This window comes from Mus musculus, chromosome 13 (genome assembly GCF_000001635.26).
Source record: "Mus musculus strain C57BL/6J chromosome 13, GRCm38.p6 C57BL/6J".
Classification (NCBI taxonomy): domain Eukaryota; kingdom Metazoa; phylum Chordata; class Mammalia; order Rodentia; family Muridae; genus Mus; species Mus musculus.
The window spans coordinates 13,272,173-13,403,093 of NC_000079.6; the positions used below are offsets into that span (position 1 = coordinate 13,272,173).

Below are 130,921 nucleotides of genomic sequence, written 5' to 3' on the forward strand. Positions count from 1 at the left end.
CTCTCTCTCTCTTTCTCTCTCTCTCTCTTTCTTTCTTTCTCTCTCTCTTTCTTTCTGTCTTTCTTGATTTCTTTCTCTCTCTTTCTTTCTTTCTTTCTTTTTTCTTTCTTTCTTTCATTCTTTTCTTTTTTCTTTTTTTTTAGATGTTTTCCCAAATCTATAGCATATTACCTACTACTGTTACATAACACAACCCTTTATATATGGTCATCAGACTTATTAATTGTAATGGAAACAGGTATCTTCTGGAATCCTTAAAAAAATACAGCAGAAAAAAATTATGACCTTCCAACAAACAATTAAAAAAATCTCACTGCTTCTTATACTTATGTCCTCCAAAGGACAATGTTATATATAACACTGCCATGGTTAGCTCTAGGTTATAGTTAACATGCTCCCCCAACTTGGTATGATCTAGAATCACCTAAGACACTATGATTAAAGCAGGAGAATCAGGGAGGCTATCTCTCAAGCCTGCCTCATAATTTGGTACCATTGTACACGTGGCAGTAGCTTTGTAAACATAAAAGAGGCAATACTCAAGGGCTCCTTGAGGTTTGAATCAAAATTCCAAAGATCCCTCAAGGCTAGGAATAGTATATTATGTTTTGGGTCCTTGCAATGAAGCCCCGCAAAACCTGTATGAAGTATGAACGATACAGCTTAATGTCAGTAGAGGTCTATGACATTAAATTGTCCATGCAAGAAAGCTTTAGACATCAAGTGGAAATAGCCAATGAGAGAGGCTATCTGTGCTGCAGGCATCATATGTAGAGGGGTCTGCAAAGCTAACTCCATATAGCCAAAGTGATTCCATCATGAATTACAAATGCCTCACACAAGGCTTCAGGATATGTTCCTTGTTCGTCAAAGGCTTTTAGTATTTCTTTATCAGTAACATTCTCGATGTGCCACATTCCTCACATTTGGAATAGGAATGACCCGTGCAATCTTGCATATTGAAACTGTGAACAGTGTGTTGTAAATTTTACAGGATCTCGCAGTTAAGAGATTGTTTTGGCTTTCAGAAGAAATGGTAGATTTATGGATAGTGTTGTGACAGCAAAAGGCTGTAGAGACTCATAGACTCAATGCATATTGTCTTACAATGACTTTATGAGCTTATGGGAAAATGATAAATTTATGCCTTCAAATTTTATGGTTTTGAGTAACATTGACAGGGTTAAGATTTGTGATAGTCAATACATTTGGCAATTTTATATAATCCAAAATGATCAAAAAGACAAATATGTGTATATGTCAATGAGGAAATTCTATACCTGGATGCTATCGAGGGGTAAATGTGAACAGCACTCATCCAACTGAGTGAATGAAAAAGACAGAATCACTGGACCAATGGAATTTCTTTTTCTCTGGTTCCTGACAACGGAAGCTGTGTGTATAGCTGTGTCACCTCAGTTGCTTTCCTGAACTGTGTCTCTGTGCAGTATAACCTGTAATAAACTCTTTCTCTCTACAGATAGTTTTTAGTCAGGTATTTGATCATAAGTGCGATAAATGCAGTCTGTAAAACTGAGAGACATCCACAGAATTGCTAACAGGTCTTAGTGGAGGTATTCCCCCATTATTTGGACTGCCCAGTACTCAGTGTGGGACTAGACACCTTCTAATCTTCAGAATTTTGTCTTCTCACTTTGCTCCAGTGTGTCTGACTGTCTCCAGGCTGGCCCTGTGGCCACATCCTGTTTACATCAATACCTCTCTGATGTAAGAGCACAGGGCTGTGGGAACATTGTTCATAACCCAAAGGCTATTTTCTCATGATCACTGATGTTTAATTCAATTTTATGTGCAAAAGCAATACTCTCAATACTCTGGCATGCCCCAGATCTCCCAATATGCATATATCATATTCTTAAGGTTTTTTATTCCAACTTAAAATTAACATGTATAGTGTCTTTGGTAGGCATAATAACATTACCTTCATATAAATTCATTTCAACTTAATAACTCTTATCATATCTATACCCTCCTGTTCTCTGTCTCTGATGAATTTCGATCTTATCATGAATCAATGCTTAATTAGCAATTGGCAGCAATATTTGCTCAAATGGAAGCATTCAGTATATTTTTCCAGCATAATAATTATATTGATTACTTGAGAATTTCCATGCTTACTTCCTTGTTCTTCCAGGTCTGACTCCTAGACCTTGTGACCTTCCACCCAAGAAGAAGAAAAAGAAGCAGGCAGAGTAAGAGGAGGGGGGAGGAAGGGGAGTAAAATGAAGAGAAAGAGTCCCATGCTCTCACTAGAGTATGGTCAATCTTATCAGTAGCCAGCCACTTAAAAAAACCTGAGTACCTGCCAGAAGACATCAATTGTGAAAAGTTATAGTTCAGCATGCATATCACAATATTTAGGTGTTGTCTTTGATGTCTTCCTGTCCAACCTGTTACATTTGGGGGGGTGGGTAGGAATGGTCACAGAAGCCTTTTTCGCTCTTTCTTGACTGTGAGTCTGCAGCCATTGATATGACTACAAAAGTAGCTTCTATATTTTTATAGAATAAAAACATTCAAAATGTAACAGTGGGAGTCTAGACAGCAGTAGGATCACTGTTCTCCTTCAGTGAACTGTCCTTTGGACGTTGCAGTTCTCTGAGGCTTTCAGATATGCATAAGGGTCACTTTTACCCCATCTCAAGTTTTCCTTGGATATTCTGCTTTGGAGGAATCCCACATAACCTAAAAGTCCTCTTTCTGCTATCTTATTCAGTTTTACTTTACTTGCACCATACCAGATACTTTCCAAGCCATATTCACAGTGCAATACCTGTTACTCAGATTCTCTTATGTCTTTCCCACTTCTGTGCTGTAGCCAAGGCAGGATCTGAGAGGTTCTAATGAGAAACACAATGTTTCTCCCTGCAACTCTCATACTATTATCATGCATATACTCACACAATTGGTGTCTTTACCAGGCACAGATAAATTGAGAGCTGATGACATGCTGCTGGATAAGTCTGGACATTTGAAGTTAGCAGATTTTGGTACTTGTATGAAGATGAATAAGGAAGGTATGGTACGATGCGATACAGCAGTTGGAACACCTGATTATATCTCACCCGAAGTATTAAAATCCCAAGGTGGTGATGGCTACTATGGACGAGAGTGTGACTGGTGGTCAGTTGGGGTATTTTTATATGAAATGCTTGTAGGTGATACACCTTTTTATGCAGATTCTTTGGTTGGGACTTACAGTAAAATTATGAACCATAAAAATTCACTTACTTTCCCTGATGATAATGACATATCAAAAGAGGCAAAAAATCTCATTTGTGCCTTCCTTACAGACAGAGAAGTGAGATTGTGCAGAAATGGTGTAGAGGAAATCAAATGTCATCTCTTCTTCAAAAATCATCAGTGGGCTTGGGAAACGCTTCGAGACACTGTAGCACCAGTTGTGCCTGATTTAAGTAGTGACATTGATACTAGTAATTTTGATGACTTAGAAGAAGATAAAGGAGATGAAACATTTCCTATTCTAAAAGCTTTTGTTGGCAATCAGCTACCTTTTGTAGGATTTACATATTATAGCAATCGTAGATACTTACCTTCAGCAAATCCCAGTGAGAACAGATCTATCTCCAATGTGGATTTCTAAATAAATATACAATAACTTTACACTATTAACTATTACAAGCACAGACTAGCAAAAAAAACCCTATTTGGTAGAAATTCAGCTAAAATTATTGATTGCAGAATAAATAGCACATAGATTACTTTAATACTATTTTACACATTATTATAATCACAATAGAGAACTTTAAACTTTATCTACATCACAAAAAACAGGGTTATTCCAAATGACTCTAAACTATTGTTTCTAAAATGTACTCATTTAGAATTGACCAGCAGGGCAGGGAAGTGGTGGTGCATGCCTTTAATCCCAGCACCTGGGAGGCAGAGGAAGGTGTATTTCTGAGTTTGAGGTCAGCCTGGACGACAGAGTGAGTTCCAGGACAGCCAGGGCTACACAGAGAAACCCTGTCTCAAAAAAAAAAAAAAAAAAAAGAAAAGAAAAAAAAGAAAGAAAAAAAAAGACTGAAATGTGAAAAACTCCAGGCAAAAATATATTGGTGAGGGCTGTATAAAGGTAAATATAGCCCTTCCAGTCGGTGCCAGCTCTCGATCACCTTGGGCACTAACTCAGTGGATGGTCCCATGGTCCCCAGAGGACTCTCCACATGATCTTAGGATCACTGGTGAGTGGAACACAACATCTGTTACAAACCAATTGTGACCGGCCTGTGACAACAGGAGCAAGGACACCGATACCATGCCTGACCAGCAGCTCGGGTTCCTTCTGATCTGTGCTGGTACACCATGGTTTCAACAAACCAGACAGCTCCACAGTCCTCAGAGGAGACACCACTTCCAGGCACTATAATATGCCTAGGATCTTAGGATTCCAGGATCTCAGGATAACAGGAGCTTGGTCACATCAGGATCTCAGGGTCTCAGAGGAAGCTTGACTCCCAAGAGCTCTGACACACCCAGAATCTCAGGTTCACAGGAGCCCGGAATCACAGGATCCTAGAGAAAGCTGGACTCTGAGGAGTCCTGAATCAACTGGTATTATAGGAAGGACAGTCTCCAATTAGATATACTGAGGGCAGCAAGCACTTGAGATAATCACATGGCAGGAGGAAAGCATAAGAACAGAAGCAACAGAAACCAAGGTTACTTGGCATCATCATAAACAAACTCTCCCATCATAGCAAGTCCTGGATATACCATCACACCAGAAAAGCAGGACATGGATCTAAATTCACTTCTCATGATGATGATGGAGGGTTTTAAGAAGGAAATGCAGAAAAACACAGGTAAACAGCTAGAAGACCTTAAAGATGATACAAAAAATCCCTTAGTAGGAAAACATTACCAAACAGTTGAAAGAATTGAGCCAAACCATCCAGGATCTAAAAATAGAATTAGAAACAATAAAGAAATCACAAAGGTAGACAATTCTGGAGATAGAAATCCTAGGAAAGAAATCAGGAACCATAGATGTGAGGATCAGCAACAGAATACAAGAGAACTAAGAGAGAATCTCAGGTGCAGAAGATTCCATAGAGAGCATGGACACAACAATCAAAGAAAATGCAAAATGCAAAAAGATCCTAACCCAAAACATACAGGAAATCCAGGACACAGTGAGAAGACCAAACCAAAGGATTATAGGTGTAGATGAAAATGAAGATTTGCAACTTAAATGGCCAGTAAATATCTTCAACAAAATTATAGAAGAAAACTTTCCTAACCTAAAGAAAGAGATGCCCATGAACATACAAGAAGCCTACAGAACTTGGAGGAGGTACCATGTGGCGCTGAGAAGAATGTATATCCTTTTGTTTTAGGATAAAATGTTCTGTACATATCAATTAAATCCATTTATTTCATAACTTCTGTTAGTGTTCATGTGTCTCTGTTTAGTTTCTGTTTTCAGGATCTGTCCATTGGTGAGAGTGTGGTGTTGAAGTCTCCCACTATTATTATGTGAGGTACAATGTGTGCTTTGAGCTTTACTAGAGTTTTCTTAATGTTTGTGGCTACCCTTGTATTTGGAGCATAGATAATCAGAATTGAGAGTTCATCTTGGTAGATTTTACCTTTTATGAGTATTAAGAGCCCCTCCTTGTCTTTTTTTTATAACTTTGGGTTGGATGTCAATTTTATTCGATATTAGAATGGCTACTACACCTTGTTTCTTAGAACCATTTGCTTGGAAAATTGTTTTCCAGCCTTTCACCCTGAGGTAGTGTCTGTCCTTTTCCATGAGATGGGTTTCCTGTAACAAAATGTTGGGTCCTGTTTATGTAGCCAGTCTATTAGTTTATTGGGGAATTGAGTCAATTGATGTTAAGAGAAATTAAAGAAAAGTAATTGCTGCTTCCTGTTATTTTTGTTGTTAAAGTTGGGATTCCTTTCTTGCGGCTGTCTTCTTTTAGGTTTGTTGAAGGATTACTTTCTTGCTTTTTCTATTGTGTAGTTTCTGTCCTTGTGTTGGTGTTTTCCGTTTATTATCCTTGGAAGGGTTGGATTCGTGGAAAGATAGTGTGAATTTGATTTTATAATGGAATACTTTGGTTTCTCCATCTATGGTAATTGAGAATTTTGCTGGGTATAGTAGCCTGGGTTGGCATTTTAGTTCCCGTAGGGTCTGTATAACATCTGTCCAGGATCTTCTGGCTTTCATAGTCCCTGGTGAGAAGTCTGGTGTAATTCTAATAGGTCTGACTTTATATGTTACTTGGCCTTTTTCCCTTACTAATTTTAATATTCTATCTTTATTTAGTGCATTTGTATTCTGATTATTATGTGTCTAGAGGAATTTTGTTTCTGGTCCAGTCTATTTGGAGTTCTGTAGGCTTCTTGTATGTTCATGAGCATCTCTTTCTTTAGGTTGGGAAGTTTTCTTCTATAATTTTGTTTCTCCTGTTGTGTCCTGAATTTCCTATATGTTTTGAGTTAGGATCTTTTTACATTTTGCATTTTCTTTGATCATTGTGCTGATGTTCTCTATGTAATCTTCTGCACCTGAGATTCTCTCTTCCATCTCTTGTATTCTGTTCCTGATGCTCACATCAATGGTCCTAGATTTCTTTACTAGGGTTTATATCTCCAGCGTTGTCTCTCTTTGGGTTTTCTATATTGTTTCTACTTCCCTTTTTAGGTCTTCTATGGTTTTGTTCAATTCCATCACCTGTTTGGTTGTGTTTTCCTATATTTCTTTAAGGACTTCTACCTCATTACCAGTGTTCTCCTGTATTTCTTTAAGTGAGTTATCAATGTCCTTCTTGATGTCCTCTACCAGCATCATGAGATGTGATTTTAAATGAGTCTTGCTTTTTGGGTGTGTTGGGGTAGCCAGGACTGGCTGAGTTGGGAGTGCTGGGTTCTGATGATGGTGAGTGGTCTTGGTTTCTGTTAGTAAGATTCTTATGTTTGCCTTTTGAACACCTGGTACTCTCTGGAGTTATTTGTTATAGTTGTTTCTGGTTGGAGCTTGTTCCTCCCGTGATTCTGTTAGTCTTTGTCAGCAGACCTGGGAGTCTAGCTCTCTTCTGAGTTTCAGTCTTCAGAGTACTCTCTTCAGGAAAGCTCTCCTCTTGCAGGGAAGGTGCACAGATATCTGGCATTCGGACCTGCCTCCTGGTTGAAGATGAAGGCCTGAAACAGGGCCTGTCCCAGAGCTGTGTCACCTGTGCAGACTAGTCTTTGAGGGATCCAGGAACCAAGATGGCTCCCCCAGGTGCTCCGGCAGAACTTTTCCGGATGGAGAGGACACCTCTCCTCTGGCAAGGAAGGTGCCTGGATATCTGGAGCCCGAAATGGGGTCTGTCCCAGAAGCTGTATTGCTTCTGCCTGTCCCAGAAGCTGTGTAGCTTCTGTAGTCAGCACTCTTACCTGCAAAGACTAGTCTCCGAGGGATCTGGGACCCAGGATGGCTCCCCCAGGTGCTCGAGCAGAGCCCTCCAGGGTGGGACAGACACCTCTCCTCTGGTGGGGAAGGTGCCTGGATGTCTGGAGCCCAAAATAGGGTCTGTCCCAGAAGCTGTGTAGCTTCTGTAGTCCGCATTCTCGCCTGTGCAGAGTAGTCTCTGAGTTCTTTCCATTTTCTGAGATCTTGATTTCTTTCTTGAGAGACATGAAGTTATACAGGTCTTTCACTTGTTTGGTTCGAGTTACCCCAAGATATTTTATACTATTTGTGGCTATTATGAAGGGAGTTGTTTCCATACCTTCTTTCTCAGCCTGTTTATTATTTGTATAAAGGGAGGCTACTCATTTATCTGAGTTAATTTTATATCCGGGCACTTTGTTGAAGTTGTTTATCAGTTGGAGAAGTTCTCTAATAGAGTTTTGGAATCACTTATGTATGCTATCATAACATCTGCAAAAAGTTATATCTTTATTTCTTCTGTTCCAATTTGTATCCCCTTGATCTGTTTGTTGTCCTATTGTTGTAGCTAGCACTTAGAGTACTATATTGACTAGATGTGGGGAGAGTTGTCTTATCCCTGGTTTTTGTGGGATTGCTTCAAGCATATCTCTATTTAATTTGATATTGGCTGTTAGTTTGCAATAAATTGCCTTTATTTTGTTTAGGTATGGGCCTTGAATTCCTAATCTCTCCAATATTTTAAACATGAAAGAGTGTTATATTTTGTCAAATGTTTTTTCTGTATGTCGAATGATCAAGTGATTTTTTTCTTTGAATTTGTTCATACAGTGGATTATGTTAATGGATTTTCATATATTGAACCAAAATTGCATTCTCTGTGATGAAGCCTACTTGATTGTGGTGAATGATGGTTTTTATGTATTCTTGGATTAGGTTTGCAAGAATTTTATTGAATATTCATAAGTGATATTGATCTGAAGGTCTCTTTTTTAGTTGGGTCCTTGTGTGGTTTAGGTATGAGAGTTATTGGGGCTTCATAGAATGAATTAGGTAGTGTTCCTTTGTTTTCTATTTTATGTAACAGATTTAGGAATATTGATATCAGGTCTGGTAGAATTCTACCCTGGGCTTTTGTTGTTTGGGAGGTTTTTAATTACTTTTCTTTTCTTATGGGATATGGGCCTGTTTAGATAGTTTACCTGCTCTTGATTTAACTTTGGTATGTGGTATCTGTTTAGAAAACCATCCATTTCATCTAGATTTTCCATTTTTTGAGTATAGGCTTTTATAATAGGATGTGGTGATTTTTAAATTTTCCTGTTTCTGTTGTTATGTCTCCTTTTTCATTTCTGATTTTGTTAATTTGGATACTGCCTTTGGGTCCTTTAGTTAGTTTGGCTATGGGTTTATCTACCTTGTTGATTCTCTCAAAGAACCAGCTTTTGGTTTTGTTGATTCTTTGTACTGTTATGTTTGTTTCTTTTTGGTTGATTTCTACCCTGAGATTAATTATTTCCTGGTCTCTAATCCTTTGGGTGTGTTAGATTCTTTTTGTTCTAGAGCTCTAAGGTGTGTTGTTATGTTGCTAGTGTAAGATCTCTCCAGTTTCTTTACTAGAGCACTTAGTACTATGAGATTTTCTTTTAGCACTGCTTTCATTTGCCCCATAAATTTGGGTATGACGTGTCAACATATTCAGAAAATTCCAGGAAGTCTTTAATTTCTTTCTTTATTTCTTCCCTGACCAGGTTATCAGTAAGTAGAGATTAAGTTTCCACATGTACGTGGGTTTTCTGTTGTTTTTGCTGTTATTGAAGACCAGTCTTAGGCCATGGTGATCTGATAGGATGCATGGAATTATTTCAATCTTCTTGGATCGGTTGAGGCTTTCTTTGTAATCAATTATATTGTCAATATTTGAGAGGGTATCATGAAGTACTGAGAAGAAGGTGTATTCTTTCATTTTAGGGTGGAGTTTTCTGTAGATATCTATTAAATCCATTTGGTTCATAACCTCTATTAGTTTCACTGTGTCTCTGCTTAGTTTCCATTTCAATGACTTGTCCATTGGTGAGGGTGTGGTGTTGAAGTCTCCCACTATTTTTTGGTGGGGTTCAATGTGTGCTTTTTGCTTTAGTAATGTTTCTTTTATGAATGTGGGTGGCCTTGCATTTGGGGTATAGATGTTCAGAATTGAGACTTTCTCTTAATGGATTTTCCTTTTGATGAATATGAAGTATCCTTCCTCATCATGCTTGATAACTTTTGGTTGAAAGTCTATTTTATTAGATATTAGGGTGGCAACTCCAGCTTGTTTCCTGGGACCATTTGCTTACAAGAGCTTTTTCCTTCCTTTTACTCTGAGATAGTGTCTATCTTTGTTATTGAGGTGTGTTTCTTGTATGCAGAAAAATGCTGGATCTTGTTTGCATATCCAGTCTGTTAGCTTATGTGTTTTAATGGGTGAGTTGAGTCCATTAATATTGAGAGAAGTTAGAGACAGATAACTCTTGGTTCCAGGTATGTTAGTTTTGTGTTCATGTGTTTATGATTTTCTCCTTTTGGTTTTGTTGTGAGATGCTTAATATCTTGTCTTTTCTTTGGTGTAGGTACCTTCCTTGTATTGTAATTTTTCTTCTAGGATCCTCTGTAGGGTTGAATTGGTAGATAGATACTGTTTGAATTTGGTTTTGTCCTGGAATATTTAGGTTTCTCCATCGATGTTGATTGAGAGTTTTGCTGGATACAGTAGCCTGGGCTGGCATTTGTGTTCTCTCAGAGTCTGCATGACCTCTGACCAGGCCCTTCTGGCTTTCATAGTCTCTATTGGGAAGTCTGGTATAATTCTGATGGGTCTACCTTTATATGTAACTTGGCCGTTTTTCCTTATAGCTTTTAATATTATATCTTTGTTCTATGGGTTTAGTGTTTTGATTATTGTGTTACGAGAGGATTTTCAAATCTTTTAAACTGGGAATCTTTGCTTTCCTCTATTAAATTCTCTTAGATTTGGTCTTCTCCTTGTGTCCTGAATTTCCTGGATGCTTTAGGTTAGGAGTTTTTATGTTTTGAATTTTCTTTGACAGTTGTGTCAATCTTTTCTACTATATCTTCTACACCTGAGATTTGCTCTTTTATCTCTTGTATTCTGTTGGTGATTCTTACATCTATAATTCCAAGACCTCTTTCCTAGGTTTTCCATTTCTAGGTTTGCCTCCATTTGTGTATTCTTTATTGTTTCTACTTCCACTTTTAGTTCTTGGACTGCTTTATTCAATTCCTTTACTTGTTAGATTGTGTTTTGCTGTACTTATTTAAGGGATTTATTTGTTTTCTCTTTAAGAGTTCCTAACTATTTACCTGTGTTTTCCTGTATTTCTTTCAGTGACTTATATATATTCTCCTTAAAGGACTCTATCTTTATGAGATAGTATTTTAGGTCAGCTTCCTGATCTTCAGGTGTGTTGTTATATTCAGCATCTGCTGTAGTGGGAGAACTGGGTTCTGATGATGTCTTAGTATATTGGCTTCTTTTGCTTATGGCCTTGTGCTTGCCTCTAGCCATCTGGTTAACCCTGGTGTTTGCTGGTCTGGAGTCTGCCTCTTTTGTCCCTGGGTTGCTTCAGGTCTCCTGGTAGACTTGTGGCCCTTGCTGTAGTAGACCACCTGTGAGACCTTCCAACTGGGGGCTCTTCAGAGTGGCAAAGAAGCTGCTGATCTGTTGCCCTGGCTACAGTAGATGTCCTGGAAGGCCTTCAGACTGTTGTGACTTCAAAGAAGCAATCAAGCTGTTGTCCTACACGAACATGTTCTATGGGGGGATGGAGGGGTGGGTGTTACAGACTTTGGTTCCTTTTTCTGTCTGTGTAGCAGAACACCAGGAACACTTTCAGTCTGTTTGGCCAGTTCCCCTGCATGCCTTAGAGCCCCCAGGAGGTCTTCAGATTGCAGTGTCTCTTGCCCAGTTGCCCTGTGTACAGAGGAGCTCCTGGGATGCCTTCAAGCTGTGGTGTCAGAAACTCTATGTGCAATGGATCTTCTGGGATTGCTCAGGATGTGGTGTCTTCAGGGGAGCAGACTAGCTAGCAGTCTTCCCCAGCAGAATGGCCCAGGAAAAAGTGGTGCAGTTAGGATTCTTGATATGTACCAGAATGAAAAAGTTTTGCCGTAGTGGATGAGGTATACATTCGACTTTGTTGTTTTAGGAAAAGGACCAATTCAAGGAAACTGGAAACTGTAAAGGTGACCATTGATGCTGGATATATATATATACACACACACACACACACAAATACACACACACATGACACACACACACAGACACATATATATGTATATATATGATATATGATTAATGAGGGAGACGATGAAAGAGAACATTGTGAATCAGAAGAACCTCTTCATTGCCAGCAACTTTTGTGCCACCTGATTTAAGAAAAATTGTTAGTGGAAGAGTTTCTGAAGGTTTCCATGGATCTGATAATGGACTATTTGGAGCTATATCTTATTCAGTGGTCAAAGGAACATTAGCCAGTAAAAGAGTTATTTCCCAATGATGAAAAGGGCAGTGTTCTTGCCAGCAAAATACTGTTTATGAATGCCTGGGAAGTGATAAATTGATAAGTGAACAGTTAGTGATAGCTCTAGAAGACTTACTTGCTGCCTAAGACAATGAACATAGAATATTCCTACAATGTAGAATATTGAAACTACACCAACTGATGAGGCTGCTCTGTCGATGTCTTCTTTGTTGATGAGAACCTCACTCCTATTGAGTCTTATTTAAGACAACCTTCTCTGATATAATGCTCTGGGGTACTTGGTTTAGAATAAAAATCTAGGCGATGTTCTATTTAAATTCAGATGTTCAATTGGCTGCAGACTGTTGCAGGGAAATGTGATAGAGAAGCAAATGCATAGTTTTTCACTAATTTCATCTGATAAATGCTTGTAAAATGCCAGGAACTCTGGCAACATTTGAGAACATAAAGATAAAATAATAAAAATCAGGAAATATTAAATAAATGCAACCTTTATTTTTTATTATAATTGTTTTTTTAATTTTTGAGAATTTTTTTCATGACCATATAATATTTATATCATTTCCAACCCTCTGTTTCTGCTTCAACGTTTTCTTTTTCCTCCTTACTACACCTTCCTTAACTCATGACCACTTAATTGCTTTTTTACACACGTTTACTTAGAACTGACCACCTAGCATTGGCAAACTTAACATTGGGCTTGTAAACTGGAGAAAATGTTTTCTCTCTTATCCATTTTCTGCTTATAGCTCAAGGGGAGAGATCTTATGAGCTAAAACCAAGATCCAAGCTTGAGGATTGATTGGTATGGCTCCTTAAAGCCTTGTGCAGGCAACGATATTGCTGAGAGCTCACAAATGTAACATTATTATCATATCTAGAATACGCTATATTTCAACAATCATCCTATTCTTCTGGATCTTATACTCTTTCCTTCCCTTCTGTGGCATTCCCTGATCTTGAGTGAAGAGGTTTTGCTATAGATGCTCCACTTGGATACATACACCACATTCTCTTCTCTTTGGTCAGTTGTGGTTCTCTGATATAATACCTAAGTGCTGCAAAAAGAAGACTCTTGCATAAAATGTGAAAGAAATACTTACCTATGGATATAATAAGTATTTAGAAGGCAGTTGAATAAGATAACAATTTAATAAAATTCTGGCAGTTGAATCTCCTCATCAACTCTGGATTTTTGTCTAGGGTTACAATTCTAGGAAGAGTTCTGTCTGATTAAGAGGTCTTAAGTCAATTCAAATAGCTGTTGTTTATTCCTATGATATTACTATCACTATTGTACCATTAGTACTACACTGCTAGTCTGGTCATTGATTTGGTTCCTAGTTAGGTGAGACTTTTCTTAATGCTTCTCACTTGGAATAATGTATAGTGCCTTCTGATACTATTAGAGCTTTTCTTTGGATAGAGGTTCCAACTTAATACTAGACTTGTTCCTCCAAGTTCCATCAGTAAATAGGTATGATAATATCAGTATGATATTATCATTAACAGTAGAATATTACCTAAAATTCTGGAAGGAACCAAGACTTAGACAAAGGTGTTTGTTTTAGACATACATCTGTTGGTCCTCCTGACGAACAAAATTGTATTTTGAGCTGAGTAGAGTAATGAATATCTTCCAATGTACATCTGCCCCCAAATACTTAGGGGTATTGTCCAGGGCTATTGATGTTTAAAACAATCTTTGAGAACCTTTCATTATATTTTATTACTACCTACTATCTCACAGATACAGGCAGCCAATAGCGTCTATAAATCAGTAAATGGTGCAGATGCAAATTTGCAGAAAAATATGATATATGAGTGGAAGTGGTACACCCGAATGCACTAAGTGGTTGAAAGTATCCCGTGTTTCTGTGTGGTTACCTTTATTCTAAGATTAGACACATGTGTGATAAGTGAGGAACCAGATCAAATTCAGGACAGTGAGATAAAGACAGCATGTGTTAGGAAAGAAGATTTTTTTCCCTCAAAATATCATGATTTTGTCAAATAAGAAATGGGGTTATAAATGTATGGTTAGATTAGGTTACAATAGGAAGTCAAGAAACCCGTTAATTTTTACAGGATAAATTGATAAGATAAATATTTTATGCATTGTATGTTTCTATTCCCTAGTAATTAAAAATTCCAAATTATTTGACTTCCTCAACATTTAATTTAAATATTTAAAATTTTCTAGAAAGGGAGTACTAACAGACTCATTTATCTGAATTGATATTACTCTGAAAATAAAAATAGACCAGGATAAAACAAAAAAGAGAACTCTAGAAAAATTTCCCCTCAAAATAGAGTATTTCCCACCAACTAGCAGAGGCATTGCCATTTTGGCTTTACCTCTACAAGTTCACACTTTGTCTTTGAAAGTCTCCTTTCAGAGATTCTGACTCTGCAATACATTGCTCATTCTCAACTTTGAGGCAAGTTTAATATATCCTGTAAATTCCATGCCTGAAAATTCAGTGCACTGGGTACTGTGCTGCAATTTCTGTGGCAAGATTAGGAAGACTGGTCCCATTTTTTATCACTTCACGTTGATAAGGAATACTAACTACTTTATTTTATTAAGAAGAGGTATGAAAGAAAGTGTCTCCTATCTCCCTTGCTGCACCCAAATTTGCTTGCTCTATGAAAGAAGTGGAACAAGCATTAAGGTATTTGCATGCTTTGTTAGAACCTGATCCTTTTATTTTCTTTTGTGTTGAATTCCTTAATACCCCACAAACAGAACCAGCATAAATATCTTTTGAGGCAGCAACAGCAGGACCTCCAAATTTTCAGGTACACTGTGTGGAATTTGGAATTCACTTATAATGCAAACATTTACTGTCTTACATGCTTGGAAAAGCAGCTAAAGAAATTGTAATTATATCTGTTGTAAACTTGAAAGTAGGTAGTTAAAATAGACAACACTAAAACCTATGAGAGTTTTGAAAACGTCTTAGGCCAGCTTGATTAGATATTGCCTCATTCTATACACTTATTTTCATTACTGATGTACACCATAAATAAAATGTAAGAGCTTATTTAGAATATATATAATTTTCATTCTACATGATAAGGAGAATTCATGCTGGGACTAATTATAATTTTTTATGGTACTAATCAGTGTTATAGTTCTACATACCAATATATTAGTAAATGGTTTGAAGCATCAGGGTAAACCTGTTTAGCCAAAGATAATTCAATATGAAGTCAAGCAAGATTTAATCACAAGTCCAATTGTGGCACAAACCTTTCTGTTTAATTGGATATTTTCTTTATTTACATTTCAAATGTTTTCCCTTTCCAGTTATCCCCTTCGGAAGCCCCATATCCCATCACCCCTCCTCCTGCCTCTATGGGGGTGCTCACTCACTCAGTTACCCACTCCAGTCTTCCTGCCCTGGCATTCCCCTACTCTGGGGCATCCAACTCCCTCAGGCTCAAGGACCTCTCCTCCCACTGATGTCCAACAAGTCCCTCCTCTGGGAAATATGTGTCCAGAGCCATGGGTCTCTCCATGTTTACACTTTGGTTGGTGGTACACTCCCCAGAAACTGCAAGGGGTCTGGCTGGTTGACACTGTTGCTCTCTCCATGGGGCTGCAAACCCCCTCAGCTCCTTCAGTCCCTTCTCCAACTCCTCCACTGGGGACTCCACACTCAGTCAAATGGTTGGCTGTAGGCATCCACTTCTGTATTTATCAGGCTCTAGTAGAGCCTCTCAGGAGACAGCCATGTCAAATTTCTGTCAGCAAGCACTTCTCAGCATCCACAATGGTATCCAGGTTTTTTGACTGTATATGGGACTACTAATATCCACTTATCAGTGAGTATATACTGTGTATGTGTTCTTTTGTGACTCAGTTACCTCACTCAGGGTGATATTTCCAAGTTCCATCCATTTGCCTAAGAGTTTCATGAAGTCATTGCTTTTAATAGCTGAGTAGCATTCCATTGTGTAAATGTACCACATTTTCTGTATGCATTCTTCTGTTAAGGGACATCTGAGTTGTTTCCAGCTTCTGGGTATAAGGCCACTATGAACATAGTGGAGCATGTGTCCTTATTACATGTTGGAGCATCTTCTGGGCATATGCCAAGGAGTAGTATAGTTGGGTATTCAGGTAGGACTATGTTCAGTTTTCTGAGGAACTGCCAGACTGATTTCCAGAGTGGTTGTCCCAGCTTGCAATCCCACCAGCAATGGAGGAGTGTTCCTCTTTCTCCACATCCTCTCCAGCATTTGCTGTCACCTGTGTTTTGATCTTAGCCATTCTGTCTGTTATGAGGTGGAATCTCAGGGCCATTTCAATTTGCATTTCCCTGATGTCTAAGGATGTTGAACATTTCTTGAGGTGCTTCTCAGCCATTTGAATTTTCTCAGTTGAGAATTCTCTGTTTAGCTATGAAGACCATTTTTAATCATGTTATTTGGTTCTGTGAAGTCTAACTTCTTGAGTTCTTTGTATATATTGGATGTTAGCCCTCTATCAGATGTGGAATTGGTAAAGATCTTTTCCCAATCTGTTGGTTGCCCTTTTGTCCTATTGACAGTGTTTTTTGCCTTACAGAAACTTTGCAACTTTATGAGGTCCCATTTGTCTGTTCTTGATCTTAGAGCATAAACCATTGGTGTTCTGTTGTTCTGTTCAGGAACATTTCCCCTGTGCCCATGTGTTTGAGGCTGTTATGGAGATAAAAGAGCACCATCTCATTTTATGTAAGCTTTTGCCTATAGATAGAATTCATATTCATGTTTGTTAGTCTACATTAATCTGAACATTTGAGACAGGGGATGTCTTAATTTCCAACAGAAAGGCATTGGTGAGCATTTTGTTAAAAGGATGGAATGTCATTAAAATTGCCAAAGAAACATGTGTTTTGTATGACTATATTACTATTCTCATCTGGTCAGTGGGTATAAACTCTTTACAATGTTACATGATTGCTTTCAAAGACTCATGAGGATTAAACTGCTAGGAATAAGCATCTGCTGCTGAGGACTAGCAGTTGAACATTCAAAAATGAAGTATATATCAGTACACTAATCTCTCTGGGAATATTGAAGAACACCTTTCCTGACTAATTTTATGTCAACTTGACACAGTCTAAAGTCATCTGAGAGGAAAGAATCTCAATTAAAAGGCCTCCATAAGATTGGACTGTCAGCAGCTTGTAGGGCATTCTCTTATTCTATTTCTTTCTCTCTTTTTATATATTTGTCCTTTTATTAACCATGAGGTGTTTTCTCTTTCTATCTCTCTGCCTTCCTTCCTTCCTTCCTTCCTTCCCCTCTCTCTTTCTTTCTTTCTTTTTTTCCTTCTTTTTTTAAATTTTTTTATTAGGTATTTTCCTCGTTTACATTTCAATGCTATCCCAAAGGTCCCCCATACCCACCCCCCCAATCCTCTACCCACCCACTCCCCCTTTTGGGCCCTGGCGTTCCCCTGTACTGGGGCATATAAAGTTTGCAAGTCCAATGGGCCTCTCTTTGCAGTGATGGCCGACTAGGCCATCTTTTTATACATATGCAGCTAGAGACAAGAGCTCCGGGGTACTGGTTAGTTCATATTGTTGTTCCACCTATAGGGTTGCAGTTCCCTTTAGTTCCTTGGGTAATTTCTCTAGCTCCTCCATTGGGGGCCGTGTGACCCATCCAATAGCTGACTGTGATCATCCACTTCAGTGTTTGCTAGGCCCCGGCATAGTCTCACAAGAGTGAGCTATATCTGGATCCTTTCAGCAAAATTTTGCTAGTGTATGCAATGGTGTCAGCGTTTAGAAGCTGATTATGAGTTGGATCCCTGCATATGGCAATCACTAGATGGTCCATCCTATTGTCACAGCTCCAAATTTTGTCTCTGTAACTCCTTTCATGGGTGTTTTGTTCCCATTTCTAGGAAGGGGTAAAGTGTTCTTGAATTTCATGCGTTTAGCAAGTTGTATCTTATATCTTGGGTATCCTAAGTTTCTGGGCTAATATCCACTTATCAGTGAGTACATATTGTGCAAGTTCCTTTGTGATTGGGGTACCTCACTCAGGATGATGCCCTCCAGGCCCATCCATATGCCTAGGAATTTCATAAATTCATTTTTTAATAGCTGAGTAGTATTCCATTGTGTAAATGTACCACATTTTCTGTATCCATTCCTCTGTTGAGGGGCAGCTGAGTTCTTTCTAGCTTCTGGCTATTATAAATAAGGCTGCTATGAACATAGTGGAGCATGTGTCCTTCTTAGCGGTTGGGACATCTTCTGGATATATGCCCAGGAGAGGTATTGCGGCATCCTCCGGTAGTGCTATGTCCAATTTTCTGAGGAACCGCCAGACTGATTTCCAGAGTGGTTGTACAAGCTTGCAATCCCACCAACAATGGAGGAGTGTTCCCCTTTCTCCACATCCTTGCCAGCATCTGCTGTCACCTGAGTTTTTGATCTTAGCCATTCTGACTGGAGTGAAGTGGAATCTCAGGGTTGTTTTGATTTGCATTTCCCTGATGATTAAGGATGTTGAACATTTTTTCAGGTGCTTCTCAGCCATTCGGTATTCCTCAGGTGAGAATTCTTTGTTCAGCTCTGAGCCCCATTTTTTAATGGGGTTATTTGATTTTCTGAAGTCCACCTTCTTGAGTTCTTTATATATATTGGATATTAGTCCCCTATCCGATTTGGGATAGGTAAAGATCCTTTCCAAATCTGTTGGTGGCCTTTTTGTCATATTGACGGTGTCATTTGCTTTGCAGAAGCTTTGCAATTTTATGAGGTCCCATTTATCGAATCACAATCGTACAGCACAAGCCATTGCTGTTCTATTCAGGAATTTTCCCCGGTACCCAAATCTTCGAGGCTTTTCCCTACTTTCTCCTCTGTAAGTTTCAGTGTCTCTGGTTTTATGTGGAGTTCCTTAATCCACTTAGATTTGACCTTAGTACAAGGAGATAGAAATGGATCAATTCGCAATCTTCTACATGCTAACTGCCAGTTGTGTCAGCACCATTTGTTGAAAATGCTGTCTTTTTTCCACTGGATGGTTTTAGCTCCCTTGTCAAAGATCAAGTGACCATAGGTGTGTGGGTTCATCTCTGGCTCTTCAATTCTGTTCCATTGGTCTACTTGTCTGTCACTATACCAGTACAATGAAGTTTTTATCACAATTACTCTGTAGTACAGTTTTAGGTCAGGCATGGTGATTCCACCAGAGGTTCTTTTATACATGAGAAGAGTTTTTGCTATCCTAGGTTTTTTGTTATTCCAGATGAATCTGCAGATTGCCCTTACTAATTCATTGAAGAATTGAGTTGGAATTTTGGTAAGGATTGCATTGAATCTGTAGATTGCTTTTGGCAAGATAGCCATTTTTACAATGTTGATCCTGCCAATCCATGAGCATGGGAGATCTTTCCATCTTCTGAGATCTTCTTTTTATTTCTTTCTTCAGAGACTTGAAGTTCTTATCATACAGATCTTTCAATTCCTTAGTTAGAGTCACGCCAAGGTATTTTATATTATTTGTGACTATTGAGAAGGGTGTTGTTTCCCTAATTTCTTTCTCAGCCTGTTTATCCTTTGTGTACAGAAAGGCCATTGACTTGTTTGAGTTAATTTTATATCTGGCTACTTCATTGAAGCTGTTTATCAGGCTTAGGAGTTCTCTGGTGGAATTTTTAGGGTCACTTATATATACTATCATATCATCTACAAAAAGTGATATTTTGACTTCTTCCTTTCCAATTTGTATCCCCTTGATGTCCTTTTGTTGTCTAATTGCTCTGGCTAGGACTTCAAGTACAATGTTGAATAGGTAAGGCGAGAGTGGACAGCCTTGTCTACTCCCCGATTTTAGTGGGATTGCTTCCAGCTTCTCACCATTTACTTTGATGTTGGCTATTGGTTTGCTATAGATTGCTTTTATCATGTTTAGGTATGGGCCTTGAATTCCTGATCTTTCCAAGACTTTTATCATGAATGGGTGTTGGATTTTGTCAAATGCTTTCTGAGCATCTAATGAGATGATCATGTGGTTTTTGTCTTTGAGTTTGTTTATATACTGGGTTACGTTGATGGATTTCCGTATATTGAACCATCCCTGCATCCCTGGGATGAAACCTACTTGGTCAGGATGGATGATTGTTTTGGTGTGTTCTTGGATTCGGTTAGCAAGAACTTTATTGAGGATTTTTGCATTGATATTCATAAGGGAAATTGGTCTGAAGTCCTCAATCTTTGTTGGGTCTTTTTGTGGTTTAGGTATCAGAGTAATTGTGGCTTCATAGAATGAGTTGGGTAGAGTACCTTCCGTTTCTATTTTGTGGAATAGTTTGTGAAGAACTGGAATTAGCTCTTTTTTGAAGGTCTGATAGAACTCTGCACTAAACCCATCTGGTCCTGGGCTTTTTTTGGTTGGTAGACTATTAATGACTGCTTCTATTTCTTTAGAGGATATAGGACTGTTTAGATCATTAACCTGATCTTGATTTAACTTTGGTACCTGGTATCTGTCTAGAAACTTGTCCATTTCATCCAGGTTCTGCAGTTTTGTTGGGTATAGCCTTTTGTAGAAGGATCTGATGGTGTTTTGGATTTCTTCAGGATCTGTTGTTATGTTTCCCTTTTCATTTCTGATTTTGTTAATTAGGATGCTTTCCCTGTGCCCTCTAGTGGGTCTGGCTACGGGTTTATTTATCTTGTTCATTTGCTCAAAGAATCAGCTCCTTGATTGGTTGATTCTTTGAATAGTTCTTCTTGTTTCCACTTGGTTGATTTCACCCCTGAGTTTGATTATTTCCTGCCTTCTACTCCTCTTGGGTGAATTTGCTTCCTTTTGTTCTAGAGCTTTTAGGTGTGTTGTCAAGCTGCTAATGTGTGCTCTCTCTAGTTTCTTTTTGGAGGCACTCAGAGCTATGAGTTTCCCTCTTAGAAATGCTTTCATTGTGTCCCATAAGTTTGGGTATGTTGTAGCTTCATTTTCATTAAACTCTAAAAAGTCCTTAATTTCTTTCTTTATTCCTTCCTTGACCAAGGTATCATTGAGAAGAGTGTTATTCAGTTTCCACGTGAATGTTGGCTTTCTATTATTTATTTTGTTATTGAAGATCAGCTTTAGTCCATGGTGATCTGATAGGATGCATGGGACAATTTCAATATTTTTGTATATGTTGAGGCTTGTTTTGTGACCAATTATATGGTCAATTTTGGAGAAGGTACCATGAGGTGCTGAGAAGAAGGTATATCCTTTTGTTTTAGGATAAAATGTTCTGTAGATATCTGTTAAGTTCATTTGTTTCATCACTTCTGTTAGTTTCACTGTGTCCCTGTTTAGTTTCTGTTTCCATGATCTGTCCATTGGTGAAAGTGGTGTGTTGATGTCTCCCACTATTATTGTGTGAGGTGCAATGTGTGCTTTGAGCTTTACTAAAGTTTCTTTAATGAATGTGGCTGCTCTTGTATTTGGAGCATAGATATTCAGAATTAAGAGTTCCTCTTGGAGGATTTTACCTTTGATGAGTATGAAGTGCCCCTCCTTGTCTTTTTTGATTATTTTGGGTTGGAAGTCGATTTTGTTAGATATTAGAATGGCTACTCCAGCTTGTTTCTTCATGCCATTTGCTTGGAAAATTGTTTTCCAGCCTTTCATTCTGAGGTATTGTCTATCTTTTTCTCTGAGATGAGTTTCCTGTAAGCAGCAAAATGTTGGGTCTTGTTTGTGTAGCCAGTTTGTTAGTCTATGTCTTTTTATTGGGGAGTTGAGTCCATTGATATTAAGAGATTTTAAGGAAAAGTAATTGTTGCTTCCTGTTATTTTTGTTGTTAGAGTTGGCATTCTGTTCTTGTGGCTGTCTTCTTTTAGATTTGTTGAGGGATTACCTTCTTGTTTTTTCTAGGGCGTGGTTCCCGTCCTTGTATTGGTTTTTTTCTGTTATTATCCTTTGAAGGGCTGGATTCATGGAGAGATAATGGATGAATTTAGTTTTGTCGTGGAATACTTTGGTTTCTCCATCTATGGTAATTGAGAGTTTGGCTGGGTATAGTAGCCTGGGCTGGAATTTGTGATCTCTTAGTGTCTGTATAACATCTGTCCAGGCTCTTCTGGCTTTCATAGTCTCTGGTGAAAAATCTGGTGTAATTCTTATAGGCTTGCCTTTATATGTTACTTGACCTTTTTCCCTAACTGCTTTTAGTATTCTATCTTTATTTAGTGTATTTGTTGTTCTGATTATTATGTGTCGGGAGGAATTTCTTTTCTGGTCCAGTCTATTTGGAGTTCGGTAGGCTTCTTGTATGTTCATGGGCATCTCTTTCTTTAGATTTGGGAAGTTTTCTTCTATAATTTTGTTGAAGATGTTTGCTGGTCCTTTGAGTTGAAAATCTTCATTCTCATCCACTCCTATTATGCGTAGGTTTGGTCTTCTCATTGTGTCCTGGATTTCCTGGATGTTTTGAGTTAGGATCTTTTTGCATTTTCCATTTTCTTTGATTGTTGTGCCGATGTTCTCTATGGAATTTTCTGCACCTGAGATTCTCTCTTCCATCTCTTGTATTCTGTTGCTGATGCTTGCATCTATGGTTCCAGATTTCTTTCCTAGGGTTTCTATCTCCAGCGTTGCCTCACTTTGGGTTTTCTTTATTGTGTCTACTTCCCTTTTTAGGTCTAATATGGTTTTGTTCATTTCCATCACCTGTTTGGATGTGTTTTCCTGTTTTTCTATAAGGACTTGTAACTCTTTAGCAGTGTTCTCCTCTATTTCTTTAAGTGAGTTATTAAAGTCCTTCTTTATGTCCTCTACCATCATCATGAGATATGCTTTTAAATCCAGGTCTAGCTTTTCGGGTGTGTTGGGGTGCCCTGAACTGGGAGAAGTGGGCGTGCTGGGTTCTGATGATGGTGAGTGGTCCTGGTTTCTGTTAGTAGGATTCTTACGTTTACCTTTCGCCATCTGGCAATCTCTGGAGTTAGTTGTTATAGTTGTCCTTGTTTAGAGATTGTTCCTCTGGTGATTTTGCTACCCTCTATCAGCAGACCTGGGACACTAGATCTCTCCTCTGAGTTTCAGTGGTCAGAGCAGTCTCTGCAGGCAAGCTCTCTTCTTTCAGGGAAGGTGCACAGTTACCTGGTGTTTGGACCTCCTCCTGGCCGAAGATGAAGGCCCAAAACAGGATCTTTCCCAGAAGCTGTGTTGCTTTGGCCTGTCACAGAACCCGTTGTTTCAGTAGTCCACACTCTCTCCCGTGCAGCCTGCCCTCCGCGGAGTCCCAGAACCAAGGTTGTTCCCGTGGAAGCTGAGGCAGAAGCCTCTCGGGCCAGGCGGACAACTGTGCTCTGACCAGGAAGGTGGCCGGTTGTCTGGAGCCGAAAATGGCGCCACCTCAGAAGGTCTGTGGCTCTCGCCTGACCCAGAAACTGCTGGCCTCTGTTTTCCACACCCTCACCTGTGCAGCCTGCACTCCGCAGAGTCCTTTTTCCTTCTTTCTTACTTCTCCTCCTTTTACAAAAAGATGTATTAATTTATTTATTTTATGTATATGTGTACACTGTAGTTGTCTTTAGACACACTGGAAGTCTGCATCAGATCACATTACAGATGGCTGTGAGCCACAGTGTAAATATACATTTCTTTTATCAATTCTTTGGTTGAGGGATATCTAGGTTATCTCCAATTTCTGGATATTGTGAATAGAGAAAATATAAACATGCTTGAGTAAGTGTCCCTATGGAAGTAAAAGTGTCTTTTAGGTATACATGTCAAACATTTTCTTAATTAATGATTGATGGGATGAGTCCAGACCACTGTGGGCAGTGTAATCTCTGAGCTGGTGGTTCTGGGTTCTACAATAAAGCAGGTGAACAAACCATGAGATACAAGCTAGTAAGCAGCACTCACCCACTGCTTCTGTATCAGCTTATGCCTCCATGTTCCTGTCCTGATGGAGTTACTGCCCTGACATTCTTACAAAAGTGTAAGAGGAATAAGCCCTTCCCTCCCTAACTTGCCTTTAAGGTTTTTATTTGGAAGGTATTTTTAGTACTGTTTCAGTCTCCCCATTTTATATTGGTTAATTTAGGTTATCGATCACTTGGTTTAATTTTGGTGATTTAGCAGATTCTAGAAATTCATTGATTATAAGTTTTACAACTTAATAGTGAACAGATTTTTAAAGTATTATAACATTCTTACTTTTTTTGTGTCAGTTGCAATGTTTCCTTGCTTGTTTCTAATTACATTAGTTTGAAACCACTCCCCCTGTACCCACTTTGGTTAATTAGGAAAAGGATCTGTTTATATTTTTTTAATCTTCTTAAAGTACCAGTTGTTAGGTTTATCGATTTTTTTTTTCGCTTCTATTAACTTGGGCTCTATTTCAAATTTTTTTTTGTTCTTGTTTTGTTTTTACTCATTTTGGATTTTTTGGGTAGCATCATTAAATTATTCATGTGTGTGCTTTTTGATTTGTTTTTATAAATGCAGGCTGAGCTGTAAATTTCTTGGTTTCTTTGCAAGACATTTCTCACACTCTTCATAAGTTTGTGTATGTACGAAACACATTTTAGTTGCTGATTTTAAGTTTTCTTGCATTGTAGTCAGGTACAATTCATGAGGTTATTTCAGTATTTCTGAATTTGTTAAGATGAATTTTGTGTCCCAGGATTGTTCTATTTTAGAGAGGTTTCCATGTGTTGCTAAGCAAAATGCATATTCTTTGGTGTATAGTTGAATATTCTGTAAATATCAGTTAAATTCATTTGATGTGTGATGTCATTTAATTCTCGTGCATATCTCCATAATTTTTGTCCAGATGATAGATGACGTGTATATTGGAGAAAGTGTGAATTGCAACCACCGAGTATTAATGGCTACTGTTAGTCTATTTTCTTATTTCCAGCAGTATATTTTTATGAAATTTGATGTTGTAGAATACAGAGTGCATACTTTTAGGATAGAAATACCACTTGGCTAATAATTTCCCTGATTACAATAACATGCTTCTCTTTACCTTTTCTGATAGTTTTTAGTTTAAAGTCTATTTTGTCAGGTATTAGGAAAGTGACTCATTTTCACAGGTCCTGTTTGATTTGCATGCTTCTGTCCATTTCTTCCCTTTAAGTTCTACCTATCTTTATAGCTAAAATAGATTCACTGTAGACAACAAGAAGATGCATTTTGTATCTTGATTAATTCACTCAACCTGTTTCTTTTGACTGAATATTTGATACCTAATCGTTGAAGTTGTTTGATGCATGTGTGCTGACTACAGTTATTCATGTTCTTTTGTGTTCTCAGTGGGGCTTTTAGCTTTAGCTTCATATTTTTTTCACACTCTCTTGACTACAATCATCTGCCTCTTTAGCCTAAAATGTTTCCTGTATTTTCTTCAGCTTTATATTGTAGAATATAAATTTTAAGGCTATGTATAGCTTAGAACTTTTCATTCATTCATACACAGACACACATAATTTTGGTAGGCATATTAATCTAGTTTGGCCACAATTGTCTTTTAAGACTTGTATTTTCCAGGCTGTTCTGACTTTCAAAATTTCCACTAAACAGGTGTTATTATGATGAATTTTCTTTAGTGTGTATCTTGCCATTTTTCTTCTCTTGAAGGAGTCAATACTTTTTGTTCTGCTTTAACAATGATATAGCATAGACAATATCCTTTCTGTTTTTGTCCATTTGGTGTACCGTGTGCTTCTTGAATCTGTGTAGGTATGTCTTCTATTAGTTCGTGTACTTTTCCTTCTATGATTTTATTGAAGATTTTGTCTATACTAGTGACCTAGGAATCTTCTCCCTCATCTATTTTGTTATTAAAAAAGTATTTATTTTATGTATGTGAGTGCTCTATCTGCATGTACACCTGTATTCCAGACATAGGCATCAGACCCCATCATAGTTAGTTTTAAACCACCATGTGGTTACTGGGAACTGAATTAAGGAACTATGGAAGATCAGTCAGTGTTCCTAACTGCTGAGCCATCTCTCCAGCTCCATATTCTTGTAATTTGAAGGTTCAGTCTTTTATTGGTATCCTATATTTTCTATATGGTTCTTTATTATATTCTTTTAAATTTTATATTGTTTGCTTAATTATTTTATATAAAGATAAAAAATGCTTCACACCTTTACATATCATCCTTGAGCATGGATATGCCAATCTTCTCTGAATTGTTCCCGTTTTAGTCTATAGCTGCTGAAGCCAGTGCAAATTTGTGTGTTCTGTAAACTTAAAGTTTTTTTGTTGATTTAGTAATTTTTCTTTACAATTCTGTTTCCTAGGGTTCATCTAGGCAACTTTGAAATTGGTGAACCTGTCTACAGGACTGATAGATTTTGGGTTTGGGAAAACATCTTGATCTTTGATTTTTTTTTTAATGATTTATGGCTATGTGTATTTGTTTTGTTAGTTCTGTGTCTGAGTAGAGTGGGTTAACAGAGAGCACAAGGTATCTGGGTCTCATTGGGTCTAATGATTGGTGGAATGCAGGAGGTGTATCCTAGTCAAACCCTGGAGTGTGGGTAATAATCTAGGGATTGAGACAATGCAAGTAGAACAGAACATGACCTGATTAGACTCTGGCAACGGTTGTTTAGAATTTTTCTGGGCAGAGAGGTTGGCTACAGCATGGGAGGGGACTGTATACTGTGGGCAAGTAGGGATGGCCTGACTAGTCTGGGGACTAGATATAGAACCCAGGCTAGATTTTCAGAAGTGTGTGTGTGTGTGTGTGTGTGTGTGTGTGTACCAAGGAGACTGAACCTGCTAGACACTGGCAAATTATTTCAGCATTCAGACTCTTGACATCAAAAATCTATGATTTTAAATTTCTTCTCATGTACAATATAACCCTAACACAGAAATCCTTACTTCAGCCTTCCCATAGTGCCTTATCTCTCTTCTCTTCCCCAGATGCACTGCTCCTCCATTTTCCTTTAGAAAAGGGCAGGCTTCCCAGGGTTACAAAATTGCATATGATATAACAAGGTGCAATAAGACTTGGCACAAACCCTCTATCAAAATTGGACAAAGCTACCCAGAAGGAAGAAAGAGGTTGTAAGAATAGGCAAAAATGTCTGAGACACCACCATTCTCCACTCTTGGGGGCCCCACAAACATTAAACTAAACAACCACAATGATTATGTAGAGGATATAGCACAGACCCATGTAGGTTCTTTGATTGCCACTTCAGTCTCTGTGAGCCTCTATGAGCCCAGTTTTGTTGATTCTGTAGCTATGTTTTCCTGATATACTCCACCATTTTGGCTCCTACAAATCCTTCTTTTCCCCTTTTTATTGGGGTTCTACATTTCTGCCCAAATTTTGGCTGTGTGTTTTTGCATCTGTTTGTATCAGCTGCTGGAGGAAGACTTTCTTTTTTGAAAATTTTATTTATTTATTTGTTTGTTTGTATGTTTGTTTTGTTTTGTTTTGTTTTGAGACAAGGTTTCTCTGTGTAGCCCTGGCTGACCTGGAACTCATTTTGTAAACCAGGCTGGCCTCGAACTCAGAAATCTGCCTGCCTCTGCTTCCCAAGTGCTGGAATTAAAAGCGTATGCCACCACCGCCCGGCTTATTTATTTTTTTAATTAGATATTTTCTTTATTAACATTTCAAATGTTATCTATCCCCTTTCCTAGTTTCCCCTCTGAAAATCCCCTATCCTCTCCCCCCCCACCCCCATCCCTGGCCCACTCCCACTTCCTGGCCCAGGCATTCCCCTATACTGGGGCATAGACTGGGCTAGGCATCAGTCTTTATGTACAGTAGAATATTAATAGGAATCATTTCATTGTCTTTCCTTTTCATTTTTTGGCCAGTGGTGTTTGATTGTATCTTAGGTCTCTGCCCCACCTTGCTTCTGTTTCCTTGCCATCCAGGAAGTGTTGGGCATGGATCCCCTTTTGTGATGTGGGACTCAAGTTAGACCAATTATTTGTTGTACACTTCCAAAATCTCTGAGCCACCATTGCCCTGGTATATCTTGCATGGAGGACAGGTTTTAAGTCAAAGGTTTTATAACTGAGTTAGTATCCAAGTCACACCACTGAAAGCCTTGCCTGGTTACAGAAGATGGACTGCTCAGGCTCCATATCTTCCATTACTAGCAGTCCTTTCTAGAGTCACTCACACAGGTTCAAGGAAGTTTCTACTACCATAGGTTTCCACAAATCTCTCCCTGTACTTTTCATCTCTCCCTCTAACTTCAACCTCATCTTTACTGTTCCTATCTCCACCTGCCCTCAGTCCCAGTGCAAAATCTAATTCTTCTTTGCAGGGCAATTCAGTCCTGAGGTGAAAATTTTACGGAAACTTAGCCTCCTCAAACTGTGGCATTCCATATAATGAATGCTCCAAACTTGTCCTTGCGAATAGATCTGTGTGCTTTCTTTCAGTATCGTTTTATTATAGGTGTCTCCAAGCAATGACTTGCCAAATACCTAAGCAAAATTGAACTTTGCTTCCTGGCCTTCACCAATGCCCTAGGTTGTCCTTGAGCCGATCCTGGGCTTGAAATTCAGTAAGAATGTTACCTATTCAGTAACATTCAGAATTGCCTCCAGTATTGTAAGAGAGACAGTGAAAGAAATCAGGCATTACTATCTACTACATAGAGTTAGAAATCTCAGGGCAAGCTTAGCAATGTAAGTTTAGAATTCTTTTTCTTTCTCTCTCTCTCTCTCTCTCTCTCTCTCTCTCTCTCTCTCTCTCTCTCTTTCTTTTTTTCTTTTTTGGTTTTTGAGACAGGGTTTCTCTGTATAGCCCCGTCTGTCCTAGAACTCACTTTGTAGACCAGGCTGGCCTCGAACTCAGAAATCTGCCTGCCTCTGCCTCCCGAGTGCTGGGATAAAAGGTGTGTGCCACCACGCCCAGCTTAGAATTCTTATAACAGTTATGTATGGTAGACTACATTACTTATTAATAGAAAGTTCACACACACAATCACTCCCATATACAGGAATTTAGGAAGTAGATTGGGCTGTGGTTTGAGGAGGAAATAGAATATTATATTATTCATGAGAAGGTTAGCTAAACCTAAAACAGAACTCCCTAGTTAGAACCATGGCTTGGTCATGAAAGCCCTTGTCCCTGGAGTGTAAAGACTTCACACCTGGCTTCTAAGATGGAGCTGACTTTGTCTCCGTTGTTTTATTGTCCAGTTCCTGCCAGTCTTTATGTTTGCATTCCTGTTTTGTATAAAAGTCATTAAGCATCTGGTAACATTGTACCTTGCCAATGTGTCACCTAACTTTCCTATTTTCTTCTGTATTAAAAGTTTGATGCTCGATTTGACAAATTACATTCAAATACACACTCTCTCTCTGTGTCCCTGTCTGTCTGTCATCCATGCCAACTCCTTCTCGCCTGTAACTGGAACCCTGAGTTTTCCTACAGATTGAGGACCCAATTGAGATCTGTCAGCAGCAGATTATCATTTACTTAACAAGTAATATCCATTTCTAAGTGAATAAATATCATGTTGGTCTTTCTGGGTTTGTGTTGCCTCATTGAGAATAATATTTTTGTAGTTCCATTCATTTGTCTACAAATTTAGGATGTCATTTTACGTAACAGCTGAGTAATGCTCTATTACATAAATGTACCAAATTTTCTTTATCTATTTTTCTCTTTTTTTTTCATTATTTTTTAATTAGGTATTTTCTTCATTTATATTTCCAATGCTACCCCAAAAGTCCCCCAAGTTCTCCCCCCCACTTCCCTCTATCCACTCCCTGCCCCCCATTCCCACTTCTTGGCCCTGGCGTTCCCCTGTACTGAGGCATATAAAGTTTGCAAGACCAATGGGCCTCTCTTTCCACTGATGGCCATCTAGGTCAACTTCTGATACATATGCAGCTAGAGACATGAGCTCCACGGGTTACTAGTTAGTTCATATTGTTGTTCTACCTAGAGGGTTGCAGACCTTTTAGCTCCTTGGGTACTTTCTCTAGCTCATCCATTGGGGGCCCTGTGATCCATCCAGTAGCTGACTGTGACCATCCACTTCTGTGTTTGCTAGGCCCTGGCATAGCCTCACAAGAGACAGCTATATCAGGGTCCTTTCAGCAAAATCTTGCTAGTGTGTGCATTGGTGTCAGCGTTTGGAGGATTATGGGATGGATCCACGGGTATGGCAATCTCTAGATGGTCCATCCTTTCGTCTCAGCTCCAATCTTTGTCTTTGTAACTCTCCTTCCATGGGTGTTTTGTTCCCAATTTTTTTTATTTTATTGGGTATTTATTTCATTTACATTTCCAATGCTATCCCAAAAGTCCCCCACACTCTCCCCCACCCACCCACTCCCACTTCTTGGCCCTGTCGTTCCCCTGTACTGAGGCATATAAAGTTTGCATGACCAATGGGCCTCTCTTTCCACTGATGGCCAACTAGGCCACCTTCTGATTCATACGCAGCTAGAGATTCTAAGAAGGAGCAAAGTGTCCACACTTTCGTCTTCATTCTTCTTGAGTTTCATGTGTTTTGCAAATTGTATCTTGTATCTTGGGTATTCTAAGTTTCTGGTCTAATATCCACTTATCAGTGAGTAAATATCATGTGAGTTCTTTTATGATTGGGTTACCTCACTATGGATGATGCCCTCCAGTTCCATCCATTTGCCTAGGAATTTCATAAATTCATTCTTTTTAATAGCTGAGTAGTACTCCATTGTGTAAATGTACCACATTTTCTGTATCCATTCCTCTGTTGAGGGACATCTGGCTTCTTTCCCGCTTCTGGCTATTACAAATAAGGCTGCTATGAACGTAGTTGAGCATGTGTCCTTCTTACCAGTTGTTTCCAAGTTCTGGCTATTATGAATGAAGTTAATATGAACATAGTTAAGGAATTGTATTTGCTTTAGAATTGCAAGTCTTTTGGGTATATGGTCAGCATATTCTAGTTGGGTCTTGAGGTAGATCCTTTTCCTATTTCCTTAGGAACCTCCATATTGGTTTCAATAGTGGCTGCACAAACTTACACTCCCACCACAAAGGAGCAGTGTTTCCCTTTGCTCTACTTTTTCACCAGCTTGAGCTATCATGGGCAATTTCTATCTTTGTTATTTTGACAGGTGTAAGGTGAAATCTCAGAGTGGTGTAAGAATATCTTGAATCAGAGAATCCTCTCCTGGATGGGATTTCAGGAAAGCATAAGATGGAATCTTTTTTGATTTTCATTTCCCTGGTGGATAAGATGTTGTATATTTCTTTAAGTGCTTCTTGCTCATTTGAGATTCCTGTGGTTAATTCTTTGTTTAGGTATGTACCCCAATCTTTAATTGTACTATTTGTTTTCTTCATGTCTAGTTTCTTAAGTTCTTTATATGTTTTGAATATTAGGCCTATATTGGACGTGGAGCTGGTGAAAATCTTTTCCAATTCTGTAGGCTGCCATTCTATTTTTTTTTTTTTGGTTTTTTTTTTTTTTTTTTTGAGACAGGGTTTCTCTGTGTAGCTCTGGCTGCCCTGGAACTTACTCTGTAGACCAGGCTGGCCTCGAACTCAGAAATCCGCCTGCCTCTGCCTCCCAAGTGCTGGGATTAAAGGCGTGCGCCACCACGCCCGGCATGCCATTCTTTATTGACAGTGTTTTTTACCTTACAGAAGGTTTTCAGTTTCATGAGGTCCCATTTATTAATTGTTGATATTAGTGCCTGCGCTAATAGTGTTTTGTTTAGGAAGTTGTTTCCTGTGCCAATGTGTTCAAGGTTATTTATTTTCTCTTCTATCAGGTTTAGTGTGTTTGATTTTATGTTAAGATCTTTGATCCACTTGAACTCGAGTTTTGTGCAATATGAAAGAATACTTCTTTGCATTCTTCTATATGCAGACATTCAGTTTGACCAACATCATTTTTCAAGATACTGTCATTTTCAATGGCCAATTTCTAACTTCTTTATAAAATATCAATTGTCTATTGTTATATAAATTTATGATTGAGTCTTCAATTCCATTTCATTGATCAATATCTCTGTTTTTATGCCAGTACCATGTGGTTTCTATTACTATTTCTTTTAGTACACCTTGAAATCAGGGATGGTGATACCTCATGATCGTCTTTAATTGTTCAAGACTGTATTAGCAATCCTGGCTTTTTTGTTTGTTTGTGTTATTATATGAAATTTAGTATTGTCCTTTCAAGGTCTGTAAATTTGTACTTGTACTGGAATTTTGACAGGCATTGCATTGAATCTGTCTATTGCTTTTGTAGGGTGCCCATTTTTACTGTGTTAAGTCTACTGATCCATGAGAATCAGGGATTTTATATCTTTTGATATTTTTCCTGATTTCCTTTCTTCAGACACTTAAAATTTTCATTGTATAATTCTTTCACTTGCTTGGTTAGGGTTACCCTAAGACATTTTATATCATTTGTGGCTATTGTGATGAGTATACTTTCCTTGATTTCATTCTTAGTCTATTTGTCATTTGTATACAGGAGGGCTACTGGTTTAGATTTTTAGTTAATCATGTACCTGGCCCCTTCACTAAAGATGTTTATCAAGGTCCCTGAAAAGATTTTTGGAATTGTTTTTTTTTTCATTTTTATTAGGTATTTAGCTCATTTACATTTCCAATGCTATACCAAAAGTCCCCCATACCCACCCACCCCCACTCCCCTGCCACCCACTCCCCCTTTTTGGCCCTGGTGTTCCCCTGTACTGGGGCATATAAAGTTTGCAAGTCCAATGGGCCTCTCTTTCCTGTGATGGCCAACTAGGCCATCTTTTGATATATATGCACCTAGAGTCAAGAGCTCTGGGGTACTGGTTAGTTCATAATGTTGTTCCACCTATAGGGTTGCAGATCCCTTTAGCTCCTTGGGTACTTTCTCTAGCTCCTCCATTGGGAGCCCTGTGATCCATCCATTAGCTGACTGTGAGCATCCACTTATGTGTTTGCTAGGCCCCGGCATAGTCTCACAAGAGACAGCTACATCTGGGTCCTTTCAATAAAATCTTGCTAGTGTATGCAATGGTGTCAGCGTTTGGATGCTGATTATGGGGTGGATCCCTGGATATGGCAGTCTCTACATGGTCCATCCTTTCATCTCAGCTCCAAACTTTGTCTCTGTAACTCCTTCCATGGGTGTTTTGTTCCCAATTCTAAGGAGGGGCATAGTGTTCACACTTCAGTCTTCATTCTTCTTGAGTTTCATGTGTTTAGCAAATTGTATCTTATATCTTGGGTATCCTAGGTTTGGGGCTAATATCCACTTATCAGTGAGTACATATTGTGTGAGTTTCTTTGTGAATGTGTTACCTCACTCAGGATGATGCCCTCCAGGTCCATCCATTTGGCTAGGAATTTCATAAATTCATTCTTTTTAATAGCTGAGTAGTACTCCATTGTGTAGATGTACCACATTTTCTGTATCCATTCCTCTGTTGAGGGGCATCTGGGTTCTTTCCAGCTTCTGGCTATTATAAATAAGGCTGCTATGAACATAGTGGAGCATGTGTCCTTCTTACCCGTTGGGGCATCTTCTGGATATATGCCCAGGAGAGGTATTGCTGGATCCTCCGGTAGTACTATGTCCAATTTTCTGAGGAACCGCCAGACTGATTTCCAGAGTGGTTGTACAAGCCTGCAATCCCACCAACAATGGAGGAGTGTTCTTCTTTCTACACATCCACGCCAGCATCTGCTGTCACCTGAATTTTTGATCTTAGCCATTCTGACTGGTGTGAGGTGGAATCTCAGGGTTGTTTTGATTTGCATTTCCCTGATGATTAAGGATGTTGAACATTTTTTCAGGTGTTCCTCTGCCATTCGGTATTCCTCAGGTGAGAATTCTTTGTTCAGTTCTGAGCCCCATTTTTTAATGGGGTTATTTGATTTTGTGAAGTCCACCTTCTTGAGTTCTTTATATATGTTGGATATTAGTCCCCTATCTGATTTAGGATAGGTAATGATGCTTTCCCAATCTGTTGGTGGTCTTTTTGTCTTACTGACGGTGTCTTTTGCCTTGCAGAAACTTTGGAGTTTCATTAGGACCCATTTGTCAATTCTCGATCTTACAGTACAAGCCATTACTGTTCTGTTCAGGAATTTTTCCCCTGTGCCCATATCTTCAAGGCTTTTCCCCACTTTCTCCTCTATAAGTTTCAGTGTCTCTGGTTTTATGTGAAGTTCCTTGATCCACTTAGATTTGACCTTAGTACAAAGAGATAAGTATGGATCGATTCGCATTCTTCTACAAAATAACAACCAGTTGTGCCAGCACCAATTGTTGAAAATGCTGTCTTTCTTCCACTGGATGGTTTTAGCTCCCTTGTCGAAGATCAAGTGACCATAGGTGTGTGGGTTCATTTCTGGGTCTTCAATTCTATTCCATTGGTCTACTTGTCTGTCTCTATACCAGTACCATGCAGTTTTTGTCACAATTGCTCTGTAGTAAAGCTTTAGGTCAGGCATGGTGATTCCACCAGAGGTACTTTTATCCTTGAGAAGACTTTTTGCAATCCTAGGTTTTTTGTTATTCCAGATGAATTTGCAAATTGCTCCTTCTAATTCGTTGAAGAATTGAGTTGGAATTTTGATGGGGATTGCATTGAATCTGTAGATTGCTTTTGGCAAGATAGCCATTTTTACAATGTTGATCCTGCCAATCCATGAGCATGGGAGATCTTTCCATCTTCTGAGATCTTCTTTAATTTCTTTCTTCAGAGATTTGAAGTTTTTATCATACAGATCTTTCACTTCCTTAGTTAGAGTCACGCCAAGGTATTTTATATTATTTGTGACTATTGAGAAGGGTGATGTTTCCCTAATTTCATTCTCAGCCTGTTTATTCTTTGTATAGAGAAAGGCCATTGACTTGTTTGAGTTTATTTTATATCCAGCTACTTCACCAAAGCTGTTTATCAGGCTTAGGAGTTTTCTGGTAGAATTTTTAGGGTCACTTATATATACTATCATATCATCTGCAAAAAGTGATATTTTGACTTCCTCTTTTCCAATTTGTATCCCCTTGATCTCCTTTTGTTGTCGAATTGCTCTGGCTAATACTTCAAGTACTATGTTGAAAAGGTAGGGAGAAAGTGGGCAGCCTTGTCTAGTCCCTGATTTTAGTGGGATTGCTTCCAGCTTCTCTCCATTTACTTTGATGTTGGCTACTGGTTTGCTGTAGATTGATTTTATCATGTTTAGGTATGGGCCTTGAATTCCTGATCTTTCCAAAACTTTTATCATGAATGGGTGTTGGATCTTGTCAAATGCTTTTTCTGCATCTAACGAGATGATCATGTGGTTTTTGTCTTTGAGTTTGTTTATATAATGAATTACATTGATGGATTTTCGTATATTAAACCATCCCTGCATCCCTGGAATAAAACCTACTTGGTCAGGATGGATGATTGCTTTAATGTGTTCTTGGATTCGGTTAGCGAGAATTTTATTGAGGATTTTTGCATCGATATTCATAAGAGAAATTGGTCTGAAGTTCTCTATCTTTGTTGGGTCTTTCTGTGGTTTAGGTATCAGAGTAATAGTGGCTTCATAAAATGAGTTGGGTAGAGTACCTTCTACTTCTATTTTGTGAAATAGTTTGTGCAGAACTGGAATTAGATCTTCTTTGAAGGTCTGATAGAACTCTGCACTAAACCCGTCTGGTCCTGGGCTTTTTTTGGCTGGGAGACTATTAATAACTACTTCTATTTCTTTAGGTGATGTGGGACTGTTTAGATGGTCAACTTGATCCTGATTCAACTTTGGTACCTGGTATCTGTCCAGAAATTTGTCCATTTCGTCCAGGTTTTCCAGTTTTGTTGAGTATAGCCTTTTGTAGAAGGATCTGATGGTGTTTTGGATTTCTTCAGGATCTGTTGTTATGTCTCCCTTTTCATTTCTGATTTTGTTAATTAGGATTTTGTCCCTGTGCCCTTTAGTGAGTCTAGCTAAGGGTTTATCTATCTTGTTGATTTTCTCAAAGAGCCAACTCCTCTTTTGGTTAATTCTTTGAATAGTTCTTCTTGTTTCCACTTGGTTGATTTCACCCCTGAGTTTCATTATTTCCTGCCTTCTACTCCTCTTGGGTGAATTTGCTTCCTTTTTTTCTAGAGCTTTTAGATGTGTTGTCAAGCTGCTAGTATGTGCTCTCTCCCGTTTCTTCTTGGAGGCACTCAGAGCTATGAGTTTCCCTCTTAGAAATGCTTTCATTGTGTCCCATAGGTTTGGGTACGTTGTGGCTTCATTTTCATTAAACTCCAAAAAGTCTTTAATTTCTTTCTTTATTCCTTCCTTGACCAAGGTATCATTGAGAAGAGTGTTGTTCAGTTTCCACGTGAATGTTGGCTTTCCGTTATTTATGTTGTTATTGAAGATCAGTCATAGGCCATGGTGGTCTGATAGGATACATGGGACAATTTCAATATTTTTGTATCTTTTGAGGCCTGTTTTGTGACCAATTATATGGTCAATTTTGGAGAAGGTCCCGTGAGGTGCTGAGAAGAAGGTATATCCTTTTGTTTTAGGATAAAATGTTCTGTAGATATCTGTCAGGGCCATTTGTTTCATAACTTCTGTTAGTTTCACTGTGTCCCTGTTTAGTTTCTGTTTCCACGATCTGTCCATTGATGAAAGTGGTGTGTTGAAGTCTCCCACTATTATTGTGTGAGGTGCAACGTGTGCTTTGAGCTTTACTAAAGTTTCTTTAATGAATGTGGCTGCCCTTGCATTTGGAGCGTAGATATTCAGAATTGTGAGTTCCTCTTGGAGGATTTTACCTTTGATGAGTATGAAGTGTCCCTCCTTGTCTTTTTTTGATAACTTTGGGTTGGAAGTCGATTTTATCCGCTATTAAAATGGCTACTCCAGCTTGTTTCTTCAGACCATTTGCTTGGAAAATTGTTTTCCAGCCTTTCACTCTGAGGTAGTGTCTGTCTTTTTCCCTGAGATGGGTTTCCTGTAAGCAGCAGAATGTTGGGTCCTGTTTGTGTAGCCAGTCTGTTAGTCTATGTCTTTTTATTGGGGAGTTGAGACCATTGATATTAAGAGATATTAAGGAAAAGTAATTGTTGCTTCCTGTTATTTTTGTTGTTGAAGTTGGCATTCTGTTCTTGTGGCTGTCTTCTTTTAGTTTTGTTGAGGGATTATCTTCTTGTTTTTTCTAGGGCATGGTTCCTGTCCTTGTATTGGTTTTTTTCTGTTATTATCCTTTGAAGGGCTGGATTCGTGGAGAGATAATGGGTGAATTTAGTTTTGTCATGGAATACTTTGGTTTCTCCATCTATAGTAATTGAGAGTTTGGCTGGGTATAGTAGCCTGGGCTGGAATTTGTGTTCTCTTAGTATCTGTATAACATCTGTCCAGGCTCTTCTGGCTTTCATAGTCTCTGGTGAAAAATCTGGTGTAATTCTGATAGGCTTGCCTTTATATGTTACTTGACCTTTTTCCCTTACTGCTTTTAGTATTCTATCTTTATTTAGTGCATTTGATGTTCTGATTATTATGTGTCGGGAGGAATTTCTTTTCTGGTCCAGTCTATTTGGAGTTCTGTAGGCCTCTTGTATGTTCATGGGCATCTCTTTCTTTAGATTTGTGAAGTTTTCTTCAATAATTTTGTTGAAGATGTTTGCTGGTCCTTTGAGTTGAAAATCTTCATTCTCATCCACTCCTATTATGCGTAGGTTTGGTCTTCTCATTGTGTCCTGGATTTCCTGGATGTTTTGAGTTAGGATCTTTTTGCATTTTCCATTTTCTTTATTGTTGTGCCGATGTTCTCTATGGAATCTTCTGCACCTGAGATTCTCTCTTCCATCTCTTGTATTCTGTTGCTGATGCTTGCATCTATGGTTCCAGATTTCTTTCCTTGGGTTTCTATCTCCAGCGTTGCCTCACTTTGGGTTTTCTTTATTGTGTCTACTTCCCTTTTTAGGTCTAATATGGTTTTGTTCATTTCTATCACCTGTTTCGATGTGTTTTCCTGTTTTTCTATAAGGACTTCTACCTGTTTGGTTGTGTTTTCCTGTTTTTCTTTAAGGACTGTAACTCTTTAGCAGTGTTCTCCTGTATTTCCTTAAGTGAGTTATTAAATTCCTTCTTTATGTCCTCTACCATCATCATGAGAAATGCTTTTAAATCCAGGTCTACCTTTTCAGGTGTGTTAGGATGTCCTGGACTGGGCGAAGTGGGAGTGCTGGGTTCTGATGATGGTGAGTGGTCTTGGTTCCTGTTAGTAGGATTCTTACGTTTACCTTTCGCCATCTGGCAATCTCTGGAGTTAGTTGTTATAGTTGTCTTTGTTTAGAGATTGTTCCTCTGTTGCTTTTGTTACCCTCTATCAGCAGACGTGGGAGACTAGCTCTCTCCTCTGAGTTTCGGTGGTCAGAGCAGTCTCTGCAGTCACGCTCTCCTCTTTCAGGGAAGGTGCACAGTTATCTGGTGTTTGGACCTCCTCCTGGCTGAAGATGAAGGCCCAAAACAGGATCTTTTTCAGAAGCTCTGTGGCTCTCACCAGGAAGGTGGCCGGTTGGTTGTCTGGAGCCGAAGATGGCGCCGCCTCAGAAGCTCTCTGGCTCTCTCCTTCCCCAGAAACGGCTGGCCTCTGTATTCCACACCGTCACCCGTGCAGCCTGCCCTCCACGGAGTCCTGGAGCCAAGGAGACTCCCGCTGCCAGGGCCTGAGGCACAAACCTCTCGGGCTGGCGGATCCCTGTGCACTCACCAGGAAGGTGGTCGGTTGTCTGGAGCCGAAGCTGGCGCCGCCTCAGAAGCTCTGTGTTGGAATTGTTTATACATATTATCATATCATTTGCAAATAATGATACTTTGATCTCTTCCTTTTAAGTTGTATCCCCCTGATTTTATTCATTTGTTTTATAGCTCTACTTAGAATTTTAAGTACTATAGTCAGTATATATGGACAGCTTTGTCTTTTTCCTGATTTTAGTGGAATTTTATGACAACTACAGGCCTGCTGTAAATTTACTTTATTATGTATAAGCATGTTCCTTGCATCCCTAATTTTTCCAGGCTTTTGATTTGAAGATAAGTTGAGTTTTGTCAAAGGATTTTTTTTCAGCATCTGATGAGATGATCATGTGGGTTTTTTTTTTCCTTTTAGGTTGTTTATGTGATGGATTACATTCATAGAATTTCATATATTGAACCATTCCTGCAACCCTGGGATGAAGCCTACTTGATCATGGTGGATCTTTATCTAGCCCTTAATTCTGAAGTAATATCTATTTCTGATGTTGAGATTTATATCTTGTATGCAGCATCCATTTTTTTTCTTTTACATTAATTCTTTTAGTCTTTTTTTTTCTTTATTGGTGACTTCAGTTTGTTAGCAAGAAATAGCAATGCTTGTTAATTTCCATTTTTTTGTTATTGTTGTTTGTGGAGGTGGTGCTGCTGATTGTGTGTGTGTACTTGCACATGTGTGAGTGCATGTGCTTGTGTGTGTGCATGTGCACATTTGTACTTTCATTCTTTGGCTTTTCTGGTATGGTATTATATATTTTCTGTGTTTGTTTTCATGAATGTGGCTTACTTTCTTGAGTCAGAAATCTCTTTCTAATACCTTCTTTAGGGCTAGGTTTGTGAATAGGTGTTTAATTTTGACTTATTTTTTTTCATTTATGGTTATTGACAGTTTTCCTGGGAATAGTAGTCTGAAGTCACATGCAATTCTAATAAGACTGCCTTTATGTGTTATTTGTCATTTTTCCCTTGTAGCTTTTAATATTCCTCCTTTGTTCTGTATGTTTAGTGTTTTAATTATTGTGTAGTGAGAAAATGTTCTTTCCTGGTCTCATTTATTTTTTGTACTATATGACTATATGAATCTAAAAAGGTATGTCCTTTATAGATTAAGAATTTTTTTTATATTTTTATTGAAAATATTTTCTAGGCCTTTGAGCTGGGAATCTTCTCCTTCCTCTATTCCTATTCTTTGTTTCTTCATTTTCTTTTCCTTTTTCTTCTCCTTCTTTTTCTTCTCCTTTTTCTCCTCCTCCTCCTTCTTCTTATTTCTTCTTCTTCTTGACCTTCTTTAAGATTTATTTATTCATTTTCTATACGTGAGTACACTGTTGCTCTCTTCAGACAAACCCGAAGAAGACATCAGATCCCATTACAGCTGGTTGTAAGCCACCATGTGGTTGCTGGAAATTGAATGCAGGACCTTTGGTAAAGCAGTTAGTGTTCTTAACATCTGAGCGATCTCTCTGGCCCCATTATTCCTATTATTCTTAAATTTGGTCTTTATTTTATTTTATTTATTAGATATTTTCTTTGTTTACATTTCAAATGCTATCCTGAAAGTTCCATATACCCTCCCCCCACCCTGCTCCCCTCCCCACCCACTCCTACTTCTTGGCCCTGGCATTCCACTTGTCCCCCTGATTCCATGAATATTATGTGTCAAGAAATTTATAGATTTAACATTTTCTTTGAGTGCTGTTTCTATTCTTCTATCATATCATCAGTGTTTGAGATTCTCTCTTTAAATCTGAAATATTTAGAGCTTTCTGTAGTATGATAGCTGGGCTCAGGAAGTAAAATATCTTGGATGTTGATTGTATTCTTACATTGCTGTCTAGGCATCTCTGTTATGTCTAGTTCATGGTGTCTGAGTATGGCTTTTATTCCTTGGTTTCTGTTTCATCTCTTGTCTTCTAGATGGTGTGGCCCAAGGTTGAACAGAGGATTTCTACCCAATTTTAAGTCTGGACTTCTGATTGACAGGGGTGGCCTCTAGTTACACAGGAGGTCTCTTTCTGAGATGCGATTGAGACACAGAAATGATGATGCTTTGGGTATTAGGAATCAGTTGGATGGGACTGAAAGAGTAAGAGGAGTTCATGGGTGGGCAACCTACCTGGAGTTATGGAGATTTGCATGGCTTCTGGTCAAGCAGGGTGTCTACCTGACTTGGGGGATAGGACATGGCTATGAGGAGTGGAGGGGGACATGGAGATAGGGTGAGTGGGGATATTTCCTAGTGGATGGACTACCTGGGCTTCTGAGCGCCATTGTGACCTATGGTTAAGGAGGGGTCATCTGTCTGATGTGGAGGCTGGACCACAGTGATGAAGTGGAGAGGGGGCTTGTGGGTAGGGTGGGTAGTGAGAGGGTAGGTGTGGTCAATAGACAGGCAGCCTACCTCGAGATCTTGTGGCTGGCACGTGGCTGGTCATGGAGGGGCAGAAATCTATGTTTTTGACCACTGAAAAATGTTCTTCATACTTATAAGTTGAACCACCCAAAGCATTATCTTCTTATACAATAGTAGTTGTTGTATCTGAATTCTGCTTCTGACTACAATCATGATAACAGACTATTAGGAATGAATTGAATAGACTTCTATAACTGGATCCATAATTTTCTTAATGTTTTGTATTCATCCAAACTCCCAACTACCTTTATATGATTTTTCCCTCTTGAGTTCTTCAAAAACAAGACTGTACACTGACCTTCAAATATATTTTTCTTTTAATGTACTTGGCTATTAAAATTTCAAACTTTATTCTTCTTACCACTTAAAAGTCTTCCATTATTTTAGCCACTGTGTTAGGAATTCCCTTACTGAAGAAGATTTTTGTCAATAAATGAGGATTTATGTTTTTCTTTTTTCTTTTTTTTTTTTTTTTTTTTTAGCTTTTTGAAACAGGGTTTCTCTTTGTAGTCCATGGCTATTATGGAACTCACTGTGTATAATAGGTTGACCTCAAACTCAGATATCCACCTGCCCCTGCCTCCCAAGTGCTAGGATTAAAGATGTGCACCACCATTGCCCAGCTAAAAAATGTTTTCTGTAATTGAATTTAATATGTCACTTGAATTATTAAGCATTAATGGTAAAAGTTCTCTAAAAAATGGAGGTCAACTTCTGTAGTGTTTAGACTAGACTGAATACAGCCATACATGTGGCATAATACATGTATGATATATGTTGTATTGCATAAGCAAGAATTATGTACAAAGAGTATTGGAAGACATGTCAACAGCTCCGTTCCTAACAAAAATATGTATTCTCTATTTCCTCCTCATCTTTTTATTCTCATTCTTATTCCTGTTGCTGTCATTGTTCTCCACCACCAACTCTGCCTTTTATTCTTCTTTTTTATTCACAGTAGAGTGCATCTGAAGAAATGACTCAGTTTTAGTATATAATAGTATTGATCATTCCCATGAAAGAAAGATATTCTAAAAGTTTATTAGGTCATATTTTATGAATCTACAGATTATATGGTGTCTTATTCAGGGTTTCTATTCCTGGACAAAACATGATAACCAAGAAGCAAGCTGGGGAGGAAAGGGTTTATTCAGCTTACATTTTCCACATTGCTGTTAATCACCAAAGGATGTCAGGACTGGAACTCAAGCAGGTTAGGAAGCAGGAGCTGATGTAGAGGCCATGGAGGGATGTTCTTTACTGGCTTGCCTCACCTGGCTTGCTCAGCCTGCTCTCTTATAGAACCAAGACTACCAGCCCAGAGATGGCACCACCCACCAGGGGACCTGCATTCCCCCCCCCACCCCCGATCATTAATTGAGAAAATGCCTTACAGCTGGATCTTGTGGAGGCATTTCCACAACTGAAGCTCCTTTTTCTGTGATAACTCCAGCCTGGTTCAAGTTGAAACAAAACTAGCCAGTACAATTGACCCCTTGTCAACTTGACACACAAATACATCACTAGTAAGCCTCAACCTTTAGTTTCATATTCATCCCCCAAAGATCTAAATAACTTTAAAAGTCCCACAGTCTTTGCAAATACTTAAAATTTCAATCTCTCTTAAAATCCTAAGTGTTTACAATTAAAAAGTCTTTTAACTGTGAGTTCCACTAAAATACTTCCTTCCTTCAAGAGGGAAAAACATCAGTGTACAGTCACAATCAAAAGCAAAAATTAAACTCCAACTGTGCAATGTCTGGGATCCAACACACAATCTTCTGGGTCCCTCCAAGAGCTTGGGTCACTTCTCCAGCCCTGTCCTTTGTAGCACACAGATTTTCTCTAGGCTCCAGATGCCTGTACTCCACTGCTGCTGCTGTTCTTGGTGGTCATTTATGGTCCTGGCATCTCCAAAACACTGAATGACCTCTTCAGTCCTGGGCCATCAATTGCATCTGAAGTCTCATGGCCTTCACCAATGGCCTTCCAATGACCCCTTTATGCCTTCAAAACCGGTACCACCTAGGTGACTCGTACACATTACCAAGTCCTGCTGCAGCACGAAGTAAAACCTTGGCTATCTCTGGAACACAGCCTCTGTGCTCTCAGAAAACATTTCCCAGAAGATTTCACCTCAATGATGCTGGTCTCTTCTTAATCACAGCTAATTTCTTAGCTCCAGCTAACAAGCATCAATAGTCCTAGTAATGCAAAGTTTTTGCTTTAGTAGTTCTGGTATCTTGTTAATCACAGCTGATTCTTCAGCTTCAGCTAACCAGAATGACAGAATCTTCACAATGAAAATAGCAATGGCCCCAATAAGAGTCTTTAATCTTCCCTCTGAAATTTCACTAGCCAGGCCTCCATCTTCTGCACTGTTCTCAACATTATCATCCAAACTCCTACACAACATCCCACAGAGCTCTTAACACTGAATGGATCTTCAAGCCCAAAATTCCAAAGTCTTTCCACAGTCCTCCCCAAAACATGGTCAGGTTGTCACAGGAATACCCCACTCCTGGTACCAATTTGTCTTAGTCAGGGTTTCTATTCCTGGACAAAACATGATGACCAAGAAGCAAGCTGGGGAGGAAAGGGTTTATTCAGCTTACATTTTCCACATTGCTGTTAATCACCAAAGAATGTCAGGACTGGAACTCAAGCAGGTTAGGAATCAGGAGACAATGCAGAGGCTTGCCTCCCCTGACTTGCTCAGCCTGTTCTCTTATAGAACCCAAGACTTCCAGCCCAGAGATTGCACCACCCACAAGGGGCCCTTCCCCCTTGATCACTAACTGAGAAAATATCTTACAGCTGGATCTTGTGGAGGCATTTCCACAACTGAAGTTCCTTTCTCTGTGATAACTAAAGTCTGGGTCAAGTTGACGCAAAACTAGCCAGTACATATGGCTAACATAGAGTACAGAAGAAATGCAAAAAGTCGGTTTCTGGAGAATCTGCTTAATTTGTACTACATAAGAATACACTGGTAGGGCCTACATCTGCACCCACGAGGTAGGGCTGATCCTCAGCCCTCTGTGCACCTTCGCTGTCAGAAGAGAGCTTGCCTCCCGGGAGTACTCTGATTCTGGGACTCAGGGGAGATCACCATTTTCTCTATTGTGAATCTCTAAGGCAGGTCTACTCAGGAGCACACAGGCCACAGAAATGGAAGAGCAGCTGGGACAGGGTCCTATTGGCCTACATCTGCACCCAGACCCAGAAGGTGGGGCTTTTCTGCAGCTCTCTGTGCACTTGTCTTGCCAGGAGAGAGCTGGTCTCCCAGGAGTGCTTACACAGGCTTACAGACTCACACAAGGAACAAGTTCAAGCCAGAGACAACAAGAACATCTAACACTAGAGATTACCAGATGGTGAAAGGCAAACACAGAATCTTAAAAACAGAAACCAATAATACCTGGCATCATCAGAACCCAGTGCTCCTACCACAGTGAGTTCTAGATAGCCCAACACACCAGAAAAGCAAGATTCAGATTAAAAATCATATCTCATGATGCTGATAGGGAATTTTAAGAAGAACATTAATAACTCCTCGAAAGAAATATAGGAGAACATAGTTAAACAGGTAGAAGCCTTAAAAAGGAAAACACAAAAATCCTTTAAAGAATTATAGGAAAACACAACCAAACAGGTGAAATAATTGAACAAAATCATCAAGGATTTAAAAATGAAAGTAGAAAAAGTAAAGAAATCACAAAGGAAGACAACTCTGGAGATAGAAAACCTAGGAAAGAAATCAGGAATCATAGATGAAAGCATCACCAACAGAATACAAGAGATAGAAGAGAGAATCTCAGGTGCAGAAGATTCCATAGAAAAGACTGACACAACACTTAAAATGAAATATGTAAAAAGCTCTTAACCCAAAAACATCCAGGAAATGCAAGACACAATGGGAAGACCAAACTTAAGATAATAGATATAGATGAGAATGAAGATGTTCAACTTAAAGGGTCAGTAAATATTTTCAACAAAATTATAGAAGAAAACTTCTCTAACCTAATGAAAGAGATGCCCATGAACATACAAGAAACCTGAAGAATTCCAAATAGTTTGGACCAGAAAAGAAATTCCTCCCATCACATAATAATCAAAACACCAAATGCACAAAACAAAGAAAGAATATTAAAAGCAGTAAGGGAAAAATGGTCAAGTAATATATAAAGGTAGACCTATCAGAATTACACCTGAAATCTCACCGGAAACTATGAAAGCCAGAAGATCATGGAAAGATGTCATACAGACCCTGAGAGAACACAAATGCCAGCCCAGGCAAAACTCTCAATTACCATATATGGAGAAACCAAAGTATTCCATGTCAAGACCAAATTTACACAGTATCTTTCCACACAAATTTACACAGTATTTTCTTTGAATCCAGCCCTTCAAATGATAATAAACTGAAAACTCCAACACAAGGAGGGAAACAACCCCCTAGAAAAGGCAAGAAAGTAATCTTTCAACAAACCTAAAAGAAAATAGTCATATGAGCAGAATTCCAACTCAAATGACAAAAATAAAAGGAAGCAACAATTACTTTTCCTTAATGTTTCTTAATATCAATGGATTCAATACCCCCAATAGAAAGACATAGACTAAGAGACTGACTACATAAACAGAACCCAACATTTTGCTGCATACATGAAACACACATCAGGGAGAGAGACAGATACTACCTAAGAGGAAAAGGCTGGAAAACAATTTTCCAAGCAAATGGTCCCAAGAAACAAGCTGGAGTAGTCATTCTAATATGGAATAAAATGACTTTCAACCTAATGTTATCAAAAAAGACAAGGAGGTATACTTCCTACTCACCAAAAGGAAAATCTATCAAGATAAGCTCTCAATTCTGAACATCTATACTCCAAATGCAAAATAGAAACAAAAGGAACTCTACTCAATTTGTTCTATGAAGCCACAGTTACTATGATACCTAAACCACACAAAGACTCAACAAAGAAAGACAACTTCAGACCAATTTCCCTTATGAATATCTATGAAAAAATACTCAATAAAATTCTCAAAAATTGAATCTAAGAACACATCAAAATGATCATCCACCATTATCAAGTAGATTCCATCCTAGGGACGCAAGGATGGTTCAATATATGGAAATTCAACATAATCCACTATATAAACAAACTCAAAGAAAAAAAAACCAACACAATGATCTTCTCATTAGTTGCTGAGAAAACATTGGATAGCTGTGAGCATCCACTCCTGTATTTGTCAGGCCCTGGCAGATCCTCTCTGGAGAAAGCTATATCAGACTCCTTTCATCAAGCTCTTGTTGGCATCCACAAAAGTGTATGGATTTGTTGGTTGTTTATGAGATGGATCCCCGGGTAAGACAGTCTCTTGATGGTCATTCCTTCAGTCTCTGCTGCACTCTGTCTCTCTAACTCCTTCCATGGCTATTTTGTTCCCATTTTAAAAAGGATCGAAGTATCCACACTTGGGTCTTCCTTCTTGAGCTTCATGTGTTTTCTGACTTGTATCTGGGGTATTCTGAGCTTCTGGGTTAATATCCACTTATCAGTGTGTGCACATTATGTATGTTCTTTTGTTTTTTTGTTTTTTTATTATATATTTTCTTCATTTACATTTCAAATGCTATCCTGAAAGTCCCCTATACATTTTGTGATTAGGTTACCTCACTCAGGATGATATTCTCCAGATGTATTCATTTGCCTAAGAATTTCATAAATTCATTGTTTTTAATAGCTACTTATACTTCATTGTGTAAATGTACCACATTTACTATATCCATTCCTCTGTTGAGGGACATCTGGGTTCTTTCCAGCTTCTGACTATTATAATAAGGCTGCTATGAACATAGTGGAGCACGAGTCCTTATTACATATTGGAGCATTTCCTAAGTATATGCACAGGATAGGTATAAGTGAAAAAGAGCCTCGAACACGGGGTCACAGTGAAGAAGTTCCTGAACAGAGCACCAATGGCTTAGGCTCTAAGATCAAGAATCAACAAATGGGACTTCATAAAATTGCAAACTTCTGTAAGGCAAAGGACACTGTCAATAAGGCAACCAACAGATTGGGAAAAAATCTTTACCAATCCTAAATCTGATAGGGGGCTAATATCCATATAAAGAACATAAGAAGTTGGACTCCAGAAAATCAAATAATAATATTAAACAATAGGGTGCAGAAATAAACAAAGAATTATCAAGTGAGGAATACTGAATGGCTGAGAAGCACCTAGAAATGTTCAACATCTTTAGTCATCAGGAAAATTCAAATCAAAACAACCCTGAAATTCCACCTCACACCAGTTAGAATGGCTAAGATCAAAATCTCAGGTGACAGCAGATGCTGGAGACGATGTGGAAAAACAGGAACACTCCTCCTTTGCTGGTAGAATTGAAAGCTGGTACAACCACTCTGGAAATCAGTTTTTGGTTCCTCAGAAAATTAGACATAGTTCTACAGGAAGATCCAGCAATACCACTCCTGGGCATATACCTAGAAGATGCTCCAACTTGTAATAAGAACACATTCTTCACCATGTTCATAGAAGCCTTATTTATAATAGCCAGAAACTGAAAAGAACCCAGATGTCCCTCAACAGAGGAATGGATACAGAAAATGTGGTACATTTACACAATGGGGTACTACGCATCTATTAAAAACAACGAATTTATGAAATTCTTAGACAAATGGAAGAGACTCTTTATATTTCATTATATACCATGTGCTTTCACCCAATAGGAGGATGAGAAGGGAATATTAACACTAAATAATGTGAATATGAGAAGAAATTGAGGAAAGTCCAAAGAAGTCTTGGTATACACAAGGTAAAGAACATGTGGTATATGTCAAAGATGGTGCAATGAAGATAAGAATTTAGATGAATATGTTTGAAGAAAATTTTAAAGAAATTAAGACTCATTCAATTATTGTGTTCTGAGGGGTTTTAAACATTTTTAAATTTTTCAAATATTTGGGGATTGTGCATATCAAACATAATCATATTGACTTTCAGTACTCTGCAAGTTGTGTGATCAGTAGTGTCTGTCTTTCATTGCCTTTCATTAATTATCACAAATACTTCAACTTTTATCACCAGGAAATTTACTGAAAACACCAGTTCTTTTTTGTTTGTTTGTTTGGTTTGGCTTGGTTTGGTTTGGTTTGGTTTGGTTTGGTTTGGTTTGGTTTGGTTTGGTTTGGTTTGGTTTTTTTGAGACAGGGTTTCTCTGTATAGCCCTGGCTGTCCTGGAACTCACTTTGTAGACCAGGCTGGCCTCAAAATCAGAACTCACCTTCCTCTGCCTCCCATGTGTGGGATTAAAGGTGTGTGCCACCATCTCCCAGTGAAAACACCAATTCTTGATTCCTACAAATTGACAAGTAATAAAATGTCTGAAGGAATTAATTAGTTACAAAATGTGTTGGTTGCACATCTAACTTCAACTACTTGTGAAGTATTTGATTGAAACATGTTGGTGGTATAGATAGGTGTTTTATGAAATTCACAATTGAAATCTTGACTAATTCCCCATTGAGACTTTTATATTTCTGAGAGCCACTTTTTATTTTTAAATGAGTCAACAACAAATTCAAAAGATACAAATTTGAAGGATGCTACATGATATTTCAGAAGCAGAGCACATGAAAGAAGTATCAGCAGTTATCTATTTTTAACATGTAACACTTCAGGACGTTGAGATAAATATCAACCTTCTCAAAGTCATTGTCTAGGCAGCTGATCATGCCATATGAAGAACGAATGCGAGCATCTTCATTGTCAGATTGCAAGAACCAGGCAGGGTTCTTCTTTTCTTCATCTCCATTCTGAAGCTAATCATCAAAAATATATTCAACTATCAGTTTTATTATAATATTTTGGTGCCTAAATGCTAAATAAATTTGTAAGAGGTTAGAATTTTCAAAACAAGCTAAGTGTATGGATTTCCATGATGTTGGTGAGGGTAGCTAAAAGAAAAGGATTTGTCGCTTGTCTTTTTTGTCTGATCAGTTACATTCTTACAGAAGTTGATAGATGGACAATCAGTAACTTACTTGATTTTAGACACAGACTTGAAAGAATGACAATTAAGCAATAGATGTTTATTATATCACATAAGGATCATCCCTATGTCTTCAAAAGTCTATGACTTGCTTTAAAAAAATAGTAGGTCCTGGCATTGAAATGCTGTCCATTTTTTGTTTTTTTTTAAAACAGATCTTTTTCACATATCTTGTTTTTGGAAAAATCAATTCTTCATATAATGTAATTATTCTTAACCTGAGTAACCTGAGATGAAATGATTTTTATACTTGATGGTTTAAGATGCAAATATTCATGGAATGATGGTGGTAACAACACCTGCTCAGGTACTTAGGTGTTGTAGTGTCTGGTTTTTTTTTTTCCACTGAGAGAGGTAATGTCCAAATTAAATGAGGAGCACTTACTTTTTTTCCTGAGAGCCCTGCGATGTAAGATTCTGAATAACACTCTTCTCAGACAGTTGGAATTGCCAGCATCCAATTAGTAGTATGGCTTGTAGTTATATGGATGCCAAAGGGTTTTTTGTTTGTTTGTTTGTTTCTGGTTTTGTTTTTGTTTATGTTTGTTTGTATTTTTTAAAGTGAACTCCTTCAAAACTCTATGCTTGCTCTGCTCACCTCTCTTATAAGAAGAATAGTGAAAAAACATATATGGGACTACTCACCATGGTGCTCATGAGGGCATTAACCCCGTTCCGGACTGCGTTGATCTTTTTCTTTATGTCTGTGGCTTTGGAGATGATTATATCAGGGACATTTTTTATGGTAGATAATTCACTCACTAGATCGTCCAGAGGGCTTTCCCAGGCATCCAAAATCACGGCTCCTGATTTCAGAAGAGCTGCATACTAAGTAACCACATTTGAATAATATAATAGAGTTAGTTAAAATACTTTTTTCTTCAAAAGACTGAAATAATCTTCCCATTTTCTATACAAACATATATTTACAATCTTTTGTAGTTTTATGAGTTGTATAAGTTCAATTGTAAAAGTATAAAATATAGTCATTGCATTGTGAAGTAGAATTCTAGAGTGAATTAAATTCATAAAGTTCAATAGAGTGCTTTATGAGGTTTCTAGAGAAGTGATGACTCTCATGAAGTATAATCTTGATCTTGTCACTTTCCTTCATTGTTTCCCTATGCTTTGAATAAGAGTTAAAGAGACACAAACTGTTTTGCCATTAAGCAGAACTTGGGAACACATTCTAACTGCACAAATGTATGAGGATGTAAGACAATTTTAATCAACATAATATTATGATGGTTTATATAGGAAGTCATAATTGTGAGATGATAAAAATAAATATCACAGCCATGATATGTAGACTTATAATTGCACAGCAGGATGATTCCACATTGATGAATTCCTTTCTTTAGTTGGCTTTTATTTATGGCATATGTGAGGACATTTAGAAGTCAATATTTAGGATCAGAAACAAAAAGAAAGCCATAACATTTAATACTTCAAAGTCAAGAGAAATGGTGAACTGGTTGCTAATACAACCAGTTCTGTCAAACCAGGGTCAATACTAACTTATGATAAATACAACTGTATAGTCATTGTCTAAGCCTGCATCAATAGAGTTTTAGCCTTTAATTTCAATGGCAGTTTAAAAATCCCCTACTGAATAGTATGAATAATACAATTGGTGGGTAGTGGAAAAAGTTTCTTTCACTGTGGACAATTTATAGGTACAAGAAAATGTTACTTGGCCCACTTCATTTACAAGTCATCAACTGTGCATTATAGTTTTCCTCTTATTATACATTCTGTCTCTATTTCCCCACATAAATGATTATCATTTTCCTTTTATTATATATTCTATCTCTATAAATGATTATTACACCTGTAATAATGTTCCCATATAAATGTACAATACCATTAATAAATTACAATATTGAAAATCAAGTGTACTCTTTCAAAGTTTTGCTGAAAACTACATTGTGTGCAAACTCATGTGTGAGCCTGGTTTGTTCCTTGTTTTCTGGAGTTGGAATGAAAGAAGTATGGCATCTCATGGGGCTTTTGTCTCTGAGCCCAGACCACTTTTGTGAACTTGATGGTAATCAAATAAGTTGTCATTGTCACTTTACCCTGAAGCTTTTTGTAAGACATTTGAACCATTGCAAATATGGCCTGAGTTAGTGCTGCAACATCGGGTTTTTCTGTGGACATTACTACTGATAGTTGCATTTATTAAGAGAGCATGTTTGAGGCCCTGTACTAAGTACTAGAGATATGTTATTTCTTTCTGATCTTTACAGCTTTCTTTAGATGTGTATTGTTCCATGGCTGAGAAACTTGAGCCTCAAAAAGCAAATAGTTTGCTCAAGACCACATAATAGCAAGAGGTTGAGGCATGGTTCAGTCCTAGATCTGAGTCCCAAGCCTGTGTTTTTAACATTCCAACATGCTGTCTCCTGTGGGCCTTCACTTTAGATCACTTGGTTCTAGTTCTGTGAACAGGCCATGAACAGGTCTACTCATAGTGAGCTACTCCCTGCAGTATTGAGGAGGATTCTGACGTGACATCCTCATAGCCCTCTCCTTCCAAGCATCCTTGGAAGGGTGATTGGCAGGCTGTGGCCAGCCAAGTGACTGCCACTTAGCAAAAGAGAATTACAGTAACTCACATTTTCCCGAGAGTATTTCCACTGTGCTGTGTATTCAAATCATTCCTTTGGCCTCTCCCCACTTTTTACTGTAGTGTTAACTTGTGTAAAGTGGGAAAGAACAACAAGCCCCAACCTACACAGATGGAAATGGAACGTGGGAAGCAGAAACTTCCCAAGTCCTTTAGCGTTCTCAGGTGGTTATACTGCTTTGTGAAGATTTGAAGAGGATTCTCAGATTGTCTTAGTTTTCTTTTCTTTTTTTTTTTTTCTTTTTTTTCTTTTTTCCTTTTTTTTTTCTTTTTTTTTTCTTTTTTTTGGGGGGGGGTGTTTTTTGTTTGTTTGTTTGTTTGTTTGTTTTGGTTTAGTTTTTCCAGACAGGGTTTCTCTGTGTAGCCCTGGCTGTCCTGGAACTCACTTTGTAGACCAGGCTGGCCTTGAACTCAGAAATCCGCCTGCCTCTGCCTCCTGAGTACTGGGATTAAAGGCGTGTGCCACCACACCCGGCTTGTCTTAGTTTTCTATTGCTGTGATAAAATACTTCAACCAATGTAACTTATGAAAGAAAGCATTTACTTGGACTTAACAGTTTCAGGGGGCCCGAGTTCATGGTGGCAGAGTGAGGGCACGGCAGCAGGAATAGCTAAGAGCTTACATCTTGAACCTCGAACACAGAGCAGAGAGAGGGAACACCAGCAATGGTTGGAGTCTTGAAGGATGAGCACCTACCCCCACTGACTCACCTCCACCAACAAAGCCACATCTTCTGATCTTCCGAACAGCTCCTCTAATGGTACCAAGTATTCAGACATGAGTGTAGGGGACCATTCTCATTCAGATGACACAGAACTATGCTCTAATACATGTAGATAAGTTACAGAGGGCTTCTGCTGTAGCAGAATCAAGATGAGAGCTGAGAGCTAGAGTGTTCCCATGACTGGATATACCAGTATAGAATCAGAGCAATGTGAAATGTCCCCATTGTGAGGCTTAGAGTAGGTGGTTTTGTTAGAGACACTTTCTGTGGCTGTGTCATCTCTATTTGAGTGGAAATACCTCAAGTAGTTGTTTATTTTATGTCACTATTCTTTCATTTGCTCCGGTTGACAACTCAAGTATGCTGAGTGCCACAACTCATGCCTGTGATCTCTGTACTTGAGATGTGGAGGAGGAGAGAGGATCAAGACCCCAAAGTCAACCTTGGCTACAGTTAGTCTAGCTACGTAAGAGCCTCATCTTAAAAGATGAGCCAAACAAAAAAACCCTACTATCATCACTTCTTTCAGTTAAAAATTAAGCACGGAGACTTTCATATTAATGTATTCTATGAATATATATTACACTCAAAATAGGCATTTCATGGAATTCTCAGGGTTGGCAATATGACTTGGTGGGTAAAGCGCTTGCCTTGCAAGCCCAGGGATCTGGGTTTGAATCCTCAGCAACTATGTAAAGCTGGACATAGTGAATAGCAAGAGATCTTACCTCAAAGTATAAGGCAAGGACAGACAACCACAACTGCCCTCTGATCCCTACATGCATGCTGTGACATGCGCGCACACACACTCCATACATGGGGTTAAAAAAAAATAGCTCACTTCCAATACCAGTATCCTATCAGTCTGCAGGATGATTATTAACACAGAAGTTGACATATTAGATAACCTGTAATATAGTGTTGACAATTTTTTTTGTTTTTTGTTTTGTTTTGTTGAGATAGGGTTTCTGTATAGCTCTGGACGTCCTGAAACTCGCTCTATAGACTAGGCTGGCTTTGAACTTGAGATCTGCCTGCCTCTCCCTCCCAAGTGCTGGGATTAAAAGTGTGCACCACCACCCAGCACTTGTTTGGTTTTTTTGTTTGTTTGTTTTGTTTTGAAGACAGATTATCTCTATTTTGCCCTGACTACCTTGGAACTCATTATATAGAACAGATTAGCTTTGAAGTCTTAGAGATCCACCTGCCTCTGCCTCCTGAGTGCTAGGAAAGGTATGTGGCACTGTCTTAGTCGGTGTTTTATTGCTGTGAAGAGACACCTAGATCATGACAACTCTTACAAAAAGAAAACCTTTAGTTTGGGTTTGCTTACAGTTTCAAAGGTTTAGTCAGTCAGTTATCCACTTGGTGGGGAACATGACAGCAAGCAGGCAGAAACAGTAGCTGAGAGTTCTACATCTGGGTCCAAAGGCAACAAGAGAGAGTACCACTGGGCCCTCACTGGGCCCTTGAAACCTCAAAGCTCACCTCCAGTGACACACTTCCTCCAACAAAGCCATCCACCTAATCCCTCTTAAGTAGCACTACTTCGTAACGACTAAGCATTTACATATATGAACCTACGGAGGCCATTCCTGTTCAAACCACCACAGCCACCGTGACCATTTTAACCAGTTTTTGTTTTTTTAAATACTGTTTTCACAGGACTTGCTGGCACACACCTTTGAGAGGCAAAGACAGGCAGGTCTCTTTTTGAGGTTAGCCTACTCTACTAAGTAAATTCCAGGACAGCCAGAGCTATTCAAAGAAACTCTGTCTTGAAAAACCAATCAAACCAAAGAAAAAATCAAAACAAAAAGCAAACCCCACATTGGTTTCTTAAATTGTACATATGGAAGGTATGTCTTGTGAGTATATTTATTTAGGCAGGTCTTTAGAGCCCAGTAGCTCTCTTACTATAGCTACTCTAGCCTCCTTGCTCTGAGAGGCCCTAGTTCTGCCTCCGGCATGCTGGAGTTATATAGGTGGCCACCATTCCTGTCAAACATTTACCTGGTTCTCTTGGGACACCAACTGTGGTCCTTATGCTTTCAGGACAAGTGTCTTATCCACTGAGACATCTCCCTAGCTCTACTTTAAGATTTAAGATTATGAATTTGAAACACTTATGGCTTTTATATAACTTTATGCAAATGAAGCTATGCTGCATACTGTTACTCTGAATAGCAGTGTCCACCTGTGCCCCAGTGATGTTTACCTATTATTTGTCATTGTTGCCAGGATCCAGGATTGTTGTTTAGATGTGCCTGTTGTATTAATGTCAGTGGATTAAAATTAAAACCTCAAGAATATTCACTCAAGTGTATTCATGAAAATACTTGCATGCACCTGTTTCTGATGTCTTATTGGTGTGACTTTCTCTGTGTGGAAGGAAGAGAATGCTATAGGTGAAGAAGTAGGTTTTCAGTACTTTTGTGGTTTAATACCCACTAACTCGGGGGCTCTCTCTGTTCCCCTGCTAGCATTATACACAGCTGGCTGCTTCCCTCCGTTCATACTTCTGCTCAGATGTCACCTGTTTCCCCCAGGCCCCACACTGGTGGTTTCTGCCCAGCCCACTTTCCAACATGTACCTACAGCCTGTTACCCAGGAGGTTTTGTTTGTGTGCTGTCTGCCTTCTTCAGTTAGACTGATATACCTGTGGACAAGAGCTTGGTCTTTGACTCAGAGATGTAATGTCCAGACTCGTATGTGGACATGGAAGTCCTTAATGAATACTCGGCTAAATGAACAATTGGCCTAAATAGTGTGATGGGCAGGGCGTGTTCATTAATAATTTGAAAACACTGTTCAAAGTAATCGTTTCCAAATCTGCCTGTTACGATTACTTGAACTTTATAAACTATGGATCCTCCTCAAGTGTGCAGACTATGCTTTTATAGCGAATTTGGAACAAATTAGATAAGATTGGCAATGGACTTATAAGCTCAACCAAGAACCTTAACATGTTTAAATCTGTAACGTATGCAACAAGTCTGCACTCACTGTGAGCTGACCCAATGTTACACTGTGTTTTAAGAAAGTGCCTGGGTTGTGTTTGGTACACTAGAAAATGAGGTGAAACCTCATACCACTGCTACTAAATTAGGACAAAGAAAAATTCATTTGGAACTACGCTACATTTATGGCAAGACATATTAAGTTTTATGTATAACCAAATCTGCTTTACAGAGTTTAAAAAATAGCTCAAAGAATTAAAAATATGTAAAATCCAATTTGATAAATTTGCAAAATTAGGAAGGGCAGAATCCCAATCTCTGGATCCTTAGATAATAGTTAGCGTGGCAAAATAGAAAAGATAGCTTTGTAGGAGGAAGAAAACTTCCAGGGAGAGGGGCATAGGGATTATAAGCCAGTGAGAATTAGGTAGGATCAATGTCCTAGCAGACCTGGGTGGAGAATGGCCTCAGCACCACTGTGGGAACTTGCTGCATCACTCACTCTGGAAGAAGGCAGTCCTCATCAGTGTAGGGCAGGGCTTTCCAGTAAATACCAAATAGAAATCTTAGGGTTTTGTAGACCCCCATCTCTGTGGCACTCTCTCAGTGCTGCCAGGGTGATGTGAAAGCAGCCCGTGACCACCACCCCTCCCTCCCAGCAGCAGCCACGTGAGGCGCATGGGTAGCTTGCCAGCTCCCTTACGTGAGCTAACAAATCCTACCCTTTTGTGATTTGAAAAAAGTATTAAAAGATGTTTTAACTGAAAGAAAACCGAGAACAAAAATTTTATTTAATGAGTTAAAAAAAACTTGATATAATTGCTTATACACTTTTTTTTTTAACTTCCTTAAAGTTCTTAGATGATTTGAGTGTGGGTGTACACATTCGTGGTGCTGAGTATCAACCACACATGCTAGGCAAGTATGGTTTCATTGAGCTACATTGCTGACCCACTAAAATATATTGTAAATCGTCATGGTTTGATGTCATCAGTGTAGGGCAGGGCTGGACAGGGCTTTTCAGTAAATACCTTTTCTTCATAGTTGTTGAATGGGTTTTCTGTGGTAAGGAGATTGGTGCAAGTCCTACCTACACACTCATAGCAGACCCTGCACATTATATATAAGAATATATGTGTATAAATACATATATGCATATATTTAAAATGAATATATGTCTATACATATGCATATTATATCAGAATACATTAATGACATTCAGTGATATTCAAGAAGTTTTATTTATAACCAAATCTGCTTTACAGAGTTTAAAAAAATAGCTCAAAGAATTAAAAATATGTAACTGATGTTAGAGACATGCTCAGCAGTTAATGGCTGCTCTTACTGAGGACCTGGATTCAATTTCTAGAACCTAGATGGCCACTCACAGCTCTCTATAACTCCAGCTGCAGGGGATCTGGCGCCCTCTTTTGGCCTTTGTTGGAACTGCACGATGTGGTACAGAAGCATACATCTAGGCAAAATACCCATATGTAAGGTTTTAAAGATGAATGATACAGAAATTAGAAATAAAATGAGAAGGCCATTCTGTTCCTGCCCAGGCCTCTGCTCCCTTGAAGTGTGCTCAGCAAAATTGTCTTTTTATTACTCTGGAAAAAATAGAAACTAAATAGTACATTTTAACATACCGTTTAATCACACTATCATACACGTGTGTGTGTGTATATATATATCCATATATATCCTTTTTCCTCTTAAGGTTTGTGTTTGCTTAAAGGTAGTAAAAACCAGAGCTTCACAAGTATCTCACTTAGCTGCTTCCTGCATCCTTACCCCTACAAAACAATGCTTTAAAAAAAAAATCCCCTACCGCCCTCTCCCCGGGCTCTGTCCTGGTGGCTGGTATGGCGTATAGGGCACCCGCTGCCCACTGATGCACGGTCCCTTTCCACAGTACTGGAGCTGGGCTTGAGTCTGTGCCCGTGTATTCCTACGACTTCTCAGAGTCCCATGGGCAATGACTGAGGAAACAAACCATGTGGGAAACAGTCTTTACAAAAAAACCCTCATGATTTGAACTTTTATTTTTTATTAGAATTTTTAAAATTAATGGCTTCAAGTCAAATTAAACTTCTTGTGAGTTTTTGTATATTCAATTGTAACTTGTTTCCTGTGTCTTTGTGACTAGGATTAGAGATAAGATCTTGCATTCTGTAAAATCATGTTTCCATTATCTCTGTTGTATTCAATCCATTTAATAGGACAATTTATGGTTACCTTTTTATCCTCCTACATCACGATAGCAGCAGGTAGTCCTTGTAGGGCATGGGCCGGGTTGCCGGGTTTCCCTGTGATTATGGGGACAACAGTCAATGAATATCTGATGCATCTTGTTAAAGTGACAGAAAAATACATTACCAAGTAGAAAAGGAAGAGGAAGTTTAAAGACCAAATTATTCTGTAGAGAATAATGGAAAAATCTTTGTAATACAAGATGGAACAAAATAATGTTTCTGAGCCAGGCAGTGGTGGTGTTACCTTTAATCCCAGCACTTGGGAGGCAGAGGCAGGTGGATTTCTGAGTTCGAGGCCAGCCTGGTCTACAGAGTGAGTTCCAGGACAGTCAGGGCTAGAAGGAGAAACCCCGTCTCGAAAAAACAAACAAAAAATAGTGTTTGAGTCTATGTTGAGATAGATAAATTATAGAAAGAAATGACATAAATCTGATTCATTTCTTTTTACTCCTATGTGGTTAAATCTGATTCTGTTATTTCTTTTTATTCCTGGATGGTTATAACTAAGGTGGAGAATGTTACATTCCCTGAGTGAACTTTGAGGAACCAAAGAAAGGAAGGAGTTGTTCTTTTCCCTCTTGAGTAATTTGTCCAAGTGCTACACATTCAGGGTCAAGGGTGGTCACAGGGACTAAGCACCCAACCGTGTGAGGTGGAGTGGACTTGACCCAGGAACTTCTCTGGTTGGAGAGTCATTGTCCTGTGGCTTACCATTTGCTCCTGACAGATGAGCGGTCTCCTGCTGCACAGTATGTGGACCTGCTGCTGAACCCGGAACGGTACACTGGCTACAAGGGCTCCTCAGCATGGAGGGTGTGGAACAGCATCTATGAAGAAAACTGCTTCAAGTAATTGAGGGCCGGAGTAGGAGAGGCGGGTCTTGTTTGTGTTGTAAAAGGTACCACATGTACGTTAAACCATTTTACAGCTCGGTTTTGTGCTCTTCTTCAGGCCTCGATCTGTTTATCGTCCTTTAAATCCTTTGGCGCCCAGCAGAGGTGGGTTTTCCATACATTCCATGCTTTTTCAAATTGAAGAAAAACAAAGTGACAATTTTATATTTGGCTTAATTTTAGTGATATGAATGGTCTATGCATACCCTAGATTTCTTGAGAAATTTAAGCTCTAGAGGCCAGGTCCTGCCCTACAGAGAGTGAGGACCCTGCCCCCATGTTTTTAAACACTAGTTTCATGACTCTCAGCCTTCCTAATGCTGGAACCTTTTAATAGAGTTCCTCATGTTGTGGTGACCCCAACCATAAAAGTATCTTTGTTGCTACTTCATAACTGCAAATTTGCTATGGTTATAAATTATAGTGTAAATATCTGTACTTTCTGATGGTCTTAGGTGATACCTGTGAAAGGTCATTCAACCCCAAAGAGCTCATGACCCACAGGCTGAGAAACAATATCCTAGTTGGTTAAGTGCAGCCAAGGTGGAGAGTCAGGGGCTCATCACAGCTTCCTCCACAGTGCACGCAGGTTACCTGGGAGCCAGGTGAGCACACAACACAGGGGCTGTGTCACACCAGAGCCCTATCTAACACACTCTTTGTGCTGCCTGGGGTACTTACCTATGGACCATGCTCTGTACAGAGAGGGTGATGGGAATGTAGGCAGTCTGGCTGCCCTCATACTGCTCCAGCCTCTGCACTGCTCCACAAAGTGGCCAGTTAGCAGCTGGCCAGTGGTTAGTGTGAGCCTGAATTATAGTTTTGCGTTTTAAGTTTAGTTCACTTGATGTAAATGTGGTGGCAGTGCCATCTGCCATTGTCATCATGTAAGAACTTTCATGTTTAGGCAGAACTCTTGGCCTACAGCATGTGACACTGAGGTTGTAGTGCCCAGGCACACCTCTAAAAACATCTCTTTCAGGTACATAGTAGCCACTGTGCTGTTCAGATGGTGTAGCATGTTGTAGTTAGTGGGGACATTGTCATCCTCTCATCTACGAATAGCAAAGACCTAAGACTGGCCCTGTAGCTGACCTCCCAGTCCAGAGTTCAGGTCAGGACTGAGACAAAAAGTAGAAATTCCTATGAAGATTTGTACCTTCTGGCCTGAGGCCCAAATAGATGTGGAATAATTGAACATAGGCAATGCTTTTAAATGCTGGCTCTATCTAGGCAAAATGCTATTCTCCAAGCTAGTTCTGAAACTGCCTGGTAAGGTTGGGATTATGAACTTATTTTTCTGTGTCTTTTGCTGCTTTTACATCATAACTTTGGTTTTTCAACTTCAATGTCTTAATTACACAAAATTTTAGAAAAATCGAGACACTGGAGAAGCTATCTAAAGGACAAGAGGCCATCCCTGCCTGTCTGTCCCCGTCACAGTTAAGGAAGGCATTCCTTCTGACCTTTCCTGTGGTTACTCTGTTTCAAAGAAGAAAATACAATTTATTTTTAAATAAAAGATGCCAGATACAAAGAAACACTTTGTTTCCATTTACCATAAATTAGACAAGAAACTGCTGGACAGAGGAAGAGGGGAAAGAAATCAACAAAGAGAAGATGGAAGAAAAAAGCTGGGACAAACTTTCAAAGGCAGGCCCAGGCAGTGAGAGTAGGCACAGCTCTGCTGCTGCTCAAGGAAGCCTGCCACTGTGGCTGATGGTATTGGTGGGTTCTTGACTGACATGGAGGGCTCTGCCTGCTCGGGATACAGTTTCATCCACTCTATTCCTGAAGCAGTGTCATCTCTAGGCCTCTGTTTTTCCCAAAGGTTTTAAGCAACAGAACCTTTTCCTGAGAAATAAACTGTGCTGTCAGACTCCGTCAGACAAAGGCAACAGGCAGAACAGCAGTGAAGGCAGCTCAGCCTTGAGCCTTCTCCCTCCCCAGGAGGATGTCCTTGCTCTCGTTCAGGCCGTCTGGGCAAAAGACTAATCCTCTAGAAGAGCACCCAGCACAGCAACTGTGCTGTCCTCACAGGTGGTGGGTAGGGACTGAAGGATATTTTCTATATCTGATAAGTACTGAACTTAGCTGCCTCTGGCCATCTCAGTTGCTTCCTGTCTTTTAATGTGCTGAAGATGGAAATCCCAGGCCTTGTGCACATTCACATTATAGCATAGCTACACTCCAGCTCCCCAGAGTCTCACTGAGCTGCCATCCCAGCCTAAAACTGGGACAGACAGGCCTTGAACTCAGCGAAGGTCCTGCCTTCAGCATCCCAAGTATCTGGGATTATGACCTGTGTTACCAGGCCCAGTTCCTTCTCCCTTCTCAGTTTCTTTCCCCCTCTCCCCGCCTCCTCCATCTGTTTCTTTTGTAGAATGTGAAAGTCTTGTACTCTTAGGCCTGTGTTTTTGTTAAGAACCTTATTTGCAGGATGCTTGCAATAGTGATCAGAGTTAACGATACAGTAAACAGTTTAACAGTGAGGATTAGTGTTGCATTGATTAGCAGGGCTGCAATCTGAGTTGGGTAAGACATCTTATCATGTCTTTCTCTTTTTTATTTTAGGGGAAGATGATGGTGAGTTGAAACTCTTGTGTTTACTTTAACCATGAAAGAAGTCTTTTTACTATTAAATATTTGGTGTTTTTCTTCTTTCTTTTTCTTTTTTTCTTTCTTTTTTTAAAGCAGGTGACTTAATCTATTTTTTTTTTCAGAAATGAATGGTGACTGGTAATAAATAAGATTTTTAAATATAAAGTTGTTTTATGTTTAAAAACAAGCATGAGACCATTTAGCCTAAGTGTTTCGTTTATAAAGTAGGTCCACTTTCTGAGTTTCCCGTTTTCTGTTAATGAAATCTTGAATGTTGGTGATAAAGACCCTTGCTGCCAAGCTTGCTGGCCTGCGTTTGATCTTGAGGACCCAGAAGATGGAAGAAGAGAGTTGGTTCCCTTTAATTGTTCTGTGACTTCCACACATTTGCTAGGCATGCAAGAACCTCTCCTCCCACCCACATACACAATGGATAGTTTTTTGGTTTTTTTGTTGTTTTGTTTTGTTTTTTTTTCCCCGAGGCAGGGTTTCTCTGTGTAGTCCTGGCTGTCCTGGAACTCACTCTGTAGACCAGGCTGGCCTCGAACTCAGAAATCTGCCTGCCTCTGCCTCCCAAGTGCTGGGATTAAAGGCGTGCACCACCACCGCCTGGCATGGATAGTATTTTTATTTTAATCTACATGAAGATTCTGAGAAGATGTAGCAAAGTTACTTTTATCAGATAATTTGTGACTTCTTTATTTTCTTACTGACTTTGAAGTTACATTTTCAGTTTTCAATAATGTGCTTAATTTTATAAAGACTATTTTTCCAGCATTTGGCTATGGAACAGCCAGACAGTTATTCCAGTCGGTTTCCCCTTACCTGTGTCCAGTGGCACTATACAGACTGAGGGTGTATAAACTGCACACGTTCCCTCTGTGAGCCAAGGGCGCACAGAGGAAGACAAATGCAATACACAACCCACACCACAGACACACAGAAACCCAGACACACAGCCCCAGCAGCAGGTGTAACTCAGTAAGGGCGAAACAAAGCCCCCTCGAGCATGAGCTGATGATGAGAAACTTCTTAAAGAAGTGGGCTTTAGATGAACTCTGAATTAAGGGGGCAGGTGTAGAGGAGTAGAATTAGCTAGTGCTGCCTTGCTGGGATAGCAGAAGCCTAGGATCTGAGCAGAAGTCTGTCCTGGGTGCCCCATTTGCAGTGGGAAGGACTGGACTCATCTAAGGGGATGGGTTAAGAGGCCACATGGAAGCTTTTGGGAGCTGCCAGTTGAGGTGGTGTGATAGTAACAGCCCTTAGCCAGTGTAGGAGGAACAGATGGCTGCAGAAAGCTGCCTGTGCTGTTCTGGGATGAGGTGCAGTGGCACTCAGGATGCAGAACAACTCTCAAGGTTCATCCCAGAGACTGGGCAGCACCTCTGTGAGCCAAGGATTCTGTCATTCTCTCAGAAAGTGCAGCAGCACTTCCCTAACTCAAAAGAGCATTATTGAGCCAGGAACAATTTTCTCTTAATGACAAAAGTATGTCCATTTATCAGCAGTGTTTTGAAGCTTGTGTCATGGGGTGTGACTAAACAAGATCAATGCTATATCAGTTTGTCTGTATACTTCACTTCTTTTTGTGGCAAAGGCACTTAAACTCTCTCAGCGGTTTATAAGGACACAAGGCATTGTTGTGCTAACTCTGGTCTTCATGTGTGCAGTAGAAGGGACTACTGCAGCAGATGTGTGCCTTACCACCGTCCTCTCAGTCCCTCTCAGTCTTAGGTCCCACGCACAGGAGTCACAGCCACTCTAAGCATTACATTGAAAATTATCCTTTGAAATTTAGTCTTAGCTAATTGAGGAAACACACCTTCCTTTATTGGCTTAAGAAAATTTGAGTAATTATAATTTAATTTTTATATTCGTGGTTTACTGGTATAATTTAATACTATGCTTGTTGCCTCAGACAGATTTATTGTTTGTGCCTATGCTTTTGAATTTAAGCTTTCAGTGAATAAGATATATTTTAGTATTTATACTGCATTGTTTTATATATTTTAACAAGCAAAACATCTATAAGAAAACTCTCCACAACTATTTAAATTATCAGTGGGTTTTCTAGACACACATGCCCATTTTACTATTTAGTCTAAAGAAGTAGATATTTCTCGAGGGAGTCCTCAAATGATCTGACTTATTGTTTATACATGAATATTTAAAATATTTAACCAAATTTTTGTTTTTGTTTTTTTAAGGAGAATCATTCTATACGTGGCTAGAAGGTAAACTTTATATTTGTGGTTGATTATCTACACAACTGATACTTAATAATATTTGAAAGAAAATACCACTGTTTCATTTGTTATATTTTGTGATAAAACTATGTGAAAATCTTGAGGCTACTGGGGAGCCAAAAATCAGTACCAGATGAATACACAGGCTCGAAGGGCCATTAGGTGCTCCTAAGTGACTCATCGGGCTTACCTGACTTATCCACAGTTTACTAGTAACTAGTAAACATGTCTACTTTTTAGAGATCTTTCCCTTAGTAAGGAACCACTTGTGATATGTAAAACAGGACAAGGTAAATTAGATTCAGAAGTCTATAACATGTTTGCCCATGTCCACATGTCTGCATGTATCTGATGAAAAAGCAATGTAGTGTGCAGTGCACTTTTCACTCTTCATGTTTTCTGTATCAGAAATATAAAGACTATAGGCTAAAAGCTAAATGTTCTAGGAGCTAACAGCTTTGGCTGGTAACTGGGAATAGGATGCTTTTGAAATCATGCTATACTGTTAGTGGAGGATTAGCAAGCTGAATGAGAGAGAGAGAAATGATTGTTTCATAGCCCTAAGCTTTCAACAGTATTAAACTCTAAGTAGTCAATTCCATTGGTTGTTAATTGGCTGTTTTTTTCTTTTGAACATAATTTGTTGGTTCTTAGTCAACTATGTATGTATGTATATGTCTATGTGTGTGTGTGTGTATATATATACATATATATACATATATATTATAAAGTAAACATGTATGAATACTTTTATGAGTTGTGTTGGAAAATACTTTTAGTAAAAGATGGCATAACTTAATAAGTCTACTCTAAAGATGAACATTGTGGAACGTAATTAAGATTGGGGTGTCCGACATTTTGACACTGTGATATGATACTGGGGTTTACAAATGTTCTGGATGCATGTTACACATGGGTCATATCTGGACACTTCTGACTGAGACTCAGAGAGGTAGTAAGAGACTTGAATGCTGATAAAGGGAGAGGATGGAGTCCCTGGCAGTGTTTGACCTTAGGCACTGTGCATCATGAACGCTGATAATGGGAGAGGATGGAGTCCCTGGCAGTGTTTGACCTTAGGCACTGTGCATCATGAATGCTGATAATGGGAGAGGATGGAGTCCCTGGCAGTGTTTGACCTTAGGCACTGTGCATCAACTACTCCACCAGTGCTCTGCTGCCTGGGGTCCCTGAATGTGGTTCCAGAGAGCACCTGGCTCAGCCTTTTCTGAGATGACTTTGTCTTCTGGAGCTGAGGGTGACAACAGTTGTGCTGCTACCTACTCTGTTGGTAGAGATTACACCAGGGAGAGTTCTTGAAAACAGCCAATTGACAGTCAAAGGCAAAATGCTTCTGTGGCAGTAGTAAATTTAACCCTCTTATGAGAGACATGTGGACATATATTCAGTGTCCCCTAAATCCATTGTTGAAAAATAATTTGAGTGCCATTAAATCTAAAAGAGATCTCCCTAAATTGGGTAGTCTAATTTAGAATTAGAAGTTGGTGGAATTGGCTTTGTAGGGTGTCTTTTGTGTGTTATTTCAGAGAAAGAGGTGAAAGCTTTTGTCTGCTCTTGTAGACAAAGCCCAACCTTTTTGGCACCAAGCTGGGCCAGAAGGTCTGCAGCATTTCCTACCAGTGTTGCATGTCTGTGTGGGGCAGTCCGTCGGCATGTCTTTGATGTCAGTATTTTGCTTGAGATCACCCAGGTCACAGAATTTGTATTCCTGCTCCACCTTCCTTACGGTGCCTGCTCGACTCCAGCTTATGAGCTGGGTGAGCTTTGCAGAAAGCAACTCTTCTTAGTTCCCCAGGCTTTGGTTTTAGGCCTGTGAGTGCTCATGAACTTGGCTTTGGTTTTAGGCCTGTGAGTGCTCATGAACTTGGCTTTGGTTTTAGGCCTGTTGAGTGCTCATGAACTTGGCTTTGGTTTTAGGCCTGTGAGTGCTCATGAACTTGGCTTTGGTTTTAGGCCTGTGAGTGCTCATGAACTTGGCTTTACTCGCTGTTCCTTCTCTAGACTTTGGCCATTTTGTAAGACAGAAGCACTGCTTATACAGGTGTCGAGCGCGCCCCCAACTCGCCAGCAAGAACGATGCTGCTACAGGATCCTTCTGCACACGTTTATTCAGTCCTATTTCTTCTTGTTTATATCTCCCTTGTTTATATCTCCCCTGTTTGTATCTCCCAATAATAACAATCCTCTCTCGAATAATAATCCTCTCTCGAATAATAATCCTCCCTCTAACCCGGGCCTCTCACTCTTTTATACTCTCAGTTCCCATCCACACACAGCAGGCCACGCCACCTCACCAGGCACGCAGCTTCAGCTAATCAGGGCAGCAGGGGCATATCTCCACCAAATTGGATTCACCTGAATCCTGGTACACCTGCGCAGCACTCAAGATGTTTGTGTCTTATATGAGGAAGTCAGGTGCAAGTCATATGACTTAGCTGCAGTCTCTGGCGCCTTTGGGACTGCCGCCACACCCGCTCCCCACAATTCCCCCTTTTTTCTTTTTTGGCAGAGAGAATGTCTGTAGATAGCCCCCCGCAACCATGCCCCTTACCTGTCTTTGGGAGACAAACAGCATTGGTTTGATCCCTGTCTTAGGTTGGTGACATGCCCAGGGAGTCTTATCACTGACTACCTCTCTATTATGCCAAGCCACACCTGGGGAGATTGTGTTTTGCTTGCGGCAGGTGCATCAAAAGGCCAGGATGTTAATTAACTTATGGCCAGATCTTAATTGCTGCAAGCAAGCCTCATGGGTGAAGGTAGAGGTCTGATCCCCAGTGTGCAAGCATAGGGGCCCTACACAAAACCATCTCTTAGGCTCATCACCCAGAGAGGTCTTGGCCAGCTCCCGTGTCGTTTTTCCTGGGGGAAGGGAACTAGGACACTGAACCTTCATGCAATCAGACATACCTTCCACAGGATGCCAACAGCAAGCTATCCTCTGTGCAGTGCTTAGCCTCGCACCCCACGGCATAACGCAGCATAATTTCTTTTAGAGCGGCAAACCGAATCTGAGGAGATTGTCCCGCCTCCACTGCAGCAAAAGCCTATGCTACCATGGCGAAAGTGCGGGCCGCACACTCTGCACCTAACACATGTGCCAAACACAAAACACACACACACTATAACAAGCATACATCCCAGGGCTCTCATCCCCGCTCATCTTCCCTGAAGCAAGGGATAGATGGCCAGAGAGGCTATCTCTTTAAGGGGAATTCAGGGATCAAAAAGCGTGGAAAAATTTGAATGTCATGTCGAGCTGGTATCGGCTTCTGGAATACTGAAAGGATCTCCCATCTCGGCTCCATTGTTTGTGCTTGTGGGAATATCCACCACATCCACAGGGGCAACTGGATCAGGAGCCTCATTCTTGCAGCGTCTCACCAATCTCTCCGGCACCCAAAGAGGTTCCATCTGGTCCTGTGGAAACACACAAACAGACCCTCTCGCCCATGTCAATACCTGATCCGGTCGATCCCCAGTGGAGATGGACACAATACCTCGTGGTGATGAGACCATAACCTCAATCACCTGTGTGTTCATCTGGGAAGTCAATATGAAAGTCAAGTTTTCACTAGCTTCCCCTCTGTTGGGCAATGATTTCCGTGCCCTTATGGCAATCCGATTCACCTGCTTAAACACCTGCACTGGATATCCTGTCTGTTGTTGTGCAAATCGACCTTGATCAAGCAGCATATCTCTATCCCATGCAAATTCAGCTTGATCAGTGAAAATAGGACATCCCAGCAAGGAGAATCTATCCTCTTTCCAGACCTCCGGACAGAAGGTCTGCCCATAGATGGCTGCCGAGGAGGCATAGGGAGGGGGAGCAGAAGCTAATTCACCTTCCTCCTCCGCCTCAGCTCTGTTGTCCTGTCCTTTCTGTCCACCTGATAACACTGTGTCTCCTTTCTTTTTCCTTTTTCTTTTTAAGCCCTTCTCTTCCGACATACTTTCTTGTTGCTCTGTAAGGATTTTCTGACCTGTCTTGACTGTCTCTACACACAGTTTCAAACAGTAACAGAGTCCATATATCAGAACAAACAAGACCAAAACTACCAGACCTACCCACAAAGGGTCAATGGGAGAAAAAAGCATAACTACACAGCGAGGATCTATTGATCACTACACTGAAGTTATCATAGTTCCTTAACTTGTCTCCAAACCGGGAACCTTAACTTGTCCCAAAGCCGGGAACCTTTCGTTACCTTGTGCCTGCTTCCTGGCAACTTTATGCTCGCCTCTCTTTTATCCGAGGTCCTTCCCAAACTCCTGGGTTACTTTGTGCCTACTTCCTGGCAACTTTATGCTCACCTCTACTTTATCCGAGGTCCTTCCCAAACTCCTGGGGTCGCAAGTTTCACTCACCGTGAACTTACCCTGCCGGCAACCACTGACTGCTGAAAGTTCTGAACTCGGTGGGGGAGTCGGTTCCCCGTACGGGCCACCAATTGTCGCGTCTGCTCTCGACCAGCAAGAACAATGCGACCACCAGTCCTTCTAACAGCAGTTTATTCAGTCTTCATCTTTCTTCTTTCTCTTCATCAATACCGTTCTCCAGCTGAAGAGTTCTGAATCCACGCCGGATCCTTCTCAACAGTCTGTTTTACAGGAACTTTTATTAACCACTCCTTCCCCGTGATGCAGTTCTGAATCCTCCCTGTAGCAGGGGTTCTTCACTTGTGCCTGAAGATGTTTCTTGTCCCGGGTTTCGGCACCAACTGTCGAGCGCGCCCCCAACTCGCCAGCAAGAACGATGCTGCTACAGGATCCTTCTGCACACGTTTATTCAGTCCTATTTCTTCTTGTTTATATCTCCCTTGTTTATATCTCCCCTGTTTGTATCTCCCAATAATAACAATCCTCTCTCGAATAATAATCCTCTCTCGAATAATAATCCTCCCTCTAACCCGGGCCTCTCACTCTTTTATACTCTCAGTTCCCATCCACACACAGCAGGCCACGCCACCTCACCAGGCACGCAGCTTCAGCTAATCAGGGCAGCAGGGGCATATCTCCACCAAATTGGATTCACCTGAATCCTGGTACACCTGCGCAGCACTCAAGATGTTTGTGTCTTATATGAGGAAGTCAGGTGCAAGTCATATGACTTAGCTGCAGTCTCTGGCGCCTTTGGGACTGCCGCCACACCCGCTCCCCACATACAGGTAGGTTGGAAGAAATAGAAATTGAATCTCAAATGTGACCAATTGCTTGATTATGTGTTGAAGGAAAATTTCCTTGAAGTTAGTACTTACTATTTTAGTAAATCTTTTTATTTGTAGTCCTTGTTATAAACATTTTAAATTGCATATGCTTTTTGGAGAAAGCTACAAAGTAAAATTTAATCTCTATATTTTGGTCTCTATAACACTTTGAATTAGAGAATAAGATCTCAAAAGAATTGTCTTTTCTAGTTTGAGGATGTTTGTTTCAGAGCCATCTGTGGTAAGGAGTAAACTAATAGTCTGAGAGCCCTTAATAAGATCCAACAGTAAGCCATATAGATCCTCTTATGTTAGAATTTTCCAGCACATAAATGAGACTGTGCCCCAATGTTTAAGTTTTCCCAGTACGAAGGATGTTAAAAAGCAAACAACGCCTGTTTGGTGGTAAAGAAAAACTTCATCTAACGACTCTTAAGTACTAGTTGCATTTGCAAAGGGCCTGAGTTTGGTTCCTGTCACCCATATGGCAGCTCACAAACATCTGTAATTCTAGGTCCTTGGGATTCAGCGCCCTCTTCTGACCTCAGCAGGGATCATGCACACTCATAGTACTCATACATACATGTACTCATACATACATGCACTCATACATACATACATACATGCATGCATATATGTATTCATATACGTAAGGTATATAAGAATTTAAATTTATTGTTCTGCATTTCACTTACTTTTAAATTTTCTATAAAATTCTATAAATTTTCTATAAAATTTTCTATAAAAATTCTATAAATTTTCTATAAAGAATATTCATTCAAAATTTTCCTTTCTTCATGTGAATTATCATATTAGCCTTGGGGATTTATTTATTTATTTATTTATTTATTTATTATGTTAGTGTTGGGAGTTGATCTCAGGGTTGTGTGCATGCTAAGCATATTCTTGGCTACTGAGCCTCACTCCAGGCCTATCTTAGCCATTTTCAAGTTTACTATTTGGCATCACTAAGTGTACTTATAATGTATATTACTATAAAAGAAAATCTTGGCGCACACCTTTAATCCCAGCACTCGGGAGGCAGAGGCAGGTGGATTTCTGAGTTCGAGGCCAGCCTGGTCTATAAAAGTGAGTTCCAGGACAGCCAGGGCTATACAGAGAAACCCTGTCTCGAAAAACCAAAAATAAATAAATAAATAAATAAATAAATAACAAATAAATGAGAGGGAGGGAGGGAGGGAGGGAGGGAGGGAGGGAGGGAGGGAGGAAGAAAGGAAGGAAGGAAGGAAGGAAGGAAGGAAGGAAGAAAGAAAGAAAGAAAGAAAGAAAGAAAGAAAGAAAGAAAGAAAGCAAGCCAGCCAGCCTTATGAAGTAGCAGCGGAAGTGAAGGATTATGGGATTATGTGGGTATTTGCCATAAATTTTGAGCAGAAGCCTGTGTGTGTTAAGGAAGCTACATGTAGTGACTTTATATCACATCCATGAATTCCATATGGTGAGGCTTGTGTTATACTCGATTTTTTTTTTAAGTGTTAAAATTCTGGGAGTCTGTTTCCTAGGTTTTGTTTCTCTGTAAGTAGAGTAGTGTGTCAACAGAGGGAATTAGCTCATGCCAAGGCAAGAGCCCACAAAGGCCCTTCTTTCCCACCACAAAGTAGATTCAAAGAACACAGAGGGAAGGTATAAGATGACAAAGGGATCGCTAAGGCAAAGCAGTGACTTCCTCCTGGTAGTTGTGTATAGTGCATTCTTAGTCTAGACTACAACCTGTGCAATTGCGTTCTGGTAGCCAACGAACTACACAGCTGCATCCAGTGTTTGGGCCACCTTCAGGGGTCAGGCTTTTCTGTCTTGCTCTATGTTAAGTTTTCATTGTATTCAGTTAAGTCTATTCTGAAACAATCTTAGTGTTTTCTAGTCAAAAATCTTCATCTAATTGCCTATAGATTATCTCCTGATTTGTTTTTATTATCTGTGTTGGTTACTTTTATGTCAAGGGGCCAACATAGCTGAGAAAGATTTCATATACAGAACAGTTTATGCGGCTCAGAGTTTGAGAGGGCTCACTCCATGGTGACTTGGTCCTGAGCACGCCTGTGAGCAGATCATGACAGAGGGAATGTGTGGCAGAGGACACTGTACTGAAGACAGGAGCAGATGTGTATACTATTGCCCACTCCCAGACCCTGTCCCCTCCCCCCTGCTGTATCTCCTGTAGCTAGGCCCCAACAAGCACCCCAGACCTAAGCCCGCAGAGACACTGCACATTTCAGCCACAATAGTGTCCTTGAATATTACCCTGAAACCCATGTACTAACTGTTTGTGATTTGATATTTTTTATCTAATGGATACTGGTTCTTTTTTCCTGTTTTTCTGAATAGGTTTGTGTCTTGAGAAAAAAGTCTTCTATAAGCTTATATCAGGACTCCATGCCAGCATCAATTTACATCTGTGTGCAAACTATCTTCTGGAAGGTAATCAGATTTCGTAAATGGAGACGTTTTATTTTTTTAGATGTCATAAAAAGTGTTGGAAAGTAAAACACACTCTGCAGAGCCAAAGCAAACGTGCCATGCTAAACGGTGGCGTGCTTCTTTTTCTTTTCAGAAACCTGGGGGAAACCTAGTTGGGGACCAAACATCAAGGAGTTTAGACGCCGCTTTGACCCTGTGGAAACAAAGGGGGAAGGTCCAAGGAGGCTAAAGAACCTGTACTTTTTATACTTGATAGAGCTCCGTGCTTTGTCAAAGGTGGCCCCTTACTTTGAGCGCTCGATTGTTGATCTCTATACTGGCAATGTGGAAGATGATGCCGACACCAAGACCCTTCTGCTCAGCATCTTTCAGGATACAAAGTAAGGCCTGGCTTTTAGTGTCTTGGAATCCTCCACTGCTCAGCTGACGTGGAGCGAGGGGTGATAAAGACTTGACTAGAGGTCAGAAGAGAGAGACAGGAGCAGTAGTAGCACAGTGGTCTTCCAGATGCTGAACACAAAGCTTCTCTGAAGCCTGGCTACAGAAGCATTTACACTGGAAAACAGGCTGTGTATGTTTTACTAAAGAATTTAAGATTTTATGTAGCATCAAAATGCCCCAACAATGGTGGTATTTCTGTTACTGCTGAAAGTTGCATAGTGTCATAAGTATAAGCATTACAGCAAACATAAAAGTAGTTGTCTTAAGGTTTTCTGCTGTAAACAGATACCATGACCAAGGCAAATCTTATAAAGGACAACATTTCACTGGGGCTGGCTTACAGTTTAAGAGGTTCAGTCCATTATCATCAAGGCGGGAGCATGGCAATGTCTGGGCAGGCATGGTGCAAGAGGCCCTGAGAGTTCTCTTGTGGCCACTAGAAGATTGACTCCAGTGGCTAGGAGTCGGGTCTCAAAGCCCACTACCACAATGACACACTTCCTCTAACAAAGCCACACCTACTCCAACAAGGCCATACCTCTTAATGGTGCTACTCCCTGGGCCAAGCATATCCACACCACCACAGTAGTGATAGCTCCCTACCAAACCGCAACCTTTTACAGCTTCCTTATCCTGTAAAACACATTCATTGGTTGTTAAACATGAAGGAGAAGGCAGATGGGGAAGACCTAAAGTAAACTACATATTAAGGTGTACAAGAATATTGAGTGTTGGCATACTTGGAGATTCTTTTTCACTTTTAAATAATTTTACTAATTCCCTTAAGATCCTGCATCCTTAAGATAATACAGTCTTGGGATGACAATCCCCTAGGAAGAGTAACAGTGTCAACTAACCTGGACCCTTGGGAACTCCCAGAGACTGAGTCACCAATCAAAGAGCATGCATGGGCTGGTTTGCACCCAGCCCATGTGTAGCAGAGGACTGCCTTGTGTGGCCTCAGTGGGAGAAGATATGCCTACCCAATCCTGTTAAGACTTGTTGTTTCAGGGAGCAGGGATGCCCTGGGAGTGGGGAGTGGGGTACTCTTTTTCAGAGGTGAAGGGGAGGGGAGATGGAGGGTAAGAACTCTGTGATGGGGGGACCAGGAGGAGGGACAACATTTGGGTTTAAATGAATAAAATAATTAATAAGAAAAATATAGTGTGGGCTGGAGAGATGGCTCAGTGGTTAAGAGCACTGGCTGTTCTTCCGAAGGTCCTGAGTTCAAATCCCAGCAACCACATGGTGGCTCACAACCATCTGTAATGAGATCTGACACCCTCTTCTGGTGCATCTGAAGACAGCTACAGTGTACTTAGATATAACAATAAATAAATAAATCTTAAAAAAAAAATCAACGAAACCAAAAAAAAAAGATAGTGTAGTCTTATAAATTACAAAGTCATATGTAGTTTTCTCTATTAGTGTACATGTGAACTGTTACCCTCCTACCTTATAGATAATAACATATTTTAAATATTTGTAGGGCTGCAAAACTCTTGAGACTAGTATTGGGTTTCTCATTGGTAACTTACTAATAGTCTTGTCATTTCATCAGGTCCTTTCCTATGCACTTCGATGAGAAATCCATGTTTGCAGGTGACAAAAAGGGGGCCAAGTCATTAAAGGTAACTGAGGGTAGCGTGGGAACCACTTCTCAATTCATCCACACTTGCAGGTGTCCTACATCATACTGTTAGTTAACTTAGATTTTGGTATAAATTGAGAGCCAGTGGCACAGTGTGGCATGATGAATTTACAGCAGCGTCTGTCCTGGGGCCAGTGTTCTAACTTAGGTTTCACTCTAGTAACTTTTCCTGTTGCTGTGAGGAAACACCCTGACAAGCTAGATTAGTTGAGCTCTCACAAGTAAAGCCCTCTCACTGTTAGCTTTCCAGCCCTTCATTAAAGCGCCTTCTCAGTAAAATGTGTTGAAATAATGTGCAACATGAATCTTCACCTCTATCAATGTCTGCTGTTTAATGTACTATGTTGTACTACACAAATTTAGATCGTTTTAACTACTGAAAAGCAATAGTCACTTGTAAACCTTAAAAATTTATTTTATATGTGTAATTTGACCAAACGTATCTTAATTTCAAAAGTCTAATTCAGATATTTTTTGCACACCAGGAAGAATTCCGGTTACATTTCAAGAACATCTCCCGGATCATGGACTGTGTTGGGTGCGATAAATGCAGACTGTGGGGGAAACTGCAGGTGTGTGTGATTTTTCCTTTCCATTCCTTCTTCTTTTATCTTTTTTTTTTTTTTCTCCTCTTCTTTTGGTGGTGGTGGTGGTGCATTCTCTGTATAGCCCTGGCTGTCCTGGAACTCACTCTGTAGACCAGGCTGGCCCTGAACTCAGAAATCCGCCTGCCTCTGGAATGCTGGGATTAAAGGCGAGCACTGCTGCCGCCACCTGGCTCTCACATTTTCTTTCTTTTTTTTTTTTCCATTTTTTAATTAGATATTTAGCTCATTTACATTTCCAATGCTATACCAAAAGTCCCCCATACCCACCCACTCCCACTTTTTGGCCCTGGCGTTCCCCTGTACTGGGGCATATAAAGTTTGCACGAACAATGGGCCTCTCTTTCAAGTGATGGCCTATTAGGCCATCTTTTGATACATATGCAGCTAGAGTCAAGAGCTCCGGGGTACTGGTTAGTTCATATTGTTGTTCCACCTATAGGGTTGCAGTTCCCTTTAGTTCCTTGGTTGCTTTCTCTAGTTCCTCCATTGGGGGCCCTGTGGTCCATTCAATAGCTGACTGTGAGCATCCACTTCTGTGTTTGCTAGGCCCCAGCATAGTCTCACAAGAGACAGCTATATCTGGGTCCTTTCAGCAAAATCTTGCTAGTGTATGCAATGGTGTCAGCGTTTGGAAGCTGACCATGGGATGGATCCCTGGATATGGCAATCACTAGATGGTCCATCCTTTCGTCACACTTCCAAATTTTGTCTCTGTAACTCCTTCCATGGGTGTTTTGTTTCCTATTCTAAGAAGGGGCACAGTGTCCACACTTTGGTCTTCGTTCTCTTGAGTTTAATGTGTTTAGCAAATTGTATCTTATATCTTGGGTATCCTAAGTTTCTGGGCTAATATCCACTTATCAGTGAGTACATATTGTGAGAGTTCCTTTGTGATTGGGTTACCTCACTCAGGATGATGCCTCCAGGTCCATCCATTTACCTAGGAATTTCATAAATCCATTCTTTTTAATAGCTGAGTAGTACTCCATTGTGTAAATGCACCATATTTTCTGTATCCATTCCTCTGTTGAGGGGCATCTGGGTTCTTTCCAGCTTCTGGCTATTATAAATAAGGCTGCTATGAACATAGTGGAGCATGTGTCCTTCTTACCGGTTGGGGCATCCTCTGGATATATGCCCAGGAGAGGTATTGCGGGATCCTCCGGTAGTACTATGTCCAATTTTCTGAGGAACTGCCAGACTGATTTCCAGAGTGGTTGTACAAGCTTGCAATCCCACCAACAATGGAGGAGCGTTCCTCTTTCTCCACATCCTCGCCAGCATCTGCTGTCACCTGAATTTTTCATCTTAGCCATTCTGAAAGATGCTGATGCTGATACACCCCAGGACTACATAAGAAGTAGTGCTTTCGAGATTACAAGTCAAATACTGTGGCTCTGATGAAGAAAAGGGGCCTTTTAGTAACATGGAACAGAAAGGTGTTCAACAAGCTCCAGGTTGCTTAGGTTCTGAGAAGTGTTGTGCTTGTGTGTGTGTGATCTGTGAGAAGTGTGCTTGTGTGTGTGTGTGATCTGTGAGAAGTGTTGTGCTTGTGTGTGTGTGTGATCTGTGAGAAGTGTGCTTGTGTGTGTGTGTGATCTGTGAGAAGTGTTGTGCTTGTGTGTGTGATCTGTGAGAAGTGTTGTGCTTGTGTGTGTTGTGCTTGTGTGTGTGTGATCTGTGAGGGCGTAAATACTGCTTCCTGAATAGGCCAGCACTGTGTTGTAAAGCTCCCTTCGTGGATTTTAAAAACAGATTGTCTTTGTTTTTATTTAGGGTGTGGGTGTGTCCACCGAGGCAGTGGAGGGTGTCAGATTTCCTGGAGCTGGGGTTCCAGGTGGTTCTGAGCCACTGGATGAAGAGCTGGGCGTCCCCAGCTGCAGCTGCTGGCTGTCTCTCTAGCTCCCTCATACGGGTTTCAGTGTCCTCCCTGAGTAATTTTTCATAGTAGCTATTGTGTAAAGTTAACTGTAAATTTGTGACTGTTTTCTTCAGACTCAGGGTTTAGGAACTGCCTTGAAGATCCTCTTCTCTGAAAAGGAAATCCGAAACCTTCCGGAGAACAGCCCGTCCAAAGGCTTCCAGCTCACTCGGCAGGAAATCGTTGCTCTTTTAAATGCTTTTGGAAGGTAAGCGGACACCTGATTCCCTCCAGGTTTCAACATATGGCAAAGGTTATCTTTCCCCCAAAGGTATGCCTTGGTTTGGTTTGCTGACAGATAAGTGCTGGCTGTGGTGGCACACACTCATAACCGCAGCTCTGAGAAGTTGAGGCAGACAGACCATGAGTTCAAGGCTAGCTATCATGGCCCATGTAGTAAAGGACCTTGTTTCAAACAAACACCTTAAATCCATTCTTCAGTGTGGCCTCCAGGCTGACATGCAAGTTCTCCATCAGTCCCAGGAAGAACTGAGAGTTTGCAGCTATAGTGCTTTTCAATTTTCTTTCTCAATTTCATGAGGGAAATAGCCTGTGTGTGTGTGTGTGTGTGTGTGTGTGTGTGTGTGTGTGTGTGTATACACACATACATACACATATACATATATATAATTATCACAAATGTTTTTTAAGTAATTTGAATTTATCTACAGAAATATATGCAGTGTTAGGATATAAAGCAGAAGGAAAAGAATCATAGAAAATAATATTCTGTGTTGTAACAGTAGAACAAAATAAGTCAAATCACAGGGGAAAGTTTATTTTTAAAACAGGACCAGGGCTGGAGAGATGGCTCAGCGGTTAAGAGCACTGACTGCTCTTCCAAAGGTCCTGAGTTCAAATCCCAGCAACCACATGGTGGCTCATAACCATCCATAATGAGATCTGACGACCTCTTCTGGTGTGTCTGAAGACAGCTACAGTGTACTTAGATATAATAGTAAATAAATCTTAAAAAAAAAAAAACAGGACCAAATGACAGATTAATATGTATGTTTTATGAGTGTGATTTTTAAGTTCAAAGGAGACCAGTCACACAAAGATGACTTAGATATGCCCCAGCTTAATGCCAAAGCCTTCACCGAGTTCCTCCATGTGCTTAGTTTTGTCTAGGCAGGGTTTTGTTCTAGTGGAACCTGACCACCTCACTGTCCCTGCCTACCCCAAGCCCTAGGGTGAACTGACTGCTAGCCCAGCTCTTGTCTGTCTTTAAAGAGCTCTTGTCTGTGCTAATTGAGATACAAACCACAAGGTAGATAGCATCCTGATTACGTTTTTATATTTCAGGAAATACCAGTTTATGCATTTTTTGAGGTCTGAAAAAAATAGTAAGGATGAGGTGAGGTGAAATGTAGATTATTTGAAATGAAAAAGATGTTAAATAACTTAAATAGTTTAAGCACAAACAAAATTAAATTGTGAAAGGAAAATTTTAATTGAATATTTCATTAAAATGCCATTGTCTTTCATAAATGCTCCCTTTTAGCCTCAGCCCTGTGTCTAGAGCCCATTCTCCCTCCAGGGGGCGCTGGACAGGAAGCAAGTCCTAGAGTCCTGGGATCCTGGCCTGCTCCTGGCCAGCGGTTCAGCTCAGCAAACCTTGGCTCCACACCCACAACCCATTGAGACCTGGGGGATCCTGGAAAAAGATCTGATCCTAATTTTACCTAAAAATGTAAAAGCTCAGCTGTAGCTAACTTCTGTTGTGTTCTTTGAGTTTGTTGCGCGTGTATACTTGACAGGTGGACACTGTGGCTAGGCTGTAGAAGAAATACCAGGTTCGTTAGGTTAACCCTGAGTTCATAAGGGAAAGGAACTTGTAGGTTCCCATTCTTCCCATCCCAGGGTTTGATGTCTGTGTTTGAGCTCTTTATTTATTTGTTGAGTCAGTAATTACTTGTACAATGCCATAAGTATAGACGGGTACTGGGAGTTGGGGGGGCAGTGTAGACAGTGGCACTGTGTCCATAGTTCATCTATAGGCTTTTTGTGGTTGTTTCATTTTTCAAGACAATGTTTCTCTGTGTAACCCTGGCAAGTCCTGTAACTTACTTTGTTGACCAGGCTGGCCCCAAACTCAAGAGATCGGTCTGCTTCTGCCTTAGTGCTGTAGTCAAAGGTGTGTATGTACCACACACCTGCCTCTCATGGATGGTCTCAGTGTGAAGACAGAGTGGTTTCTGTTGCCCTTTTAAGCATGCCCAAAGGTCCACAGCTCCATGACCTGTCAGCTTTGGTAGGAGTCACAGCATTTCTCTTTTAAATGGAATTGTCAGCATTCCATGTTTTGGCTCTTTTAGATTCTTTGCTTCCAGGTTATAGAGCTCAAGGAAGCTGTATTGGCTATTTGAAGTCTGTGTACAGCATGCCCTCTGTATGTTCTAATATGCACTTGTTTTCCTCCTATAGGCTTTCTACAAGCATAAGAGAACTACAGAACTTTAAAGCGTTGTTGCAGCACAGGAGGTAATGAAGATTTTTCTCTGTCTTCATAGACAGAGCAGACTGTATGAAGCCTTTTAGCCTCGGACACTGGGCAAAGAGACTGCGTGTCTAAGACTTCAAGAATTCTGAACTCTTTAAGAGAAAATTCAAATGTCCACTTGAATATTTATGATCTTTAATAGAATATCAATTAGAGATATTTATAAATGAAGTATATCCTTTAAAATTGTAAGTTATACTAATGCCATGTTTGTTTCACATTTTGTTTGTATTGTATTACCCTGCATTTCTAGTTGTCAAACTTTAAACGACTGTGTCTATCCTGAGAAGACTATTGAATCTGCTGTAGAAAAAAGAACCAGGGAACCAGTGTTGCCTAGAGCTGGTCCCAGTGACAGAGATCTATAGCTGGTGTAGTTAGTGTTTTAGACTTGCCTAACGCTGTGTGCCATCCTCTGTAATGCAGGGCTGTCACTATAGTGAATAGGCCGTTCAGTGACTAGCGAGAAGTTCTGGATGGCTTCCCAGGGCTTCAACCCTGTTACCATGTTTAGTTGCTGTTGCTGCTGTGGTTTTGGCCTAAAGGGACCTGCCTTGGTGAAGGTGGGTCAGTGCCCTCCCGTGCTCACTTGGCCCGTGTACCCCAGCCTGGCTCAAGAGTCGTGTCCTTTACCTAAAGCCTACAGCTCCCCTTCTGGCTTTTCTCTTCGTTCCTCTTCTAATTATAGACATTTTCAGTTATTTTATGAAAAGCCCTATTTATTTAATGGATGTTTTTCTTCACAAAATTTGAATGGGATCCTATGGGTTTATAATGCTAATTGGATTACACACACATTTTGCTGTTTTAAAGTAAGCATTTTCAATATTTGATTTTGAACACAATCTATGCAATCCTCTACCTCTTTTGTGCGACTGTCTGGTGAGCTGCTTCAGCACGACTGTCACTTCCTCCCTGTCCCTCCATCTTCAGTTCGTCCCGGATCAGCCATCCTTGGTGACTCTAGACAGTGGAGGACTTGAAGACCCTAAACTGCCATTTTCTAAACCCGGGATTTAAAAATCTTTAAATATTTTAAATCTTGGTTCTTTTCAAGGTGGCAGTGTATAATGGGATTACTTGAAAGGTTTTTATCTATGCGAGTCCAAAATCTCGCTTCTCCTTAGATTCTGTCTTTCTGGAGTAAACAGTAAGTGCTCTTAAATCCACATCCTATCTGCCAAAGCCTTTACCGTGTTCCTTGTAACTTCATGGTGTAGGCCAGATTATTAAGTTGGCTCATTCCCCTCTGAATGCCTCGTCTTCCACGACAGAGGTGTGGTGAGACCTGAGGCCTCGATGGTTACTTCTGCTCCTCATTCCTAATCTTTATAAACTTAATGTTTTGTTGATAGTAGTGAATTTTGTCGGTTGATTACTCTTTTTAAGCTGGCTTGAAGTTTTCTTTTTTCTTTGCTTTTTATTTTTTAAAGAGTTGCAAGTATTGCCATGTGATGGGAACGGGCCACTCTAAGATAAAAAGCCCACCAAGTGAAAGCCAGTGACCTTGCCCTGTACACCAGCGGGTTCTGTAGTGCCCATTTAGAATGTAAGGAAAGGTGGAAATTTTGCACTTTGTCTATTTTTATTTTAAATGTGGAGATTGTTTGGAAATGTCACTTATCACCACTGCAGTTAGATGCTATTATTTAAACTATTCGCTTAAGGGGGGAAAATCTTCATTTCCACTTGCTGAACTTTTCTTAACTATGATTTGTTCCAAGCTTAGGACACACACTAGTACAGTGTGTTCTACGAAGTTGAAAGAAATGGTTGTTAGAATGAATTCCTTCAGTAAGGGAAGTATTCTGAAGTTGGTACTCACTGGATTAATTTTTAAATACGTTAGGGTGTGTTGGTGTGTGCATAGTGACATCACCATGACATCTGAGGACTGTGGAGACTGTGGGACTGTTTGGTGACCCTGGTGATGAATCTGTAGGAGGCTGTCTGCCCGTTCTGTCACCGGTGCTTGGGGGAATTCAAGCACTGCTTACATTGTGAGATTGCTTGTGACAAAACACTTGCTGTTTGTCTGTGTCTCATCACCTGCTGTAAAAATCTAGCACTCGACAGCAAGCCTGACTGAAACGATTGTACCTGGTGCCATAACAATGTGAAGAGGAAGTATTTTCATTGGTGGCCTGTATATTCCTTTAGTGGCATCCATGTTAGACTAAAATGGCCCATGCTCAGTACCCCTCTTGTTTTGGATTATGTGGAGGATCAGCCAAACAAGATAATCAATTTTGAAACTTGCCAACTCAGATGTTGGCCCCTGTATTTTGTGTATGAAATGCTGTGCTGTGTCTCTCGACCTGCCTAGGTGCCACCATGTGTAAGGAGGGACAACTGTGCTGGTCTTCCTCAGCACTGCTTCTCAGCAGTTTGCAGCCTGAAGTTCCTGCAGGAGCCCCTAGTAGTCACCAAAAGGCTCAGACCAGATACACGCTGTGTACACCAAGAAACTCCTTGGTCCAAACCAAGTACATAAACCCACGTGTCCTTTATTTGAAATGACATCTACAGGTGCAGCTTTGAGTTTTCTGAGCAGAATTCCAAATAATTTGCTGTTGTAACCACTGGAGTCTGAACCATGAATTAAAATACATGTTTCTGCAATCTTTTGTTTCTTTGTTTTTCCCCCCTCCTCCTTATCGAGGGCTTCTTATGAGGCTGTGATTATAATTTATGGATTGGGGGAAAATAGACTTCTGCATAGTCTGAAGTATAGTATGATTCTCCTTGCAATCATGATGGCAGCCGTTGGCTGTGTGTGCTGAGGACTTTGCATGGAGCGGCACACGAGGTGGTAAGGACAGGTATTTCCTAAAGCATGAAAACAAATGGTGTCTGAGACTCAGCCAGAGCTTGCTATTCTATTCTAAGCTCAAGGCGTGTAGAGCCTGAGCGGACCACCAGAGCCTGTACTGATAATGTGGACTTAATACCATTCAATCAAAAGGTAGGAACAGTATTCTATGATTTGTATTGAGTCATAGGCTTAAAAAAATGCTTGTTTTATTTAACTTTCCAAATAGGTGGTACATTCACATGGTTAAAAAACACAATATACACTAATACCACAATGTCTTCCCAGTTTCCCATAGTGCACACACATGCCCTCTGTCCCTGGCTTTTTGTATTTCCATCCACACTCTCCTTTTTAAAAAAAAATGCCAACATATATACATATAAAGCCTTATTTCTCTATTTGCTCTTATTTTACTTGGAGTAATACCACAGACACACCATCTGCTTTTTATCACCTAATTATTGCAGTAGCCATGTACCACCAGAGAGATAGCCTTTTCACTTTATTGGTTGCTTGGTATCCTTACTATGGCTATGCCAGTATTTAGTTGAGTGGTACCATTCTTGAGCATTTGAGTTGTTTCTAGACCTTGTCCACATATCATGTCACATTTGTATATGTACATTTCTAAGTGTTCAAAGGTGAAAGACCACACACACTTGTAGGTTTGAGAGGTACTGACTTGGACTCTGCCCTCCACAGGGAGGGACTAGCTCAGCTCATGTACATGTGTGCTTGCTCATCCATGGCCTCACCACCAGAGACAGTGTTCAAATGCTAGATTTGGACATTCTGATAGGATGGAAATTTAAAATGTTCATTTTAAAAACTAAATGTATAAAATTAACAACTAACCCTTAATTTGCTTGGTGTTCTTTGTGCACTAGACCCCACCTTTTAGAGGTGTTCTTCAAGCGTGATGAGCTTCATAGTCTTCCAATTTGTTATGTGGCTTTGTTTTAATGGTTTTACCATGCTGTGGTATGGTCTCATTTCCTATACCAGTTGTTTGATCCTTTGGATCCTAGTACAAAATACAGGTTAAAGAAACCAACCTAACTTTACATAGGTGTAACCTGTTTGGTCCGGGAACTCTAGCCATTTGTTCCATGACTCGTTTGAGGAATCATGTAGATAGGACAGATCTCTGACACCTCTATGGACCTAGCTCCTTATCTAGGTTATGTTTCCATTTCATCAGTCCATTTTCCTATATGTACCAGTAGACATTGTTTTAATTCAATAATATTGAATATTAGCCCTTGGTCCTCTCCAAGAGACTGGAGTGGAACTTTTGATGGATCTTACAGGCAAGGTTAGTAGACCCTGAAGTCACTTTTGACTTAAGATGCTATCCTACTGTGTGCTCAGCTTTTAAGAAACCGGTGTTAACAGTCACCCTTACTTACCCTTGGGTTTCCCTGTGCCTAGCTGTAATCTTAAGTCCTGTGCTCTCCGTGTCTCTGACCAACAGTAACGAATGGGTGTCATTTGCTGAAAACAGCAAACACAGAAGTTGAAAGCAATCTCCTACAGCGAATATCCACCATGAATGTTGAACACAACATTTAAATATTGCTCGATAAACAATAGTGTTTGAGATACTGTTTTCTGGGCCGGTTGTGGTTAATTGGAGTCCGATTTAATAATCCCTTGTAAAACGCTGTTAAAGATTTCTGTTATCCCTCATTCCTTCTCCATGTTATGCTTTCTGGGCTGCTCAATAGAGAACAAAGCCCTTTGTGACAGATGAACACACAGTGGGGATAGATTTACAAGACAGTCTTCAGGCAGGCACAGATTTAGACTCGTGTAGCACACAGAGGATGAAGACAGAAGACACAGGGAACATGAAATAGAAAATAAAATCTGAGCTTACTCTTGGTTAAATGACACCAAGGGGAAATGCTTTCTTTCCTTAATGTGTCACCAACACGTTATTGGTGATTTGGAATTTATTATTAATGTGTTCAAACTGACTACGCGCTCTCCTTCCCCTGCACCCTTTTAATTTTCCTAGATACTATAGATTTTCATGATTCCACGTGAGCTTTGGAAAAACTCCTCCTAGCAATGCAGAACTGTTTTCTGTTGTGGGTCCCTCCTCCCCTCCCTTTCTTTACTTACAGGGTCGTTAGTGTCTCAGACTATCCTCAAAGTCCCTATATAGCCAAGGGTGGTCTTGAACTTCTGATTCTTCTCTGTCTCCCCACTTCCAAGTGCTGGGACCACAGGTATAAACTGCCAAGCCCATTTTATGCAGTGCGGGGAACTGGACACATGGGCAAGCATTCTACCTACAACTACAATCTTAGATTCAAGGTACTTTTAACCTCTTGAACTTAACTGTTAGAATGTAAAGATCTTAGATTTTCTTTTCAGCTACCTTGGGTAGTTCTGAGTTCTTACTAAGTGGGGACGTTCATAGAGGTCCAGCACACCACCATGGAGTCAGAGCTCATCTTGTAAGACGAGCTGGCCGGGCATGGTGGTGCACGCCTTTAATCCCAGCACTTGGGAGGCAGACAGAAGCAGGCAGATTTCTGAGTTTGAGGCCAGCCTGGTCTACCAAATGAGTTCCAGGACAGCCAGGGCTACACAGAGAAACCCTGTCTCGAAAAACCACAAAAAAAAAAAAAAAAAAAAAAAAAAAAAAAAAGAGTCCCCTCCATTTATTTGTCCAAAGAGTTGGGTATCTGTTAGAGACTCGCACAGCAGGCCTGAGAAGACCCTGTTTATCTGAATGCATGCACTCTTATGCTTCAGTTAGGGTCTTGAAGGAAGACCATGATCGGCGAGTGACTAGTGGGTGTCAGAGTCATGGGTAACAGTTACGTAAACAAGAGTTGAGAGGGAAGAATTTTGAGGCTCATATGAGCTGAAGAAAGTGAGGCTCTGAACTCCAGTTCTGAGGAGGCTAAAGTTCAGAACATATGCTCCACTCAGGTTATAGAAAATCAGAATTTGAGGGGTGAACCAGGTAAGGCTTAGGGGAAAAGAAGACACTAGTAAGCTATCTGCATCCAAACATGGAGGGAGATGAGGGTTTGGGGAGGTAGGTGTGGATCCTATAGGCATTTGGGTTCAATGAGTCCATATTGAACACAGAACCTACCCAGGGCAAGAATGAAGCAAAAGCATAAGAAGTGTAATCGTTTGGGACATAGGGATCAGGTATTTGTTCCATTGGGAGAGGGTTTTTCATGTGTCCTGCCAGGAGCGGAGAGGAAGTTTATGTGCGATTCTCTTAGTGTGGTCTCAGATCCAAACTCATGACAACTTCCCAGTCCAACAGAGGCACCCAGTAGACTAAATTCCACTGTCTGTCTTCACAGTTCCATTTAAAAAGTTTTCTCACTTTAATTGTCCTATTTATTTAGTTTTTGATGAGAACTCTGATTTGAGCCTGCTCCTTTTCCTAATAGCTCTACCATCTGGATCCATCAGAAGCTGTGAATAGCTCATGCATACTGGATAAAGTAGAACTGCACACGGATGTGTTTCTGCATCAGTCTGTTGTTTAAATTGCTGTCTGATAAGAGTGAAAGAAGGATTCTTTTTCTACAATAATTGGCTAAACTTGTAAATTTTGATAAATTATTTGTAACCTTGTAGTAGAACAAACAGCAAAGGCTAGAATGTGTGTAGCGCAGTGGCAAGGCATATCCAGTGCTTAGCAGGCCTGGATATGATCTTCCCTGTGAAGGTAGGCACACATGCATATGTGTGCATAACATTCTAACAGACAATATAGACCTCCAAATGAGATTCTCACATTGCTTCTGAAGTGCCCAGTAACTAATACTTCTTTTGCTCTTCATAGGGGTCTAGTGTTGGTTCCACAATAAAATGTGACTGGGACATATACTGTAATAACTTCTAGTTCATAACTCTACTTGTAACACTCCAGACATTAGCTATCTATCTAAGGAATATGTGTCAATCAATGATGGATATGAACACAGGTTGGCCAGAATTCTTAACTGCTCAGGCAAATGGCTCAGCAGCTAAAAAGGTGTGTCCTGTCCTCGTTACAGCAGACAGTTACATTTTCAGTGGTAATGCCTCATTCCCATGAACTTACTTATCTCAGAGTATTGCTATAGCCCAGGCTAACTTCAGACTTAAGCTAGCGCTGGGATTATAACCAAAATACCATGCTTGGCCCCATGTGCTGTAATATCACCAGGTTGTTAGTTTCATGATGTGAACATGAACTTTTCTTTTCCTATGTTTAACACATTAGGAACAGTTTTGTTAGCAGAGGAAGTAAGGGAGAAGACGCAAAGCCGGTTCAGACCTCCTTCCCGACATGTGGTACACAGCCACTGCACGTGTATATTCCAGCACCAGTTGACAACATTTAAGAGCTGTAGTCTTTTTATTGCTGACATGAATGCTGACAACTTTATTGTAAAAATGGATGATAGCTTGCTTGTTACTGTAAGAAAACAGACGCCCAGCATTCACCAACTGTAAAGTGTGCATGTGCTACAAAATGGGTGCAAACAGAACAGCCTTAATGAGGCTGTGCTTTCCAGCAAGCCTTGCCCTTGGCTGCTGACAGGTACCGCCCTGCTAGAGACAAGGACACAGGAGCTGTGGGCACTGGCTGCAACAGCCAAATCATTGCAGGTATGGTGACAGATAAACTTTTATACAGTGCTATCGTACAGGCGATTTGTGTAGGCTTTGCCAGAATTCACCCTGGCAAAGAAGCAATTTTAAATGGCTTGCAACCCAGATGTTTACTCAAACCCAAAGGCAGGGTGTGGGGCGGGGCTGCGCAAGTTCCTCCACGTCGTCCTCTGTACAACGAAGACCCCATTACAACCCACTGGAAACTGGGCTCCCAATCTTAAATATAACAAAATGGGAGAAAGTGGGCGTGGCTCTGTGACCTATAGGACCAGAAGAAGCCAGAGCATCCGGCCTCCAGGAGGGCCACGTTGTTCCAGCGTTTTCCCAGGACAGCACGGAGATGGCACAAGAGGACCACTGTCTGGAACACTCTCTGGCTGATATGGGGATGCTGCCGCCACGTAGGCAGAGCCTACTTTCTCATACACATAGCTTTTAATAGAACACTATCTAAAAATAACAGGCAGTGAGCCCCGTGTCAGCCTCATACAAATGACAGGCATGTCTTACAGAAAAGCTGTCAGGAGTCTGCAATCCTTTAGAGCTTGAAGGCCAGAAGTATTTATTGTTAATACTCTGTGGGGACCTCTTGGCTTGTAGCCTGACTATAGCAAGCACTGGCTGAGTCAAAGAAGGCACAGTCCTTGCATCCTACTGAGGTACTGAGGTAGTGAGTATTCAGTTACACCGGGCTGAAGAAAACTCTACAAAATGGCTACACACACAGCAGAGGAGGTTTAATAGTGTCAGCAACTACATCTTAACAGTATCCACTTGTTACTGGAGTGCTTGTAGTAGTGCTTTCAGATGAAGAAGGACCAGGCTTAGGACAGAGTTTACGAGAAATTGCTGCTGCTGCTGCTGCTGCTGCTGCTGCTGTTGAGCCTGTTACGTACAGACCATGGTACTCTGCTTCTCCTGAACTTGGAATGCTTGAGTGGCGGTGAAAGGAGCCCACCACGTGGCACTCACAAGAGGGACCTTCAGAGGTAAGATTTGTGGAAACTTTCCCCAAAGCTTTAAACTATTAGACCACGTATTCTATACGTTTTAAAGTGAATTATGCATGAAAGTCTGTGCAAACTACAACATACGTTGCAATTAACAATCAAGGAAAAACCTAGTATACTTTAGCATTAGTATTTAAGTTATATAAAATACATCTTTATAAAAGTACAGAACCTCTTTTATAAGTTTAAATTATACCCACTGAAATAGCCAGATTCTCTGCTAGTACTAAAGAGTTTATTGCTCTAAATTATTGCTTAGCCCTGTGGAGCCATGAGAAAGCTATAGCAAAAACTAGAGTTCTGTTTCCTAAGGAAAACTGCCTTAGCAACTCAGCTGTCATCCGGTCTGTCTGGCTGAAGGCTTTCAACAGAGAACTCTTCCATAGGGCTGTGTCAGCTGCTGCTACCCTTGGCTTGCTTTGTCTGGATCCAAAGTGGAGTCTTGATGCAAAGTTCCTGCTTGTGCCAGGAAGCTGTTATTTTGTTGTCCCCAATCATAGTAGTCTGGAGCAAAACTTTAAACAAACAAACAAAACCAGTTCAGTGGCTTGACACAGGGTATTGCATATATGTCATATGTGGATTTTAGCAACACACCTGCGTCTTCAGGCCTAGTATCTTGCCCATTTTCTACCAAACTGCTATGCACACTGCTGCCAGCCTGAATTCAAGTCTACTGAACCCCGCAGAGTTTAGAAGTTTGCAACTACAGAACCTAAAACTAGTCATTGTGGGGAACACAGATTTAGGAGAAAAAAAAAAAAAGGCCGGGCGTTGGTGGCGCACGCCTTTAATCCCAGCACTCGGGAGGCAGAAGCAGGCAGATTTCTGAGTTCTGGGCCAACCTGGTCTACAGAGTGAGTTCCAGGACAGCCAGGGCTATACAGAGAAACCCTGTCTCGAACAAAACCAAAGAAATAAAAAAAAATAAAAAAAAATAAAATTAAAAAAAAGTGACCCCTAAGGTGGGATATTATCGTGCGTTTTGGATAGATAATGTCTATGTCTCAAGTTCCTTGTCTGTGCAACAGGAAGACATTAGCAATTTTCTATTTGGGCTGTTGTCAGGGTTGAGTAAACACCTATAAAAGTCCTCAAGAGCGATCCCTGAGATATCATTGGAACTGAAAAACACCTTTCAGTTTCCTCTATCATAGAAAAGGGTCTTTTCTTGCTCTCGGTACAGGGCGAGTACTGCCCTCTCAGTAACTTCTGGCAAGTAGTGGTTAGGGACGCTCCAGCACTCCAGTGGGGTTACAGGGTGAAAGTGTGGGGCAGCTAGATTAGATAAGAGAGAAGCTTTAGGAAGAGGTGGAGCTCAGACTCTAGGAGGAGAGCTCTTGACCCTGAGAAATCTTTATGTTGGCTTGCTTCCAGAGTCTGACTTGACATCTATGCCTTCCCCTACTGGCTACCTTGTCTTGTTATCTGATCAGGGGGTCTCTCCTCCCTCCTCTCTGAGACAGCAATGTGTTCTATCTCAGCTCTTTATTTCCAAACCAAGGTCCTTTCAGAGCACTTCCCCCATTTCGAAGGACTTTCACTGTTACACAGAGCAAAAGGCAAGCACGACTTTCTGAGCCTTGGGTAGATCCAGGTGCACAGGGAGAGGAGGGGCTGAGGGCCGCAAGATGCTTCCCGTCCTCCCTTTCCTAGCTCTGATCCAGACTCTGGATCTGGCTGAAGGCACCAGGCACAGCTTGTTTACTGTCTTGAGCATACACACACCATTGTGAATGCTACCATGTGTAAGTGCCCACCCCAAAAAGGACACAGTCCAGTCTGCAAGTGAATTTTCAAAGGAGGCAGTTCCCATGTGCTCTGGCATCGAGGTATGTAGGCCCCGGGGCCAGCCACGCTGCTTACCCAGAAAAGGGACTCCCACAGATCTGGAACCATGAGAGCTTAATTATACTGACCTCACAGAACTGTAGCAAACAATGAACGAGATGACACTTGTCAGTATCTTAGGAAATAATTGGTTAAGAATGACAAATTTCAATTTTTGGTTCTTATAATATATTCACTCTAGTGATAATTGTTCATATATTCTCTGGCTTTAGAAGAGGATCCAAGATGTCTGCCTGGATGTCCCAGATCACGTTCCAGTGAGTGAGTGGAGCAGCACATGCCCTGGCTCTCTCTGGGTAGGCTCGGAGAGGTCCTATAAGTAAAGGTGGATTTCTTTTAAAACCAGCACAGCTCTTAAGCATTCCATGGACTACGGAGTAGGAAAAACGCCCCGGGGGTGGGGGGGTCTTTAAGAATCCTTTACACTGGCTAATTCCCATGGTGAACCTGGTCCTGCAGAACTGCTCTGTGCAGTAGGAGTCTTCCACTCACGGCCGTTCCAGTGGCCCAGCACTCTCCAACAGGAGTTGGCTCTTACCTTCCCTGAAGTCCCTGAGGGGCAATGTTCCAGGCAAGGTCATCATCACTGTCATATCTTCGGGGGTTGTCAAAGAAGTAAGATCTGGGACTGAATCCATGGCTGGGGACCATCCCAGGATTGGTCTAGAAGAAGACATCATCCTTTTAGCATCCATGCAGACAACTGCATGAGGAAAGAGTGCTATCAGTAGCTGGGGTGCTTAATGAGTCTGTGCATGCTTGGGGGTGGGGTGGAGTGGGGTTCAGGGTCTCTCGTATCCCAGGCTAGTCTCAAGCTAAAGATGTCATTGAATTTTTTTTATTTTCCTCTACGTTTCAAGTGCTGGGTACTGAATCTAAGTTTTCCTGTATGCTCAGTAGCACTCTACCAACTGAGTTACAGTCCCCAAAATACAGCATGGGGGAGGGAAGAGCCGCTCGCTCCTTGAGGACCTATAGATTTTTTAAAAAGACCTGAAAATAGGAAGAGGACTAATTGGTGAGACAAGAGATCAGTAGGAAAGAGAATGGATAAACAAAAACATGCCGGTATAAACACCACAGTGAAATCCATTATGTACATACAGTTAATAATGCTAATAAATCCATAGCTCTTAACTTCCAGTGGTGAATATACTTAATCCTCACTGGTCTGTCCAAATAGCCAGGCATGGTCATTTGTGACTATAACCCCAGCACCTGGGAGGCCAAGGTAAGAGGTTTTAGCTCAAGGTCAGCCATGCCCTGTAGTGGAATTGTCTCAAGAAGTTCCCCAGACTAAAGCAGCCGGTCCACATAGAGACACAGCTGTATAATGACACAGGCTCTCAGGGGAGTATCTTACCCCAGGATCCTCTCTCGAGCCTTTCATCCTTTTTGCCCCAAACTGAATTCTCAAAAAATGCAAGCGTACATTTTTGGAGTCCATCCCAGCAGAGAAGGCAGAGATAGCCAGGCTGGGCTTCATCTGCCATCTCACGCTGCTCTGTTTCCTGTGCCTGGCTCAGTAGTGACCACCAGAGATGAGTGGGGAAAAGAGCAGCAAGCTGTTATCTGGGTGTGGACCATGGGTGTGCCATGTCCATGGGCATCCTTCTGTGCCCTCCTCCTACTCAAGCTATCCAGAACTTCACTCCCCACCCTCCTGAGTGCATGTGCGTCAGGACGGCAAAGCTGTGGCCTGGCTTGTGTGGTGCACCCTCCAGAGTGCATGTGCGTCAGGACGGCAAAGCTGTGGCCTGGCTTGTGTGGTGCACCCTCCTGAGTGCATGTGCGTCAGGACGGCAAAGCTGTGGCCTGGCTTGTGTGGTGCAGCAAGGCTTCCAGGGGATTCTAACTTGACTTGGTGTTCTCCTCTGTAGTGCTGGTTAAGCAGAAGGTGTGGGTGGCTTTAGCATGGTCACCAAGATGCCACTGCACTACTCTCCCACTCCCTGGACTGGTCATCAAGTCCGAGGATAGAGTGAGTCTGTTTTCCTTTATTTTTTTTTTTTAAGATTTATTTATATGAGTACACTGTAGCTGTCTTCAGACACACCACAGGAGGGCATCAGATCTCATTACAGATGGTTGTGCACCACCATGTGGTTGTGGGACTTGAATTCAGGACCTTTGGAAGAGCAGTCAGTGCTCTTAACCACTCTCCAGCCATCTCTCCAGCCCTGTTTTCCTTTTTTTACTGGTACTTTCAGACAAGGTATCATGTCGCTCAAGCTGGCCTTGAACTCATTACGTAGACAAGGACCACTGAACCTCTCTGATCCACTTGCTTCTATCTCCCCAGTGCTAGGATTACATACCTGGTTTTATGTGTGACTGAGGATCAAACTCAAGGCTTCATTCATATTAGGCAAACACGCTACCAAATGCCCTATCTCCAGGCCTCCATTTTCTGCTAGGAGAGCAGCAGTGTATGTTTGGGGGACAGTGAATACTGTCCCCGGGCTATGAGATGTACTTAACTTTCTTTCTTTTGTAAAATACAGCTAAATCCCCAAACACATTTCTTTGAGAAAATTAAGGGAAAAGAAGATTCTCCTTTTAAGAGTCCTGGATGACCACAGAGATGCAAGGAGCGCCACTGGAAAGGGGAGGGGCGCACATCCTCCTCACCAGTTTCAGGAGGATTCGGGACACCAGCAAACAGACACGGAAGGAGTACTTACAAGATCCTTCGTGGGATTTCTGACTCGGAAGAAATAAACCACCAAGGTGGTGGGTAGGAGCTCCCACACGAAAAGCACCACGCCAAACACTACGTAGCCGGCGTCACCCAGCTGGCTCTTCAGATCTGCCTGTGCCAGAGCAAGGAGAAGAGAGTCACGAGACTTCATGTGTTGGAGGACAGAGAGCAGAAAACTGAAATGCTTCCCCTAAGGCTCGCACTTTGAAACTTGGTCGCAGTGATAGGTCAGGCCTTGGAGGACTCTGGAACCCATTTAGGAAGATAGATTATGACTGGCTATTCATTTACTTTTGTGGTTCAGGAATGAACCCAGAGCCCACATCCCAGCCCTGACTCCTAAAGGAGAACGGCTTGTCTGTCCAGAGTCATCCTGACATTAGACACACTCTATTCTCCAACCCATGAGGGCTGACCACAGGCAGGAAAAGTCCTCTGAGCAAGGCAGAGCCTAAGGAGATGGCTATGGAGGGAATGTCCCAGGATAGAGGGGAACCAGTTATGGCCGCTTCTCAGCCCATTTCCAGGAAGAGAGCGCTGAGCCACAGCCTGGTCTTCAAGCCTTTTCTAACACATCGTGCTGAAAGCCCAGACCAGACGCTGGTCCCCAGAGTGATGATTCTCAGGTCTCCTACTTCTAGATCATCACCACAGCTCAGCCCTGTGTGCTCTCCTTTTCACTGAGAAGGCACAGGCACTTGAAGCCACTAAAAAATGAGCATCTCAAAAGCATCACACCCCAAGCAGAGTTTTTAAGCTCTTGATTGAAAGAAAATTGGAGGTAATTTGTTAAAGTTGCTGCTTGATGGAACTTCAGTTTGGAAAGAGAAAGGCCAAGTGGGTAGCAGTGATGGTTTGAACGCATCCATACCAGTGCCACTGCCTGCTCTTGAAACCCCCGTGCACGAAGAACAGCTCTACGCACAGCCACTGCTTAAGCAAGGTCTAGAAATCCCATGTCTGGTTTTCCCCAAACGGTCCACTTTACCTGAGCGTCCTTTCCTTGCTTTCTCCCTGCTGCACCTGTGCGACAGGCTTGGCCAGTGTTGTTAGGTTACAGTCATAGTTTCATCTTTTCCAGGGCTAAAGTGCATGTAGCCATTTGGGATTTAGCTCACTGCGGTCATTTTATTTTTATATATTTTTTAATCTTATTGTCTTAACAAATCAGCTCCCGTTGTGACCACTGGTGGGATTTTATAGCTAAACTTACACACTTTTGGGTATTTGCTGTTTTTCCAGGTGACACTAGGGAGTGTTTGCAGAACAATCCAGTAGAGACCCGTTTGAGGAGTTATCTGTGTTTACACCTTACTGGGCAGTCAACTCCCACAGGCAAGGAAAAATGTCTGCTTGCTTTTGTGCACCTAACATTGCATGACAGCAGGCACTCGCTGCATGCTACTAACCTGGTCCCCACTGAGGCAGCATCTGACCACATTCCACTGCTCTGGTCCCTGTGCAGGCAGCACCTCGCCCAGCCCCCATGTATCTAGTCCCCACCGATTTGGTCCCCAGTGTCGTAGCAACTCACTACATTCCGCTGATCTGGTCATTGTGCAGCACCTTGTCATGTCCCACCTACCTGGTCGGATACATTGTACCAGTCATAATCAAAGGAATGGACGTTCTTGATCTGAGAAAATGACAAGATGAACAGGTTGTAGCAGGCCCGAGAGGTGTAGAGCAAGATGACGGTGACACCAATGGCAGTTACCTGACACACTGATGAGCCCTGGAAGACAAAGCCAACAGGAATGGACCATTGCTGGTGTACCCACTGCAGGCACACTAGCTGCCTCTCTCCCTGTGTATGTATGTCTGTCTGTCTGTACCTGGAGCTTGCTGATCCTCTGCTTCCTGCCTAGCACATACTGTTGCACTCAGCTCTTAATATAGTTTCTGGGGGACTTGGACCCAGGTTCTTATATCTGCACTTGATTGACTGAGGTATCACCCCAGCCCACAACGATCTTTAAGAACCAGAATATCAAAACGTTCATCAGATCTCTTAAGTCCCACTGCTCAGGAACAAGATCCAGGCTGATCAGCATACCAGGCCAGTCCCAGTCAGGAAGCATATAGCCTTATTCGGGGTTTAGAAGAACCTTTTAGACTGGGAACACAGAAGGCCTGCTTGGCCCCTGGGGTGGGGTCACTTGAGTTATCTGTGACTTATCCCTCTTTAGTTTGTCAGTTCCTGCAGTCAGTTTTAGGACCCTCATCTAGTTAACAGGAGCAAAGAAAGGCAGGACTGACTTGTATCCTGCACCAGGAGTCATTAATCAGAGCATCTTTCATTTTGTCACAGAGGTCAGCTAAGTACACCTGACAATCTATGATATAATCCTTCCTTTAAAAAAAACTGCACTTTTGGGGCTGGTGAGATGGCTCAGTGGTTGAGAGCACCGACTGTTCTTCCGGAGGTCCTGAGTTCAAATTGTATTGCTGGGGCAACGACATGGCGGCTCACAACTACCCGTAACGAGATGTGATGCCCTCTTCTGGAGTGTCTGAAAACAGCTACAGTGTTCCTTCATATAATCAATCAATCAATCAAACTTAAAAAAAAAAAAACCTGCAGTTTTTTCAAAATTTTTGCACAACTCATGTATAAGAGATAAGGTAATGAACTTAATGGCAAAAATCAAGGGTAAAATTCATCAAGATTCATCATGAAAGAACTGGCCCAGCTAATGTGTAGGATTTTCCTGAGTCCAGCTGAATCACGGGTGCCCTGTGAGGGCTTGAAGCAGAAATTTTCATCTACTGATCACTGTTTGTTTGTTTGCTTGTTTTTCAAGACAGGGTTTCTCTCTGTAGCCCTGGCTGTCCTGGAACTCACTCTGTAATGTAGATCAGGCTGGCTTTGAACTCAGAAATTCGCCTGCCTCTGCTTTCCAAGTGCTAGGATTAAAAGCATGTGCCACCACTGCCTAGCACTACTGATCACTTCTAAAGACACAACTTGATGGGAGCCCAGCTGCCCTGCAATTCTCAGGCCGAAGGCATACTAAGGCCAGAAGAGTCCTGGAGAAAAGCTACTGCAGACTCATCACAACCTACACAGGCTCTGCCTTCAGAAGCAGACACTGGAAAAATCACTTAATGTCTTCACAGCTGGCAAGGCCGGGCAAGAGAAATGATGAGGGTAAGGATGGAGGTGGGGGTCAGTCCCCCTGGCTACCCAGGGCCCAACACTACTCTCTACATAGCTACCTACCCCATTCTTACCCACCTAAGCTTTCCAGGGCTCAGGTTGGGAACCTGTCAGAAAAGGAGAGTCAGGGACCTGGCTGAAGCATTTTGGTACCACATTTTGGGTATATCTGCCCATCTCATAATCCTGGGGATAAGACAGCATGGAGCTCAGGCTGTGAGACACGGTGGTGGTTAAGAGACCCGAGCTGCCTCCTCCTTTAAGTCTGACTCCATCTTGCAGCAAGTGCCGGGAACATTCCCGCAGCCAGGGCGAGGCTGGCGAGGGCACTGCCTGACGGAGTCGTTATGGAGGTACAACAAATGTCAGTTGTTGTTAGTGCTGACCCCTGACCCCCGACAGCCCACGTTCACTTCAGCTCTGTATTTGTGAGCACTGACCTGGAACAAGTGCTCTGCCTTGACTTTTTTGTCCACTAAATGGGGATTTAGTACTACCTACCCCACTGAAATGGGAGACTGGCATTATTAGCTCAGGCACTAAAAATGTCCAAGTCACACCTGCAGGTGTTAAGTCCATAATCCCAGCTATACCGGAGGTGGCTGAAGCAGGAGGATTGCAAATCCAGCCTAGGTAACCGTGAGTTCAAGGCCAGCCCAGGCAACTTACAAAGACCTTGTCTCCAAATCATTTTTAAAATGCCTGGGGCTGTAACTCTGTGGTGGCTGCTTGCCTAACAAACATGGGTTTGATATCCAACACCACAAACGTAAGTTAACAGTGCTAAACAGCTGTAGTTCTAAACCAGACTAAGTTTTCCCAGAGACTCTACATGCCCTATACTACGCTAGCTAAACTACTTGGATACAAAGTTCAGTGAACCAGAGTGAGCAAGATCTGTTTGTCCTATGTGTAAGCCAGGAAGCCATTTTCAGACTAAGACACCTTGATCACATTCCCACCTTTACCTTTGACTCCAAGTAGATGTTGGCCAGGGACATCTTGGAGATTTTGTAGAGGCAGATGGAGAGAGAGATAGCACACAGCACAAAGAGTGTGTCATTGATGGCCACTCTCACAGAGACGATAACCTTCCTGTCCCAGTCTCCCGTCTTCACCAGCACAGCACAGGTCAGATTCACCAACAGGAAAACGAGGCTGATGAAAAGTGAGGCCAGGTAGAGGGGTAACCTGGAGGAGACGAGAGACATGCTTCAGGACCTGTCACTTCATATTAGCTATACATCCTGGGTCAGTCTAGAAAGTAGCTGGGATGTTGGGCTCACTGCTGAGGCAGGAGCATGGCTCTTGGCAATAGACATTCTCAGCTCCAAATTACAAAATGGCTACTTTCTGGGCCTCCTTGCCTGAGGATCCTTCCTTCACAGGGTCTCATTTCTAAGAGGTGGCAAGGACTGTTTTAGGTCTGTGCCTATTGGCTGCATTGCCTGAGCATCCTCTCCAAATTGCCTGTACACGAGAACAGGCTTGGGCTCAGAGAACTCCGGGGGGAGCACAAATGTCTACCCCATCACCCTCAGCATGGGTAAAGGGGCCACAATACAATCTTTGTTGAGCCTCATCTTTGAAAACTAAAACTGTGATGCCTGCCTTACAAGGTTGTCGCCGAAGACAGATTGCTCAGTCCCCCATATTCACTGTATCCATATCCCAGACTCAACCAGCCAAGAAACCAAGCAACTGAATTGCATCTGTGCTGAACACCTACAGACTTCTCTTGACATCTGTGGTGGTTTTGAAAAGTTACGGTTCCCACAGACTCTTGTGTTTCAATGCTTGGCCCATAGGGAGTGGCACTTATTAAGAGGTGTGGCCTTGTTGGAAGAAGTGGGGCCTCCAAAGCACTTGGTGGGCTTCGGGGTCTGCTATGCTCAAGATACATCCAATTTAGCACACAGCATCCTCCTGCTGCCTTCCGATCAAGATGTAGAATTCTCAGCTCTATTTCCAGCATCATGTCTACCTGTATCCTGCCATATTCCCCACCGTGATGATAACAGACTAAGCCTCTGAAATTGTAAGCCAGCCCCAGTTAAATGTTTTCCTTTGTAAGAGTTGCCTTGGCCACTTCACACTTGTGAAGAGTTGCGTCTCTTTACAGCAGTGGAACCACTAAGACAACATTATTCCTCAAAACACTATTTTCATAACTCACATTATGTTAGGTATTTAACTTAGGACATGACATATATAATATATAACTATATACACGGCACACCCATGTGGTAGACAAGCAAAAAGGGCTGAAGTTGTGTACCTCAAAAATGGACTGGTGTGAGGGCTTTATAGACAGCTCGGCAGATGCGTATTGGTTTGAACACCCAGAACCCACAAAAAAAGGGCATGGCTATACACATGTGGTGGGGATGGAGTGTGACTGATGGGGGTTGTTAGTCACCAGATTCGGTGAGAGACTACCTCAAAGGAGTGAGGACAGGGATAGAGCTAGATGCACAGTGTCAATGTCTCCTCTGGCTTCTGAGTGCACAAGTGGATTCATATACGCGTATATAAGCCCCCCCCCCACACACACACACACACTAGACTGGCATAGGTTGCCTGTGCTTGTACTCTTAATCCCAGTTAGACCCCATGATCCCATGAAGCCTTTTGCTCTCTGGCTTCCAGTACAGCCTGTAATCAGCTGCGCTCAGCCAGCTGCTACAGAGACCTTTGCCAACGCTGACCCTTCCATACCTACACAGCAGCACTCTCTCTTGATGCTTCCACCTATACAAGGTTCAGAGTCTGAGGCCTAGCTGTGCCCACCACCACAGCAGGCCTGTGTGTGTGTGTGTGTGTGTGTGTGTGTGTGTGTGTGTGTGTGTGTGTGTGTGTCCTGCCACTGTCGTGTATGTTTTGAGATAGAAGGAGCAGGTGGAGGATATAGCTTGGCTGCTAGAGTGCTTGCCCTGGGTTTGATTCTCAGTACTGTGTGTGTAACCTGGGAATGGTGGTCTCTGCCTGCCATCCCAGCACTTGAGATGTGGAAGCAGGAGAGGACCAGAGTCCATGGTCAAATTCAGTGACATAATGAGTTGGAGGCCAGCATGGAATACACGAGACCTCACCTAAGAAGGAAGAACTCGGGCCCAAAGTCCTGTGTGAGAACCTGAACCTGATTCCCTGTCTCTCAAAATACTCTATCACAGCATCTCCCTGTTGGAGACAGCTTGCCATGGACAAGGGACATCTTCCCCGGTGGACAGAAAGGACTATGAGCGCCTACTTGCACAGCCCTGAATCCAGAGCCACATGCACCTCTGAATCTTCTGATAAAAGGGGGAGTCACTTAAGCCAGCCAGTTCTAATGACTAGGAGTTGTTCTACCCCGCCCCCCCCCCCCCAGTGTGTGTCCAGAGAGATAAGGTCCCAGTGGATTGGAGTTGGTCACTGGCACTTGAGCGCAGTTGGGACAGAGGATGGGTAGGGCATGAATTAGCTACATAGGCTGATTCATCACCTGACCACATCCAGGCTTCAGGAGGACGATGGCAGCAGCACTGGGGCAGGAGAGACTGCAACCTGTGCCTTCCCAGGGAGTTCCAGGAACAGTAAAAGTGATGGCTGGGATCTGGAAGCAGGGATGTCAGGGAGGCGGTGGGACCTGAACCCAGAAGTAGAGCTCCTGGGGCACCGTAGAGTCTTGGTCCCAATCCCAGCCCTGTAAACCCAGCACTTTCTCCTTTGCCTCTTCTGTGGCCCCAGTGTGCCCTTTGGTGTGCGATGCACTCACCAATTGAGCTCTACAACATGCACCACTTCGAACCCATCTTAGAAATAAAGCCATTTCTCCAGGGACTGCTTCCCTTCTTGAAACCTTTGCAGCTGATGCTGTGTTCCGTGGCCTATGGCCGAGGGCATCTGGAAACTATAGCTCCTACCAAGACCCAGTACTGCTACAGGATCTGACCTAAAGGTTGACACGAAGAAACCACAGATACAAAAAAGCTTTGCCAGGGCTTTGTGCTCTGATGGAGACTTGGCAGTAGCCTACAAACCCAGCACACTTTATACATGTAATTAGAAGTTTATTGTATATTGAGTAAGGAGGTAGGGTTATTATATACAGCTGAATAAGGAGGGAGGCTTAACGAATTTCAATAGGGATGTCTCTGTAGAGACACACTCTCAGGCTTCCAGGAAGAAGGTACTGTGAACAGTTTCGGCACACATTTGCATACCAACCAGGGGAAGGCTTTGCCACTTTCCTGAGTCTTACCCAGAGTCTTGGTTACTGTTCTGTTGCTATGTGGAGACACTAAGGCAGCTTATAAAAGGAAGCATTTAGTTGGGGGTTTGCTTACAGTTTCAGAGGGTTAATACTTGATCATCATGGCAGAAAGCAGACAGGCATGGCCCAGAGCGGTAGCTGAGAGCTTTACAGCACAGTCTGCTGGGTATCTGTCCAGGTGACTCCTCAGGATACAATCTTACATATCATTAAAACTATGGCTATTGTTCTTTCATCACAACAGCAAAGCACACTGGGAAAGTACCAACAGGATAAAGTGTTGGGAAAACAAAGGGCACCACGGGGCACCATAGAATACCAAGGGGTACTCTCTGTACCACGGGGCACCGACAAGCATCTCAAACACCATCCAGTCGCAGAGAACACTGTGGTACATCATCCAGCAGCATGAACCCTAGCACCCACTGCCAGCTGTGGATGGGCCCTGCATTCCACTTTCTATCTGGCTGCCACAGCAAGAGTAACAAACCTTCATTTCCCCCTTCCCTGCCATCCACCTTCTGCCCTCGGCCCATGAGAAGAGGGTGTGAGATGCACGCTAGATCCACGGTTCTCCACTCTGGTCTACACAGGCTGATCTTCCCACCTGTGTCCTTCCTTTCCTACATGTCTGGGTATCAAAGCCAGCTCTCTGAACCTGCAGGATCCAACAGTCTTTAAAGTTAGAATGTGGGGCTAAGGAACTGGCTCAGCAAGTAAGAGTGCTTACTGCCCGATTGTGAGGAAGTGAAAGGCCAGGTGTGGTTGCATCTGCACGTCATGCCAGCACTGTGGCGGGCAGAGACAAGAGGATTTCTGGGGCTAGCCAGTTGCAAACCTAGTTCAAGTTCACTGAGAAGCCTGAAAACGGCAGAGAGGGATAGAGCAGGACACCTGTCAGCCTCCTCTGGCCCCCACATGAGTATTTGGGGTGGACGTCCCAATATGCGTGATGCACATTTATGACCTAACACTGGGGAGGTAGAAGCAGGAGGACCAGGAGTTCAAGGTTATGCTCTGCTACCTAAGGAGTTTAAGGCCAGCCTGTGCTGTACGCTAGCTAGCTCAGATCCCCACCCCAATCCATGCTAAAACAGAAAAGGAAAGAAGAGGTCAGAACGCAAGCTTTCAGATGCTTTGTTAGACATAGAACCTGGATGGCATCCATCACTGCAGGTCCTGGGAGGTGGGGAGCGCAAGGGGACGCAGTTCTCACTTCTGCCCGTGTGTCTACAGATTGAGCATCACTCGTCCAGACACCGCAAAGGTTACAGGGTCAGCCTGGCTGGCACATGAATGGGGGTTACAGTACAAGGGAACACAAGCTGGTGTGTTACCAATGGCAGCTTTCCACGCGGACTCACTTCTAACTGCATCCTTCATCCAAAATGCTTGTGACAACACAAAGCCCTGGTTTAATCCCAAGTACAATGAATTAATTATAAAAAATCAAGTTGTTTTAGAAAGCTGGGAATGTAACATTAGAATGACACATCTTGGGAACAGACCCCAAGTATAAAGAACAAACAAATCACTTATGTTTTCATCTTCAGGTGCTTGAGTGTGAGGGCATGTGCCATTTTGAGATGCTCTGCCTCCCGGCTCCAACATCCCAGCATGTGAGTGGACTCCAGCTCTCTCTCTTTACAGTGTGATGGAGACACATACTGAATACCCAGCAGTGACAACAAACTGCAGAGCAGTCAGTGGTGGGCACGTATTCTCAATCCATACACAATTTTCTGAACGTGTATCCTGGATACAGACTAGGGGTAAAAGCCATTGCTTCTGGGGGCTAAAGAGATGGCTCTTTAAGAAAGTTAAGAAAGTGTATTGCTCATTCAGGGGGCGTGAGATCATTCCCCAGCAACCCCAGCAAGCAGCTTACAACTCCATATAACTCCAGCTCCAGAGGTCGAACACCTCTGGCCTTCTCAGGTATCCCCGTAAATATGCACACGCACACATGCACACATGAACACACACACACACACACACATACACACACACACACACCCCTAAAAGCATTTAAATAAGTTAAGAGTAATACTCTTAGAATGTTGAATAAAAAATGTCTGAAGAGTCCTCATTACATACACAGTCATCACCTCAGAACCTATAAGGGATTGGTTTTAAGATGCCAAAGATACCAAAATCCAAAGATGCCTGGACAACCCTTACAGAAGATGGCTTATTCACTTAGACCTTATGTGTATGTATCCTCCTGCATCAAGTCCATGTCACGCATGATACCCAATATAATGTAAATACTATCTAAATAACTGACGAGAAAAATGTCTGTATATGATCAGTATGTGTGTGGGTTTATATGTGACAGCACATAGGTAGAAATCAGAGGGCAATATATTGTAGTCACTTCTCTCTACCATGTAGGTCCTGGGGATAGAACTCAGGTCATCGAGCTTAACAGCAAGCACCTTCACCCACTGAGCCCTCTCAGCAGCCCATTTCTTAGTATTTTTGAGCCATTGATGGTTGAATCAAGGATGAGGAAGGCTGATTGTATTTAAATGAAATCCGGGTACATTTCTCTGGTGACACAATGATTCACATTTCCAGCATTTTGTGCCTATGGTAGTGGAGTGCTTTGGGGAAAGCTCATGAAACACAAAGAATGCCTTGTGCCCCAGCCCTCCCGGAGGCCTTTCCTTACAGTGCCCATAGCCAAACCTGACTATTCCTGCTTGCCTTTGATGAAATGGGGTCTCATTAGCCCAGATTAGCTCAAAATTCACTACATAGCACAGAGAAGCCTCAAATGCAAGATCCTGCCTCAGCACCCAAGTGCTGAGAGTACACGTGTGCACCCTCATCCCTGACCCAAATCTGACCATCCGAAGCTTTGAAGAATGACTGATTTCTCTGACAATGCAGGAGGAGCACGCACTGTCACCTTTCCCATAAACTGGGCGTGTCCTTCAAGGTCCCTCCAGGCCGTGCATGTCACTCTCCTAGGCTCCTAGAACAAGCCAGAACAGCCTCAAACTTGGTATCTAGCTGAGATGACTTGGGACCTCTCGTCCCTCTGCTTCCACCCTCAGAGTCCAGTGCACAGGTGTGCAGCACATTCCAGGGATTGAACGCAAGGCTTTGTGTATGCTAGTGAGCGCTCTACCAAAAGCTATATTCTTTTAAATAGTGTTTGAAGCAAGCATGACTGTGCGTACCTGAAAAGCAAGCAAGCAAGAGGCAGAGGAATGCGGATAGAGTGTGCAAGGCAAACCTGGAGGAAATGTGAGGGGGTGTGGTGGCATGTGTGTGTGTGTGTTGTTACAGAGGCCCCCTGCAAATCCTATCACAGGCTCTCATGAACAAGAACATATTCCACCAGGCAAGCAGGACCCCTGCAGGGCTGTCTGGATGTTTACAGAGGGGTAACTGTGTACACATCAGCTGGCAAAACAGGTTCTATGTACAAACACTTCACCTTCTGCCTGAGAAGCAACGTTCTGGGGTACTTACCGGTATTTGAGTAGCTCTGGAGAATATTTTGACTTGGCCTTGAAAATCACCTGCAATGACAGAAAAATAAGGAAGTTGTGCCACAGTTGGAGGATCAAAGTATATAACTTTGTCTAACTATCTACAGTCTCCTACGGCTCTGGTGACTTTCCTGTGAGACTACTTGTCCTTACCCCCAGTGCCTCTGGGAACTGCATTGCCAGCTAGGCACAACTGAGTAGCCCTATCCAATGGGCTTAGCTCCAGGCTTGATGCTGTCAGAAAAGAGAAAGACCAGCAAAGACCGGCCCTGCCTTCAATGGCTTACAGTCTCACTGGAGAAAAGGGGCCCAGAGATAGAGAACTATAAAGAAATTTCTAGCTGTAGCTGGGGGAAGCACAGACCTACAGGCCGTGGACTCAGCCTCAGACTGGGCCACCAACTCTGCTCTCAGCATGTGCTGTAGGTGTGACCTAGGTCACACAATGATACCTGGAAGAGCCTGTGAGTGGACTAGAGTGAACCCAGGACTCCTGTGGTTCACGCCCAGCCTTGGCCAATGCTATGACTGTTTTCCCTGGGACCTGCAGAATGATGTCCTCACTCAAGAGATACAAAACAGCCCAACAGTCCCATGGGCAGTATAGCCCACCTCCCAACTATGCATCTTATAGAAAAAGGAGACAGTTTTGTGCTTCCTACAGTCCCTGGCCCTGCAGCTCCACTTGCCCCCTTTCAGTGAAGGACACATTGAAGGGAGCCGGGTGGGATAGGACAACCCTAGCTGAGACCCACAAAACTCCTCTCCCGGTCCTGAGTAAAGGCAGGGTTCTCAGTGCCAGCACGTGAGCCTTGTAAACATTTACCTGCTTCAGCTCAAGACCTACACCATAAGAATGAGCTCTGAGACAGAACCTGTCACGCTATTCCAACAGAACCGGAAATCAATAATAAGCAGTATTGAAAATTGGAACTATGATCATGTGAGGAAATACATTTAGAAACATTAGAAACACATTTAGTTTCTTCAGTTATGTGTGTCTGTGTGTGTGTGTGTGTGTGTGTGGGCAGAGACATGCCATGCAGATAGAGGTCAAAGAACAACCTTGAGTCTCATGTGGGTCCCAAGGATCAAACTCAGGCCGTCAGTCAGGCTTGATAGCAAACATCTTTACTGACTAACCTATCTGGCTGGTCCAGAAAATACTTGTTCCCTTACAGGAATTCTCAGAGCCTTTAAAAGATTACTATAATGTTAATCTTCAAGAGAAACGATGTTATACAGCAGTTTTCCAAACTTAAATTTAACTACCCAGTCTTCCTAATGGCTGCCCAGGGAACAGACACAGGGAAACACTGCCCCGTGGTACAGATGGGATGTTCATGGCAGCCTGAGAAAGAATAACCATACCAACAATGAAACCAACAATAATTAGGAAGAGCAAGTTTAAAACGATACCCAAGGGCTGGAGAGATGGCTCAGCCGGTAAGAGCATTGACTGCTCTTCCGAAGGTCCTGAGTTCAAATCCCAGCAATCACATGGTGGATCACCTGTAATGAGATCTGATGCCCTCTTCTGGTGCGTATGAAGACAGCTACAGTGTACTTATTTATAATAATAAATAAATCTTTGGGCTGGAGCAAGCAGAGACTGAGCGAATGGAGTTGACTGGGAGCGAGCAGAAGTCCTAAATTCAATTCCCAACAACCACATGAAGGCACACAGCCATCTGTACAGCTACAGCGTATTCATATATGCTGTATTTTATGTATTCGTATACATAAATAAATACATAAGCCAGGTGTGATGGCACACGCCTTTAATCCCAGCACTTGGGAGGCAGAGGCAGGCAGATTTCTGAGTTCAAGGCAAGCCTGGTCTACAGAGTGAGTTCCAGGACAGCCAGGGCTACACAGAGAAACCCTGTCTCGAAAAGCAAAATAAATAAATAAATAAATAAATAAATAAATAAATAAATAAATAAATCTTTGAAAATAAATAAATAAAATGATACCCAAATTCTAGCCCCTGGACATAAACCCAAGTAACACACTGAGTAGGAGAGTCCCACCCTCACCCACCACTACCAAAGAGGCGACTAACTTACCAACACTAACTCACCTCACCACTAGGACTCATCCATGCCTGAAGGGAAGAAGTCATCCCAGATGAAGCCACTCTGATAGAAGGGCATCACTATGATCCTCACAAGCCAACAGCCAGGGTCACATCAAGATAGAGGCAAAAAGCTCCACCCACCCTCCACGTATGGCAGTTACATCTTGTCTGAATCCAGCCAGGCTCCTCAAGCTTTGCTCTTCCTTCATCCTTAAACTTTAGCTCCCTCAAGTTTTTACCAATCCCTGACAATTGAAACTGAAATAACGTGATGTGAGATATATGGATATTCCATAGACAACTTTGGAGAGAAGATCTTGTGTGTTGTATGGATGCTTCGCCTGTCAATTAAAAACTCTATGGCCTATTGGAAAGGGTAGAAAAGAAGGTGAGCCATCCGGGAGGCAGAAAGGATTCTGGGAATTCCACATGAGAGATTGGCCCAGGAAGATTTGACAAGACAAACGCATGGTACCTGAGCAAAGGTAACCACCCATGTGGCAGGATGTAGATTAGAATAAATAGGATATTTTAAGTTATAATCTAGTCAGAGAAGAGCCTAGCTATTTGACCAAAGTTTTTGAAAATATATTTTGAGTCTGAGTCGTATTTCTGGGAGCATGGGGCTGGGAGGAAGAGCCAGGCCTAACTTCTACAGATAACATATGTATCAAAAAACATGTAAATATATTTTGAACATCAACTTTGTCCTCATTAATTAAAAGACATACACATTCAAACTTAAGTTTACAATTTACAAACGTAAGTTGTAAAATAATATCAATAAATCTAAGTTGTCCGTGTACTCACTCTGCCTGCATGGACTTCATTAAAGAGTGCTAAAAACTCAGTCCTCAGTGACCTCCTGGTCCTCGGGAGCTCCTAACCTGCTATCCACCACCACGAGCCTGCACTGACTCCTACTGACTTTGGCAGGGACTCAGTTGAGAGCAGAATAAGGTTCTGGGGGAGATGGGGAGGCAAACATGGATTAATGATAATAGTTTACAGAGCTTTTGACAGCACAGGCACCCGATAGCTACAAAGTCAGATAAAGAGAGAGAGAGACAGAGACAGAGAGAGAGAGAGAGAGAGAGAGAGAGAGAGAGAGAGAGAGAGGAGGAAGACCTCAGCCAACTGAGGTTAATTAATGAATTCAACAAGAGATTAGGGAAACCATTGTAACGGGCCAGTCAAAAGATTCTGGGCAGACACCAGGCATCTGGTGGCCTCTGAAGGACTGTGGAAAGCTGGCTCCTGACCCGGAGACAGACAGGCCACCTCCTAAATAAGCACAAGTGGTAGGAAAAGATGTGAGCAGGTATGGAGAGAAGAGGGAAGGAAGAGATGTAAGGTTTGGAGACGTGTGAGGTGAAGGGAGGTGTGAGATTAACCAGGCATGAGGACGCGGAGCCAGGTGTGGAGAGATGTGGGGTGCAAGAAAGTCTGAGGACAAGCGAGGAACTCTGAGGAGATCTGAGAGGTGTGAGAAGGCGAGAGATGAATGGAGGTATCACAGGAAGGAGTTATTAGAGGGTGCGCAGACTTGAAGTGGAAGAAGGTCTACGGACATGACATGAGGAATTATGGGGAGGTGAAAAGCTGTGAAGCCTGAGGACACATGAGATGAGGAGTGGGGCTGTCAGGAAAAGTAAGAAGTTGAATTGTGAGGATAGGGGAGTGTTGAGTGTGAGCCTGGGGGACCCTGGCACAGCACCACGGCTGCATCAGGTGGTACCAGGTACCAGCCTGGCACTGGGTTGGGAGTGTACATGCCCCAGGTACGAGTGATGGAAGGTTTTCAGTGAGAGCTGCTGGAGTCAGAAGCAAAGGGTCCACACTGAAAAGACGGAGTTGGCAGGCAAATCAGAGCCATGCTGTCAACGACTGACTGTCTAGGCTGGAAGGTGGTGAGAAAGTGACCACTAATGGGCACAAGGCTTCCTTCAGTGACAAGTGACTGTGGTGAGAGTTGTACAATCTGTGAATACAGTGTCCTTTTAAAAGAGAATCGTGTGAGGTGTGCATTACCCCTTAGTAAAGCTGGCTTTGTTTGTTTGTTTGTTTGTTTAGAAAAGAGCTGAAGGAACCAGAAGGAATCATGGGATCTCTTCAGCAGTCAGGGTCAGAGGGTTGTCATATGTGCTGAGAGGTGAGACAGTATGGACTGTGGTCACCGGGCCTGGCAGCTGGGGAGGGCCTGAAGGGAAGTGCACACCCAAAACCACAGGCAGAGGGAAGTGGGAGCCATGAGTCACATCTGGACGTAATCACCCTTTAAAAATGTATGCAGGTGACATGTAAGCCAGAGGTTATTTGAGGGTGTGAGGCCCTTGTTAAAATTTTAAGACTGGGAGGCCTGAGCAGGGTAGAGGCAGGTACTCAGCAAAGGGATGGAGTGGTCGGGCTGTGGTCTCTGGGATGGTTTGAGTAAGAGTGGCCCCCCATAAAGAGAGTCCCAACTGGCCATCTCTTGTCACTAAAAGAAGCATCCAGTACCATGTTTGGGTTCCATCTAATTGAGTTGTTGGCCAAAGGGACCCCATGGGAATCACTTAACAACCCAGGATGTTACCAAGACCAGGACATTTGTTATAGATTGCTCTCCCCAAGCTGACAGCAAGGCCCCATGGCTGAAGAAAACATACAAAGGATTAACTGACTATGGACATGTACAGCTGGTGCCTACATAGAGCCTTCATCCCCTAATTCCAGTGTCTTTGTTATAGGAAGAGCCTTTGCACTTTACCAAAAGAGAACTGTAAACACCAAGCCGGTCACAAACCATTTATCTACAATGGTGTGCTATCGACAAGATATGCTAGGGTAATGGTGGCACAAAGCTTATGGGAGCAACCAACCAATAACAGATTTGATCTTTAAGGCCCACTCTGTGAGATGAAACCCATACCTGACACTGCCTAGGTGACCATGAACCTGAGACTACATAGCCCAGGAGCCTATGTTAAAACCAAATAATACTAATCTAAAAAAAGGTGGGGGGGAGTGCAGTGATAAAATGACTCCTAATGACATTCTGCTATACTCATTGATCAGTGCCTTGTTCGGCTATCAGCAGAAGACGCTCCCTCCTGCAGCAGATGGGAACAAATATAGAGACCCACAGCCAGACATTACAAAAAAAAAAAAAAAAAAAAAAAAAAAAAAGGGAACTTGGAACACTCATCCCTAAACAAAATGTCTCTATTAAATCCCTTCCCTCAGGGCTCAGCAACCACATGGAAGAGGAGGCAGAGTATAAGAGCCAGAGTCAGAATTCACGGGAGCTCATCCAAACTTACAGAGATGAGGTAGCACGCACAGGGCCTGCATGGGTCTACACCAGGCCTTCCTCATGTATATCATGGCTTCCAGTCTAGTGTTTCTATGGGATTCCTGAGTGTGCAGATGAGGGGGTCTCTGATTTTTAGGTCTTCTCTTAGGCTCTTTTCCTTCTGTTGGTCTGTCTTGTCCAACTTTGAGGTGATATAGTTTTTGTTTTTTTCTTATGTTTTATTGTTATATTTTTAAAACATGAATGAATGACTAAGCGAATGAAAACCTAGCCACTAGGGTAAAGGTTAAAGACTGAATGGCCACATATACCTGCCTGCTGGCGGAAGGAAAAGCAGTTTTCCAATGGAGTGACACTGGGTATGTATATCAACCACTCCAGGGCAGGCCTCGTGTTCAGGAGTAGTTGACCATCATATAATGGACTCCACAGTATTTTTTTGTACTTTCATTTGGTTACTACAGTTTGGGTAGTTTCTTGGTTTTGGTTTGTTTTTATTGTTGTATTGAGCCTTTGTTTTTTGACAAAAAATCTACAGTTGGGTGGGTAAAGATGGGGAAAGGATCTAGAAGGACTTGGGGGTGGGGGAGAAGAAGATGATCAAAATATAAAGTTAAAATTTGTTTCAAATAACAAAAATATAATAGAAAATATTTCTTTAAAGAGTGGGTCCAGCCAGGCGTGGTGGCGCATGCCTTTAATCCCAGCACTTGGGAGGCAGAGAGGCAGGCGGATTTCTGAGTTCGAGGCCAGCCTGGTCTACAGAGTGAGTTCCAGGACAGCCAGGGCTATACAGAGAAACCCTGTCTCGAAAAACCAAAAAAAAAAAAAAAAAAAAAAGAGCGGGCCCCCATAAACTCAAATATTTGAATGCTTAGTCATCAGGGAACTGTTTTGAAGGGGTTAGGAGGTGTGGCCTTGTTGGGAGAAATGTGTCACTGGAGGTAAGCTTTGAGCCCCCACCCCTACCCACCTTCTCCAGCACCATGCCTGCCAGTGTGCTACCATGCTCTCTGCCATAACGATAATGGACTAAGCCTCTGAAACTGTAAGCAAGCCTCCAAATAAATGCTTTCTTTTGTAAGCGCTGCCTTGGTCATGTGTTTCTTTACAGCAATAGAACAGTGACTAAGGCAGGCTTCCAGAGACTGGATCGGGAATCGGCATTTCCTCTTTCCTCTCCCAACCCTGAGACCAGGGCTTTTAGGGGATCCCCCACAGTGAGAAAGAAAGGGAACAGGAGTGGCCTGAAGAAGGGAGAAGACACACCAGTCTCATCAGAGACTCCATAGGCCTGCCACCGCTGGCCTCCTCTATGACAGAAGCAAAGGGGCTTTTTTTTGATGGAAGAGGGCTATCAAGACAGGGTTTCTCTGTGTAGCCCCTGGCTGTCCTAAACTTGCTCTGTAAACCAGGCTGGCCTTGAACTCAGAGATCTGCCTGTCTCTGCCTCCCATGTGCTGGGATTAAAAGCATGTTCCACCACTACCACCTAGTTTGCAAAGGGGCTTTCTGAAAGTTTCAAGGGGCTTTTAAAAATGCCTTTTAGTTTTAGCTTAGCTCCGTCAACCTTTTGTTACCATTGTGGGAAGGGGGTCTCAGTTACCACAGGCTGGCCTCAAAAATCAAGATCTATCCACCTGCCTCTGTCTCTCAGGGACTGAGTTTACAAGCCCACACCACCACAGCCCACTTCATCTGCTTTACATTCTACCAGGAGCTGAGCACTGATGATGCAAGCCTCTTAGAAGGCTGAAGAGAAGCCGGGCAGTGGTGGCACACACCTTTAGTCCCAGCACTTGGGAGGCAGAGGCAGGCAGATTTCTGAGTTCGAGGCCAGCCTGGTCTACAAAGTAAGTTCCAGAACAGCCAGGGCTACATAGAAAAACCCTGTCTTGAAAAACAAAAACAAAACAAAACAAAGAAGGCTGAGGAGAGAGGATCCAAGTTTGATGTCTGCCTGAACAAATGGGTGAGCTACTGTCTCAAAATAAAAAAAATAAAAAGGGACTTCGTACACAGTTCAGTGATGGCTCACTCACCTCACATTCAAAGTGACTCAGATTCTGTCTCCAGCAAGAGGAAAGGGAAGGGAGTTAAGGACAGTAATAAAGTCTCACCCAGGTACAGTCTGCCCTAGTAGGACCAGGGCAGGGTTTCATACAAGTCTTAGGTAGCACTCAGTCACTTCTCTATGCTGATAGCTGTATATCTGAGTTTCAGCCTTAAGAGGCAGCAGCTGACAGATGATGGAATTCGGGGATCCTGCATGGTTTTCTGACTCCCTCCAACTACAGTAACCTTAAAACCTCTCAGGAACCCCAGGTCCTTCTCCACATCCGAGAGGACAAAGGAGGCCCAGGGCTCTGCCAGTGACGCAGTTCTTTTGAGAAGTGGCTGACCTCTGCCTCTCTCCCCTAATAAATCATGGGCTGTTGATGTCACAGATCGGCTCACGCCCTTGGAACTCCTGATGCTATGTTTTCAGCCACTGCTTAAAGTTGGCACTGACACTCACATTCACTCCTGTCACGTTAGTTGGTCCTGGCCGAGACAACCCACACTACCTACCTTTCAGTGTGTGACAATGTCCTTTGCAAACCTGCTGTTCCCAGAGACAGCTGTGCCAACTAAGGATCCTCCACGCTTCCTAACTTTCATTATTTTCAGGACTCGTACACACCCAGCATCTGAAAGGCTGGCAGGAGGAGCACTTTGTGTTTGGAGTTTGAGCCTAGCCTAGGGCTACATATTGAGACCCTGTCTCCAAATTACCCACCTCCACCAAAGGGAATTCTTTCATTGGAAAACCTTGCAAAATCTTTCCAAAACCTAACCTTCTTTAAGAGTCCCCAGTTCTGCATTCAACCTCATGAAATGCTGTTCCATAGAAAACGACTGGCTTAGGGGACTCAGTACAGCCCTTCATCCTCTGCAGGCTATGACCCTGCCTGTGGGCTGGAGCCCCGGGAAAGCCCCCAGAAGTAACTGGAAGCTGACAGTGCGCGCACAGGCTTGTGAGCATGCAGACTGGCCTGGGAGTGTGATGAATAGACAGGCTTGCACTTTTAGCACTTCTTTCTTTCTTGGTGCTCGGTATTACACCCAGGGTTCTCATACATACTACACAAGAGTGGTATCGTCGGGCGTGGTGGTGCACGCCTTTAGTCCCAGCACTTGGGAAGCAGAGGCAGGTGAATTTCTGAGTTCGAGGCCAGCCTGGTCTACAGAGTGAGTTCCAGGACAGCCACGGCTACACAGAGAAACCCTGTCTTGGAAAACCAAACCAAAAAGAAAAAAAGAGAGTATTATCATTGAGCTATATCCCTAGACTCTTAAACATTTTATTTCAAAATCAAAATTTTCTTTGTGCATATACCCGCACAAAGAGTAAGTAATTCATGTAACCACCACTCACTTCCAATCGTGATGCTTTGTGTGCCTGTCCCAAGTCTGTGTGTGTGTGTGTGTGTGTGTGTGTGTGTGTGTGTGTGTGCAAGCGTGTACGCGCGCACATACACTTGAACACACACGTGAATGGTCAACATCATGAGTCTTTCTTCCTAAACCACTCTTTGACTAGTTTTTGAGATCATCTCTCACTGATTTGGAAATTTCCAATTAAGCTAGGCTGGTTAGCCAGGGAACTCTAGGAATCCTCCTGTCTCTGTCTCCCCAGTCAGTGCTGGGATTATAGGCATGTGGTACTATGTATGCCTGGCTTTTTTTCTTTTTTTAAATGTGGATACCCAAGATAAGAACCTCATGTTTGTGCAGCAAGCATTTGACCAACTGAGCCATCTCTCTGGCTCTGTTCTGTTTTTAATAAATAAAACCTTGTCACCATTGCCAGCTAAGCCCTACTTGGTTCTGTCCCCTTGCAGGGTGATCTGGTCCCTGAGGCTAGTGTTTTTGATCCAGGCAGGCTTATGCTTTTACTAGGTCTTTGTAGGAATGCTGGTAGTTCCCAACCTTCCTACAGCTGCGACCCTTTAATACAGTTCATATTGTGGAGACCCACAACCATAAAATTATTTTTGTTGCTACTTCATAACGGTAATTTTGCTACTTTTATGGGTTATAATGTAAACATATATATTTTCCGGTGGCCTTAGGCAACCCTCATGAAAGGGTCATTCAACCCCAAAGGGGTCATGATCCACAGGTTGAGAACCGCTGATATATGTATGATGTATGGGACTGTCACACTCAGGTCTGCATCTTCATGTATGCATCCACACCTCCCACAGCCTTCTCCATCAGGCCTGTCTGCCTATGACAACACTCAGGACACACGGCTCTCTAATCCTTATTGTTTCACCCAGTTCCACACTACCGTGTCTCCACAGGCCACCTGTGTATCCCCATCTCAAGCAGAGGAACATCTAGGCCAAGAGTGGGGAGTCTTGTGCTGAGTCCAGGCTTGAACAATGATCAGCTGTGCGTCTGGGATAGGTACCTGACCTTCCTGTTCACCGAGTACGCATAACATAAGATGGATAACAGCACCTGCCCGGTATGTTTCTGAGGCCCAGGTGAGTCAAATGTGTAAAGAGGTTAGTCAGACACCTGCCTCCTGATAGGTACCGTGCATGTAAGCCTGTGCTGGCCTAATATGGCTACTAGGATTGTGTATTATCAGACATGTCTGCAAGCCGTGATTCTAAATGTTAAAAGACTAGCCTGGATGCTTTCTTGACCATAAAAGGAACTCTCATCTGAATCAGGTGATGGACTCAGAGGCACATGGGTTCTCCTTATGGCCCTGATGCACAGCCCACTTCCTGATAGACTGGGGAAATTATTACATAAACCCAGAAGCCCCAGTGGGTCATCCTCCTCCTCCCTCCATTGCCTCCCAGAACCAGACATCATCCCATTGCTTCAGGGTGTGCAGCATAGGTGTTGAGCTTCCCCCTTCACAGAGCAGGACGGGACAGCCAGGGTCCCCGAAATCAGGTGCAGAGTGTGCCCCCTCCTATGAGATTCCCTGGAGAATTCAGAGTCACTGTAGGGGATCTGCAGCTGAGGTCACCATTGCAAGACAGCAATGTGAGAGTGAATGCTTTTGCATTCTCTGTTAATTGTCTCCTTCCAGATGGGAGATACAGCTAATGGGACCAGGGGAGTGTCTGCAATCCACACCTATGCCTGTGTCCATGACAGTGGAGCTGACTGGCCTTGCCAGGCTATGCTGTACACATGGTCCCATAAGGCAAAATCATCCTTGGTCCCATAGGGATGCCCTATCACTTAAGAAGGGCAGTTAGAGCTGGATGTGTTGGTAAATGTCTATAATTCCAGTCTCAGGGAGTCTGCGGTGGGAGGATGATGAGTTTGAGGCCAGCAGGGGCTACACAGTGACTTCAGGGCCATTCTCCTATGGAAAGCTCTTCGAGTTGAACCCAAAGACACCAAATGCTGATCAGTGGTACTCATGCTTCTCCCTGTCAGGTCTACTGAGAGCCAGATTCAGGGGCAAACACACTGAGCCCAGGAGCAGACTGTTGTCCTGTGTGGGCTTAACATCTGTCATATAACCAGGGTGGCACACATCTTCATCAGAATGCTTTCCCAGAGATGTCTGTGCCCTCTGTCCTTGGGTGCCCACAGGTATCACTGTGACCTCCTTCAAAGGGGCCGTGCACACTTCTACCTGTCCAATGGAGAGGCAGAGGTGGCCTAGCAGCCTCAAGGACAGCTTCAGTCTGAGCTCTGCCCTGCCCATCCCAAGCTGACTAACTAGGGAAGCCCTGTCCGTCTGTGTTGGCATGGAAACTAACAACCGAGGACAGCCTCTGTCGCAGTAGCTCTCCTCAGTCCCAGGAGTGGCAGCGCTGTATCTGACAGGGTGCTATAATCATCTTCTCACTGAGAGCCACAATCACAGCTTCAGTTTGGTAGACAGGGCTGCTCGTCTGCCACAACAGCCCTAGGGAGATTAACCAGGTGACAGAGAGGATGTGTTTCTCCCACAGTGAGTCAACTAGGAACTAGTGAGTCAAGCCCAAGGGCTTCACAAAAGAGGGTCAGTTGGCCAGCATGCAGCCAGAACCCCTCCACATCTTACCATAGGATTCCTTCTTGGAAAGCAAAATTTATAAAAAAAAAAAAAAAAAAAACACAACACAAGGTCAGTGCCCAAAATGCCCAGGTTTCCTCTGGTAGAGTCACTTTCTGCCTCAGAAGCAAACATGGAGATTTTCAGACTTTCCCAGGAACCCATGACCTGTGGGTCACGCGGTGCTGGATGGTGTTCCTCGTGTCCTACAATGAATAATAGCTATGGGAAACCCTGAAGGAGAAGTGACCTGGCTGAGGCCTCCCCACCCCCATACTGGGGATGGAACTTAGGACCTCAAAGTGCTAAATAAAGTGTTCTTCCACTGAGCTACAATATCCCGAACCTCCTCTTTACATTTTTAATTGAAGACAATGTCCTACCAAGCTGCCCAAGCTAGCCCTGAACTCATTCTGCAGCCCACGTTCATCCTTCTGCCTCAGTCTCTGGCATATGGCAGGGTTAACAGGCCTGTGCCAGCAGGCCCAGCTACTGAGTAGGACTCTAAAGAACAGCCATCAGGAGGGAAGGGACAAGCCCAAATCACAACAGAGAAACAAGGAGAGGCACTAAAGTAAGGATGGCTGGTTCGAAGTAAAAAGGCAGCTAAGCCCACCATCCTGGCTACTTGGAAAGATGAGACACAAGAATCAGGACTTAGCCTGTCTGGACTACAGAGTGAATTCAAGACAGCTCAGGCAACAGAGGGAAACCCTGCCTCAATCAAAATTTCAAGTGACAAGGGAACTGAGGATCTAGCTCTTAATGGGTGTACTTATGTGGCATAGGAGAGGACCTAGGACCAATCCCCAGAACCAAATAAATAATATACCAAGTGACAGAAGCTAGACACAGGGGGTCACTCTGATATGCAATGTCCATACAGAAGAGATGGTGGTGGCTGTCTGAGGCTGACTTGAAGAGGAAGGAGTGACTAAGTGTTGGATGTGATTTGGCTCCACCCCCACCCCCGAGGTTCTGTATGTTCGAAGTGTGGTCTCTCCTGTGGCCATACTGAGTTGTAGTCTGAACTCTGACACTGAATGAGTGACCTGCCTGCAGGACTTGCTTCAGCAACCCCCACAGAAACGGTGGGACAAGAGCTAGGAAAACAAACAGGCTTGTCCTAACCCCAGGGCTAGCCTACTGCAGTCCACTGACCAAGACCCCAGGGCCAGTGAGCCTACTGCAATTCACTGACCAAGTCCACCCTGGAGGCTATTTTTAAAACCTGTATGTTAAGGATGCTTTTTCACCTTTACAAGGACTATTTAAAAATACAATAAAAGGGGTGAAGGGATACGTGACAGAGACCACATGTGGCCATGGGCTAAAGTCCTGGCCGTCCTGGTATCCCTTCCTTTCTCACTATCTTCACAGGACACCTAGGGAATATGCATTGTGAAGAGGAAACTACTAGGCTTCACTCCTCCCTCCCACATGGACCTCAGCCTAGCTGAAGAATGACTTAGACCCTCCGAGCCTCCGCACCCCTGTAGGTGCTCCTCCGCACCCCCCCCCCTTAGGTGCTCCCTGAGCGCCGGTGCAGCTATTTTTCTGTCTTAGGAGCCCTGGCCAGCTAAAGTTCAAGACTGGCTGGACTTCCAATCTGGAAGTGGCTTCCTCTTCACAAGGACATTCCAGGTGACCAGGAAGGGCTGAAGGAAGTAGACGTAAGACTGGATCTTCCCTGAACCCTGGATCCTGGCAGGGAGGTGTCGCTGCAGAGTGCCTCATGGGGCAATGCCTGGCTGCTCGGTCCTTCTCATGCTCCCTGGCCTGCTTCAGCTCACTCCCATGCTGGGCTCAGAGCTGAGAGCCTGACAGGAAGAACATCCAATGGACAGGGGACAGGGATGGGGCCTGACAGGCAAGCCTGGGAATGCTGGCAGATGCACCCTGGCATGGGCCACTGAACTCATCCACACAATGACACCAACTTAGGACTCGTGTCCTGACCTCTATTTTTCTGACGATGGTGCTCCCAGGGGTGACTAACTACTACTCTGCAGTTTTCTCAGCCAAGCCTCTGAGGGAAGCCACAGTCAGAGGACTTGAACCACAAAATACAGTGGGAGGTGTCTGCCTGTTCCCAGAGGGCCAAGCACTCGAAGGGAGTTTGGGGAAAGGGAGGAAACAACATGCAGAGAATAAAGATGTTAAAGTTACACCTGGTAACCCAGGCTTGCTATCCCAGCTGCTTACTCAGGAGTAAGGTACTTGCAGGCATTTGAATACCTGAGTCAAGAGTTCAAAGCCTGCCTGGGCTATTTGGCAAGTTCAAGACTAACCTTGACAATCTCGTGAGATGTTGTCTCAAACAAAACAAAACAAAACAAAACAAAACAAAACAAAACAAAACAAGTCAAGACAGCACTGAAGGAACAACAGAGAAGCCTGGCCTGCTCAGACAGGAGAGGTTCTACCCAGGAGGCAGTAGGGGCAGGAGCACTGACAGTGAATGCGGGCTCTCCAATGAGCAGGCACACAGACAAACACACACACACACACACACACACACACACACACGTCACACAGCTATCCAAACACTAGCACATACAAATATGCAAAGGCACACTGATTTAGACAAACAGATATTGAGAGACACATATAAGAATGCACAGCAAGCATATATTCAAAGATGCACATAAGCATGGAGATACACACACACACACACACACACACACACACACACACACACGTGCCCACACACAGGAGTATACATCCAAAATGCAGACAAGCCTGTACACACAGCCAAGTTTTTACAGATGTGCAAAGGGGCATGCACACAGGCATACACGCAAGCATGCACACTGACATATATAAGGGTTCACACCCAGTACCCAGGTACAGGTACTTGCAGGCATTTGAATACATATACACACAAGCATGCATACATAACGTCTCACAGGTGCACACAGACACTGACAGGTAAGTGGGCACACGGGGAGCAACTCAGTACATACAGTGTCGGCAACACCTATGCTCATGGGGTCCCACGTGCAGCTGTACAAATGCACACTAAGAAATGCACACAGCTCTAGCTGACCAAGAGCCTAGGGAGTGGCCGCACGCACGGGCCAAGAGCACCTGGGCTATGTGTGGTGCACAGCCCAGACTAGGCACCGTTCCAGCTCTGACATGAGATACCTGGGAACCAGTGGGATCTACCTTGCCTGTTTTCCAAGCTTTAGACTACTTCACAATCGCCAAGAGGCCTCAGGCTTCCTCCTCCCAACTCCCAGAGGTCCAACATACAACAGGTATTTAATAGATAATTTTTGACTAAACTGACTGCTAGAAGCCAGAACAAGAATACACTCAGTCCAAAAGCTGCTACCCCGTGTTCCTGGTGGTGAGGTGACACACAGTTCACAGACTGATTTTCTGATGTCTCCTATTTCCCAAGTCAATGTCCATTCGCCACCCCACCTCTCCACAGAGAGCTCACTCCTCCCATGGCACCACCTTGTCATAGGCTTCAAGAAAATGTCTGCACTCATCTCAACCACCTCAGGAATCTATCAAATTGAAGTCCTGGACCAGAAATTTCTAGGGTGTCTGGCAGACACAGCAACCAGGATTTCAGAGCACCAACCACCTCATGACCTTCAGCCTCTGCTGTGAAAATGCAAGGAGCTGAGGCATTTTGCTTTGGACCATCTCCCCATATAACCCAGTAAGGGGGGCACTACAATGTCCTGTGCACAGAAACTATCACAGGCCTCAATGCCAAAGCCCCATGCTGCCTGAACTATGAAGAAAATAATATGATGTGGTACTCAGCCGACTTTGGGTCCAAGGCTTCTGTGTATGTCTGGCCCTCCCCTGCAAGCTACGTGCAACTCAACTGTCCCACAGAGTTGGTGTAAGAATCCACCACTGGGAAAAGCAGGTCCTTAATACCCTGAATACTAAATAGAGCCCAAATATTTAGGGGTAGCATACACTCACACTGATACAGCTTTCTTTCCATTAACAGGCCAAGCCAGTAACTGGCTGCCCCTCCATCTTTCTGGCTATATCAGAAAGTGAGGCTGAAATGGAGAATCTCATGAGCCTGCTGGCATGAGGGCACCCCCTTCAGGGTCCCCGAGGAGCCTCAACAGACACTCACTAGCCTGAGAATCTGTGGGCCCAATAGGTATAGATATCAGAGTAAGGTGACTTACTAAGAGAGTTGTGGCAGAGCTCACCATACTGAAGTCCTTCGAGTCTGCAAACCTCGGGGTGGTGCCTGTTCCCAGCTCAGTTTTCAGGAGGGGAGAGGGCCCTCCCATCAAGCAAGGGAAACAGGCCCAGATGAGGAATCCAGAAGATACTAGTAGGCACAGAGCCTAGCATCTGTGTGGTTAAACAATACAGGGGATCCTACCACTCCTAAGGCTTCATGCAAAAGAATCAGAAAGCGAGCCAGAAGGAAACTAAAGCCCACCTCATAGACAAAGTAGTCACCCACAGAGGCAGAGATGGGGTAGACAGGTTGAGCTACCAAGCACGACACTGCTCCCCTGACAAGTCCTTGAAGGAGAGCAACAGGCTGACAGCGTGAGCGGGACACACCCTTTTCCAAACTGCTGTGTGTGTGTGTGTGTGTGTGTGTGTACAACAAAAATGCCATGGGGGCATTCCAGGGTGGGGTCATTCCACCTGGGGTAAGGCCTTCTCTTTCTGAGTCTTGGGAGGAGAAACAGCTCACAGATTACAAGGAAGGCCAAGTGACCTTAGTGTGCCAGGTATAAGGTCTTGACAATAGGAGACAGCCTCCTCTACCTCCCAGGCCCTCTTCTTGATCATTTCCAACTCCTAAGCCATCTCGCTCTCTCCTACCCAGCCTCCTACCTCAGGACCTCCATCTCTGGGGATGCAGGCATTGCCCTGCACAAGCAGCCCAGCCCTCCCTCTCTTCAGTCCCTTAAGTCATGACTGGCAGGCGTGTGTATACATATTTTATCACCCCAACTGGATTTGAATATTTTTAGGGGGAACTGAAGTAAATCTCACTCTGTAGTCTAGGCTGGTCTTGAACTTTCAGCAATCCTCCTGTCTCCACCTACCACATGCTGAGACCACAGATACGCACCACCAGGCCCAGCCAATACACACTTCTTTTTTTTTTTTTTTTTTTTTTTGGTTTTTCGAGGCAGGGTTTCTCTGTGTAGACCTGGTTGTCCTGGAACTCACTTTGGAGACCAGGCTGGCCTTGAACTCAGAAATTAACTTGCCTCTGCCTCCCGAGTGCTGGGATTAAAGGCTTGTGCCACCACACCCGGCTACACACTTCTTAATTGGTAGTCATGTCCCTCCCTCACACTTGTGGGTTTGCGTGGTGTGAGATGATCCTTGGAAACCCACATTTCAGCCCAGCAGGCTGGAGTCCAAGAGCCAACTTTCGAAGTCTCCAGAAGGGCCAGAACTCTTGTCAGAAAGTTAGGAATGCCCTCACTGTGGTGCCACCTTCTGCCAGCTCTGAGTCCTCAGACAAAATGCCCACAGGGTGGGGGTGACGGGGCATAAAGGAAACAAGGATAGTGACCGGGGGCCTCCTGACCAGTGGCTCCGTCTGCCTGGTCACTTTTCCCCTTGCTCAGCATTTACCCAGCAACCAGCAGATGGTGCAGAAAATGCACTGGCCGGCCGGCCAGCCCCTAATCCGACTCTAAGAGCAGGCTTGGCATGTGACTGCCAGAGAGCCAGGCCATTGTACTCAAAAGGGACAAGAGATAAGATCTCCACCTGAGACAGTTTTCCAGGTGACACCACCTTACCTGACACGTGCATCTTGCAGGAACCACCTTATTTTCACCCAATTACAAAACCTATGCTTTATGAACAGCCTGGAGTTCAACAGCAGCACTCTGACAGGCCATGCCCATTACCCCTGAGCTGGAAAATATGCTGACCCACAGGACCACTAAGAAGTCTCCAAGCAGAGACTGAATACATATAGTATCATTAAATATTAATATATGTATATTCACACTCCTCTAAATATTACATGTGACTCGGGGAGGGATGCGGGGTCTCCTGCTGTAGCTCAGGCTACCCTGGAACTCATAGCAATCTTCTTGGCTCAGCCACCCAAGTTCTAAGATTACAGGTATGAGAACCACCACACCCAACGTGTCTGATATCTTTCCCCCTCCCTCTTTTAGATTGCCCTACAGAGTCTCATATACCCCAGGCTAGCCATACATTTGCAGTGTAGCTGAGGCTGGCCTAGAACCCCTGATCTTCCTGCTGCCACTCATCAAGTCCTAGGATTTCAGGTGTGTAACAACACACCTGGTATTTGTTAGCCAAAAATATTTCTTCCAAATTTTCAATCATCAGTTTCCACCATACAAGAACATTTGTGACCCTAGCTAGTCTGACCCATTATTCATGGCACCACTGACCTGCACTCTTTTTTTTTCTTTTGAAAAATAGAGATACCGTTCAAAGGCACGGAATGCCTGCTTGCACGGGGCCTCTGCCAAGAAGACAAGTCAATCACCCCAACAGGTGACACAACAGGAGCTCGCCCCTTGGGCAGAGTACTACTGAAAATGCACAACTTAGTGCCTGGGAAGCTAATGGGAACTGGAGTAGTCGGTAAGGGCAACATCAGTATCATTAAGCCTTGGCTAATGCTTTACTCAGCCTCCTGCAATCACTGTACTTTCATTGAGACACAGCCACAAGAGCCCTCGTGCAACCCTTTAGCTCATTAACTACGGGTCTCATAAAACCAAGCTGCTGGTCCTGTAAAAGAGTCCAGGTTCAATTTTATGGCTTATTTCTTGGGGCTTCTCCGATGAGCTCAGACAGCAAGCCAAAAACCTCCTGCAACTGAGGAGTTGGGTGTGCCACCAGACTGCCCTAGTGAAGCAATCCTGTGGAATGAGTTACTAATTCACAGTACAGTAGGGATCCTAATCCCAAAGGTTCAAAACATCTCATCAAAATCAAGCCTGTCTCATCATTACTTCCAACAGGCTGGTGCCTGGCCCCAAAGTGGAGCCAACATGCAGATGGCCTTCCAGGATAAGGGGTAGGTGTCTTGAGATGAGCAAGGGAGACAGGGGAAAGTAGAATCAGACACCTCTTGCATCAGCACCGAATGTGATGTGCACAGAAGACTCCAGGCACCCGGTGGGTCCTCCCTACGTTTGGGAACAACTGGGGGTCGCCTGAGAGTAGGGCCTGCAGATGGGATGGTCTCAGCACCCTAGAACCTGCACCTCGCCCCGACCCTCTCCACCTGCGGCCGAGGAGACCTACCCCTCCCGGAGGATGGTGGGCGACCCCGGCAGGTGAGCGTCTCTCACCTGCGTGAAGTACAAGTTCATGAGCGTGAGGGTGAAGAACTGTAGACACACGGGGAAGCAGTAGAGCAGCCAGAAGACGAAGGGGCTGAACGAGTTGGCTGCCACGAAGTCTCGGAAGTAAAAGGAGAAGAGCACGGTACGCAGCGAGGCCCAGAAGAGGCAAAGGAAGAGGAAGACGCTCTGGTAGCTGAGCCGCTTGTGACGGTAGCGCAGCACCAGCCAGAGCTGCGCATAGATGAACACGAAGAGGAGCGCGTAGAAGACGGTGTAGACCGCGGTGAGGCCGAGCTTCACGTAGGGCGGCACCGCGGGGCTCAGCGTGGGAGGCAGGGAGTCATTGCGCACCGGCTCCCACGGAGGCGCCTCCATCAGGCTGGGGCTGCTCGAGCTTCATCAGGGCTCGCAGCCGTTCGCTCCCGGGTACCCGCGCATCGCGCCGCGCCCGCCGCTCCAGAGCCTAGCCGGGAAAACAAGCCGCACTTCCTCCCGCCGCACCACATGATCTGCTGGGCGGCCTTTGTGTGCGATTGGCAGCGCCGCGCCCCCGGGAGCGCGCGTCCGCACCCGACCCGCCCATCCCGGCCTTGCGCGCCCCTGGTGCGCGCGCCCTGGGGACAGCGGCCTTAGAGCTGAAGCCTGGTCTGGGCTCCAATGCCAAGAATCCTGTGGCTGTGCGGCCCCACGGGCCAAGTCTAGGGTGATTCGCGCCGGTGCAGTGCGTGATCCTAACCTGTGTGCATGGGCCTTTCAGGACCTCACGGCTGCGGCTGGGAAAACATCTGTGCCCCCGACCCGTGTGCTCCCCATTATCCCGTAGGTGGGGATGGGACTAGGGAGTATCCGTGTCCGGGATCCGTGCATTCCACCCCACCCCACTCCCAAGATCCTAATGATGGTGCTGGGAAGTATCCGCATTGTGTATGCACTGTGCGCCCCCTCATAGCACACACCCCTGATCAGTGCATCTCTTTGACATCTTGCGCCGTCTGATAACGGAGGAGATTGTGCCTCTGACCTGAGCATCCCCTTTCTCACACACAAACTACGCGCCCCTGACCCCACAAGCCTGCGCGCGCCAGACGTGGGAGTCTTGAGACTGGCATTTCGCTGGGGGTGTGGCTTGGGGGCGTGTCTGCGCTCTTGACTTAGCGCTTTCTGCTGATGCCTGGTTTTACAGTTCACTCTTTATTTAAAAATCAAACCACTTTGCAAGTTCCTTCTCCCATGCACCCACACGCTCACCCGTATTAAAAAAAATTAATATGTAAGCACGAGTTGGCCAGCTTCTGCGGCGCTGCGGAATTCTAAATGCAAATGACCAAAGGGCTAGAATTTCTTGCCGGCCTGTGTTGGTAGCTACTGCTCTCAAAGTAAGCTGCACAGAGTTCTCCCAGAACCCCTAACTTCCCGCCATAGTGGGGCTGCGCCCTTGTCCTCAGAGCAGAGGAGCACTTAAGAACTAGTGAGACTAGTGCCAGCCGATCCACCCCTTTTCTTCTTGTACCCCCATTCTCTCATCTGCTGCTGCCCAGAGGTTCTCTGATCTCAGATAAAACTGACTCAGTTTATCCCCAACCCTGAGCTACACTACCTTTATTTGATCACATTGTTGTGGTGTGGCTCAGCCCTAACACACACCTTTAATCCAAGAGCTAAATAAAGTCAACCCTAGGTCAAGAGGCAGAGCAAGCAGCCCGCTGACAGAGAGTGAACCTAAGTAAACAGAAAGGGAGGTCTTTGAGTTAAAGGGTATTTACAGCGTGGAAAAGGAGAAAGAGCTTTTCCCTTTTGTGATTTCCGGTGGAGTAGAAAGGTCAGCTGGGTGCTTTCTCTGCCTCCCTGAGCTAGTGGGCTTTCACCAGTGTCTGGCTCCTGTGTCTTCATTTGGTAAAATCCAGTGGCTGGGATTTTTGTTTTATTAAACAATACTGAGCTCTCAAGAAACCAGACTGCCTGTGTGCGGGCTTTCCCAAAGGCACAGCTCCTTCTCTTCTGATTTTCTTTCTCGTTTTTAATTAATATTCAATTTTGTGTCTAATTGCATGTTCTTTTAGCTTAAGAAGCCAGGCCTAACTCAAGGCTGGCTTTTCCTCACAATTGCAATTTATACACTCCCAACTAAACAAAGTCAACGTGCTCTGGAGTGGAGTTTCTTATCAAAAATCTAATCTTTCCTGGTAGGTACCAAGTTGATCTGCCTTCTTCTGACTTGATCCCCTTCAGTGGTTTCTGCACAAAACAACTGCATCTCTCTAAATATCCTACCTGCCTATTTTTCTCAAGCTTGGTTTCCATTAGCTGCATCAGCACCTTCTCAGGATCAATATCCCCACTATGGACTCCTAAGGAAGGATGGACAGTACCAACCACTGCTAAGACCCCTGAGCAAGACAACTCTTCCATACCTCCCCAGCCTCGGGGCCAATCCTTTCACCTATCTTATAGAGTTGGGTGGGTCCTTTTCTTCAGAAACTTTGTTTTCAAGATAGGGTCTCAATTTGTAGCTCAGGCTATCCTGGATCTCGCTGGGCTTTGAACTTAAGGTCATCCTGCCTCTACCTCCTAGGGCACCAATGCACTTAATAGACCACGACTTCGACCATGAGCTGCCCCCTTAGGCTAAATACTCTGTGTCTTTCTGAAATATCCCAGTCTAATTGTCAGTCATCTTAACATCTGTGTAGGTTTCCTTGGGGTAGAAACATTGTCTTGTTTACCATTGGTTCCCCTGGCACATTGAAAAAAAAGTCTCTATTTTCTTATATTGAAGAAATATAATTTGTCCTTAGAAACCAACCTTTAAAACGTGTCCTATATTGTGCAAGAATATACTGTCCTGTATGGCCTCCTACCTCTTGATCCAAGGTGGCTGCTTGCTCTCCGACTACCGAGCCCACAGCCCATGGCATCAGAAAGCACAGAGAACTGAAGAGGATTTGACTCATCCTGTTTTGGAGTCGGCCCAGACATTATGTACCTGCATCTGACCCCTACTCATTAGGAGAATGCTATTACCTTAGTAAGCTAGCTACAGAAGAGGCTGGAGATATTACTCATTCTATACAGTGCTGTACAGTTCTGAAAGTCACACTTCTGATATTATGGATGACCAAATAAATGGTTCCTTCTCCTTCTGCCATCCCTTCTCACCATGAAAGGCTCTGTTCTCAAACTGTGTCCCAAAGCCACCCCATCCTTACATTGTCTCCTAAATACTGGGTATTTTTCCACAGCAACTAGAAAAGTAGCTAATACAGGTGGTTACTTTTATTAAGTATTACAGTGCCTAGCACTAATTGGTCCTGTAAAAAAAACAGTAGAGGAAAACAAATGGAAAAGTATGATCACTTCAAACAGAAATACAGCTATGATGAGGCAAGCTGAAAGCAAAGCAGAAGTTGGGGTCCTTGTTAGACAGCAGCTCCTAAGGCTGGGGATGGTGTTGGTGACCTCTCGCTTTGAGGCACATACTATAATCTCCATTTCCTTTTAATTTTATTCTCGGTGCTGTGAGTGGAACCCAAAATCTGTTAACTACAAGGAAAGTCCTCTAACCTGGAGCCCTCTAACCTGGAGCACTCTAACCCCAGTGCTCCCTTTCTCTATCAGGTCCTTGTCAGGGCAAATCTTCAGGAGGGTCCTAGCTTGTGAGTGTTTGCCTTTGCATATGCTACAAGTGGGAGATCACATTTCCATGGCCGTTTGCCATCCTTTCACTCATCACATAAGCACATCCTTTGGTCATCACTATCATCAGAGCAAACATGGTCACCATAGCCATGATTGTCATCACGGCCATCAACAACAGCAGCACAGTTATTACAGCCCTCACTCACCATAGTCATCACCGTCATCAGAGTCAATGCTGTCATTCAGCCATTACCATCACCATAGCCTTCATAGCCATCATAGCCACCACAGCCCGGAAGAGCTAACGTTTCTTCAACCCACTGTCATGAGAAGGCTGAGAGAACCAGAATGTATTTCCAGGGAGCTGTCCCAGAATCCTCCAAGTTAGAAGAATCCCTTTTGACTCCTGCATTAGTTCGTTTCGACTGTGAATTTGACACAACCTGGAATTACCTGGGAGGAGGGAACTCTCAGATCCGAATGGCCTGTGGCATTATCCTCTGAGCCTGTACAACACTATAGGTGGCATAGTCCTGAAAGAGATGGCTCTAGGCTGTATAAGAAAGCTAGCTGAAGGAGCCTGGAAGCAATCCAGACTGAGCCAGCAGCCAGCAGGCAGTGTTCCTCTATCCTTTCTGATCCAAGGCCTTTCTTGAATTCCTGCTCTGACTTCCCTCAGTGATGGACTGTGACCTGGAAGTGTATGATAAAATAAATCCTCCATTGCCCAGATTGCTTTTGGTTGTGGCATTTGTCACAGCCCCCAATATTCCCTTCATCTTGTATCCCCAGTGTCTAGATTTTTGTGCTGCTGGACATGGCCATATTAGTTCCTTTTTGTGCAGCTGTGACAGAAATGCCCTCAAGAGCAACTTGAAGCTGCAAGGTTTTATCCTGAGGTAATGGTCCTTGTGCCATGCCCTAAGCACTTAAGTAGGAGGTGGCAGCATTGTGTGGTGGAGAGGGTTCTTTACCTCACCACAGGTGGGACGCAGAGGGAGGGACGGGAAGGAACTACGGATGAGATATCACCTCCAAAGGCCCCCACTGACCTGACTCCTCCAGGGAGTCCCTGCTGGACAATAGACAAAAGACCTTTTAGAAAAAGAAGCTGAGATAACACTACCCCTCACAGGAACTGTGTTAGGGGAGCCTTAAGAGCATGGCCATCGGGGATCACAATGAGGAGTTCCATCTGAGGAGGTGGGAGAGTGGGAAAGATAACTGATGTGAATAGCATAACTGGGGTCCTGATGGAGAGAGATGGGAAAGTTAAAGCATCATACCATCTGCCACATGGTGATGGCTTCCAGGGAGAGTCTTTAAATCTATAAGACAAAGGAAGCTCCATCCACCATTCTTAGAGGTTCAAAGGTTGTTAGGCAAGCTCCACATGACATGGCTTGGTCTGGCCCAGCCTATGTGCCAGGAAGCACAAAGCAAGAAGGTATCAGATAAAATGAAAGTTAGAACAAAATTTGGTTGACTAAAGCTGAAAACAAAGAAGCATTGGGCCCAGCACTGGTGGTGCCCACCTTTAATCCCAGCACTTGGGAGGCAGAGACAGGCAGATTTCTGAGTTCGAGGCCAGCCTGGTCTACAGAGTGAGTTGCAGGACAGCCAGGGCTCTACAGAGAAACCCTGTCCTGAAAACAAACAAACAAACAAACAAACAAATCCCAAGAACTCAAAGAAACAGGAACAAATTAAGCAACATGGAAGACCTGGTTTTTTCGTGTCCTCTATGCTGTGGCTACCCTCAGGCTGGTATTTTGTCTCTCTGTCTTTCCCCGGGGTTGGACCAGAACTATCCAAAGTGGCTGGAAAGGAAGACAGGTACAAAAGGTAGAAAAATCTGGCTAAGGACAGCTTACCAATAAATCTGCTTCCAGAATCAACTCAGTTGGCCAAAGTCTACCGGGAACCCTGGCTCTTTCTATTTTTCTTCTTTATCACTCTCAGAAGGTTGGCCTTAATCCTGAGAAGTGTTCCTTTATGGTGGCAAGGTGGCAGCTGTAGTCACTCCAATTATATTCACACTCAAGGCAGAAGTTCCAAGTATACTAAGGTTTCTTTCTTTTTCTTTTTTTGTTTGTTTGTTTGTTTTTAGAGACAGGGTTTCTCAGTGTAGCCCCGGCTGTCCTGGAACTCATGCTGTAGACCAGGCTGGCCTCGAACTCAGAAATCCACCTGCTTCTGCCTCCCAAGTGCTGGGATTAAAGGCATGCGCCACCGCTGTCCAGCTATACCAAGGTTTCTATATCAAGAAGGCGAGGCTTCACGAGAAACCACAATCTGGCTTGTAGGTGAATCTCTCAGGAACACACCTATTCCATCTAGACATACAGTGGTAGCAAGAGGCACATATTTGGCCCAGTTAATATCTATACGGGAGGTGGGGGAGTAAAGGGGTTGTCAAAGGTGGTGGGAGAGCTCCTCTCTCTAGAACAAGACTATGCAGTTCCTCATCTTTGAGTCATGAGCTTCCAACTCAGTTTGGGGCAAGGGTGTCAAATTAAGAGAGCCTCAGCCACATCTCAGTGACAAAAACCAACTGAGAACACGACAATGGTGTATCTGCAGTTCCTCCTCCTATGGTGGGACCTTTTACTTCAGAAATATGATTCCCTAACTGGGGAGGCCAGATGGTAATGAATAGCTTACCATATTGTGTAGGTCTTACTTGATTATTTCATGTATGCCTTCAACAGTGAGAAATTGGGGACTGGAGAGATGACTTGGTGTGTAAGAGTGTTTGCTCAGCAAGCTTGAGGACCTGAATTCAAACCCACAGCACCCACCTAAAAAGCCAGGCAATGCTGCACATGCCTGCAGCCCCAGCATTGAGGAATGTGCCCTGGAGTCCACACACTTGGGGAGTGGAGGGAGGGGGATGCTGAGTTCAAGGTCATCCTCAAGTTACATAGTAAATTTCAGGCCAGGTATGAGACCCCGTCTTCCTCTCTTCCCATGCCCCCCAAAAAGTAACAACTTTGTAAGAAATTAATATACTGTTGGCATAGTATTTTTATTACCTGTCCTTGGGAATTCTTTTTTTGTTTGTTTTGTTTTTTGTTTTTTGTTTTTTCGAGACAGGGTTTCTCTGTGTAGTCCTGGCTGTCCTGGAACTCACTCTGTAGACCAGGCTGGCCTCGAACTCAGAAATCCACCTGCCTCTGCCTCCCGAGTGCTGGGATTAAAGGTGTGTGCCACCACGCCCGGCTGTCCTTGGGAATTCTTAAGTAGTTAATAGGTAAGAGGAAGACAGGCTAAAGAAAGACATTCTTGTTTGCCTGGTAGCTTATTATTATTTTGGACAGGGTCTATCTGTACAGTCCTGGTTCTCTATGTGGACCAGACTGGCCTTGAACTCACTGGCCTTGATCCACCTGCCTCTGTCTTCTGACTTCTAGGATTAATGACATGTGCCACCATGCTAAGCTGTTGACATTAATTTTCTAGTGATAAGAAGCAGCATTTAAAAAAAATTATTTTGGCTCCTAGTTAGCAGGGATACACTCCATCACAGCAGGAAAGTATAAAGGTAGGGAGACTTCTCTAAGGTGGCAGCTTACATCACTCAGAGAGCAGAGACTAGACTCGAAGCACAGAGAACCTTCAAAACCTCCCTTCCCATCGTGACCTACCACCTACCACAAAGCTCTACCTCCCCAAAGTCTCACACTGTCCCCAGATAGTGGTCCCCTATGGGGACCAAATGATTAAACATGTGAGCCAGTGGGGGGACATTTACATTCAAACCATAACACACAGGGAACTTTCCCAGTGCCCTTCCCTGTCTGAGCATCCACAGGAATCTACAGGAAGAATCTGCCCCAGGCTAACTGTTAACAGTAAAAGGTACCAGACCAATCTCTACCTATGCTCCCTGTCCAGTGACAAACATCTGCCTAAGCTCCATCTCAGAGCACACGACATCCCAAAGCACTCAGGGGCTCCTTTAAATAAAAGTCTGCACAAAACTTCCCCTGGTCGGGTGCAAGACACGGCTGTGTGGGTCTGCTGATTCTGGATGTAGACACGCATCATGGTGAGGCCGCATGTAGCCAATGACAACCTGTACTATCTGGAATACTAATACAACTGTGTAGAAGAGGGCAGTCACCAGAAGAAATAGCAGTCTACTGAGGTAGGCAGGCCCTTGTCCTAAGAGCTAGCAGTCTGATCATATCACGTGATTGACTTGTGTTCATGGACATGCCTTGACAAAAGTAACAGACACAGCAACTACTGAATTACTTTCATGTATTTAAAGTATTCAGCCCTTTTTGGCATGGTGGTACACGCTTTGAACCCCAGCATCCAGGAGGCAGTGCCAGGTAGGTCTTTATAAGTTTGAGGCTAGCCTGATCTATATAACAAGTTCTAAGTTAGCCAGAGAAACACAGGGAGATCCTGTCTCAAAAACAAACAAAAGCAGACAGACAATTGAAAGCTGAATCGTGTGGCTCATGGACTCTAGCTCCTGGTCACAGGGACTTGTTGCTTGCTCCAGCTAGTGATGTGTCCTGTTTTTCCAAGCCTTAAGTGGAAGAGCACAGATGACATCTTCCTTTCGACTATCAGCACACATAAGGTGAAAAGTTCACAAGTGGATAAGCATTTGATGTTAGTTTCCTTCTTAGCCATCAGGATAAAAACTGGCACTTGTGAGGTTTTTAGTAAAGATTGAAACCTATAAAATTGAGTGCTCTAAGCTTCCAAAGCTCCAGGAATCCTGGGATCCACTAGGCCGTTAAGTAACAAGAAAGATTTTACAAGGTAACAGTCTGTGCTGCTGCTGCTGTTGTTAGATTTATTATTTGATGTATATGAGTGTTTTGCATGTATGTATACATGTGTACCATGTGTACCTGGCGCCTGTGGAAGTCAAAAGAGGGCACTGGATTCTCTGAGACTGGAGCTACAGGTGGTCATGAGCCACCATCCAGGTGCTGGGAACTGAACCTGGATCGCATGGTCTTAACTACTGAGCTCTCTCTCCAGCTCCCATACTGTAACATACCTGTGCGAGGGCAGCATTCTGATGTTTTAAAGGTCCCTGTTTTATTCAGTGCTCAGTCTGAGAAAGAGAGGGGAGAGGAAGAAAGGAAATAAGATGGGGGAAGAGAGGGAGGTAGGGGGAGAGGGGGGTTGAAAGGAAGAATGGATGGATGAATGAATGAATCAATGATTGAGTGAATGAATGAATGAATGAATGAATGAATAATAGTTTCTATTTTAAAGCCAGGCATGGTGGCTCATATGATCTATAATGCTAGTATAAAGGAGAGTAAGATTCCTATATTCTGGTCTGAAACTCAGTAAGCAGCCCAGGTTGACTTCAGACTCAGGGCAATCCTCCTGCCTCAGCTTCCTGAATGCTGGGATTGCAAAAATGAGCCATCATATCCAGGTTGGTTGGTTTGTTTGTTTGTTTTGCTGTTCTGATGCAAGGTCTTGCAGCCTAGTCTGGCCGACAGAAGCATGATCTTCCTGCCTTGGCTCCGAAGCACAGGGATCATAGGTATAGCCCACCATGCTCAGTTAGGTGTGGGGAACTTCCGTGAGCTTTACTTTCTACTTTGCCTTCAATTCTGGTCACTAGGCTTTCACCGGACACACACCATCTCACAGCCTTATGGGCTGATGATACAACCCAGCTCGTGGCTGTGCTCACATGCTCACACACTCACATGTTACAGCGGTAATCGGCTCTCATATTTCAGCCCTGTGGTATGGAAACCAAGGCCATCCCACAAGAGAAAAACAGTGCAGACCACTTCCGGGGCCTCTGGGACTGGTCACACCCGGGACACCATTTGCATTTTCTTCTGGTACAGAGCACAGTGAGGGCTTTGTGCTTTTGAAGGAGAGTGACCTCCCAGCCCACAGGGCTAGGGAGGGCCCAGCATCCTTCATCTGTAGGGAAGGGATGGAGAGGAAGCACACAAGGCAAGCCTGGGGCCCTATGAGGGGAGCAAACTCCATTCCAGGACTTCAAGGGTAAAAATTGACTAACACAGGTCCCAATCAGGACAGATGCCGTCAGAATGGACTGACCCTTCTAGGCTACAGCAAGAACTTTATAAAAGCCATCTGGCTGCAGTATCTGACACCCCACTGATCGAAAGGATCAAAGCTAAAGATCTGGCTGGCAAGGAGGGCGTCCCTCTCCTCCCTAACTCCTCCAAATGCATCCATTCCAGAGTGGCACACTTAGTCACACCCGAGGAGTACCAGCCGTTGGCCAGGGTGTATGAAAAGCTGCACTCCCTGCTAGAACCTCCAAAGAAACTCTCAAGTACCCACAAGCATGTAGCACTCCATCCTGAAGGA

At 42.7% G+C, this 130,921-nt stretch overlaps 2 protein-coding genes, 1 non-coding gene and 3 pseudogenes across 5 annotated transcripts; 3 read left to right on the plus strand and 3 right to left on the minus strand.

The window, feature by feature from the left end:
• Gm5374 (predicted gene 5374) lies at positions 2,957-3,619 on the plus strand (annotated as a pseudogene).
• Gm26133 lies at positions 26,071-26,173 on the minus strand. Its single transcript, XR_003950788.1, has one exon. It is a non-coding gene; the product is annotated as a U6 spliceosomal RNA (small nuclear RNA).
• A 22,484-nt stretch (positions 26,174-48,657) lies between these two features.
• On the minus strand, positions 48,658-50,360 carry Gm7040 (predicted gene 7040). Its single transcript, XM_006516824.2, has 3 exons — positions 50,328-50,360; positions 49,818-50,000; positions 48,658-48,942 (listed from the first exon to the last, which is right to left on the minus strand). Exons 1-3 carry the CDS (start codon positions 50,358-50,360, stop codon positions 48,766-48,768), a joined length of 393 nt encoding a protein of 130 aa, XP_006516887.1. The 3' UTR covers positions 48,658-48,765.
• A 6,951-nt stretch (positions 50,361-57,311) lies between these two features.
• On the plus strand, positions 57,312-57,499 carry LOC115488269 (annotated as a pseudogene).
• On the plus strand, positions 58,463-75,985 carry Gm18562 (predicted gene, 18562; annotated as a pseudogene).
• Gpr137b (G protein-coupled receptor 137B) lies at positions 85,448-121,472 on the minus strand. Of its 3 annotated transcripts, XM_006516805.4 has the most exons (9): positions 120,953-121,472; positions 102,187-102,236; positions 95,417-95,639; positions 92,874-93,023; positions 91,272-91,400; positions 89,126-89,250; positions 88,764-88,900; positions 88,656-88,664; positions 87,196-87,251 (listed from the first exon to the last, which is right to left on the minus strand). In XM_006516805.4, exons 1-7 carry the CDS (start codon positions 121,319-121,321, stop codon positions 88,765-88,767), a joined length of 1,182 nt encoding a protein of 393 aa, XP_006516868.1. In that variant the 5' UTR covers positions 121,322-121,472; the 3' UTR covers positions 87,196-87,251; positions 88,656-88,664; position 88,764. The 3 variants fall into 3 exon arrangements, 2 of the variants coding, with proteins under 2 accessions (NP_114388.2, XP_006516868.1); XR_382078.2 differs by having other exon boundaries at positions 85,448-87,251; positions 88,656-88,900; NM_031999.2 differs by lacking the exons at positions 88,656-88,664; positions 88,764-88,900 and having other exon boundaries at positions 85,448-87,251; positions 120,953-121,452.
• Between the last annotated feature and the right edge of the window lie 9,449 nt (positions 121,473-130,921).

What these genes read in the sequence shown, in the direction of transcription:
- Gpr137b (XM_006516805.4), bottom strand. Translation starts at nt 121,321, where the DNA reads ATGGAGGCGCCTCCGTGGGAGCCGGTGCGCAATGACTCCCTGCCTCCC. An exon ending in CCAGAGCTACTCAAATACCG is followed by an intron (nt 95,640 to 102,186) that starts GTAAGTACCCCA and finishes CGTCTCCTCCAG; the next exon opens with GTTACCCCTCTACCTGGCCT. An exon ending in ACATCTACTTGGAGTCAAAG is followed by an intron (nt 93,024 to 95,416) that starts GTAAAGGTGGGA and finishes TTTGTCTTCCAG; the next exon opens with GGCTCATCAGTGTGTCAGGT.
- Gm7040 (XM_006516824.2), bottom strand. Translation starts at nt 50,360, where the DNA reads ATGTGTTCCCAAGTTCTGCTTAATGGCAAAACA. An exon ending in TTCTGCTTAATGGCAAAACA is followed by an intron (nt 50,001 to 50,327) that starts GTTTGTGTCTCT and finishes GTGGTTACTTAG; the next exon opens with TATGCAGCTCTTCTGAAATC. An exon ending in ATGCCCTCATGAGCACCATG is followed by an intron (nt 48,943 to 49,817) that starts GTGAGTAGTCCC and finishes TTTGATGATTAG; the next exon opens with CTTCAGAATGGAGATGAAGA.